Source organism: Mustela erminea, chromosome 10 (assembly GCF_009829155.1).
Source record: "Mustela erminea isolate mMusErm1 chromosome 10, mMusErm1.Pri, whole genome shotgun sequence".
In the NCBI taxonomy this organism is placed as follows: domain Eukaryota; kingdom Metazoa; phylum Chordata; class Mammalia; order Carnivora; family Mustelidae; genus Mustela; species Mustela erminea.
Genome location: NC_045623.1, coordinates 21,579,940 through 21,724,118, shown reverse-complemented (window position 1 = coordinate 21,724,118; position 144,179 = coordinate 21,579,940). Strand labels below are relative to the sequence as shown.

Below are 144,179 nucleotides of genomic sequence, written 5' to 3'. Positions count from 1 at the left end.
GGTGAATAATCCTTTTAATGTACTGTTGGATCCTATTGGCTAAGATTTTGGTGAGAATTTTTGCATCTGTGTTCATCAAGGATATTGGTCTGTAATTCTCTCTCTCTCTTTTAAAGATTGTATTTATTTATTTATTTATTTGACACAGAGAGAGAGAGATCAAAAGCAGGCAGAGAGGCAGGCAGAGAGAGAGGGGGAAGCAGTCTCCCCATTGAGCAAAGACCCTGATGTGGGACTCAATCCCAGCACCCTGAGATAATGACCTGAGCCAAAGGCAGAGGCTTAACCTACTGAGCCACCCAGGTGCCCCTGTAATTCTCTTTTTTGATGGGGTCTTTGTCTGGTTTTGGGGTCAAGGTAATGCTGGCCTCCAAAAATGAGTTTGGTAGTTTTCTTTCCATTTCTATCTTTTGGAACAGCTCAGTAAAATAGGAGTTAATTCTTCTTTAAATGCTTGGTAGATTTCCCCTGGGAAGCCACCTGGCCCTGGGCTCTTGTTTGTTGGGAGATTTTTGATAACTGCTTCAATCCCCTTAACTGCTTTGGGTCTGTTCGTGTTTTCTATTCCTCCTGATTCAGTTGTGGTAGTTTATACACCTCTAGGAATGCATCCATTTCTTCCAGATTGTCAAATTTGCTGGCATATATTTGCTTATAATATGTTCATATAATTGTTTGTATTTCTTTGGTGTTGGTTGTGATTCATGATCATTCATTCATGATTTTATTTATTTGGGTCCTTTATCTTTTCTTTTTGATAAGTCTGGCCAGGGGGTTATCAATCTTATTAATTCTTTGAAAGAACCAGCTTCTATTTTCATTGATTTGTTCTATTGCTTTTTGGTTCCTATTTCATTGATTTCGGCTCTGATCTTTATGATTTCTCTTCTCCTTCTGGGTTTAGGCTTTCTTTGTTGTTCTTTCTCCAGCTCCTTTAGGTGTAGGGTTAGATTGTGTATTTGAGACCTTTCTTATTTCTTGAGAAAGGCTTGTATCTCTATATATTTTCTTCTTACAACTGCCTTTGCTGTGTCCCACAGATTTTGAACTGTTGTGTTTTCATTATCATTTGTTTCCATGAATTTTTTCAATTCTTCTTTAATTTCTTGGTTGACTCATTCATTCCTTAGTAGGATGCTCTTTAATCTCCATATATTTGGGTTCCTTCCAAATTTCCTCTTGTGATTGAGTTCTAGCTTCAGAGTATTGTGGTCTGAAAATATGCAGGGAATGATCCCAATCTTCGGGTACCAGTTGAGACAGATTTGTGACCCAGGATGTGACCTATTCTGGAGAATGTTCCATGTGCACTAGAGAAGAATGTGTATTCTGTTTCTTTGGGATGGAATGTTCTGAATGTATCTGAGATGTCCATATGGTCCAGTGTGTCATTTAAGGCCTTTATTTCCTTGTTGATCTTTTGCTTGGATGATCTGTCCATTTCAGTGAGGGGAGTGATAAAGTCCCCTATATTATTGTGTTACTGTCAAAGTGTTTCTTTTATTTTGTTATTAATTGGTTTATATAGTTGGCTGCTCCCATATTAGGGGCATAGATATTTAAAATTGTTAGATCTTCTTGTTGGACAGAGCCTTTGAGTATGATACAGTATCCTTTCTCATCTTTTATTATAGTCTTTTGCTTAAAATCTAATTGGTCTGATATAAGGATTGCCATCTCAGCTTTCTTTTGATGTCCATTAGCATGGTAAATTGTTTTCCACCCTCTCACTTTTAACCTGGAGGTTTCTTTGGGTATAAAATGAGTTTATTGCAGAAAGCATATTGATGGGTTTTGTTTTTTAACCATTCTGATATCCTGTGCCTTTTGATTGGGACATTTAGCTCATTTACATTCAGGTTAACTATTGAGAGATATTAATTTAGTGCCATTGTATTGCCTATAAGGTGACTGCTACAGTATACTGTCTCTGTTCCATTCTGGTCTGTTACTTTTAGGCTCTCTTTGCTTATAGGACCCCTCTTAATATTTCCTGTAGGGCTGGTTTGGTGTTTGCAAATTCTTTCAGTTTTTGTTTGTCCTGGAAGCTTTTTGTCTCTTCTTCTATTTTCAATGACAGCCTAGCTGGATATTGTATTCTTGACTGAGTATTTTTCTCATGTAGTGCTTGGAATAGAGCATGCCAGTTCTTTCTGTCCTGCCCGGTCTCTGTGGATAATTCTGGTGCCAATCTAATATTTTTACCATTGTATGTTACAGACTTCTTGTTCCAGGCTGCTTTTGGGATTCTCTTTTTGTCATTAAGACTTGTAAGTCTTACTATTAGATGACAGGGTGGACCTATTATTGATTTTGAGGGGGTTTCTCCAGGCTTCCTGGATTTTGATTCTTGTTCCCTTTGCCATATTAGGGAAATTCTCTACAATAATTTGCTCCAATATACCTTCTGCCACCCTCTCTCTTTCTTCTTCTTCTGTAATCCTAATTATTTTAATATTGTTTCATCTTATGGTATCACTTATCTCTCGAATTCTCCCCTCATGGTTCAGTAGTTGTCTCTCTTTTGTTCAGCTTTATTCTCCACCATTTGGTTTTCTATATCACTAATTCTCTCTTCTGTCTCATTTATCCTAGCAGTAGGAGACTCCATTTTTTATTGCACCTCATTAATAAGCTTTCTATATTTCAATTTGGTTAGATTTTAGTTCTTTCATTTCTCCAGAAAAGGATTTTATTTCTCCAGACAGGGTTTCTCTAATAGCTTCCATGCCTCTTTGAAGCCCTGCTAGCACCTTGAGAATCATCATTCTGAATTCTAGATCTGACGTATTACCAATGTCCATATTCATTACGTCCCTAGCCTTCAGTACTGCCTCTTGTTCTTTTTTGTGGTTTTTCTGCCTTGTCATTTTACCCGGGTAAGAATATATGAATGAGAGAATAAAATACTAAAAGGGTGGCAAAGACCCCAGAAAAATGTGTGTTAACCAATTCAGATAAGACCCCTAATTGTGGGGTGAAGAAAGGGGGTAAAGAGAAGTTAAAAAAAAAAAAGAAGAAATAAGAAAATATATATATTAGACTGGTGAATAGAACAGAGCCACCCACTTGATTTTGGGAGTAGTTTCATCTCTTAGAAGAAACTACTCCCAAAATTGTAAAGAAAGAAAAACTTATACATATATACATTCAAAAATAAGGGTAAACACAATGAAGGGATGGATTATGAATGTAAAGATGAAAATTTTTAAAAAAATCTAAAAAAGGAGTTGATAAGATAAGTTGTTTGGGAAAAGAAAGAAAAAGAAAGTGGAGAGAATGTGCGCAGGCTGGAGACTAGAACAAATCTGTGCTAGATTTAGGATATACTTTAATTTATTAGAAGAAGTTGTATTCCAAAAATTTTTCAACAAAGAAACCCTATGTGTATAAAAAAATAAAGTTAGATACAACAAAGGATAAATTATGACTATTATAATGAAGTTTCAAAATGATTTTTTTGTTAAGTAAGGTATTGTTAAGAAAAACTAGTTAAAAATTATTAAAAGAGGAAAGAGTAAAAGTTTAAAAAATTAGTACAGGAAAAAAATAAAATTTAAAAAATTAATTAACTTTGCAAGACTAAAGAATCATGGGGAGAAAGACATGAATTCCATGCTTTGCTTTCCCCTCCTCTGGAATTCCATTGTTCTCCTCGATTAGTGAGCTTGGTCTTGGCTGGATGTTCTTGCAGATCTTCTGGGGGAGGGTCTTGTTGTAGTGATTCTGAAGTGTCTTTGCCTAGGGTGGAATTACACCACCCTTGCCAGGGGCTGGGCTAAGTAATCAGCTTGGGTTCGCTCTCGAGAGTTTTTGTTTCCTGAATCTTTCTGTAGAATCTCTGGATGATGGGAATGAAAATGGAAGCCTCCCAATCTCTGGGCCAGAGGAGCTGAGTGCTCGCAGCCCCACTTCTCAGTGTGCCCTAGGAGAAAAGCGCTCAATCACTCCCGTCTTCCTGGTCCCCGGCCGTGCTCTGAGGTCACATGGCCTGTGACCAAGCATTCCTCTCTGTGGCACACAGCCCCATTTGGAGTCTCCAAACCCAGCAGATGCCTGCCGCTCTTCCAGGAGGGTCTCCACAGATCTGCCACTTGTGGGGTCCCTGCTCAATGAGCAGTGGCCTAACTGTGCCATGGGTCACAGTTTAAGGTAACCCCGAGCTGAAAGCTCACTCCTCTGCTCCATCTCTGGAGCCGGATTCCCTGCTCTAATACTTATGAGCTCTGCAACACTTAGATATCCCCTATCCTTCTGTGACCCTGTGGGCCCAGAGACCACACTGTCCCCATGAGGCCTCCACCCCTGCTTAGCCTCTGGAGCAGTGTCCCTCAGTGAAGCAGACTTTTTAAAGTTCTGATTTTGTGCTCTGTTGCTCTGCTGTTTGCCAGGAGCCAGCCCCTCCCCCCACAGTCTATCTTCCCATGGCTTCGGATTCACTTCTCCGCAGGTTCTACCTTTTAGAAAGTGGTAGATTTTCTGTTTTAGAATTACTGCTCTTCTTTTCTTTGATCTCTTATTGGATTTGTAGGTGTTTGAAATGGTTTGATAACTATGTAGCTGATCTCCTGCCACCTGATGTCATCTCAGCCTGCTACTTCTCTGCCATCTTGACTCCTCCCCTATATTTCAATTCTTGTAATCATCATCATTTTATTTCCATTTGAAATAGAATTTGTGCTACAAAATGAATATGAATGTATTTCATATTTGGTAACCATTTTGCTTGTGCCCTTATATTAGGATTCTCCAGAAAAACAGGACCAATAGGATGTGTATATATAAAAAGATTTATTTTAAGACATTGACTTACCTCATTATGGAGGCTGGCAAGTTCAAAATCTGCGAGGTAGACTGGCAGGTTGAAGACCTGTTGCTGCAGTTCAAGTCTGAAAGCCTTCCTTGCTAAATTCCCTCTTACTCAGAGGAAGTCAACCTTGTATTCTATTAAGGACTTCAACTGATTGGATGAGACCCAACGACCTTAGAGAGGGCAATCCACTTTACTCCAAGTTTGCCAGTTTAAATATTAATCTCATCCAAAAAAAAACCAAAAACAAAAACAAAAAAAACACACACCTCAGAAACATGGAATAACATTTGACCATATACCTGGGCACCATAGCCTGCCAAACTGACACACAAAATTCATCATCATACCCTTCCTTAATTATAATCAAGTTTAATGAGACTTTCAAAATTAGGCTAGAAGGATACATACCAGTGAAAAATAGAGTTGGTATAATAAGTCAATACCAGACAGAAAACTGTCAATGCCCTTCCCTCACCCCAATCACTTCTGCTATGTTGATAGATACCACTCTGCCTGTCTTTGATCTCCACTCGCACCTCCTGTCTCCTATCCCTATTTGGAGGAGGAAGCAAAATTAGCCTGCCTTCGGCATTACTTAAAAATGCAGGCAGGTAGTATCCTGTACTGTATTTCTCTTCTCTCACTCTACTTCTCTCCTCTGCTTCCCTTCATTCCCCTCTTCTCTTTGGAGTTCTCCAAGCCCAGGGACTCCCCTCATTTTACCTATGTCTAAGTGGGTAATAAACCTTCATATTGCTTGTAATCACTGGCTCTGGTATGGACTGTTTGTCATTTAATATTTTACACAGGAAGGAATGCAGACATGACAACTGGTCCAGTCATGCAAAAGCAGTAACAACTCCAAACTTTTAAGATGACCATTCTTAGACTGGAATGCTGAAGGTAAAATTTCTCAGTATACAAAGTGTATTAACACACAAATATTTTGTAATTAAAAAATATATGTTTCATTTTTAAAGTAGGCCATTCAGTTAGAATGCCTCAAGTAAACAGTATATAGACCACTATAGACCAGTACATAGACCATTTTAATGATACATTTCAAATACAGTATTCAGTATTACCAACTACATAAACAAGAATGAAGTCTGTCCTCACACAAGTTAAAGGCCCAAGCTGTTATGGCAGTTTTGCTGTACAAGTAATCAGAGGGTCAGCCTCCGTTTGTCTTGTGATTTGTCTATCTCTGGATTCCCAGATAGCTCATTAACACCTACACAAATTCTAGCTAGCAGTAAAATGGAAAGAAGGAAGGAAAGGTATTTTCCTCTAAGGTCATTGCTTTCAGGGGGCAGAGATTTTATCTGCTCATATGCCATTGTCCAGTACATAAGCACATCTAGCTTGAAGGGAGCTTGGGAATCTTTAGTCTAGATGACCTAGTGCCTGGTATTATAGGAAGAGGGAAAATGGATGTTGGGAATTAATAACCAGCAGTGTTGACCACATATGTAAGCTTTAGTTTAATAATTCAGTAAGTAAATAGTGAGATTCATATCTCAAAATTACTAAAATTATAACCATCCATCTGCTATTATGGTGATTCATTCACCTGTGTCAATAAGGATTCACTTTATGTCATAGGCATACTAGATTCATTTTGATTGATTATGAAAATATGTAAGCACTAGAAAATGTTTCTGTGAATATAAAATAAACTGTGCAGTTTATTCATTAACTAAACATGTGGGAAAAAAATCTCTTCATAGATGAGTATCAACTGTTGCCACAATTGTGCTTGTAAATAAACTACCCCATGACTTTAAGGCATGAAGCAAAAATCATTTATTTTTGCTCACGTATTTGTATCCTGTGAAGGTTGGCTGATTTAGGCTGAGCTTGGCCTCAAGCTACAGGTTAGGTTCAAGTCTGGTCTATATATCTTTCTTAGATCAGTGGGCCTAGTAGAACACCTGCCACATGTTCTTCACATGACAATAACAGAAGCACAACAGGGTAGACTCAACAGCTGCATTATTTTATGTCATTTCTGTCATGTCTGCTAACAGTCCATAGCCCATTGCCAGCCAAATGTTCAAGCCTCAAACAGTCCATAGTCCATTGCTAGCCAAATGTTCAAGTCTTTAAGGCTGACAAAGTACCTCCTGCTTACCTGGAGACAAGGGTAGGGATATATATTATCAAGAATGTGGATATATATTACTATTATAAGGAAGCAAAATCTATCATAAGATTGCATTGTACTATTCCAAAGTGAATGTAATTTCACATTGTATATCAGACTTATTCCTATAAATTAATTCATTTATTTGAGAGTTATTTGGCTCCCATTATATGTGTGAAACAGATTTTTTTTAACATACCTTTTAATAACCTTTAATATACCTAATTTAAAAATTAGTCTGGTGGAAGATTACAACAAGGTAAGAAGCAATTATAGTATAATGTGGTAAGTTCAGTGATAGAGATGTGGAAAAGTCAATTCACAGATAAAACGATAAGCATCTATCTAGCCTAAGACAAAGGAAGAGTATTGGAAAGATTTCCTAGAAGGAACATCTTGGAAAGTTATGTAAACGAAAGAGAATTAAATTCTATCAGTTATCTTTTGATGTATTGAAACTGCCCAAGAAACTCTCAGAGGAATTTTACTCACATGTCTGGGTTTGCTGGGGTGGCTCTGCTTCATTCAGTGACATGGTCTTCATTCCCCCACTGGAGCTACTAGCTAGTTAGGGTATTCTCGTGGTAATGCCAAAGAGCTAGAGGGAAAACCTGAATATACAAACACATCTATGTTCTATCTTCTAAAATCCCACTGGCCAAAATAATTTTTATGACTGGGCAAAACATTAAAAGGTAGGGAAGAAAGTATACTCTTTTGTGTGTGTGTTGGGGGGGGGTTGAAAAGTTACAGTGCAAATGATTACAGGAAGCAGGGAAAATAATTGAACCAAATAACTCAGTCTATCATATGAGTAAAAAAAAACAAAAACCAAAAAACAAACCAAAAACCAAAACCAAAAAAACCTCAAACTCCAAACATCTAATTTCCTACAAGTACTGATCTGTTGGGGCATCTGGGTTATTCAGTCAGTTAAGCATCTACCTTCGGCTCAGGTCATGAGGATAGAACCCTCAGGGTTCTAGGATAGAACCCTGACCCCTGTGTTGGACTCCTTACTCAATGGGGAGTCTTCTCCCTCTCCCTCTGCCACTGCCCACCGCTCATGCTCTCTCTCTCTCTCTCAAATAAATTAAAATCTAAAAAAATAAATACTGATCTGTCTGCATTAATATATAATCATATATGTCTAATCTTATAATAAAAGTAAATACATAAAATACATAAATATTTTTTAAAATATGTATTTAGTTCATATCATGATTTAGACCATATCATGTGTTAGTTACTGTATAGTCTGTGTGAGGATATATTAATAATATATTAATAAATATATATTATTATATATACTAATTCCTACAGCATTGGGAATACTCACTGATTCCATGGTCCATGATAATAACATTTGCTTCATTATTTAGTTACACTTTTTTATGCAATTTCTATACTTCCACAGAATTAATTCATGATATAACTATATGGATACATTAAGCCCTTTATTAAATTCTCAGTACCAATTTTGGTGGTTTTCATTGTTGTTATTAAACATAGTGATATAGGACTCGGTTTTGGAGACTGACCTTATTAAAGTTAAATAGTGTCCATAATGTCCATTAGGACATTAATAGCAACTAATAGGTTTATGTATGTGTGTTTTAAGTTCCACAGAGAATAAGACTTTGTCTTTGCATCAGGAGGGGAGTTTGTTAACAAAGTAGATTCTCAGGTCTCACTCTGTTAGGTTCTGCAATAGACTCAAAAACACTGAATAAAAATTGGTTAAATCATTGAATACATATAATAAAAAGGCAGTTAGGTGATACAGGTAGTCCTGGAATGTACTTTGAGAAACACAGGTTTTGGTTTTAGGAATTCCAAAGAAAAGATACAAAAACAGCAGTTTAACAGTGGACAAATAGTTCTCAATTCTTGTCTACTTATTTTCCTGATATGTACTTTGAACATAAAATCAAAAATACACTAATTGTGTTTAAAGCATATTTGAACGGGGTAAATGAAAATGCAGGCTATTTTATATTTCATTAGCATTTGCAATGGTTCTGTGGATATTTAGTAAAATTTTTTAATTGGAAAAGTCATAATGAGATGCTTTTCAGACTCTCCTTCGTTTTTACTTAGAAGACTTTCAATAATTTGTTTCTTGCTCTATTATTAAAATTTTCTTGAGTCTCGTGATTGATAGATCTAATTCTAATTCTTTTCTAATTTATCTAATCTGCTATAAAGAATTAGTATAGCTGGATAAGCCAGGCAGGGTTTCCAGCTTCCTTGCTGTCAGCATTCTATAAAAGTGAATGCCAGCAAATTGAGACATTTGATGTGAAAATCTGATAAGTGATTACTTAATGAAATATGTAAATCCAACCTTGACTGGATATACTTAGTGTCAAATTTAACTACAAGATTTAGCTTTCAACAAAATTTGAAATTTATAACAATGCAGTAATAACCAAACATTATTAAATTATGATGAAGTTGATCATCCATTCATTACAATAAGAGTAGCTAACAGTTACTGAGCTCTTATAGGCACTTTACATACATTATGTCATTAAATCCTCAAAGAAATTCTTCAGCTTGGGGCGCCTGGGTGGCTCAGTGGGTTGAAGCCTCTGCCTTCAGCTCAGGTCATGATCCCAGGGTCCTGGGATGGAGCCCCACATCGCGCTCTGTGCTTGGCAGGGAACCTGCTTTCTTCTCTCTCTCTCTGCCTGCCTCTCTGCCTACTTGTGATCTCTAAATAAATAAAATCTTAAAAAAAAAAAAAAGGAAAGAAATTCTTCAGCTTCATACTGTAATTATTTTACAGATGAGGTTTAGAAAAGTGATATAATTTCTCATGATTACAGAACTAATAATATGAGTTTTTCCCTACCCATTTATACCTATCTGTGGCTTAATATCATAAACATAAATCTTCTTTTCTTCGGTTATCAAATATTTTAGGTAACAATAATCCAGGTTTTTTTCCTACTAGATTATGCTTTTAATTATTTTATTCATTTATTCATTAGATAACAGTTGAGCAATTACAATGTATAAGAAATTAACCTAAGAAATTGTGGACACAAAGAGAAGAATAAATGAATCAAGATGGGATTGGGAGGGAGACAAACCACAAATGACTCTTAATCTCACAAAACAAACTGAGGGTTGCTGGGGGGAGGGGGGTTGGGAGGAGGGGGGTGGGTTATGGACATTGGGGAGGGTATGTGCTATGGTGAGTGCTGTGAAGTGTGTAAACCTGGCGATTCACAGATCTATACCCCTGGGTATAAAAATATATTATATGTCTATAAAAAATAATTAAAAAAAGAAAGAAATTGTGGACACTGACATAAAAAAGAACATATGATCCACTACCTTCATGAGTTTCCCAGTTTGATGGTTTAATAAATATACACTGACTGATAGAATGGCTGACTAATGGCAGTGGGCCTACCCATTTTTTCCCTTTAAATTTTTGTCAAATGTTTGCTTGAAAACCACAAAATGGAGGTTTTTAGAATCATTCATAAAATAAAAATATCTGAATAAAGAACTAAAAAAAAAAGTACATCAATAAGTTAGAATCCTTTTGATGGCAAGTGACAGAAAATGCAACAAAGCTGGATGTTACAAAAAAAATGAGGGATACTGGCTAATATAGGGGAACACTGTAGGGGGTCATTCTATTCCAGGTCAGAAAGAAAACGGCACCATGATGAATTTTCAGTTTCTACTCCTTGTGGAGGCCATAATCTTAGGCCATACTCTTCCAATTAACAAAATGCCTTACTATTTCCAAGCCACTCATTGCCATATCTAGCCCAGTGTTGAAGGGAGAAACTGCCCTGGTATTCACAGCAAAAGTGCTGAAGTATACTTTAATTGGACTGGCTCTTCTGCTTACCCCTGAACTAAACTCAGTGGCCATATTGTGACTGCTTCAAGCCAGTAAGTCTAGCCCTGAAGTACATAGAGGTAACTCAGTTCAAACCTCAACGGTGGGAAATGGCAGAATGGAGAGCAAGTTCCCCATACAAGTATCAAGAGACTTTCATAATTTTTTAAAAATACGTAATTTTGTATTTTTTTGATAAGGGCTATGCTTTATTTTATATAGAATAGGTTACCAGTTTGCTTAATTCTAAACAATTGAAGTATTACTGAGTAATTCTACTCACCAAAATCATTCATTTAGCAAATATTGACAGTCAGACTTCTGCTGGTTAAATAGACCATAAAAATTACCCAGAAGGATAAGATACTGTCTTTAATCTTAAGAAATACCTATTTCCTCTGACTTAACAAGCTGTAATAAACAAACTAGCTGAACTCTCTAAAATTACCTAGAAATACTTAAAGCTGCTTAAAACTTGATAGAAGCAGAACCCTTTAAAATAACTTTTCTTTTTTCTAGAAATAGAGAGAATTTATTTTAAAAGGTAAAGCTATTTACTATAAAAAGGTAAAGCAAAGATCCTATTCTGAAATAAAAATTTACAAAGACGTTAAGTTAGTTGTTTTGTGTAATACAATAAGTGCTTTCTTTACTGTGAAAGGAGCTGTATTAATATGGGTAGTTTCTTTTTGAAAATGGATCTTGTCTAAATTGGATTAAGACGGTATCTCTGAAAGCTATTTATTTGGGGTGGATGTGGTATCTATGTGTTTTCCTATACTTATTGAAACTTTTTCTCATAACTGATAGATCAAAATAAGACACTAGATAAAGATAAGAAAGAAAAGTTGAGCTCAAGCAGATAGAAAAATTGTGTAGGGTCAGGACTGTGCATGTTGGAGCCCAACTTAGATTATTTAGTTGCAGTTTCCTTACACAGTATTACTCTACATTGAGAATTTGCCAATGTAAAATGGTCATTGTTAGGCAATAATTTCGTTTAGAAGTGAGATGGTAGATTCATGGATGCCCTTTTTATATTACCAGGCTCTCTAACATATATGTTAGAGATATTCTTTTAGATCTATCTAATATTATATATTAATATATAATCAAGGAAAATAATAAAGGGATTGGTTAAAAACATGCATTGGGATCCTATAAAACATGATTTGAAGAACAATGTATAATTATACAAGAAGATGTTTATAATACACTACTAAGAGTTACAAAGTAATAGGAATGATGATCTTTAATTTTTACAAACATGTATATAAAATGGGTAAAGGAGTAGAAGGAATATAACAGAGTTTATCAATGTTTGATGGGGTTATGTTTTTTCTTTCTTTCATTTGCTAATTAGCATAGAGGTTCAGTATAAATATGCATTATTTTTTAAAGACTTTACTTATTTGTCAGAGATAGAGAGAGAGACCACGCAAAAGCAGGGGGAGTGGCAGGCAGAAGGAGAAGCGGGTTCCCTGCTGAGCAAGGAGCCCAGTGCAGGAATCTATTCCAGGATCCTGGGATCAGGGCCTGAGCTGAAGGCAGAAGCTTAACCAACTGAGCCAGCCAGGCATCCCTAAATATGCATTACTTTTAGAAAATAGTAGTACATTCATTTCAAGTAAGGTATAGTTATTTTCAAAAATATGATTTCTTGGGACACCTGTGGAGGTGTGCACTCTCTCTTTCTCTCAAATAAATAAATACATCTTTTTAATACATCTTTTTAAAAAATGTGAGTTCTCAGGGTGACTGAATCTGGAATATTTGTGGGACAGTCATATATTTGAAAATTTTACATGGGGGATGCCTTACATAATATAACTATAACTTACTATAACTATAATAGTTCAACTCAAATTTGCTCAAGTTGAATATAAAATAATTTATGAGTCAGATATGAAAGAGAATAGAGAGATTAGAGAGTACAGAGGAGTCAGTGCAAGACTCAGAACTCACGATACAAATCTTCCATAATATAAGAAATCACTGTACTGAATATTTTTTTCAACTTTCAAACATTTAAATTGAGGGACGCCTGGGTGGCTCAGTTGGTTAAGGGGCTGCCTTCGGCTCAGGTCATGATCCCAGCGTCCTGGGATCGAGTCCCACATCGGGCTCCTTGCTCGGCAGGGAGCCTGCTTCTCCCTCTGCCTCTAGCCTGCCACTCTGTCTGCCTGTGCTTGCGCTCTGTATATATATCTCTCTCTAACAAATAAATAAAAATCTTTAAAAAAAAAATTAAAATTGAGAAATATTATCAATAGGTCTAATTTCCCGCCAGCCTTGCAAATGGTAGCAATTTTTAGAACCAGCAGGCAAAGGGTTGAAACAATTAGGAAACTTTTGTTAATAATCCATACTGTAAGAGAACTTTCTAAACACTGTTTTTCAAAAGAAAACTACAAATGATATAAGAAGGAGCTAGTAGAATGACAGAAATGCCAAAAACCATCACTATGCGAGAGATGTCTGAGGGTTAGAACATACAATAGAATGAAGCAGAATAAAGTACAGGTGATTCTTCTTATTTTATGATTTAAATTCTTATCTTCCTACCACCCTGTCAACCTAAAAAACACATGCAACATTTACCCTACCTTGCACTTCCACTCCATTTTTAAGCTTAAGGCCAGCAACCTTTCCCTTGCTTAGAACAAGCTTGCCATCTAGTGCCAGTCGCTGGTAACTACAGAATATGGGAAAGCACTCCGTCCATACAAACATGCAAGCATTACCTCAAAATTTAAATCATTCTCTTTTTTTCAACATAATTTGTAGAGTTCCTATTATGAGCTGGTGTCTGGAGATACAGTGGTGAGAAAAACAAAAACTAATATCGCTCCTAAAAGTCTCCTGGGGAAGACAGACATTACTCAATCACCAATTAAATGTAAAAATGACAACAAATTAAACTTCAATAGCACTGACTCTATGTCAGATTAATTTATATAATACTTATAAAAAAACCATAAGGAAGACATTTTCTCCATCTTACAGTTTGGAAAACTGAGGCAGAAAAGTCACGCAACTTCCCCTAGGTCACAAAGCAGAAAAGGAATATAAACCCAGGCTGTTTCACTCTCAAATCTGTGCATTTAACCACCTCTGAAAACAAACTGAAACTTTGTATATGCAAGCAAGATAAATATATGATTGGAAAACACTTATTAATTCAAAAAATATTTGCTGACTTCCTATAATGTGCTAGGTACTATTTTTGGCCTGTGGATGAAGAAGTGAACAAGAAAAAGAAAATACAAATATACTTAACCTTATAAAGCTTGTATCATAAACATGCAAGTGGATGCACACACTCACATATAAAAGCATTAATATAATGTCTAGACTGTTAAATGCCCAAAACTTAAAACACCAGGATAACTGATTAGTGATGGAAAGGATGGGGAGATACACTATTTCGAGAGCAGTAATGGAAATCCTCTCTGAGGAAAGGACACCTGAATAGACATTGTATAAATGTGAGGGATATGAGCATTTAGAATAACGCTAGAAAGAAAAATAGCAAACACGAAGACCATTAGGAAGGATTCTGGTTTTTGTTCTGTGCCTTTATCCAACTAACCCTACCACCCCCCACACCAGCAAGAATGATTAAAGGTGGGGGGGAGTGCATACAAAACAAAGTAATAGGATTACATGAGAACATGACAGGTATTTCATATTCCAAGATGGGAAACCAACTGAAAGGTTCAAACAGGGAAGTAACATGATCAAATTTGTGTCTTTTAAAGACCACGCTAGTTACTATGAGGAGAAGAGACTGCAGGGTGTATAAAGTGAAACAAAGAAATTGATCAGAAGGCTATTGCAACTTTCCAGATAAGACATAATGATGAAATCTAATAATCAGGGGTGCCTGGCTGGCTCAGTTGGTGGAGAATGCAACTCTTGAATTTGGGTTATCAGTTTGAGTCCCACATTGGATGTAGAGTTTAATTAAAAATAAAATCTTTAAAAAATGTTAAATCTAATAATCAAATCAAATTTATGAATGACTAGAATACAAAGGAAACTAAATGTCATAATAGAAGGTACCAAATATATAGGTCATCAATGTTTGTATTTGTACGAAGACCAAGAAAGTCATCACTAGGGGGCTGGGATATGCAGCATATCTAAATTTACAGAGAAGAATATGTGAATGTGTTCAGAAAAGAGTAAGTATTTCAAGTTCCCTCTGCCACAAAGCGACTATAAGGGTAAAACATAAATTAGAGTCAAATAATGGAGCACCTCAAAGGATTAAGGCGACAAATTTAATCTCTCCTTTATTTTTTCTTCTCTGCTTTCTAACACAGCTTCCTGTAACAACTCAGTTACATGCTGATTTCCATTTGTCAATTGTAGTTGGTCTGTCTTTTTTTTTTTTTTAAGATTTTATTTATTTATTTGGCAGACAGAGATCACAAGTAGGCAGAGAGGTAGGCAGAGAGAGGAGGAAGCAGGCTCCCTGCCGAGCAGAGAGCCCGATGCGGGGCTTGATCCCAGGTCCCTGGGATCATGACCTGAGCTGAAAGCAGAGGCTTTAACCCACTGAGCCACCCAGGGGCCCCTAGTTGGTCTGTCTTTTTAAATGTCCCTGAGGGTGTTGGGCACAGAAAATGATGTTCAAATATGATTTAAAAACCTGCTCAAAGACCACCAAAGCATATCACATCTACAGTCTGACAAACTTCCATAAGAAATTTCACATTAGCAGAATTGTGGGGCATTTCACCAAAACAAAGGTAGAGCCAGTGGTCTTATTAGTTTGGGGGCAAGGTAAAGTTTAACTAGATTTTTAAAAATGGTTTTATTTATTTTAATTCCAATATAATCAATATATGGTGTTATATTAGTTGCAGGTATATGATATAGTGATTCAACAATTCTACACATTACTCAGTGCTCATCACCAGAAGTATACTTTTTTTTTAAGATTTTATTTATTTATTTGAGAGAGAGAGACAGTGAAAGAGAGAACATGAGCAAGGAGAAGGTCAGAGAGAGAAGCAGACTCCCCGCGGAGCTGGGAGCCTGAATGCGGGACTCGATCCAGAAGTATACTTTTTAATCCTTTTCATCTATTTCACCCATCTCCCCCATCCCCTCCAGTAACCATCAGTATGTTCTCTATATTTAAGATCCTGGGGATTTTTTGTTGTTGTTTTCTCTTTGTTCTTTGTTTTGTTTCTTAAATTCCACAGAGAAGTGAAGTCATATGGTTTTTTGTCTTTCTATGACTGACTGATTTTACAGCATTATACCCTATATACCCATCCATGTTGTTGCAAATGAAAGATTTTATCTTCTTTGTAGTTAAGTAAATTCCATATGTACACACACACACACACACACACACACACACACAACACCTCTTCTTTATTCATTCATCTATTGATGGAAACTTGGTTTGCTTCACATTTTGGCTATTGTAAATAATGCTGCAATAAACATAGGGATGTTTATAGCTAGTCACCTTACTGTAATACTGTAACACTACAGCTATTCACCTTAGTGAAAATTTACTGGGTAAGTGCCCATTAGTGCAATTACTGGATCATAGGGCAGTTCTATTTTTAATTTTTTGAGGAACCTCCATGCTATATTCCAGAGTGGTTACACCAGATTGCATTCCTATCAAAATAGCATATGAGGGTCCCTTTTTTCCTACATTCTTGCCAGTACTTGTTTCTTGTTTTTGATGTTAGTCATTCTGACAGGTATGAGATGATACTTCATTATGGTTTTGATTTGCATTCCCTGATGATTACTAATGTTGACCACCTTTTCATGTGTCTGTTGGCCAAGTAGATATCTTCTTAGAAGAAATGTCTCTTCATGTCTTCTGCCCATTTTTTGATTGAGTTATTTATTCCTTTGGTGTTGAATTGTATAGGTTCTTTATATATTTTGGATATTAACCCTTTATTGGATATGTCTTTGCGAGTATCTTCTCCCAGCCAGTAGGTTTTAGTTTTGTTGATTGTTTACTTACCTGTGTAGAAACTTATTTCAATGTGGTCACAGTAGTATATTTTTGCTTTTGTTTCCCTTGCCTCAGAAGACATATCGAGAAAAACGTTTCTATGACTGAGGTCAGAGAAATTACTGTCTGTACTCTCTCCTAAGATTTTTATAGTTTCAGGCCACATATTTAGGTCTTCCATCCATTTTAAACTTATTTTTGTTTATGGTGTAAGAAAGTGGTCCAATTCCATTCTTTTGCATGCACTTGTCCAGTTTTCCTAATGCCATTTGTTGAAGAGACTGTCTTCAGTAGAATACTACATATTCTTGCCTACTTTTTTGGAGATTAATTGATCTTATGTTCATGGGTTGATTTATGGACACTCTATTCTGCTTCATTAATCTATGTGTCTTTTTTTGTGTGTGTGCCAATACCCTAATATTTTGATCACTACAGCTTTATAATATGACTAGAAGTCTGGAATTGTGATGCCTCCAGCTTTGCTTGTCTTTTCAAAGTTTTCTTCAGCTATTTGGAGTCTTTTGTGGTTCCATACAAATTTCAAGAGTGTTTTTTGCTAGTTCTGTGTAAGATGCTGCTGGTATTTTAATAGGGATTGCATTTAAATGTGTAGATAGCTTTGGGTAGTATAGACATTTTAACAATATTTGTTCTTCCAATCCATGAACATGGAATGTCTTTTCATTTCTATATGTCATCTTCAATTTCTTTTTATCATTGTTTTGTAATTTTCAGAATACAGATCTTTCACCTCTTTGGTTAGATTTATTCCTAGGTATTTTATGGTTTTTGGTGCAACTGTAAATGGGGCTGATTCCTTAATTTATCTTTCTGCTACTTCATAATTGGTGTATAGAAATACCACAGATTTCTGTAGATTGATTTTGTATCCTGTGATTTTACTGAATTCCTCTATCAGTTCTAGCAGTTTTTTCATGGGGTCTTTCAGCTTTTTAATATATTGTATCATGTCATCTGCAAATACTGAAACTTTAACTTCTTCCTCAACTATTTGGATATCTTTTATTTCCTTTATACCCTTTTTTGTTGTCTTATTGCTGTGGCTGGGACTTCCAGTACTATGTTGAAACAAGTAGTGATAGTAGACATCCTTGTCTTGTTCCTGACCTTTGAAGAAAGGCTCTCAGTTTTTTGCCTAGATAAGATGATATTATCTGTTTTTTTTTTTTAAATATGCCCTTTATTATGTTGAGGGATAGTCCCTCTGAATCTACATCATTGAGGGCTTTTGTCACAAATGGATGATGTACTTTGTCAAATGCTTTTATGCTTCTTTTGAAATGATCACAAGGTTCTTACCCTTTCTCTTAACTGATGTGATATATCACATTGATTCATTTGCAAATATTGAAACACTGTTGTAACCCAGGAATAAATTCTATTTGATCATGATGAATGATGTTTTTAATATATCGTTAGATTTGGGTTGCTATTATTTTGCTGAGGGTTTTTGCATGTATGTTCATCAGAGATATTGGCCTGTAGTTCTCTTTTTCCTGGTGTCATTATCTGGTTTTACTATTGGGATAATGCTGGCCTCATAGAATGAATTTGGAAGTTTTTCTTCCTTTCCTGTTTTTTGGAATAGTTTGAGAGGAGGTATTGACTCTTCAAATATTTGGTAGAATTGGCTTGTGAAGTGATCCTGGACTTTTGTTTGTTCAGTTTTTTTGATTACTGATTCGGTTGTTTTGCTGGTAATCAATCTGTTTGAACTTTCTATTTCTTCCTGTTTCCATTTCCATAGTTATATATTTCTAGGAATTTATCCATTTTTCCAAGTTGTTTAACTTGTTGGCATAATATTTTTCATACTCTTCTCCTTATATTAGTGGTGCTCATTGTTATTTCTCTTCTCTCATTTGTGATTTTATTTATTTGGGTCCTTTCTCTTCTTTTCCTTGATGAGTCTAGATAGATATTTACCAATTTTCTTGATTTTTTTTTCAAAGAACCAGCTCCTGGTTTCATCAACCTGTTCTATTTTTTTAGTTTCTATATCATTTCCTTTCTGTTCTAATCTTTATTATTTCCTTCCTTCTGCTGGTTTTAGATTTTGTTTTGTGTTTGTTGTTCTTTTTCTGGCTCCTTTAGATGTAAGGTTAGGTTATTTGAGGTTTTTCCTACTTTTTGAGCTAGACTTATATTGCTATAAACTTCCCTCTTAGAGTTGCTTTTGCTGCATCCCAAATATTTTGGGCCATTGGTTTTTATTTTCATTTTTTTTCCATGTACTTTTTTATTTCTTCTTTTACTTCCTGGTTAACCCAGTCATTGTTTAGTAGCATGTTGTTTAACTTCCATATATTTTTTTTTTTTGTATTTGACTTTTAGTTTCATAATGTTGTGATCCAGAAAAGATGCATGGTATGACTCTGATCTTTTTAAATTTGTTGGGGAATATTTTGTGGCTCAATAAATGATCTATTCTGGATAATGTTCCATGTGCACTTGAAAACAATGTGTATTCCACAGTTTCGGGGTAGAACTTTGTGAATATATCTGTTAAATCCATCTGGTCTAGTGTGTTTTTTTAAAACCATTGTTTCCTTGTTATTTTTCTGTTTAGAGGATCTGTCCATTGATGTAAGTAAGTGGGGTATTAAAGTCCCCTACTAGTATTGTATTCTTATCGATTAGTTCGATTATGTTTTTTATTAAGTGTTCTATGTCATTGGGTGCTCCCCTACTGGGTGCATAAGTATTTCAATTTTTTCCTTCCTGTTAGATTGTTTCCTTTATTATTATGTAGTGTCCTTCTGTGTCTCTAATTATAGTCTTTGTTTTATTCATTTTTTAAAATATTTTATTTGATAGAGAGAGACACAGCGAGAGAGGGAACACAAGCAGGTAGAGTGGGAGAGGGAGAAGCTGGCTTCCTGCTGAGCAGGGAGCCTGATGTAGGCTCGATCCCAGGACCAAAGGATCATGACCTGAGCCGAAGGCAGACACTCAATAACTGAGCCACCCAGGCACCTCTACAGTCTTTGTTTTAAAGTCTACTTTGTGGGCGCCTGGGTGGCTCAGTGGGTTAAGCCGCTGCCTTCGGCTCAGGTCATGATCTCAGGGTCCTGGGATCGAGTCCCACATCGGGCTCTCTGCTCAGCAGGGGGCCTGCTTTCCTTCCTCTCTCTCTGTGATCTCTTCCCTTCCTCTCTCCTACTGTGATCTCTCTCTGTCAAATAAAGAAATAAAAAATCTTTAAAAAAAAATAAATAAAGTCTACTTTGTCCCATAAAAGTATCACTACTCCAGCTTTCTTTTGACATCCATTTGCATGAAAAATGTTTTTCCATACCCTCACTTTCAATCTGCATGTGTCTTTAGTTATGAGTCTCCTGTAGACAGCATATCTTGATTTTTGTATCCGTTTTGTCACTCTATGTCTTTTGATTTGAGCATTTAGTCCATATACATTCAAAGTACTTACTGATAGATATGCATTTATTGCCATTTTATTACTAGGTAGTGACTGTTTCTGAAGATTTTCTCTGATCTTTTCTTGTCTTTTTCTCTTTTATGGTTTGCTGGTTCTCTTTAGTGATATATTTGGATTTTTTTCTCTTTATTCTTTGCATATTTATTAGTGGTTTTTAATTTGTGGTTATCATTAGGTTTGTATATAACATCTTCTACATATAGCAATCTATGTCACGTTGATAGTTATTTGAGCTTGAACCCATAGTTACTCCTTTCCTCACCATGTTTTAGGTATATGGTGTCATATTTTACATCCTTTTATTTTGTGAGTCCCTTGATAGATTGTGCAATATTCATTTTTACTCCCTTTGTGTTTTCTACCTTCATTCTGTCTTTTTTGGTTTTTCCTTCCCACTCTAATAGTCCCATTTAAGTATTTCTTGCAGGGCTGGTTTAGTGGTCAAGAATTCTTTTAATTTTTGTTTCCTGGTAAACTATATCTCTCCTTCTATTCTGAATGATATCCTTGCTGGATAGAATATTCTTGGCTGTGGGTTTTTCCCATTCAATGCTTTGGATATATCATGTTGCTCCTTTTGTCTTGCAAAGTTTCTGTTGAAAAATCTGCTGATAGCTTTATGGGGTTTCCTTTGCATGTAACTGTCTTCTTTTGTCTTGCTTCTTTTAATATTTATTCTTTATCACTATACTTGGTCATTTTAATTACAATATGTCTTGTGTAGATCTGCTTTTAATGATTTTGTGGGGCTTCTCCTAGATCTGAACACCTATTTCCTTCCTCAGATTAAGGAAGTTTTATTTCTTCAAATAAATTCTCTAACCCCCTTTTCTCTCTCTTCTTTTTCTGGGACTCCTACAATATGAATGTTACTATATTTGATGGAGTCACTGAATTCCCTAAATCTATTCTTGTTTTGCATAATTATTTTTTCTCTCTTTTGTTCAACTTCATTATCTTCCATTACTCTGTGTTTTAGGTCATTAATTTATTCCCCTACTTCTTCCAGCCTGCTGTGCATTCCATCAAGCATGTTTCTCATTTATTGAGTCCTTTTATTCCTGCTATGCTATTCTTTATGTCTGTGTTAATGGTCTCACTGATGTTCTCACTTTTTTCAAGTCCAGTGAGTACCCTTATGACCATTGCTTTAGATTATCCATCAGGTGTCTTACTTATATCTGAGATTTTGTTTAGCTCTCTGGCCATAGCTCTGTCCTATTCTCTCACTGTCACAAATTCCTTTGCCTTTTCATTTTGTCTATGTCTCTATGCCTATTTCTCTGTGTTAGGGAAATAAGCTACAGCCGCTGTTCTTGAACATAATGGATTTAAGAAGATGAGGTCTTCTACATGGCATAGTGCCCTGCCATGTAGTGTTCCTCATTCTCCAGGCATTGGTACTTTCAGAGGTATAATTAACCAAGTGTACTGTACACACTCTCCTGCTCTGCCATGGCTGCTTTATCCTTTAAGCCAGTCATCTACAGAGGCTTTCTGTTGTGGGCAATGTTTGGTCCCTGGCCTGAATGTGGCATGTTTTAACTAGGTGTGGTCTGGTCTGCTTTTGAGATGAGACTTGCTGCTGGAACTGAGGCCCAACAAAACGCCTGGGCTGAGAGACATGGTGTTGGCAGGGGTTTGGGCTGGTCTTCTGGGGGAGGGGTTCACAGCACTGGGACTGAAGCATCTGTGACTGGAAAAGGTGGTTCTTGCAGAGCATGGGGTGGGGGTGCTTAGCAAAAGCAAATTAGGGAGGGAGAGCCAATATTGCACTGGTTCCTGCAGGTGGCTCTGTGTTTATGCTGAGGGGCAGGAAAAGGGAAATGATACTTGCCAGTTCCTTTGCTCCTGGAGGATTCTCTTTGTGAATGCTGCCTCTCTGGGAAATGTTCCAAGATAAGCAACTAACCTCCCTACTCTGTACCCCAGGCACTCTTCAGATAGCTATTTCTATGTTGTATGTCAGTGGGCTGTTTGCCTGCTTCTCTATAAGAGAAGCCCCAATGTCCTCCATGTTCTCCCAAAGCCAAGCATCCTGATGTCGGAGGCAGGCCCCTGGCCAGGGCGGCCTCCGCCATTAAAAGATGGCGCCTGGCTAGTTGCCAGGTTAGGATTGCCTCGTGAGACTAAGCAGAATGCCCAAAGAGGAAGTAAACAGCATTGGTTGCTAGCGAAGTTGTTCGTTTAGGTGCATAGCCTGATTTGCTCCCTCCTGTACCCTGCTCGCTGATTGGTCATGTAAGCGTATATAAGTGTGTAGACTTGCGGAAATAAAAGAGAGAGAAGATGCATCCAAACTGGGGCGTCTTGTCATCCTTGTGCGCTGAGGGCGATATCCTGACATTTAAAACTCCAGGCTTTAAGCCCCACTGGTTACAGAAGCTACAAAATTCAGTCTTTCTCACTTTCCAAGACAACTGCTACAGGAATTCATTTCCCATGTGCTCCTGAGTGTTAGTCTATCTCTTGACATTCTCTACAATCATGGCTCCCTCCCACCATAGTGGCCATGATCCATTTCTCTCCCAAGCCACATCTCTGAACTTTCTATCTTTTTCAATGTGGCCTCTTTTCTACCTTTAGTTGAGGAGTTTGTTCTACCAATCTTCAGATCAATTTCTGAGATATTTAGGATAATATGATAGTTATCTAGTTGTATTTGTGAGACAAGGCCAGCCTAGAGTCCTCCTACTCTGCTGTCATCTTCCCCTCCCAAAATGTATTCTTATTATAAGACTAATATATACTATAATACATATTCTTTAATATGCATATAAGGTAAACCTTAAAATATTATATAATAAATAAAAATTATATATTCACAGAGAAAATAGATATTAATTTGGGGGAATTGACTCCTGTGATTATGGAGGCTGAAAAGTACAATGATTTTCCTTCTGTCTACTGGAGATCCAGGAAACCTCATGGTACAAATTAGTTTAAATCTAAAAACCTGAGAATCAGGGAAGATGATGGTATAAGTTCCAGTAAAGGCCTGAGGTGAAATATTCCAGTTCAACAGTGAGGTCAGAAGAAAGGGGTGGACTGTTCCATCATCCACCTTTTTATTCTATTGAGGATGGTATGGTATGGTATGTTGCCTACCTCTATTGGACTAGGCAAGCTACATTACTGAGTCTTCCAAATCAAATGCTGATCTCTAAAGCCACCCTCAGAGACAAACCAAGAAATAACGTTTAATCTGGGCACCCTGTGGCCAGTCAAGCTATACATAAAATGAACCATCAGAGTGTATTTTTTTAATCATGACAGAATTAGCTTTGATATGGTTTTAAAAAATTAACCCTAAACTATCATTTAACATAATGAAAGTTATTTCTTAATTATGTGAAGATTGGTGGAAGTTCAGCAGTTTCATAAGGCAGTTGTTATTGATATGGTGACTAGGTATTCCATGTTGTGTTTACCTGTCTGTCTATGTTTGCCTTATTTCTATAATCTCAGTGTGTGGCCTCCATGATCACTGCTTTCACATCTACTCTTCCATGCCGTAGTCTGGAATTGACACATGTTACTTTCAGTAACAGTCCATTGACCAGAATGATTTATATAGCCCCACCTAAAAACAAGAGATTTGGTAAATGAAGAACATACTGAATAATCAGTGAGCCTTCTTATGTCTGCTCAGGGAGCAAGGGCAAAAGTAGAATGGCCATGAGGCTACCACAATTTCAGAAAATTCATGGTGGCTTTTACAAGATGATAACAGTGGAGATGGAGAAAAATGGTTCAATTTTTAATATATTTTTATTAAGGGACCATTAAGGTCCCTTCTGACTGAGCTCAAGAACTGTCTTCCTCTGATGATGTTTCCAGAATACTTAGTCACCAGGCTTTAGACTATGATCAACAGGATCCTTGGAACTGGGATCCAGAAAAGCTTCTATAATCTGCTGACAGGCTTGAGCACAAGATATGAGAGACTTACAATAGTCAGTTATACTAGTATGAGACAATAAGGGATCAGCCGAAGGTTGTAGACCAACAGACACTGGTCTGCTTATGACTATCTCACATGGTGTGAGGTTATACTTCCCAAAGGGGGAACTTCTAGCCATCAGTAAGACCAAGAGCATTAATACATTAGAACACGTTAGTCCAATAGTTTTTGGCAAGTTTAGAAATGCTCAGTTTGAGGATCCCATTAGTGTTCTCAACTTTGTCTGATGATTGAAGTGATAGGGAGAGTGATAATGCCAAAAAGTTTTCAAGGTTTTCATTAAGGCTTATAAGATTTTCCCAGTGAAGCAGAGATGTCTTGATCACTGGAGAACATGGAAGGTATACTAAGTAGAAAACACATTTTCTAACAGCTTTTTGCCACTATGAGGACATTAGTCTTATAATAAGGGAAAGCTTGCATCCATCCAAAAAACACAATAAGAACATAGTGGTAACCCATACTAAGTAACAGCTGAATGACGTCCAACTGCAGGGGTTCAAAGGGTCCAGAGGGAGGTGTAAAGCCTCTTGAAAAACGAAACAAAACAGTTTCTCTAGGATTATAAATATAATCCTAGACTATTAATGGTAGACTAGTTCTGAATTTTATAAAAGTTTTCTCATCAATGTCCATTAATAATTTGAGTCATTATGAATGCAGAGGGGGTAAAGGAATGTAAATACCAAAAAAGTGAGGCTTGCCAGGGAGACAGAAAGAACTGCGCAGCCACGTTGGGTTTCCCAGAGCCCTAACTGTTCATTTAATTTACAATTATTTCTTCTTTGATTTAGAAGCAGGCTGTTGCCATGGGGAAAGGACATCAGAATGGCAAAAGTCTGTTATCAAAGGGTAATTTTTTTTAGAAGCAGAATAAACTTCATCCACATGTGCCACAACCTTTACAGATTGTGTTTCTGCTGCCTTTGCATGAAAGTCAGCTAAAGCATCTCCCTGATACTCAGGTTTAGTCCCTTTAGTACAAGCCCCAATTTTGATGAGAGCAACTTCAGAAGGTAAAAGAATAATATAAAATGATAAAGTTATATAAGGACACATATGTCTAGGAATTTCACATGATTTCTAGAACTCTTACATACCCATACAAATACAACATAAGGAAGGCATAGCATTTGTTATGATTTTACAATGCTTCCGGTATAATTTAGCATATCAAATAAGCTTAATTAGCTTAACAAATCCTTTGAAATGTTAAGGGAAACTTCAGGAAAAATTCTAATTTCTTCTAGGACAAAAAGACTTCATTTAGAATTTGATTTTGGGGAGTTTGTCAAAATCACACATGGACAGGGCGCCTGGGTGGCTCAGTGGGTTAAGCCGCTGCCTTCGGCTCAGGTCATGATCTCAGGGTCCTGGGATTGAGTCCCGCATCGGGCTCTCTGCTCAGCGGGGAGCCTGCTTCCTCCTCTCTCTCTGCCTTCCTCTCTGCCTACTTGTGATCTCTCTCTGTCGAATAAATAAATAAAATCTTTAAAAAAAAAAATCACACATGGATAAAAAATTTTAAAGTTCTTGCCAGGAGATGCCCAGGTAGCTCAATTGGTTGAGGGTATGCCTTCTGTTCAGGTCATGATCCCAGGGTCCTAGGATGAGTCCAGCATAGGGCTCCTTGCTCAGCAGGGAGCCTGCTTCTCCCTCTGCCTGTGGTTCCCCATGCTTGTGAGCTCGCTCTCTGACAAATAAATAAATAAAATTTTACAAAAAATAAAGTGCTTGCCTGAATAGTATCACAGATTATTATGAAACAATAATTATCTATAGTAAAATTTAGCTCTTTTTAAATTTTTTTTTTTAATTATTTGACAGAGAGATCACAAGTAGGCATGGAGGCAGGCAGACAGAGAGAGGGGGAAGCGAGATCCCCACCGAGAAGAGAGCCCAATGTGGGGCTCAATCCCAGGACCCTGAGATCATGACTTAAGCCAAAGGCAGAGACTCAACCCGCTGAGCCACCCAGGTGCCCCAGAGAGCAGACACAGGATATTATTTTTAAAAGACACAAAATCTTTTTTTTTTTTTCTTTCTAGGCAGATCACTTTAAAGGTAAAGCAATCTTCATAATCTTGTTATCAAAAGCAGACCAAAAGCCCAACAGTTTTAGAATGGGGCTCAATCCCAGGACCATGAGTTCTTAACCTGAGCCAAAATCAAGATCCAGACACTTAACTGACTGAGCCACCCAGGTGTCCCTGTATGTTTTTCCTCTTTAGACAACCAGCCTCAATTTAGGATAAAATTACACTCTTTTCCTTCGACAAAAAAATGCATTTCAATTTTTCATAACTTCTCTTACTGAAAACACGTCCTATTTCTTGGTAAAAGGAGATGTTTCCTTTATTATTTCTAGTAGTTTTAATCACATGCATTAATTAGAATCCTCAACTTAGAAACCTTAATATGTAGCAAAAACTAGAAGTAAGCAATTGTAAACCATTGTACCAGTGAGCAAGGGACAGGCAGGGCTGGGTAGTGAGAGACAAGTAGAGGGCTATGTGATCAAGCTCACAAAAATCCCAGAAAAGCAGAGGTATAAAGGAAACCAGAGATAAGGGTACATAACCAGACCACCTAATTTGTCTTAAACATCACAGATGAGCTATTCATAGAGGAAGTAATCATGGTGACATCACGAAGATTTAAGTTCCTTGATCAGTGTTGTATAAAAGACTGACCATAAAAGGCTTAATGGCAACCCATTCAGGATCCCTCTCACTCTAGAGGGCTTTCTTTAGTTTCTCACTTTCCACTTAATAAACTATCACTTCACCCTTTTGGTCCCCAAGATTCATTCTTCCACTCTGTGAGACAAGAAACCTGCAACCCTGTAACACCAGTATTCTTTAGGTTGGCAGATTTATGAATACATTTCATAATTTCTAGAAGTGTGTGCCTTGTCCAGTGTAGCATTAACACATTCAAATATCTTCTAGTTTCTCTGTAATAAGAAGCCAAAAATAGATACACCTATTCTAAGTAATTAATGTTTCATTACTATTGGGAAGTGATCCAGATATTCAATGAATTTAAAACGTAACTCATCGCTTAGCAAAAATTTAAGGTTTCAAGTTACCAAGATTTGTTGAAAGCATTTAAAAAATTTACCTAAAATTTTATCTATTCAACTTATTTGTTATTAACAATTATGTTTAGATTATGCACAAAAACTTTATGAGACACCAAAGTCAACCATAATTCTAAATTAGTTTTGCTGACAAATTACAAAACGATGTTACACGAATTTAATTAGTAAATAAAATTTAACTAGTAGGATAATGGTTGTTTACCAGAATTATATTCAATGTTGATAACTCTAAATATGTGCCTGTTTTAATTAAATGAACAAACTCATTAACTAACTTTAATTTACTAAATATTATCCCAGATCATAAGAACTTGAATTCGCTTGGATTAGTTTCTATTATATTTCTGAGAATTTTCATGAATACTGTTTTAAGTAAAGTGCTTGTTTGTTTAAGCCAATTAAACAGAACTTTTATAAATTAATTCTGACAATACTGTCTGGAGGTAAAAATACCACTCATCTACAACATAGATATAGATACACATGAACTATATGTACAGTTCCAACAGAGATATTATAGCTTCTGTTTTAAGGTTATTGCCATGAAATTGGTACAAAATTCACTAGTTATAAAAATTAATCTAGGTTTGTTTTTCTGGTAAATGGAATAAGCTAAACTTACCTATCTAGATGGCTATAGCTTTTTGTAGTATTTGTGAAGACACAAGATTTGTTATTACTCCTTAGCAAATCAAGTTCTAAATATCTTTCTGCTTTTGTTTTTTTCTTGATAAGAATTATTTCCTCTAAATTTTCTTTTTAAAAAGATGGTCTAGGGGTGCCTGGGTAGCTCAGTCAGTTAAGCATCTGCCTCAGGTCATGATCACAGGGTCCTGGGATTGAGCCCCACATTGGGCTCCTTGCTCAGTGGGGAAACCTGCTTCTCTGCCTTCTACTGTTGCTCCCCCTGCTTGGGATCTCTCTCTGACAAATACATAAATAAAATCTTTAAAAAAATAAAATAAAATACAGTCTAGATAAAAGTTCTGGAGAAGACCCTGGGTACAACATTTATACTTCAAAGGAAAAAAAATAAAGCAAGATGATCCTAGGATGTTTGTTCTCTTGAGGCCGGAGTTTTTACAAGTTTTACTTACAAGCCTTTTGAGATAAATAAGGGAGGTTTGGATATAGGTAAAAAAGATCAGTGGACTCTGAATTGTTTCTGTAATCATGCCTTTGGTCTTGTAGTAAAGACTAGGTTCCTTAAGCAAGGACAACTATTTCAAATTCTTCAATTTGGTTACTTGCTGCCAAAGATATCAAAGGCCTGTTGTCCCCATGTACCTACATTAGAGTTTCTTCTTTCCTTTTGGTTACATTTAGCCTATAGGAGAATGCCTTAAAAACTCCCTATCAGGCTCTCAATATCACTTTTAGATAAATGTCTGATCCACTTTTGCCAAATGTCTGATCATAGAGTTATTAAGTCCTTCCAAATATCTTGTCAGGTTTCAGCCTAGACAAAAATAAATATCTCTGGCAGCTGTAAACAACCTCATAGACCTATGAGGTGTTCTCAAAGAGGGTGAAAAGACTGTATCTTCACAAGATCTATAGTTACTCCCATAGATAGCTAAAGAAAGAAGCAATAACCTGCACTCCCTAGGCTGGTAAAAAGCCAAGCCAAATTCTTAGGATGCAAAAGATAGATAAACAAAAACGAAATAGCTATCCTGGGAGAGAAAGAATCAATAATCAATTGGTCTGGATTTAAAGAGAGGGACAATGTGAAATTTTATTTTCCTCTTTTGAATGGGCTCAGGATGCAATTATTTACAAAAACTTCTGAGGATCATCCTTGGATTTAAAAAATTCTTAACTCTAGCGCTTAGTTTGGTATTTGACTGAAGTGTGAAGAATACAACAGGACTACCTGTAGCCTTGAGTGGTCTTAATTTAAAAGGCAACTGTTTAATAGTTTTTTCAGAATATAATGTTCTAAGTACGTTTTCTCTCTATAGTGACTCTTCTGCTGAAATGACTCTGAAGTTTGAAAACTTCTGGAGACTTTTGCATGTAAATTAAAATAAGTATCCCATTTATTTAACTTGGGAACCGTTAATTATAAGTGTTCTTCTTAAATGATTGTATCTAATTGTTAACATTCCCCATAGTGGCCATTGTAATTCCAGGATGTTTTTAGTAAAATTGTTCCATCTTGCTAGACATCTCCAACTAACAAGACTATGTTATGTAGTCTATGTAACTATAGTTCTTTTTTTTTTTTAAGATTTTTATTTATTTATTTGATAGACAGAGAGAGATCACAAGTAGGCGGAGAGGCAGGCAGAGAGAGGGGGGGAAGCAGACTCCCTGTTGAGCAGAGAGCCTGATGCGGGGCTCGATCCCAGGACCCTGAGATCATGACCTGAGCCGAAGGCAGAGGCTTAACCCACTGAGCCACCCAGGTGCCCCTATTTAACTATAGTTCTTAGACACAAAATAAGTACGTGTGCTGGAAGAGTGTACTCAACTCTAGATATAAAGAATCCTATTTCTTTTAGCTAGGGCTCTTAGCTAGGTTTCTTAGAGGCAAACTAATACCTACAAGGGATCTGTCATAGTTTTGGTATTTGTGAGATGTCATACAGTGTACTTCACTGCACAGAAATTTTCTTGAAGTTGGCAAGGGACCTAGTGTCAGTTTAACCCATTCCATAACAAACTTATCCTATCATGGGAATCTTCTTGAGGTGGTAAAGCCTTTAAATGCTCAGTCCATGCCACTGTTTGCAGCTTTATTTCCAGCTTTCAAGATTCCCCATTAGCAACTAGTTTTTATTTAAAAGGCCTCACACTAAATGCAGGCCAGCTCAAATCAGACCCAGTCCTATCCCAGACCTATTATGGTTCTTAAATTGGATCCAGCCTTATCCTGAACTCATTCTGGTTCTTAGGTCTGGTTCTTAGCCAGTTCAGCTATGGCTAATCCAAGATGGACTAAACCAGCAAACCCCCGTAAATGGGGACTACAGACTGGAACTAAGAAAGGGATTCTGATATGAAATTGTGGCCTGAACTGAGGACTGGCTGATGATCTGTTATTGCTTCCTCTTAGTCTAGAGTGATCTGTTAACCCTAGACAAAAAAGTCAATTAGGGCATGAGCACAAATGCAGAGCACAGAGCTCAAACAGAAAAACTCACCAATGGCCTTGGAAAACAGCCAGAAAGACAGTGAATTCAGAAGGATTCACAGGGTACCATGCTTGTGTTTTTCATTATCTCTGAATATCGATGAAGATTTGCTTTGGATCCTACTGCTGCCACCAACTCTATTAAAGAACTTAAATTCCATTGTGTAAACTTGAAGATCTAATTGGTTTTTATTAAATGATTCAGGAAGTATCTCATATAGTAGGCAGAGGGGAGCTCCAAGGAGCCATACAAAATAAAAGTTGTTTTTTTTTTTTCAAAGAAAGGAATAATAAGAAGTTATTAGCAAAAAAAAAAAAAAAAAAAAAAAAAAAAAAAGAGAGAGAGAGAAAAGAAAGGATCATCTCATCTCAGGCAAGGTCACCTTCCCTTATCCGGAATGGTAGGAAGTCTTATCGAGTGGATTACCTCATCTCTCATCTTCGTTTGGGGCTAGAAAGGGACTGTCTAACAAATTACCTCATTGATACTTCACAGAAAATTCCTGACCAGTTAAGGTTGTATGTCTGGGGGAGGTTGAAACTATAATTAGGTTATGTATAAAGACTTGTTTTGGTGACCTGGTCCAGTGAGCCATTTTGGGACTGCAGGTTTTTTTTTTTTTTTTTTAACAAAACTAAAGAAAATATGGGAGAAGAGTGGAGAAAACATATAAACCATTGTTTCTAGGAGTTTTGCTATAAACAGGAAGAGATGAAGTAGCAGCAGGAGAGGGAAGTGGGAACAAAAGGTTTTTTTTGCTTTGTTTTTTTAATTTGTATATTTGCCGATGTGAAATGTTGGGGTTTGGGAGCAAATGGTCACGAAAGAATTCTTGACATATCCTTGGTTCAAAAAACGTGGTTTTATTAAAACATGGGGACAGAACCACGAGCAGAAAAAACTGCCCTGCAGTTGTGAGGAGCAATTGATTATATACTTTCAGATTGAGAGGGGGTTAGGGATAGCATAAGTCCCTAATGAATTGGAAGTAAGGTTTCCAGGACCTTGAGGGAGCATTTATTACTATCTAATAAAACCTTAGTCATGAGACCCTTCAGATATATACCAGTGGACCATATGTCTGGAGGATGATTGCTACCATATTCCTTGGGATTGATATGGTTTGGGGTGGTGGGGTTTATTGCCGAAGGCCAAGAAAGAATTCTTAAGATATCTTTGGTACAAAAAGGTGTTTTTATTAAAGCAGGAGGACAGGACTGTGGGCAGAAAGAAGGGCACTGGGAATGTAAGGAGTGACTGATTATATAAGACTTTTTATCCTGTGGAGAGAAGGGTGATGTTAGGGCTCCAGGAAATTGAGTCTATAGATTTTAGACACTGTTTTTTTCTTGTATCATTAAGACAGTTGCAAGTTAATGGAGACCCACGTCCTGCAGACTGTGACAACAATACCAGCCTTTTCTTTTTTTTGTTTTCTTTGTTCTAGGGCAGCCAGGAATGTCTGAGGAATGTCACACATGTTGGAGGAGGGGGTGGGGGGCTACTGGGTGTTAGTTTGTGCTATCTATGCTCTCCTTTTGCCTTTCCCTTATTACCAGCATAGAGAGAAAGGAAGTTTCCAAAGGAATTTTTACATGTTAAAGAAGACTTTTAGGACCCTGGAGGTTGGGCTATGGTCAAGCTAAGGCTGGCTTTCGCCTCTAGTAAAGTATTAACACTAAGGCAATTGATTTTCTGGAGGAAGGTCACTCTGCTTGTCCCAAGTAGTTGGCTATAAGTTGTAAGGAAGTTTATTTCTATATTTCTTTTGCCTTTGTTCTCCATATCATTTGCTTTGCTTTTTTAAAAATCAAAAAAGTACTAGCATATATGCTGAATACAAATGATTCAGGAGAGCACACCAGAAGGGAGGGAATCGACTTCTGAAGTAAGAGGTTGCATTAACTAAAGGGCATAAATGCAAGTAAAACTGACAGGTATGTAAGTCTTCAAACTTTTTTTTTTCCCCCAATGAGAATAAAAAACAAGGTTATCATTTAAGAGTTGTTAAGGACCTACTTAGCCAGAGCACTTCCATTTGGTTAAACAATAACCTTGTTGTTTAACCCTTAAACTGTCCCTGTCCCCCTTCCCCCAGAGGACTTACTTAAAAACAAGTCTTGGAAACCAGTCCCAGGTAACAAAGCCCAAATACAAGTGTGGGTCAGGCCAGGTGGAGACATCCAATCAGTGTGTGTGTGTGGAGGGGGGGGGTTTGCATACTGTCTCCCTAGTTACCAAGGAGTATGGGTGCCACCCTTTGGGAGCCTTTTGGGCACCAATTCTGACCAAGGTGATAGGCTAGTTCAAATATCTACTAGGATAAATTGTAATTCAATTTGTCACTTATGTGTGACCTACCATGACTGTGCAGCTTTCTCTGTGTGTTACAATTTCATTGGCCACCTGTGCATGGCGAGGCCCAACCACGTGGCCTTTGACCTTAAAAGCTAGTCTGTGAAGCAGAGAGAGGTCGCCCTCTCTGTAAGAAGCATGGCCCCAAACGTTCGGTTTGATTCTCAACGCCTGGCGCGAAATAAAGCTTTGCTTGACCTTCGCTTTGTATCAGTCTTGCTCCTTTAATCACAGACCCATTATTGGGGGAACTTTCAAAGTAAAGATAGGAAAAAAATATAAAGCAAAGGTAAAATGAAGATGAAAATTTACTACAGTCAGGCCAGATAGAAAGTGAACTAGAATAATAAGAGAAATGGTATATTTTGTAAACCAAGAGAAAATGATGTTTCAAAAAGGATGCGGCCAAATGTCTCAAGTGCTGCTAAAAGTTAAAATGAGAACTAAAAATGTCTACTAGATTTAGAAATTTGGAGATAACTGTTGACTGTAGCAAGAATTACTTTATGGACTGAAGGAATCAGGAGTCAGATAGAAGTGCATTTTGGAGTGAGTACAAGGTAAACAAATAAGGATAACTTGTATCTCATGATGCAGGAAAGGCGAGGTTTCAAGCCAACACCCAAGAAATAATTCTTGAGATGTCTTTAGTGCAGTAAGGTGGTTTTATTAAAGCACAGAGACAGGACCTCTGGGCACAAAGAGCTGCACTGGGGTCATGAGGAGTGGCTGATTATATACTTTCAAGTTGGGAGGTGGTTAGAAATAGCAAAAGTCTCTAAGGAATTTTTGAAGCAAGACCTTGAGGTGAGTTCTAGAGGACTGTTAACCTGTTCCAAGGACTTGGTAATGGGCTTGCTGTGAATAGTAAAGAAATTTAATGTTTCTTTACTTCCCACATTATCTCTCTAGAAGTTTGGCTATGAAGGAAGAGGAGAATGCTTTTAGCAAAATAATTAGGAAAGGAATTCAGAGAACCTAATAGCAAAAAATACACAATTATAACAAGCAGAAAATCTAAGTAGACATTTTTCCAAAGACAACATACTAATGGCTAACAGATACACAGAAATGCTCAACTTCAGTAATCTTTAGGGAAATGCAAATCAAAACCACAATGAAATATCAATTAATGCATTTTAGAATGGGTATTATCATAAAAAAGAAAGAAGGAAGGAAGGAAGGAAGGAAGGGTGTTGGCAAGGACCCGGAGAAGAGGGAACCCTTGTGCACTGTTGGCAAAAATGTATACTGACACAGCCACTATGGAAAACAGTATGGGGGCTCCTCAAAAAATTAAAGATACAGCTATCATATGATCCAGCAATTCCACTTCTGGGTACTTAGCTGAAGAAAACGAACTCAAAAAGATACATGTATCCCCTTATCCACTGCAGTATTACTTATAATAGACAAGATACATGCTAAACAACCTATGTATCTCTGAATGAATGGATAGATAATGATATTCTGAAATGTTTTTTTCAGAAATAAAAAAATGAAGGAAATCTTGCCATTTGTGGCAAAATGGATGGATCTCAAGGGCATTTTGCTCAGTGAAATATATCAGACACAGAAAGAAAAATGTCATCTGATCTCATATGGAGACTCAAAAACAAAACAAAACCAAGCTCACAAAGAATAGACTGGTGATTGCTCAAGCCAGGAATAAGGGATGGAGAAACTGTTGAAGGGTGTCAAGATATAAACTTCTAGTAATAAAATAAATAAATCTTGGGGATGTCATGTACAGCATGGTGACTATAGTTAATAATACTGTATTACATATTTGAAAGTTGCTAAGAGAGTAGATCTCGAAAGTTCTCATCATAAGAAAAAAAAATTGAAACTATGTATGATGGATGGATGTAAACTAGACTTATTGTGGTGAACATTAAGTAAAACCAAACTAAACCAAAAAAAAGAGGAGTAAACTCTTTTCTTAGGTTAGTTCTCCAAGCCCTTCCAGAAATAGTAGAAATAGGCCCCAGGAGTTCTGCTGGCTTCATAAGAAAAATTAAAGAGTTTGGAAATTGAAAGGAATGCTCAAATAGACACATGGCTAAGGGAGGTAAACTGGAGATGTAATCTAAACCAAAGTAAAGGCTGAAGGGGAGGGGGAAGCTACTCTTAACTGAAAAGATAGGTACCCAGTGACTACTGGAGGGGGAGCTGATGAATATGAACCTCTAAAAAACCACATTAGCAGAGGCTTCTATCAACAGACAGATAGAACCAGAGATAATCAGAGTGAGATAAAGAATCAACTTTTGGTCACTGAAGTAAGATACTCCCAAACTCTAACTTTCCTTCCTCTTACCTTGCAATGAAGAAAGTCAAAACCATAAAGTAGTATAGAGCCATAGTTCTCAAACTATGTGTTGAGGTGTCCCAGGTGCCCCAGCTACCTCAAAGAGGTGCTACGGAATATATATATATTTACTAATCTCCACACTCAATGTGGGGGTTGAAATCATGACCCCAAGATCAAAACTGAGCCAGCCAGATGCACCTACTATGGAATGTTTTAAATATTTGAGGGAAACAGCAATACTCATTATCTGCCAGATACTACATGATCACGAGCTTGAAATATTTTTGAATTTAAGAATCTTTGCAAAGCTGTTTGCTTTTTTCCCCCCTGTTGCTTTGATAAAGAACAGGTGTCTCTTGACAATCAGGGTGGAATAGGAAGCGAGGAGGCACCAAGGGATGCTGTTAAAAAAACTATTGAGACAGTAAAAGCACTATGAGGTGAGAAAGTTTGGGAACCTCTGTGGTGTCCCAAGAAAAGAAAATTGAGAAATGTGCAACACAGAGCAGACCATACCCACTTCTACTCAAATGTGGGAGAGCTGAAAGTGAATTATATCTTCTTCTTATCTCTTAGGGGAAGGCTGATATGAGAAGAGAGCTAAAAGCAAGGGCTGAATGTAATTCAGAATGACATTTCAAGCCCACTGGGACTATTAACTGAAAGTGACGAGGAAATTATGAAATTTGCCTGAGCTATTGACAAGAAAAGGATAAAAAAGATTTAAGTCAGTACAACTAAAAGTAATTAAGTGGACAGAAAATAAAATTTTGTCCCTTTACTATCCGAATGAGTTGTGGTATCTCAATTATAACAAATTAAATTATAAATTTATAACATTAAATTTACCTTGATGGCCCTATGAAGCAATTCTTGACCAAAAGAGGCAGTTGTAAATATTAAAGGTAATCCATTCCCCCATTCATTCACTGAACATGTATTTTTATGTCTATTATATGCTGATCATTTTACTAATAGTAAAAGACACAGACAAAAGCCTACAAAGGATAGTGTTTAAAGTAGCATGTCTCCAATCACAGTTTATTACTCTACTCTGTCTCTATTTCTCCCCCTACAGCACGTATTGCTCTCCAAGGGAATTTAATTACTCATCTACATGTTATGGTCTGTCTTTCCTACTAGAATGTGCGTGCCAAGAGAGAAAGGATTACTATCTTGTTCTTCCTCTTTCCTCCAATTCTCAACATTGGTATGCCCCATCAATCAATACTGGGCCCCTCTCTCCCTGCCTATACTCTCTCATCCCTTAGATATAAATATTATATAGCTTGATGCTGTATGTGCATCCTGTTTTGTTATCTCTCTAAAATATCAAATTTACATATCCAACTGCTTGCTTGAAACAAGGACGTTGACCAGATACCTTAAGTTTAATATGTATTCCTCCCTTTCTCACCCTTCCCAGCAGTCCCTAATCTAGCTAAACTTTACTCCCTCTTCTCATGCTCAGTAAATGGCATCATCATCCACCTAGATGGTGAACAGTTTGGGGCTCAACCTAAAAATCCGAACTATCCTTCACTACTCCTCTTCAAGTCTATCAATTGTACTTCCCAAATACATCTCAATTTCAGATTCTTCTCTTTGTATCCACTGCTACCAAACTATTTCAAGCAACATTTTTGTTGTTGTTTTTTTTTTTTGGTTTTGTTTTGATTTGTTTTTGCTGACTATTGTAGGAGCCCAGCGATCTTCTGGCTTCTACTCCATTTTTCACACCGCAACCAAAGAGAAATTGTCATACCCCACATTTAATTATCACACACACACATACATAACCCTACTAGGAAAATCTGTCAATTTCCAATTACTCTTCACATAATCAAGACTTCAAACAAACATATGGGGTCATCAAGTTCTGGCTCTACATACCTGACATTTTCGGTTTTATTCCCGTGTTTTTTTCCAGTTTTTATTAAAGTCTGTACCTTCTCTGCTTCTCAAACAATGCTCTATGAAAGCAGAAGTTTGATATATTGTTTACTGTTATATTTTAAACACCTAACTAAGTAGCAAATAAAAAGTGTAGGCAGAAGTTCCTTAGGTCTCTAGCTTGTAGCAGGCCCTGTGGAGTATGCCGGGGACTGCAGAGAATACCTTTCTCTAGAATCCTCAAGGCCCTCACTGTATGGAGTGAGGGAGAAATTTCTGATTCTCTTCTTGGGCTGATCTCTGCCTCACTCCATTCAGAAACTAGACAGTATAGTGGATTCAAGTGTAATCCCTTATCACACTTGCAGGGTCGAATCTCACTTTTGCCATTTATTAGCTATGTGACAAACTTTCTACATCAAAGTCCTCAAAGGTAAAATGGGAAGGAGTCCCTACCCCTTAAGGTTGTTATTAGAATTAAATATGTGAATATCTATCTATTGGTTATCTATGTAACTATATTCATTAGGGCACATCTCCCAAGAGACCGCCAGTTCCCTGCAATGTACACTGGCCAGAGCCTATGAGACTGCTATATGCACGGTGATTCAAGAAAAAAAAACGTACTTCTTAGCTTTTTGTTCCGTAAACCGAGTGCTGCCTACGCGCACCTTACTGAGTTGAAGAAAGAACTTGCTATCTTTAGGTTCTACCATCCCAAGATTGCAAACACACACGGCTGAATCCCACACCAAGTCGCCCTTCCCAGGCAGCCAGTCAAATGCGCTTTCGCAATTGGCCGTAATAGAAACCCCCGGAGCTCCGCTCTGACCCGGCGGGCGCCACGCCCAGACTCGCTTCCTGCTCGCACAAGCGCAGTCGTCGTTCTTTCCTGTCCTTGGGCTTCCATCCTTTTCCTTCACGCGGCCGAGTCCCCTTATCAAATTTTTAAATCCTCGCGCTTCTCCATGGCAAATATTTGTCTTTAGTACCTTCAGCAGCTGCCTGGAATTCAAAACCACTTCGCTCTCCCACCGGTGTAGAACCTAATCCTCCAGTTTAAAGAACCGGCCTCCGCAGACCAGTCAGCCGCGGGAGCGCAAATCTCGCGAGAAAGGGACCATCTATCGCGGTACTTCCTTGTTTCCAGAATCCTTAGCGCGAGGCGGAAACAGACTCTTCTCTTCAGCTTCTGTGGATTAGAGGATTTTCACGGCGTGCTCGTTTTTCGCCTTCCGTGTTGCGGTTTCTGGAAATGGCGGCCCCCGAGCAGTCCCTGCCGCCGATGTCAAGGGGATGCCAGAGCTCTGCCTCACTCTCCCCACCGCGGGGCGACCGAACCCTTTTAGTGAGGCACCTGCCAGCCGAACTGACCGCCGAAGAGAAAGAAGACTTGCTGAAGTATTTCGGGGCGCAGTCGGTGCGGGTCCTGTCAGATAAGGGACGACTGGTAAGGGCGCGCCCGTCCCAAGCCGCCGGGGAAGGCCCTGGGCTAGTGACTGAGGGGGTCGGGGGGAAGCTTTGACAGAAGGAAGTAGAATAGAGTGGGAAAATGAGCTTGTGTAGTGGGGTCTTCCCTGTCTTCTCTCTTTTATGTCAAAATACCTTGCGTACCAAGTGAAGTTTTAAATTCCTTGAGCCTGTGTTAGTCACTGCGCTGTAGAAAAAAGCAGTGAAAAAGTCAAGGGAGAAGAATGGAAAATCGCTTCTGCCCCTTTTCTCACCCATCTTGAGAATCTCAAAACTCCTCTGAATTTGGGAGCATTTCTTTTAGACGCAGAGTACTCTCAGATATGAGGTACAAAGGACTTTTTAAAAATATTGGATCATTTATAAGCCACTGTTAAGACATTCATTAAAACAGAGGAGAAAGTACAGAAGTAAGTTCAGTAAAGCAGTTACAGAATTTCTACGGGAATTTTTAGGAAAAAATTCTGAAAATTTTCCGACGGAATCCGTTGGAATAATATTCTAAGACTATTAAAGGTTTCTACACAGGAAAAAAAGTTTCTGCACAGTAATTTACAGTTACTTCATTTGCTTTTATACCTGAAGATGTTTTAGATGGATTTCTCTCCGTTAAAATAGTGATGGTGATGTGAAGTTTCTGCAAGATGGTCTGGGTCTGTGATTCCGCCAAATGTCAGTGGTTTTAGTCTCCTCACGTGATTCTAATATGCAAACAGGGTTGAGACGTATTGAGAAGACTGACCCAATTTTGATCAATGTGTCAGGTACACCAGAAAATACAAATAGTCTATGTACTCTTATGTCATTTTGGATTAGATTAGACAAAACTAGAATGTGTGATATAAATACTCAAGCAACTTGTAAATGTTTTAATAAGCGCTGTTAAGAATGATAACATTACCCGTTGTAATGATTCATTTACCTTTGAGTTACCTTTCTTTTTTCTTCCCTGATGGTCTTTAAACTGTTTACAGTTTATATTTTAAAATAGACTTCCCCCACTGAACTCTTATTGCAGGGGTAAAAGAGAAAGGCACCATGCACTTGAGGAATGGTTTTCTGTGCTAAACATTTTTAAACTTTGTATTTGGCTGTATAGAGGGAAAATCTGTATTATAAATTTAAGATATTTTGTTTAAGGGTTGTCCTTTGGTAGAGTAGGGGTTTTAAACTTCTGGTCTCTTGAACTATTTGAAAGTATATAAAGAAAGCATCCTGTGTGTGTGTGTACACCTTTATATAAAAGGCTATATAGCTATCATCTCAAGGAACTCTGATACAAGAAAGATTTAGAACCACAGTCTTGATTTTCCATCCTTTTCCATGACTTTATTTATTTGTGAAATAACTGTCAGCTGTTATAGTCAGACTTAGGAAAACCAGATATTGCAACAGAAGTAATTTGTACCTTAATTCTTTTTCAGAAACATACAGCTTTTGCTACTTTCCCTAATGAAAAAGCAGCTATAAAGGTATGACTTTTTTTTTTTTTTTAACTAATAAAGTCATCAGCAATTTCCTGTTAACTAATTTTTGTTAAAAAGACTTTGGACTGAGGTATTGGGTTATTACATTACCTGACATTAAGGGCAGGAGTCAAAGGATGTTGGGAAAGGTAGATAATTAATTCAAATGTTACATATTAACTTTGAAGAGTTGAGCTGTTTCTATGGAAAAATTTTTTTTTTTTAAAGATTTTATTTATTTGACAGACAGAGATCACAGGTGAGCAGAGAGTTAGGCAGAGAGTGGGGGGAGGGTTCAGCAGGGAGCAGGGAGGCTCCCTTCTGAACAGAGAGCCTGATGTGGGGCTCGATCCCAGGACCCTGCAATCATGACCTGAGCCAAAGGCAGGGGATTTAACCCACTGAGCCACCCAGGTGCCCCTGGAATTTTTTTTTTTTTTTTTAAGATTTTTTATTTGAGAGAGAGGCAGAGCATCAGGAGGGAGAAGCAGACTCCCTGCTGCATGGGAATCCTATATGAGACTCAATCCTAGTATCCTGAGATTATGACCTGAGCTGAAGTCAGATGCTTAACCAACTGAGCCACTCAGGCACCCTGGAAATATTTTTAATACAGTTGAAAATATGATTCTAAAGACAGGGTCAAAAATGGAGTTTCTTGAATCAGGTGAATGGATATGGTTGCCCAAAGGAAGACAAGCCAGGAAAGGAGAATGGGAGGGAGAAGTTAAAAAGAAAGTTGAACTAGAAAAGAAATTTTCATCATTGCAAAGAGAAGAGAGTTTTAAGAAGATGAGGTACTGTGATGACACAAAATGAGGAATGAATAGCCTGATCAGTAAAGGATTTTTTATTATGAAACAATAGAAATCACCCAAATTCTCAACAATAAAGGGAAGGGACAGCTTATATTATAGTATATCGGTAGCCTGTACTACTCTCAAAGAATGATGGTCAAACCAATATATATTAGTAAGGAATGTAGCCTTGATAGAGTACATGAATAAAGTTGGCAGACATTATGTATGAGATGTAATGGATTTTTGGAAATCCAATAGTACCTATGTTTATGGATAGGAAAAAACTGTGGCAAAGCTGTACACCAAATTGTTAATAAATGTCTTTCTGTCAAGGTGGGATTATAGAAGACTTTCACATTGTATGTATTTTTTAACATTATAGGATTTTTTTTTCCAGAAGAAATTCTTGTAAATATGGCATCAGATATTATAAATAAAATATGGTAATGAAACCCACGTTGTTTTATGGTCGACATTAACTTAGAGAAGAGGATGTGGTGCCAGTCATTGTCTTTGGGAAATGTTTGTAGTAGAGAAGTAATGAGAAGATAATAGCATTAGTATGGCTTTTAGGTTACGGTGCACATGACTGATAGATTTTTAAAAAACAAGGGTAGAGAAATCTTTAAGAATAAAGTAAGTAGCTGGGCAAGATGGGTAAATTAGTTAACATTAAAAGTGAAAAACTGTATATCCTTGAAGAGAATAGGTTTGGTACCCATTTTGCCAATAAGAAAGTTGAAGCAGTTGAGCTCAGATGCCCTGTATTTCAGACAATCAAAGGTTCACTGGTAGTGAAGAAGTCTAGAATTGATTTAGGGACTTGTTATTGAAATAATAATAATGTTATTGAAACATTTTAAAATGAAACAAACAAGGATGCATAAAGATGGTAAAATAAAACTGTAGTCCTAAATAAGGTTTATAGGTCTATTTATTAAAAAATTTTAAATGCTTACAGTGTGGTAGATGCTGCTTTAGGTCTTGGGATAAATCGGTGAATAAAATATTTACAAAAAAGGAAATAAAAATTTATGTCCTCATTGGGGCTCATATTCTCAAAAGGGGAGGCAGATTATAAATAATAAACTTAATTGTTTAATATTTTAGAAAATGTAAATGCTATGGAATAAAAAGGAAAAAGAGCAGTACAATCAAGAGTGCGAGATGGGAGGACGCCTGGGTGGCTCAGTTGGTTAAGCAGCTGCCTTCGGCTCAGGTCATGATCCCAGCGTCCTGGGATCGAGTCCCACATCGGGCTCCTTGCTCGCTCGGCAGGGAGCCTGCTTCTCCCTCTGACTCTGCCTTCCACTCTGTCTGCCTGTACTCGCTCTCGCTCGCTCTCTGTCTGACAAATAAATAAATTAAAAAAAAAAAAAATCTTTGAAAAAAAAAAGAGTGCGAGATGGGGATGGTTAAGTTGCAGTTAAGGGTCATATTTAATAATTTGAAAAGTGAAATTAGCTAAGGGAATATGTGGATAAAGTACATTCTAGTCTGATTAATGACTGGAATAAGGGCACTAGTATTGGAGAATGCCTGTTCAAGTAAACTAGAATGACTGAAGCAGACGGAATGAGGAGGATGAAATTAGAATTTGAAGTCAGAGAAGTAATAGATGCCATATCATGTAGGTACTCTAAAGATCCTGGATTTTACATTTTACATTTGAGTAAAATGGGAAGGTACTAGAATATTTTGAGCAAAGCAGTAACAATCTAATTTATATCTTTAAAAGGATGTGTTGAGAAGAGATGGGAGGCAGGAAGAGTAGAAATAGGGAAATCTCTAAAAAGGTTATGGTGGTAATTTAGGTCAGAGATGATAGGTGTTTGGACCACGTTAGTAAGAAGTGATTAGATTCTGGATATATTTTGAAGGTAGAAGCAAACAATTTCTTGATGGCTTGGGTATGCAATATGGGAAAGAAGTCTTATGTATGTTTCCAATATTTTTGATATGAGTAAGTGGAAGAATGGGATTACCATCAACTGAATGTGAAAGCCTCCACATAAAAAACATTTGGGGGGATGAGGATAGAATATCAGTGGTCCAATTTCTGAAATGTCAATTTTGAAATGTTTGTTAGACACTTAGGAGAGCTGTCTGGTAGTTTGGATATGGTTTCTTGAACTTTGGACCAGGTTTGGGCTGAAGTTAAGAAGTGGGGAATTAGCACAGCATTGGGATTTAAATTTAGGATGGTGATTAGATCACTAAGATAGTAGCTAGAAAGAGGACCAATAATAGAACCCTGGAGTATGCCAACATTTAGAGTTTGAAAAGGCAAAAGCCAAGAGATTAAGGAGTAGAAACCAGTGAGCTAGGAAGAAAACTGCAGGAAAGTATGATGTTTTAACATCAAATGAAGAACATGCATCAAGGAGGAAGTGATCAACTGTGTTAAATGGAATAAAAATGAAGACTGAAAATAGACCATTGGCTTGGCAGTACAGAATTTGTTGTCTGTGAGTTGGAGACTAGATGGGAGGAGAGGGATTTTAGGTAGAGGGCTTAGAAAAAGAAATTTTTTTAAGATTTTTAAAATTTGAGATCGAGAGAAAATGTGCGTGAGAGAGGGCAAACAGTGGAGAGGGAGAAGCAGGCTACGCATCTAGCAGGGAGACCAATGTGTGGCTTGAGCCCAGGACCCTGGAAACATGACCTGAGCCAAAGACAGCTAGCTGCTTGACTGACTTAGCCACCCAGGCGCCCTGGTTTAGATAAATAATCCTTAAGGAGTTTTACTGCAACTGTAATTAAAGAGGGAAGTGAGCAAAATGGGGTCAATAGATGAATAAGAACAGAGTAGGGTGGGAGAAATAGAAGCATATTTGTGTGCTAATATGGATGAATCAGTACAGGTCAGAAAATTAGTAATGTAGTTAAGAACATTCCCCAAACAGAGTAGAAGAGAGTTGATGGGTGGATGAGAGGGTGGGATTTAGTATACAAGACAAGTAACTGGATTTAAATGAAAATGTGGATAATTAATACTTTATAACAGTAGGTTGATGATGTGGATTCATTAGCTTGTAGATAGGCATTAGGGTGGGAATCTGAAGTTCTCATCTGATTGTTTCAGTTTTCCCAAAGTAGGAAGCAAAGTCCTAGGCTAGAAGAATGGGAAAGGAATGTTGTGAGGCTGAGGAACAAGGAAAAAATACAAAATAATAGCTTAGAGATTAGTAGAAAAAAATTAACTAAAAATGTGGTTAAGTGTGGCATCATTTAGGTTTCATCTCCAAATTTGTGGTTGTGGTCATGAGTTTAAAGTGAGTCCAGACTGATTATGTCTGTTTTTCTAACCATTTTCAGCTGCCTAGTTATAGGGAGATTTTGATTTAACCAGATGTTGCTTTTACTGAGTGGTAGGAAGCAGTCCTTTAGTAAATGACAAAGGCTAAGCACCCTGAAATTGGAAATGGGTAAAAAATAGCCAGGGAAATATAACAGCATTCACAAAGATCATGTAAAACTATTTGGAAATGTTCCCTAACAAACAACTTTTGATGCAGTTATAAAATATTTTACTCTTATTTTTCCAACTGAAGGCATTGACAAGACTACATCAGCTGAAACTTTTAGGTCATACTTTAGTTGTTGAGTTTGCAAAGGAGCAAGATCGAGTTCATTCTCCATGTCCCCCTTCAGACACTGAAAAAAAGAAAAGGTATGTAGTTAGGTTTTCCTAACATTTTAAAGTGTTTTTTAATCAATTGTATTGTTGTTTTCAGACTAGCAGGTAAATAATTAAACATAATAAATGATACATGTCTCGATTGAAATTAGTACAGTATATTTCTTTTTGTTCCTAATTATGCATTAGGAGTCTGAGTATTGATTTAATATTAAGTAATCAGTGTGAAGTGGGAAGAGGGTGGAGTGAAAAGTATTCAGCTTTAAGTGGAGGAATATAACTAGTATAAAATCCTTGTTGTATTACAGAAAGCAGGGTGTCATGGATAGGCATGCCCTTTGAAATCAAAGACTGGTATTTGGTTCCCAGCAGTAACTCTTCGTAGTTACAAAAACTTTACAAATTTGCCTTATACTGGTGATTCTCAGAGTGTCCCTGGGCCAATGGCATCATGTAGGATCTTGATTGGAATACAGATTCTTGGGCTTTACCCTAGTCCTGTTGAAATTGAAATTTGGGGATGGAAAGGGGAATATAAGGCCTAGCAGTCTGAGTTTTAACAAACCCTCAATTTTTTACTCTATTTCTAAAGATAAGGTTAACTTGTATTCTGTATTTTATAGATGTGATGACCCTGTGGAAGATGATAAAGAAAAGAAAGAACTTGGTTGTTTAACCATAGAAAATGGAATTGCACCAAACCATGGGTTAGTGTTTTTTGTTTGTGTTTGTTGCTTTTTGCTTTGTTGTTCTGAGTGTGTGTGTGTATTGCGATAAGATACTTTAAAGGATACATTATTATGTCAATCAGTATGTTGGTTAAAGATGATGAGGTGTTAGAGTCTGTCACTGAATTTGGGTCCATTAAAATGTTAAGAGCTATAAAACAAGCTCTGGTAAGAAATACCTTATTTTTCTTTAGTTCAATCAGAAAGCAATTTTTTTTTCTCTTTTTAAAATATTTTACATATTTGAGAGTGTGTGTGCTCACAAGCATGGGGGGGATGTGGGGGACAGGGAGAGGGAGAAGCAGAATCCCTGCTAAACAGGGAGCCCAGTGGCCCAATGGTGGGGGTAGGGGCTTGATCCCAGGACCCTGAGATCATTTCCTGAGCCAAAGGCAGACACTCAACCAACAGAGCTACTCAGGGACTTCAAAGCTATTTTTTTCTTAAATGTACTTATTTGGGATTATAAGGAACAAGGTAAATCTAAAAGTGCTGAATTATTTGAACAATTATGTACTTCATCAGATTACGTAAAAATGTTATTGATATGAAACTTACTAAAACATGATAAGCATTTTAAATATTTTTTTAGGCTGACTTTCCCTCTGAATTCATGCCTCAAGTATATGTACCCACCACCTTCAAGCACAATCCTAGCAAACATAGTAAATGCTTTGGCAAGTGTGCCTAAGTTCTATGTACAGGTAAGTAGAATGAAACTTAATTTCCCAAAGTAAATGCTTGAATAACTTGATAAGTTATTTTTCATGCTAATTTCTTTACTTTTCATAATAGCATTAATCAGACTAATTCTAACAGGTAATGGTATTACAATTATTTAAAGGTATCTTCTCAGTTTGGGCTGGCCTAACTAAGTACCATAGACTAGGTGGTTTATAAGCAACAGAAAATTATTTCTTACAGTGCTGGAGATTGAAACTGTGAGATTAGGGTGACAGCAAGGTTGAGTTCTGGTAAGGGCCCTCTCCAGGGTTGCAAATGGCTGTTTTCTCTTTGTATCTTCACCTAGCTGAAAAAAGGAGAGAGCTCTTTGGGGTCTCTTTTATAAGGAACACTAATCTCATATTCATGGGTGTCTACCCTTGTGACCTAATTACTTCTCAAAGACCCTGCCTCCTTATACCTAAACCCTGGTTAGGGTTTACTATGTGTATCTGGTTGGAAGTTAAGTCCATTGCAAAAGGTAATGAAATATTACTACATTCGAGTAAAGGTTTTTATAAACCGTGGCTTAAAACTTGTTAACATGTTTAATATTAATACTGATAAACATAAGATAATTTGGGAAGTGTATGGTAATTTTTGTTACTTGATCATACACCTTTAATGTGGAGATTCTTTCTTAAAGGAAAAAACATAGTGAACACCTTAGCAATGCTTGAAAGTATTCACAGTACAAAATACTTTGAAGTACAAACTATAGATGATATTTATTTTCTTTAATAAGCTTCTTATTTAATTCCATAGTAGTTGGAAGAAAGATAACATTTGATAGCATTTACATTGCAAGAACATGGTATTTTTAATGAGAATAAGTATTTATATAATTGACAAGCATTTTAGAAAGGGTAATCTTCTGAGATACATCAGTGACTGGTAACAGCCCCATTCTGGGATAAAGCAAGACGTAGCCAGCTTTTGCGCCAAATCAGGAGTATAGTTATAGCAGAGTTTTAAAGTACATAAAATATGTGAGTTGAATTATCATTTTACTATGCAATTTTCAATGTTTTGTTGCTTTCAGGTTCTTCATCTTATGAATAAAATGAATTTACCCACACCTTTTGGACCAATTACTGCACGCCCTCCCATGGTAAGAAATATCTTAAAATTGTAAAGATTTATGGGGCACCTGGGTGGTGCAGTTGGTTGAGTTGCTATCGTGATCTCAGCGTCATGGGATCAAGTCCTTCATTGGACTCTGTGCTCAATGTGGAGTCTTGTTTTAAGACTCCCTCTCCCTCTGGCCCCCGCCCATAAATAAATAAATCTTATTTTTTTTTTTTTTTTAGATTTTGTTTATTTGTCAGAGAGAGCTAGATAGGGAGAGCACAAGTACGGGGAGCGGTAGGCAGAGGGACAGAGCAGGCTTCCTACTGAGCAAGGAGCCTGATGCAAGACTTGATCCCAGGACCCTGGGATCATACCCCCTAAGTCGAAAGCAGACACTTACCCAAGATGTCTCAATAAACAAGTCTTTGAAAAAAAATGATTTTTTTTTTTTTTTTTTTTTTTGAAGATTCACAACTTCTCTTCCGGAGATGGGATTGTTGAGGCCAACCTTCACAAATACTGAGTCACTAACCTCTAATGTGCATTGAAAATAAGGGACAAGTATAAAGTTAACATACTAATGGTAGTTAAGTGGAGAATGCTAGAATATGAAAAAGATGCTTTTGGTAATAGAGGCTCTCATTTCTACCAGTGTTCAGTCCTTTGACCCACAATGCTCTTCCATTTTATAAAATAATTGCATTTGACAACTTAATTATGTAAAATTTCTGTTGTTCTTGTTTTATTGCATATAGAGAGCATCATTTGCAGAAGAGAAGAAAGATTGCTAATAACTTCTATTCAGAATTTACTATGAAAATATATCTGTAATTTAGATAGTAGTCTGTGTCTGCTACTGAACTATTCTAGTTACTATTTTGTTATAGTACCTGGTAATTGTCTAGATAATAGCAATGAGAAATTATTTTGAGTCCTAACATTTAAGCAGAATTTGCTTTTCTGTTATGTATTGCATATTGACTGCTTTTTCTGATGTATGTACTACTAGCGTCACTATTTTTCTTTGCAATCCCAACACTTCAATATCTGGTACATTACAGGAATATCTGTTAAGTTTAGGCTGCTATTAACATAAAACTCGAATCTTAGTCACTTAACCCAGCATAAGTTATTTCTTGTGCATGTCAACTCCATTCCAAAAGTAGGGCATATGACTTTCCATTCTATTTAGTCATTCAGAAGACCTAACTTGTTTTCACTCTGTGCATATCCCAGAATAATAAAGCCATTACCATACATCCTGCAGATCAGGAAGGAAGAGAGGATTATGGATGGAATTTTTTTTTTTTTATGCTAGCATTCTGTTGGTTAAAACTCATTTACATGGTTAAATCCAGCTATAAAGGAGGTTTGGAAATTTACTCCAGCTAGGTGCCAAGGAAGAGGAAACAAGTTTGTAATCAAATAGCAATCTTCTGTAGCAGGTGTTCTCTCACTATGGGTTGAATGTGTCATGAGGGAGAGAGATGAGAATAGAGTATCTGAATGAAGATGGTTTTTCTGTTCTATAAATATCATAGATTACCATATGATTACTGTTTTTCTCTTAATTAGTATGAAGATTATATGCCATTACATGCACCTCTTCCACCTGCATCTCCTCAGCCACCAGAGGAACCTCCTTTGCCAGATGAGGATGAGGAATTATCAAGTATAGAATCAGAATATGAGAGTAGTGATGATGAAGACCGACAGAGGTTTGCAATATCAAATAATATTTGTTTCGATTTCAGGAACAGAATATGAGAGAGATTCTTATGCTCTTCTTAAATTTTACCTTAGAAGAATTATAAGAACTTATAATTCTTCCATAATTTGGGGTCATTAAAATTTCTCCCAACCCCCCCCCCACCCCTCAAGCATATTGTAATAGGTATAGATTAAGATTTAAGAATGTATATCCAGACCTAAGGAAAAAATTCTTGGATCATAAGTAATTTTTTAGATTGATTATTATGGTATTATAAAGTGCATTTGATCCTCATTATTTGTGGATTACGTATTTAAGAATTGTCCACATACTAAAATTTGTTTGTAACACCCCAAACAATACTTAGTGTTTTTTATGGTCTTTTGCTAATGTGGGCATGCACAGAATGGTGAAAAATTTGAGTCGCTTGATGTGCACATTCCTAGATGAGGTAGAACAGAGTGACATGCAGTCTTCTTATGTCAGCTCCAATACCGTAAGCAAGTATCCTTTTTGTGGTCTATTTGATACCAAGCCTTTCACATTTTTTATGCTTTTTGTTGGTGAATTTGCTGGTTTGTTTGTTTGTTTGTTTAGATTTATTTATTTATTTGACAGAGATCACAAGTAGGCAGAGAGGCAGGCAGAGGGGGAGGGGGAAGCAGGCTCCCTGCTGAGCAGAGAGCCAGGTGCAGGGCTTGATCCATCCATCCAAGGACCCTGAGATCATGACCTGAGCCAAAGACAGAGTCTTAATCTACTGAGCCACCCAGGTACCCTGGTGATTTTGCTGTTTAAAGTGGTCCACAAGGGTAGCATTGAGGTACCATCTGATGTTTCCAAAATCAAGAAAGCTGTGATGTGCCTAATGGAGAAAACATGTTAGATAAGTCTTGTTCAAGCTTGAGTTATAGTCTTTGTGAATTCAATGTTAGTGAATCAGCAGTTTATAAAATAAGATGTCCTTAAACAAAAACACACAGGAAAAAAGGTGTGTGTTGATCAGTTGGTGAAATGTTAGAGCACAGGCTTATAGGAACCGTATCCTGACTTTCTGGTAGGGGCATTGATTCATTATTCACTAATTGTTTGTGAAGACTTTATAAAACTTAAGTATCTTAAATAACAAGAATAAGAATAGATTGTATTCATATTTTTTCAGCTATTCCCCTGAATTTTATTCACCTCAGAATAAATTTCCAGAGCATTTCTGTGGGATTTTATATAAAATAGTTCATAGTAACTAATGCAGAGGAATTTTTTTGTTGTTGTTGGTTGTTCTTGACACCTTACATGTATTTTATTTAAAGATTCTGGTGAGAAGTAGTAAGTTGTTAATAATGTTAAGGTGTATTATCCACACATAGCCTAGAACAGGAATATGTAAATATTTTCTGTATAGGGCTAGAGTTCTGTTGTAGTAGGAAAGCAGTCACAGACAATGCCTAAATGAGTGGATATGACTGTGTTCCAGCAAAACTTTCTGTTCACAGAAAGAGGCAGCTGGCTGACTTTGCTCCTAGGGCTATAATTTGACAACCCCCAACCTGGAAGTCCACTATCGGCATATGATAAGAATCTTTTTTTTTTTTTTTTTAAGGTTTTTTTCTAATTTTTAAGTAATTGTTATATCCAGTGTGGGTCTCAAATTCACAACCCCAAGGTCAGGAGTCACATCCTCCACCAGTTGAGCCAGCTGGGCACCCCGAATGTTAAGAATCTTAGGTAACTATGTAGAGAAGTCAGACACAGGAGTGGTTGACATGAATCAAAACCCAAGCAGAGAATCCAAGCAATATTTACAAATAATCAGCAATAATATGACTATTATTGAGTCAATGTTACCTTAAGTAGTTGCTCAGTATGCATTCTTTCTAGAGAAAGAGTTAAAATAAAAATGTAGATGGAGCCAAAATTACAAAAATGAGGTGAATAGAGTGTCTTGAATAGAGACATTTAGGAAGTCTGGCAGTTCTTGATAGACTATAACTTTAACTTGTTGATAAAGAAAGAACAGTATAAAGTGTTGCCTTGGGTTCATTACATAACTTCTGTAAATTTTACTTTCTTTATAAAAATAGTGATAGCAGTTTCAGGAATGCTTTATGCAGACTGGCCAAAACCTTTTTTTGTTGTTTTGTTTATGTAGGTTTCCATTTAGGGATATAGTGAAGAGCTCAGCAAGTAATTCATCTTGAGTAATGAGAGTAAAGTTTTTCCAAGAAACAATCTCTGGTTTCATGCTTTTCTACTATCTTATGGAAACGTAAAATAAAACAAAACCATACTATTTATTCAGCAAATATTTATTGATTATCTAATTTATGCCTGGCAATGTTGAGAGGCTTAGTATATTCTGGATGAGCAATTTATGAATAGAAACATGTTTGTATAACTGGATTTATTCATAAAATTTTTGGCAAACATTGGTTGTTAAGAAGCTTTACAAATGTATAGCATGTGGTCTTTTTCGTAACTTAGTTTAAAGCTTATTTTAACCACATTCGTAGGTTTACATTTTTCCTCACCTGGTTTAAAGCTTATTTTAACCACATTCTCCCTTTTTATTTTGCCTTTAAATTTCACAAATGTAACTGTAGAAATAGAGTTATGACTAGTGGTTTTGAGCTTGTGCTCTGTAGGAACACTGTGTTTGATTCTAGGAAGATAACAAAAATGCCTAGACAGGACCTATTTGAAATTTTACACTCTTAATGAAGATAAACTGGGTACAGTGTATCAATTATCACACATTGATAGTTACTTATAAAAAGCTGCTTCAAAGTATAGTATTGAAACTTTGTTCTAAGTTATCCTGTTCCTATAAGGATTCATATGCAACAGTTACGAAAATGCTTTAAAATAACTTCAGTTTAGACTCTAATTAGAATAAGAATCAAAATTAATTACACTGTATTTGTAAGGTCTTTTGACTATAAGTCAAGAAAGGCAGTAAAGTTACATAGGTTGTATTACGGTATCCTGTTCAACTTTCTGGCATCAAATACAACCTTTTTATTTAGACAACTAATAATTTTCATAATAAAACATATCTTTAAAAGATAAATTGAGGGGAACCTGGGTGGCTCAGTAGCATCTGACTCTTGATTTATGCTCCTGTCATGCATGGTCTCAGGTTGTGAGATAGCCCTGAGTCAGTCTCCACAATCAGCAGGGAGCATGCTTAAGATTCTCTCTCTCCCTCTCCCGTTGCCCCTCCCTCTGCTTGTGTATGTGCGCACACACACACACACTCTCTCTCTCTCTGTATCAAATAAATCTTAAAAAAAAAAAAGATAAATTGAAATTAAATAAATTCCCAGTCCCTTTAAAGATGAAAGTTGGGGACGCCTGGGTGGCTCAGTTGGTTAAGCGGCTGCCTTCAGCTCAGGTCATGATCCCAGCGTCCTGGGATCAAGTCCTACATGGGGCTCCTTGCTCAGCAGAGAGCCTGCTTCTCCCTCTGCCTCTGCCTGCCTCTCTGTCTGCCTGTGCTCACTCTCTCTGACAAATAAATAAATAAAATCTTAAAAAAAAAAAAAAAAAAGATGAAAGTTGGCCTAGAAAACTCAGAACTTGAGCTTATTGTAAATTATTTTAATTGATGGCTTAGAAACTATAATTCTGCTATAAATCATAATTTGTAATACAACATGTATAATTTATATTTATAGTTCATATTATGTGCTTCTGCATGAAGAATTTCTTGTTTTTACTTCCCCTTTTCATAATGTAGAATGACTAAACTAATGGAACTAGCAAATCTTCAGCCCAAAAGGCCAAAAACAGTAAAGCAGCACCATGTGAGAAAAAAACGAAAAATAAAGGATATGTTGAAAACACCTCCATCTGCTCCGCACAGGTAATTTTGTTTTATGAAATAAGAGTTTCCTGTGTACTTTGTCTACATGCTTAACTCATGTCATTTATAAACAATTATGACAGACATTTTACTTACCTGTCTGCCATGGAACTCTATATATTTTAATATATTAATCACATAAAATCAATGTTATTTGCAGTTTCATTTAGCTATTCTACAGTGTAAGTTTCCCTTGAACTTGTAATTAACTTCATAAATTGAGAAAGGAGTTTGTTAGAAATCTTTTTTTCCATTTTGAAGGAATAAATCCTTAATCTGTGTTTTTTTTAATTTCACATTAAGTATGTGTTTTTCTTACCTATATATGTCTTGATACCACAGTCCCATGCTTTTAATACCTATTGCAGCCCTGAAAAATTAAATAACATAAACCAAATTCAGTTTTCCAGTAGCCACAGTAAAGGATTAAAAAGCTGATGAAATTAATTTTGATAATATATTTTATTTAACCCATTATATCCAAAATATTATTCCAGCATATAATTAATACAAAGAATTATTGATGTGTCACTTTTTTTGTACAAAGTTGTCATAGCAGTGTGTATTTTATATATTTTAATTTGGACATCAGTATTTTCATGTGCTCATTAGGACAAATGTGGCTAGTGGCAATTCCGTTGGATAGTATAGCTATGTTATATAGTAATGTAGAATATAGTACATAAAAATACTTATATTAAACATAGAAGAATGTCTTTGTATATTGGTAAATTTCCTTAAGTTTGAAATCAATAGTCCTCAAGTATTGTTTCTGTCATTTAGTGAGTGATACTCCTTAATCTCAGTCTCCTTGTTTAAGTAGTAATTTAATAGTATCTGTATTGAAAATTTATTAGGGTTTATTGAAGTATTAAATATAAGTTATATTGTGCAATGCCTGTGGTCTAATGAGTGCTTTGTCAGTGTTAATTTAAGGTAAATAGGAATAATGCTTTACTTAGGATTTTATTTGCAGTTGGAAAGTAATGCTGTCACTATTTATAAACAGCTTACATCCAGTTCTGTTACCTTCGGATGTATTTGACCAACCACAACCTGTAGGTAGTAAGAAAATTGAATTTCATATATCTACTGACATGCCGTCTACATTTAAGAAAGATCCAGAAAAAGAACAAAATTGTGAAGAACAAAATTATGGTAAGCATATTCTAGTTCTCTAATATGCTGTGTAAAAATTCTTCTCATTCTTCTTTTTGTATTAGAATTAAATTTTTAAAATTTGCAGTTAATCTTCCTTAATATTGTGGAATATTATCCATATTGAACTTTTTCATATAACTAAAATTAATGCTTAATGATGAAACCATCACTGTTGCCTTTTGCTAGTAATGAATTTTAGGGTGAAAATTGAGTCTGGTTTTTGCTGATATTTACACTAAAAATACAATGAAGCAGTTCTGCTAGTGATTTATTTTTTCATGTTAGATGTGATGTTCTGTGATTTTATTAGTACATTTGTATTCTAGATGAGGAAATAAATTGTGACTATTGTGTGTATTGTAGATTTTATGTAAATTTTCTTTTTTATCCAAAAGACATTGGAGATTAATTACTAAGGTACTGTTCTTAGCTTTAAAGATAATTTATTAAAATTGCAGATATTTGTTCTGTTAATTTTAGGCATTAATTTGATACTATGGTGAAATTCCTTTGTTAATTTCATAAATAATACAAACTTACAGAAAAGGTAACAAAAAGCATATAGTATAAAAAATTTAAGAAGTTTTACCACCTCAAACCCCACTGTCCTCTGTCTCACCACCATTGTTAATAATTTAGAATATAGCTATTCTTCTGGACCTTATTCTGTACATGTGTAAACACATTTTCTCCTCTTGTTTTAAATGGGCATAATGTTTTATGTAGTGTTTGCCATTGACTTAATATTGACTTATTGAAAGCATACAGTATAGCAGGCTCTATGCTAGGCACTAAAGAACAAGTTAAATGTGGTCTCTGATTTTTAGGAGTTTAAAGAGAGGGAGTAGCTTAACATTTCAACATAAAAACACGTAGCTTTTTTTATGATTGCATAATACTACATAGTACAGTTAAATCAATCTGTAATCATGCTTTGTTGGTAGAAGTTGATTGTTTTTTTACTATCTGAGAAACTACTGGCACATATATTTTTGCATATATATCTTTGAGCATTTGTGTGACTATGCAGTTAGAGTTCCAGTAAGTGTTGGAAATGTAGTGAGTAGAAAAACTGATTTTAATCCTTCTTTTTCAAGGTTAATGCGAAGATATTGCCTTTTCAGATAGCTTCCCTATTATTATTAAGGAGAATAGAACATATTTTATTTAACAGTTAAACTTGATTTGTAACTTTACAGTATTTCAGTGTATGGTATGAGGCCTCCATCTGTACTCTTGTCTTGGCCTGCCACCATTAGGGGTGGGTTTGGGTTAGCCATTGGGTCATAATCTCTACCAGAGGGGTAGCATGTGCAGAACCCCTGCTTCAGAGCACAGTGCCTATCACAGAAGAGCAGCTGATAAACACTGGCTGTGAGAAACAAACAAGATGATCCAAGTAAAATGCTGGGCATGGTGCATATGTCTAAATATTAGCTATTATTGTTTGCTGAATAAATGAATATAGGTAGGGCATGGATAGCTCCTTTTTTGTTTGTTTCAATATTTATATTTTTCTTTTTGTATATTTTTGTTTCTTATTTCATGTTAGTCACCTACACACTAATTTTACTTTTTTAAACTTAATTTACTTAAGGGTGTAGACCACTATGAGATGGTGACAGCCCTACCATGACATTCCTGTCTGGTAGTAATATTGAAGTAACAGTAGAAGTGGACTTGAGTTTTTCTCTTATTGATACTTCCAGGCCACAGGAGATCTATTTGTATATGTTTTTCAACATGATGAAGAGATTTTATAATCTTAAGTTTAGCATGTTCTTTGCATCATTTGCATAGCTTTTTGGTTTTTTGTTTTTTTGGTAGAATGACTAGAATTTTTCTAGTGAATATTTAACCTTACCCTTACTGTGCCAGTTTAATTTTTGCTGAAGCTAAAATTCATATTTTATAAATGAAATCCATTATATTGCTAAAATTAAAAATTTGCAGTGTTTTTGAATTTTCCTACTTGAGTAATTTTTAAAGTGTGAATACTTGTTTTTCTTTTTCTTTTTTTTTTTTTTTAATTTTATTTATTTATTTGACAGACAGAGATCACAAGTAGGCAGAGAGGCAGGCAGAGAGTGAGAGAGAGGAGGAAGCAGGCTCCCCGCGGAGCAGAGAGCCCGATGTGGGGCTCGATCCCAGGACCCTGGGATCATGACCTGAGCCGAAGGCAGAGGCTTTAACCCACTGAGCCACCCAGGCGCTCCAATACTTGTTTTTCTTTATTCCTTACAGGATCCAGGAGTAAAATTGGTTTCTTTTTGGTGGGAGGGTGGGAAAAGGATTGATGAAGGTTTTTTGGTATCCTCAAACCTCCATTTGTTTTACGATCTCAGGATTTGTGCTGATCTTAATCTTTTAATCATCTTTGATAAGACTGAAGATTGAAGGCTGTTTAATTATATTCTGGTGTAGCACTATGAGGTCTTCAAATCCATTGTATAAATAATGTTGAGTGACCACGTTCCATTACAGAATGAATGCCTTTGCTACAAATTTCTTTCATATAATTAGTAATAGTTCAAAGTGGACAGGTTAAACATAATACTTATCATTGACCCCCTCACACACACACACATATGCGTGCACATTCTGCCTATCTTGCTCAATACACTTTATCTTTTTGAGGTGTCCCTCTGGTATCTCAGACTAAATACATTGAAAATGAATTCATTTTCTTTCCACCTTGCAGGGCCTATGAGTAGCACCACAAAGCAACCATTTGGCTGTTTAGCTATTGTCTGGCTGTTTTCATAATACGGTGGCATAGTTTTAATAGCCATGACAGAAATCATATGGCCTGCAAAGCTTAAAATACTTGCTATTTAAACCTTTACAGAGAAAGTTTGTCTACTCGGTTCTAAAGCATTGAGAAAAACACTGAAGAATTTCAGTGCCAAAAGATATTTTAAAGACTAAAAATGGAAAACAAGACCTGTTTTGAAGGGAGGGGATTTTTAATGGCTGATGTTAATGTTAACTTTTAGATTTACCGGCTGCTGAAGGTGATGCACCCAATGTAGGATTTGGAAAAATCTTCCCGAAACCTAATTTGAACATCACAGAAGAGAGTAAAGAGGACTGTGATGAAATGCCATCAGAATGTATTTCTAGAAGGGAGTTGGAAAAAGGCAGAATTTCTAGAGAAGGTAATTTCATGAAATAGACCGATGCTTATTCCATTTCTCTGATGCATCAGAAACAACAAATCTCTTCATGTTCTTTACCTAATTAAGGCATACATTTCAAAACCTCTTTACAAATAAGGTTTTTAATCACTGCTTTTTTTTTTTTTTTTTTTTTTTTTTGGTGAAGATTTTGTTTATTTATTTGATAGAGAGAGAGATAGCGAGAGAGGAAACACAAGCAGGGGGAATGGTAGGGGAAGAAGCAGCCTCCCTGCAGAGCAGATGTGAGGCTTCATCCCAAGACCCTAGGATCATGACCTGAGCTGAAGGCAGATGCTTAATGACTGAGCCACCCAGGCACCCTGCTTTTGGTTTTCCTCCCCATATTTTTTAGGGAGGAAAATGTGTCTCGATAAAGTGTTTTCAGTCTATCTGTGATTGGAAAAAATATTTTTGTTTTCATTCCTAAAACTTTTTATATGTAATCTTTTAAAAAATCAAGTGGCCTATGGTCTGGAATTTTGTATTCCAAATACGGTGGATGTAGCATTACAGTTCTGTGTTTGAGAAACATGCAAAGCAGTTGTTTTAAAAAAAAAAAAACAGTTTCAATTATTTGGTAATTGAAGATCTGTGTTTAAGATTTTATATCCAACATGATAGTTTCTTTACTTCTTAAAAGAATTTTTTCTGTTTTAGTACATTTTAGGAAATCAGGGGTTTTAGATTGTCTCATAACATTTTATAGTATTTCCCATGATAATGGGAAATAAACTTCCAACTAGCATTTTTACATAGAACATCTGTTGTCAGGAACTGATTATTGATACTACAAGTAGTGGTATAGGGATTTAGAAGCCACAGTTTGTATGAAATTAGGTTTCTTACATTTGACTGTGTTGGTATCTGGTGGTTTGGGAAATTAACTTTAAGCAAGATGATAACATTTATTTGCTTTATTTTTTTTAATAAGGTTATTTTATCGTAAAGGAGTTTCAATAGTAGATATTTTATTGAACAAATTTTAGTTATTCTAGGTGACCTGAAATTTTTAAGTTTATTTTCATATTATCAATACAGATTTTTAATGAGTATATTTATTAATAACATTGCTGTTAATGGTTATGGTTTTGAAATTTTCATAATGCTTGTTCTATTTAACACTTGTATTTGGATGTTCTTACAGTTTTTCTTTGAGAAAATTAATGAAAATATCCTAATGTGTGTCCTCCTTTTTTTTGCTTTTAAATAAGAAATGGAAACACTCTCAGTTTTCAGAAGTTACGAACCGGGTGAACCAAACTGTAGAATTTATGTAAAGAATTTAGCTAAACATGTTCAAGAAAAGGTAAATTGAAATTTGTCAATTGACTGTATTACTTTACTTCTTTTTTCCCCCTGAACCTTCTTACTTGTCTTTTTCTTATTAAAATTCTAGGACCTTAAATTTATTTTTGGGAGATATGTTGACTTTTCATCAGAAACACAACGGATAATGTGAGTCATACTCTCAAATAATGTTTTGTTTTTATCTGTTACAAATTAGCCCTTTATTTAATCCCAGCACTTTCCCTTTACAGATAACAATTACAGGAAAAAATTGCTCTTATCTGTTGCATAACTTTTAGATATCTAAAGCATTAGTCAGCAGAATTCTTCATAAATGGACAGGTAGTAAACATTTTATATTTTTATTTTATTATAAGCCATACAGTGTCTGTCGGAGCTCCTCAGTTCTATTTTTGTAACATGAAGTCAGGCATAAATAATAGACTAATACTTATGTCTGAGTTCCAGTAAAACTTTATTTATACAAAGAGCATAAATTCCAGCCTTAATGCCCAGTTCAGAAGCAGTGGGTCTCAAACTTTAACCTACATAAGAATCACCCGAAGAGCTTAGTAAAACCATTTCCTGGATCCATCTAGGTTGACGTAGGGCCTATAATTTGTATTTCTAAAAAGCTCATGGATGATGCCAAAGCTGCTGGTCCAAAGACTATACTTTGAAAACTACTGCATTAATGATCTATTCAGGAATATATATAGTAGTCTGGCAAAATTTTTCAGATTCTTAACCTTGGAAGTAACTTCCCTTCTTTTAATTGGTCTTCATTAACCAAGGCTCCCAATTTTGTGAGAGGAAAAGAGAGGGATATGATTTGTAAACGATATAAAAGCTAATGTTTAGAGTTAGGATTTCATTCTTTAAATTGCCATAATTAGTTGGCTGCAAAGTATAAAAGACCCTCAGCCATATAAGTTAGAAATAGGGAAAAGTAGAAAAGTTAAAGAGATAGACTTTGAGTTGGAGGTAAAATGAAGGACTAACTGGAACTAAGTTTTATTTTAGTATTTTTAAGTCTTATCTGGCCTGTTTATACTCAGTAGTAGCAGATCTCTTTTCTTAGCAGTATACTAAAAGTTTCTTTTGCTACTTTTGCAAAGTACTGGTCCTTTTTCTTGTTGCTACCTTTGAATCATGATTATAAGAAACAGAAAAAAAAATGTATGAAATGTTTCATTTACATAGGTATTTGTATACATCCATTTCTTCTATTTTTAGTATTGCTGCAGTTAGAATTTGAGGGGGAAAATAATTCTATATGTGGAGAAAGCTGTATGTACATCAAAATCATAAATAAATTGTTTTTCTTGGGACTAGTGTGAATTTTAAAAATTGCTGCATTTTTTAATGCTCTGTATAGACTATTTTGATTGTAGGAAGTACTTTAGTTGTAAATTATGGTCTGGTTTTTCTGATTTTTGGATATCATTTTCCCAAAAGTATTGAAAAATGAATATGTTATGGAATAATAGAACATTACATTTGGAATAAAAAAATCTAGTTTGTGTTTTTGCTCTAATTTTAGCTATCTTTATGACTGAAGAAGTCACTCTCTGTAGACTTCTGTACAATGATGATTTTGACTAGATGATAAATAAGGTCATTTCCTACGCTGATGTTCTGTGTTACTTTTCTTTGGTTCCTCTCAGCCTTCCTATTCTCATTATGTAGTTGCTTTTTGTCTCTTGGGTGGGTAATATTGAGTTGGCTCTATGAAATATTTTAAACATTGAAATATGAAGTAAAAATTTAAGTTTGCTTTTATAGTTTTTAGTATTATAATTTTTAAATTATATAAATACACAACATAGTTTTGAAGGATAGGTATAAGCTCATTATCAGACTTACTTAGAATCAATTTTAGAACAGTATACAAAACATAACTCCAGAAAGTCTGAGTAATGTTCTAATCAGACAGTATTGTCATTTTTACTCTGAAATAGCAAACATCTTAAATGTTCAACACATTTTCCTGTGATTAGAATTGTTTGATACTCTTAAAATCAAAATCTCTTTTTTCTTCTTCACTTCTAGGTTTGATATTCGTTTGATGAAAGAAGGTCGCATGAAAGGACAAGCTTTCATTGGACTTCCAAATGAAAAAGCAGCAGCAAAAGCTTTAAAGGAAGCTAATGGATATGTTCTTTTCGGAAAACCTATGGTGGTTGTATCCTTTAAATAATCTGTTCCAAAGACACTGTGTTTTTTAGTAGAAGGGTATGTGAAACTAATTTTTTTTTAAAGATGTTACTTATTTATTTGGGATAGAGAGAAAGCACAAACAGAACTAGGGTGGCAGCAGAGGGAGAGGGAGAAGCAGGCTCTCTGCTGAGCAGGTAGCCCAATGCGGGGCTTGATTCCAGGACTCTGGGATCATGACCTGAGTCTAAGACAGACACTTAACTTAGCCACCCAGGTCCTTCTTGAAACCAATTTCTAAGTTACCCTTTAGAAAACTGAACAATTGGTATTCTGGCTTGAGATTAGTTATAAACATACTTAACTGGGTCACATGGGTGTAAATAAAGGAACCTCAGTGGCATGAAGGTATTAAAATTTAGCCATGTCTTAACATTTCATTTATATACTCAGAAGCACATTTTTAGGCTAAGCCTAAAACACTACAATATCTACAAATACACTTGGAGTCATTAAAAAAGATATGATTCATTGTAGTTTTGTTTTATGTTTTATTATAGTATATTTCATATATCTATTTGAAAATTTTAATGACCAAAATATATCATTGGTTAAACATTCTGCCTTTAGTAGTTAATATAGTTTGCAAAATAGAAATCAGTGGGATAGATGGAGTCCGGGTCCAGCTGTAAAAAAATATGAAGTAAAGGTACATTTTTTTACTTTAGCAAATCATGGGTAGTAGGTAGGAGGCACTCAAGAAAAATTTTTTTTGACAAATGGCTGAGAGTAGGAAGACAAGTGTAAGAGACAGATTTTAAAAACTACTCCTATTTTACATTAGGTAGTTCTTAATAATTATTTAGAGAAAATAACTGTCCTGTTCGTGAAAGAACCTTAATTTTTGAATATTAGCAGTTTGCTCGATCTGCTAGACCAAAACAAGACTCTAAAGAAGGAAAAAGGAAGTGTTAAAAATTAATGGAGGTAAGTGTGGATATAACATAATGAAAGAACAAGACTTTCTTGAGATAAAATAAAGGAAATATAAAAGCCTGCTTTTTTATAATTCAGGTATCTCCTAAGGTTTTTTAAAGGATACTTAATCATTTGATCCATCTATCCATCCAAGTCTCTATCACTCTCTTTGTGTCACTATGCAGCTAATTCCCAATAAATTTCAAAATTTTAACTACAGACTAAAGTCTATCTGTATATAAAATTAAGTTTGGAGAATGGATTTATGAGGGGAATATGTCTTTGTCTTAGAACTTGTTCAACCTACAGGAAAGCAGTGGTTCTTAAACTTTAACATATATTACAGTGACCTGAAGGGCTGATAAAACTGTTACCTAGGCTTCTGTTCACCCTCACCCAGAGTATCTGATTCAGTAGGTCTGGAGTAGGAACCTTGTGTAGTCAGTCATGCCAGTTTTCCTGTGCTGATGCTGGGAAAGTGTCCACCAAGCCAAGACATGTTGGTCACTCTTAACAGGACCTCTGAATTCGCATTACTAATTTCATATGTCACAGAAATATTTACATTTTTTTTGTGGAATGAAATCTTTTGCTTTTCAAACAAGTAATTTTAATGTATTCTTAAGTAATTTAATGGTTAAAAAAGATAGAATTAACCATTTTAAACTTCAAAGTTTGTGTTACTGTTTGATTTAAGGCACTTGAGTGGAAACATTTTTTGTTTTATTTTAAATCTTTTTATCTTTATATTTGGAAGAACATGAAGTAACTCAGTCAACTTTAATGGTGTTAAGCTAAAAAAAAATCACATAACTAAGGAAGAATTTTGCTTAATGTTTATTTCTTTTGAAAAATGCCTTAAATATTTGAATTTTGTGAGATACCTATACTGGTATAGTCAGAATTCTTACAAATACCTTAGTGGAACGGTTAAAAAATTAACAGTTTTCAGTGTGTGTTTAAAAAAAATCATTTATTTATAAATCTAGTGTGTGAAAACTGAGAAAAAAAATTAAACTGCCTTCTGCTGTTCTTCTTTAGAAGCATTCCTGCGTAAATACTGCTGTATTACTGTCATACAAAGTGTATCCTTTCTTGTTGTATCCTTTTTGGGGCAGTGTTTTCTGTTTTTCCTAGAAATGTTTTGTCCCTCCCCTACTCATTGATTCAGATTAAGCAATAATTTTTTATAATTTATCCAATGAGATATTTCTAAAATTAGCAATGTTGACTGGACAAATCACTTACATGTTTTTTAGATCTGTTGCTGAATTTTCTATGCTGTTCTTGAGGTTATGCAATTTTTCCAGAGAAAGTTAGTGAATCAGGTCAACTTATTTACTTGGAGAATGTATGCATCTGCTTCAACACAGAATTTAGTCTTGTTTCTTATATTTATGTATTTCCTAAACCTGTTTAATAACATATGCTTTCTGTTTTATGATATATCTGGTTTAGGTGTTCTATATAATGTATTGTTAAAATTGGTTTGGGGAAAGGATTTTTTCTTTAAAAAAGTATATATATTGGAAATTAAAATAACTGAATTTCTTTGTAAATTCCAAGTAAGAGTAACAGACTTCACTTCTGAGGTTTTATTATTGATATTTCCTTTGAAACAGAGAGCAAGTAGAAGTATTTTTTTCCCCTCTTTTTCTAAACAAAACAAAAGGAATGAGAAAAGAGGAACAGAGGGAAGAAGATACAATACTGACTCAGGGTAGCACATTAAGTGGAAAAAAAAAAAATCTGGTAGGTATGTGTAGTAACAGTGGTTTCCAGACTGGCTGAGGACCATAATTACCCAAAACAGTGGTTCTTAATCTTGGCCATGGTTGGAATCACCTGGGAAACTTAAAAAAATCTGATGAAGGGAAGAAAAGGCTAAAATGTACCTGAGTTTCTCCCCATTTTGATTAATTGGTCTGGCGTACAGCATAGATACTGGAGTATTTCAAACCTCCTAAGTGTGACCCAGGTTGAGAACTATTGAGGAAGGATTTTTACATTCAGAGATTGCTGGACTCTCTCCTGAAACTAATAAATCAGAATTTCTCAGAATGGGACCAAGAATCTAATTTGAAAAGGTGTCTTTAGTAGTTCCAAGGGCTGACCAGTTTGGATACTAGTTTATTAGATTAAAATGGTTAGATGCTTACTACAACCTAGCCATCCAACCTTCTCTGTGTAGGAAAATCAAGAATTGGAGCGTCTGCATTTCTTGCAAATCCTGCTATTGCTAGTACTAGGAACACAATAAAAATTCTGTTAATAATTTTAATCACTCAAGAGTATAAAAATTTATAGATATTTAAATTGCTGGTTTTTATAGAGACAATTAAAATGTTTTTTTTAATGTTAATCAGTTTCTGTATAAGCTGTTTATTTAGACAATTAAAAATTTTTAGTACTGACATGATTCACTAATTTTCTAAATATAAACATGTTAGCTTTTAGTTATTTTAAAACTTATCAATAAACTGCTTTATAATCATAATTATTTTTAATGAACTCTTATGGTGTTTTAGGTTCCTTTTGATTCCATGTCTTCCAACTGCTTTCCAACTTTAAGGAAAAGAAAGTGACACCTGGATTATGGAACTGTGCGTAACAGCTTTTAAAGTATATTTAAAAATTAAATCTATATGCATTTAAATCAGTTTATTGGAGATATATTACATGTATTTTAATCCTCTTCCTCATATATAATAAATTATTTTCTTTCCAATAAAATAATGTTCTTATTTTTTTTTTATGTTTATCACATTTGGAAAGTGTAGTTTGATAATTGCACAAAATTTTGAAGGTAAATTTTACAACAGAAATTTTCTTTTATGATTATAGATACTGCCCTTTTTTCACTCTTACCTGCATACCAATTCACTTAAACATGCTTTTTTATAGTAATATTACTTCTTACTTCTTATAATTATTTTAGGAGTGGTTATATTTGTCTGGCTATGAATTTTGTTGTTTTTTTATTGTTGGTTTTTTGTTTTTGTTGTTGTTGTTGTTTTTAAGTAGTGGGAGATTTCCCCTGCTTGAGGGAATTTGTATCTTGCCCTAATTTAGTGTTTTATTTTGGTGCCCCCAAATCGATCAGATTATCACCTAAGGTTGTAAATGTTTCCCTTACAGAATCTGTTATCTTAGTGAAATTACCTTCATCTATGTGTTAAGGAAACTGATATATTTAATTCTTATTAATACTGTCCTGTGAGTATATAATAATAACTTCACCAGAATCAATGCCCAAAGACTTGGTCTTTGTTGGAATGTTGTTGTGAATCACAGCTTTTTCCTCAAAGCATTGTAAAAGTAAGGAAAATGGGAATTTTAGTGATAGAATTTAGAAGTATGGAGAAGTGAACCCTAGGACATGCTCAGTTTTAGATGTCAGGTATATGAAGAAGAGGTAGAAGCCAAATAAAGGTATCTCAGATAGGAAGGGGTGGTGAAATGTAGCAGATCTGTTCTTGACAGATTTCCTCTTGACAAACTGATTGGATGAATGGAAGAAATGAGAAGAGGTATTAAAGAGAATTGTTGAGAAGAAGTTAATATAGTGAGAATTTTGAACAACTCTGTTGGAGAGTCTTGCTCTTAGAGGGATGGAGAAATGGACTGTTAATGCAGGGGGATGTAGTAGCAAGGTTTTTTGTTTTGTTTTGTTTTATAAAGATTGAAGATACAGCAGGTTTGTGTGGATTAATCCAGTAGGACTAATCCAGCAGAGGAAAAGACAAATATGATGCAGGAGGGAGAAGGAGGAGCTATAAATACAGTATACAAATGAAGTTAGTTTTAAAGATGGACGTGTAAACATAATAGCAGTGGGAGAAAGGTAGATTATGAAGGTCCAGATATTTGTAGTTTGCTAGATATATAGGAGGAGCATGTAAAAGTTGTATTATATTTTTTTGGTGAAATAGGAAGCAAGGTCACAGAGGGAAAGAGTATTGGATTGAGGAAAGAAAAAAGGTATAAAATAGACACTTCGGGAAGTGGCAGAGTGAATAGATTATTGGAAAGATGGCTAGACAGTACTTAAGGAGGTCAGTTGAAGTCTGTTAATTTAAATGAGACTAGTCAAATGATTCTGTATTTTCAATTATGTTTAGCCTTAGTGCTATCACTAAGTAGACAAGAGTTGAATTTAATGAAAGTTGGGATTTTCCTAGATGAATACAACAAAGTGGGAGAAAGGAAAAGGTGTTGGTATATTCAAGGGAATGATTATAAAGAAAAGACAGAGATCTGGGTAAAGAGCAAAGTGAGAAAATGAAGGTTGAGAAATAATAGGAAAGTGGTATGATCAATTATAGATTACAGTATGATTGAAGATACGTTGAGTTATTTACTAGAGGTGGGAAGTAGAAGTTTGGGAGGTTGAAATAACCGAATAAAGTAATAAGTTGACAAAGGCATAGAGAATACAGTAATTAGTGACTGTAAGTTCTAGGATCTAAACATGGTAGTTGAGTGAAAACAGGGTCATGGAAAGAGATGAATTAAAGAAGTTAAGAAACTTGAATATTAAAAGGATCATCTAAGGGATTTCAAAATTACTATGACAAGAATAGTGAGCCAAGCAAGATCTAAGTAAAATTATTCCTTAGAACATGTGATCTTGTTAGATATGCAAAAAGTAATATTTTAAAAAGTAAATTTATAAAACTCTTGAGTCCCCATCTTTCTATAGTGACAGGAAATTCAGCCTAAATTTACTGAAAACTAGTATATTACTAGTTTATTATAATAGTATATATACCAGTATAATATACATAGTATAGTATATACTATATATACATAATATATATATACCAGTATAGTATACATGGTATATATTTCTAGTATACTAGTTATATATACTAGTATAAAACTAGTATATTACAGTGGTTTTATAGGTGTAGATTCTGACATCACATCTTGTTTCTAAGGTTTAATTGCTTTATGGCCTTGGGTAGGTTCTGTCAGTTTCCATGGAGATAATAAATACTTGTCATAGTGTTGTAAAGTTGATTTGATGAATATAAAATACTTATAAAACAAGTCTGGTGTGTGTGTGTGTGTGTGTATGTATATGTATGTGTGTGTGTGTGTGTGTGTGTGTGTGTGTTTATAGTCAAGTTTTCAATAAATACTAAGTCTTGTAGTAGTGGTTGTGGTGGTTCTCAACTCACACCAATTACAGGTGATACAAAGATTTTGATATCTTAGACAAGACTTCAATCATCTACCCTCTGTGATGTGTGTGTGTGTGTGTGTGTGTGTGTTTATAGTCAAGTTTTCAATAAATACTAAGTCTTGTAGTGGTTGTGGTGGTTCTCAACTCACACCAATTACAGGTGATACAAAGATTTTGATATCTTATCAAGACTTCAATCATCTACCCTCTGTGATGACCAGCACTTCTGTTTCTTCTGAGAGAGGAAAAATTGCCTCGATTATTCAAGGTTCTTCTAGCTGTTCTAAGAATTAAATTTATGTGAGACATACTCCTAATTTCTTAACCTTAAGTTAGCTTTAATACTGAATATTTTCCCAGTTCACGTGAACTGGAAATTCACTTGTTTTTTTTTTTATTTTGAGAATTTTTATGAATACAAAACTTAGGTAAGTGCTTAATTTCTTTAAGCCAATCAGATAGAGCTCTTTTACAAATTAATTTTAGCAATTCTAACTGGTGGTAGAAAATGCTATATAGCCACAGCGGACACATAGTGACAGATGCAGAAACCTTACTTTTATTAATATTTGAGGAGAAAAGGGGCAAGAGAACCCTTTTGCATTTTCATTTTTTAGGAAGACCTACTTTCTTTTTTCCTTTACTTAGACAGTTGCGGAGATTCAGAGATTCAGAGATAAAAGATTTATAACTTTAAGAGACAGAAAGAATGTAAGCTCCCCCCCCCAAGAATTACAGGGTAATTGCTATTTAGAATTTTCTTTCCTTAAGTACAGGACAATTCTGTTTCAGTATCCTAGTTTTTTTATAATACCTATAAGCATTTTGAGAGGAATAGGTGAGGTTTTGGGATTGGTAGAGATGGCAGGCAGGGTTGGGGGGTGTTGCTTCTAGAGTTGTATTTCTGGTTTTGTAGAGATTGGCAGGCAAAGTTGTTGCTAATTCCCAGAAAGAACTGAATTACAGCCTGAATATCAAGAGACTGATTAGCCTTTTTAACTAAACTTGCCTCTTTAGATGAGGGAGATTTCCAAATAAAGTAGGAATCAGAAGATTTATATCTTTGTTAAAAAAAAAGAAAAAGAAAAGAAAAAGTCTATATAAATCATTTTAACAAAAGCCTTCTTTCTTCACAATTCAATCTTGGCTTCTTTAGCCCCTGAATATCAGCCTTCAGCTGTTGAATTGTAGGAGGGCCAGAAAAAATTATGGTCATCTGTTTTCTTTGGTAGTGGGGAGGATGTGAATGGCTACTAGTCTTTACAATTTCTCTTTAAATTTGGGGGATCTTCTAAAAGGGGAGGTAAAATTGGGCTTTATAAGACTAGCTGCTATCCAAGGGACATGAAATTTTTTCCCTCCTGGGTTTGGGGTGGGAGGAGTGGATCCAGTGTACATCTGCAAAGGACATGACATAAGAATGCCTAAAGCTGGCAGAGCCTGATTGCAGAGCTTTAGAAAGTAGGAGTTTTGAAAAACAGCAAAGTGAGCCTCATCACATGTCTTCGGTGGTTCTGTTATACTCACTTCATGAGTTTTAGCATTTATGTGAGTAACCTACATACTTTGACTCTAGCAGATAGGCTAGAGTGCTCTCTGTAAATCTTATAAGGAAGGGTAAGTTAAAACAGGTGGACAGAGCTGGTTTTTAAGAAGAATTTAACTTGGATGTGGATATCAGTTTTTGTCTTAGTCTAACTTCTGTTCTTTCACTTTTTTAAGGGAGTCCCTAGGTCCCTAACCCTAGTAAGTATACTAATAAGATAATTGACAGCTCTGTATAAGGATTTTTTTTTTCCTTTGAAATGTAACCAGTTTAAAAGATTTATTGTCTGACCGTTGATGGGTAGAATCTTACTATTTTTTTTTTTTAATACTGTATTTATTAGAGAGAGCACAAGGAGGGAAGGTTAAGGATAGAGGGAGAGGGAGAAGCGGGCTTCCTGCTGAGCAGGGAGCCCAATACAGGGCTCAGTCCCAGAACCCTGGGATCGTGACCTGAGCTGAAAGCAGATGCTTAACCAACTGAGCCAGGTGTCCAGGATCTTACTAATTTTAAAGCAACTCAAACAAATAAGCCTTTTTATGGAAAGACACAGAGAAACATTCTAGGCTTAGGCCATGGATGCAAGTGGCATCCCTGGGGAGGGCATAGATGATGCAGTCCCCATGATCTAAAAGTTTATTCCCAGAAGTAGTGTAAGAAAGCAGATGCTTTTGTTACATAGGCAGTAAGGATGCTTCAGTGAAAACAGTGTCATTGGTCGCCCACAAAAACTTGAAATGCCTCCACTCATAGACCTACTAATCTGTGACACCAGGCAGGTGCTACTGAAAATGGGGCACTTCAGCACTAACAAAGCACAAAGGTTAAGAGCACAAAAATCCCTTATGGACTACAGCCTGTTATGACTTACTGTTCTGAGGGTTGTCATGGCTAGATAGAGAATGCCACTAGCAACTTTGTCTTAGAACCCCACTCTTAACTTGGCTACCAAGGTATACCCCAGTAAGTGCTTTGTCTGCATGGTGGAGACCAGAGAGAATAAAGCAAGTTCTCAAGACAAAAGGAAAGCCCTTATCCAGATCTTATGTGTGAGACCCATAGCAAAGTTTGTCGAAACATATGCCAGTCTGTTGAGAACCATGAACTCAACAGTCTATAGTGTTAGTTTGAATAGCAGGCTTATAAGGGCCTATACTGGTATTTCCCTATAATAATTCCCTTTTATAACAACACAAAAGATAAAATTAGTGACCATCTCTGGGAGGAAAGAGAGTACTCTACCGAATTTATCAGAGATGCTGAGCCCATGGAACTCTTTCCAAAAATATTTTCTCCCGCTAATCCAGATTTAGGAAAAAAAAGGACCATCACCACTCTTGCTTCACCAGTTCTTGCAGACAGTTTCCAGGAGGCTGACGTGGTAAGAAATCTTACCTTTGCTAGCTGTTTGTCAGATGTCCCAGAATTTCTCAGCTATAGCAATCCCAGGGTGAATAATATTTAGCCAGCTAAAGTTTATCCTGCCAACTAGCTAACTATTGAGGAAGAAAAAATTTCCTTCAAGATTCTTCTAATTGATCTAAGAATTAAATTGACATGAAACAGATTAGCAGAAGGAAAAACAAATTATAATTAAATGTACATGGAGGCCTAATAATGGCATTGAGTCACAAATGTCCAAATCCTATGCTTTTATGCATTTTAGGCAGATGTTGCCAGGTGAACTGCAGAGACCCTGGACCCTGGGTCCTCAACCTAGCCCATCCTGAAGGAGTCACCAAAAGTTCTCTGTCTTGAGAAAAGATTCAAGGACGCACTCAACACAGTAGATAAGTGACATAACTGGGGAAGTTTATTAAAGTGAAAAGCACTCTAGAGATAGGAGAGCAAGTGAGCTCGAGAGTGAGAGCGAACGTGTGTGAGCCCTATGTGCTCTGAAGATTGGGTTTCTGTCTTTATTGACAGTTGTTAACTAGAGGGTAGAATATTTATTACCTAGGGCAGGAAGAAGGGTTTTGTACTTTTTCTTCCTAATTTGGTCAGGGGTTTGCTGTCTTGGTATCCATCATCTTGGACCTTTCTGGTTTGATCAGGTTTCTTGTGGAATGGTGCCAGGATAGGCCTCTGACTTTCCTAGCTGCTTTATTAGAACCTAACTTCCTCTTCGAACAGGAAGAGACATTTATCAACAAGGAATTTACAAGATAAAGAAAACTTAGAAATTGGGCTGTAATTGTAAATTACTAAAAGTAGTAAGACTTATTTATACAACTTTTTTACCTCTGAATTCCCCATCTCATGATAAGGATATCTCAGGGAGAGTACCTTTCACATGGGAGATTTATTTCCTGCTTTGTAGAGACAAGGTGGGAAAGGGAAGAGCATTCTTAATAATTAGTACATCAGAGTGACACATTTGGGACTACCTGTCCTTGGCCCCCACACTTCCTTGCCACAATTAGACCATGAGAGTTTGACAAGTGTAAGAGTGTTGGTGTCTAAGAATTAACCTGTTTGTGGATAATGCCATTCCACTCTGTTTCATAAATTGAGGATATGACCCAAATAGGTCCAATCAGAAGAATTTCCAGTTCTTGTACAGATTTCTTTCTTTCTTTCTTTTTTTTTTTTTAACTAGGTAGGACTATTCCTGGAGCTGCTAATAACTATTATCCTGATAATTGTGATGATAGTTCACTCTCAGTTGTTTTTGTTGTTGTTATTGTTGTTGTTGTTGTTTTAAATTCATACTGGAGAAGTACTAATAATTTAAACCTGTAGCAAAAGCCTGAACAGCTAGTGTGTCATGGAATTTTTTAGTTACTTTAAATGAAACAAGCTTGAAATAAGTACATTTTCCATTTGCTGGACGGATTTGGTACTCTACAGACTAACTGTGGGTCATAGATGTCATCCTTAAGGACTGAAGTTTCATATAAACCACATGAAGTGTCCCCCTCCCAACCATAAGTGACTTTTAATCTCACAAAACAAACTGAGGGTTGCTGGGGGGAGGGGGTTTGGGAGAAGGGGGTGGGATTATGGACATTGGGGAGGGTATGTGCTTTGGTGAGTGCTGTGAAGTGTGTAAACCTGGTGATTCACAGACCTGTACCCTTGGGGATAGAGTATTATGCCTCCATCAGAAAGGATGAATACCCAACTTTTGTAGCAACATGGACGGGACTGGAAGAGATTATGCTGAGTGAAATAAGTCAAGCAGAGAGAGTCAATTATCATATGGTTTCACTTATTTGTGGAGCATAACAAATAGCATGGAGGACATGGGGACTTAGAGTGGAGAAGGGAGTTGGGGGAAATTGGAAGGGGTGGTGAACCATGAGAGACTATGGACTCTGAAAAACAATCTGAGGGTTTTGAAGGGATGGGGGGTGGGAGGTTGGGGTACCAGGTGGTGGGTATTATAGAGGGCACAGATTGCATGGAGCATGGGGTGTGGTGCAAAAATAATGAATACTGTTATGCTGGAAATAAATAAAAAAAAAAAACAAAAAACAAAAAACAAAAAACAAAAAAAAAAAAAAAAAAAAACCACATGTAGTGAGAGTTTAAAGGCCTTCTCCAAAGGAAAAGCAGAGAGCTATGAAATCAAGAGAGAAAGTAGGTGCTACACAGCCAAAACCAAATGTTTTACTACAGTTTATGATATATAAAACTCGTATTTCCACATGGTAGTTTTCCACTTATGCCTTCTACAGAGACTGGGGATGGTATGAGGCAAGTGAGACAAATATGGTATAAAATTAAAGGAGTCACTCAGACTAATGTAAGTCTCTTCATCCCAATTTAGTAGCATGGCTCTGCCTCCTACTGTTAGTAGCATGAATAGAATCAACATAAACCTGATTAGGTAAATCAAACAAAAGGCCGTAGTTCAGTTTACTGCTTTAGATGATTTGGAAAGTATTTGCTATGCAAATGAGACTCCTTTAAAATCAGTATCAAGAGATAAGGCTTTTAAAAGAAGTAAGTAAGGGAATATATTAAGAACCTGAAATTCAAAAGGCACTGTACTGAGGGCTTGGAGCAATTTGATCTTAACCACTTTTTAAGAAGAGAGCACTTCCCATTATGAGTAATGGAGAAGGTTGTTTTGTTTTTCCTAATAAGCTTCAGCTGTAAATTAATAAGATACTTTTTTATATCTATACTTATCAGTGCTTATAAAACAAAAAGTATTGACCTTAGTATGATTGTTAGGAGAGATGAGAGCCACCCACATATGTTAGGCACATAAGAGAACTGATGATCTCAGGAGGAATAGTGTACTCCAAAAACTTAAGCTACTCTATATATATGCTACTCTGACATTTCCTGAAAGCAAACTGTTGTTAACGGTAGGGCATTCATGTAAAGGCCAGTAGGGAATCTAAAATAAACAGCTCAAACTCACCAAGTTTTGGGGGGGAAAAAAAAAAGTCCTGGGAAAGGGAGATTCTGTATCCCAGCAAGCATAAGCTTCAATACCTTGGTGTGAAGCGAGGGGATTAAACAAAAACAAAACTTTAGAACATCTGTGATTGAAAGGGGTTCTATCCAAAAACTGCAACAATGAGAAAAGGGGCATTTAACTACACAAGAAATTTTAATTTTTCCAAATAACAATATAGCACTGACACCTGGATATTTGTAAATCTTAAGAATTCAAGAAAGTCTGAGTAAGAAATTAATTTATTATTTGAAATTTCTCAGAGCTTAGAAAAAAGATACACAAAATATTAAAATTACTTACGGAGACATTTAATATGCTGCTTTGTAAGAAAAGGGTGGAAAGGAAAGTTTGAGGTTTGAATTGCACAGTTTTGTATATATTGTACATTTCTTTTAAAAAGTTATTTGAAGAATATTTTGATAAAATGTTAACATCTGTTAAATCTGGATCTTGGGACATGGGGCCTGTCATTTTTTTTTTCTTTTACATTTTGCTGTATGACATATATCACAACTTGAATGAAAATAAAATAGTGGAACACCTCTAACCTAGTGTTTTGCAGCTGTTTTCATATTGTCCTCCCCAAAGGAACGTTTTTAGAATTTTTTGACAATTGCTGTACATGAAATTTTAATATCATAATATACTTTTTGATTTTGAAATATATATGTACCTGTCTTTATGGATAAAAATTGGAAGATTTTCTGTCCTTTCCAAGAACTAAAAAAGAACACATGATACCATAAAACATTAACAAGTTCAAAACCTTAAGAGATCATATAATTTTCCCTGACCTTAGTTGATAAATTAGGTATCAGTAAAGAAAGATTTGAAAAATGCTTAAATTTCTGAATATTAAACAATATTTCTAAATAACATGGGTCAAGGCAGAATTCTGAGGAGACATTAGATGGTATTTGAACTGAATGAAAGTGAAAATCGATCAGATATTTGTGGAATACACTAAAGGAGTGTTTAAAGGGAATTTGCTTATATTAGAAAAGAAGAAAAATCCAGATTGATGATTCATCTTTCTGCGTTAAGGAGCTGGAGAAAGAAGAGCAAAGTAAACACAGAGCAAGCAGATAAAGGAAGTAAAAATAAGCATTAATCAGTGAATTTGTAAGCAGAACAATAGAAAATATTGTAAACAAAGCTAGTTCCCAAAAAGACCAGTAGCATTGAAAAGGTTCTAGCCAAATTGCAAAGAAAAAACACCCCCAGAGCTGTAAGAAAATATTTGGAATATTTTGAACAAATTTATTTCTGCAAATTTCCAACTTTGATGAAATGGGTCAGTATCATAAAAGAGACAAACTACTAAAGCTATTTGAGAAGTAAGTAACCTGAATGATCCTACATCCACTTAATACATTTACTTTGTAGTTAAAAATGTTCCTTTCTTTCTTTCAAAGAAAACATAAGGCATAGATAGTGTCACTGGGTTAATTTTGCTAAATGTTAAATGAAACCAACAATTCTGTACGACATACACAAATTCATTTTATGAGTTCTGTACTACCCTGATGCTAAAACAAGATAGAAGAAAACTATGTTACACTATTTCTCATGGGAGTAAATGTAAAAATCATCATCAAAATATTAAAGAAGATGAATCAAGCACTATGTGGAAAGTATTTTAAATCATGAAATGCAGTTTATCTTGGAAAATGCAGGCTAATCCAACCTTTGAAAATCAACTATAATCCGTATCAATAGACCAAAGAAGAAAAAGCATATACTCATCTTAATGAGTGAAAGCATTTGATAAAATTAAACGTTCCTAATAAAAAGTAATAGAGAAGAGCTTTCCTTAATCTGGCAAATAGTATTTACAAAACTTACTACTACCCTAGTGGTTAAAAAACTGAATATTTTATTCCAAGATTGAGAACAAGTTAAGAAAGTAGATACCAATTCCTTCTTTTCAACATCTACTAACAGCCAGTGCATAAAACAAAAAAAGAAAAGCCATACAAATTGGAAATGAAGAAGTAAAATTGTCCTCATTCAGAGATGACATGATTGTTTATGTAGAAAATCCAAAGAATTAAGTCTCCTATAACTAATAAGTAAGGTAAGCAAGGTTGCAAGATTAAAAGTCAGTAAGTGGATATCAATTTTTTTTTCTAAAAAATAAACCATTTGCAGTAGTACCAAAACAAATAATAGAAGTCTACCAAAATGTGTACCGACCCTGATAACCCTTCACCACTTTTGATAATGACAGGTGAAGATCTAAATGAGAGAGATACTGTGTACATGAGTCAGAAGACTCATGATTTTTAAGGACATCAACTCTGCCAAATTGATTCATTACTATGAAAAAATCCTAGCAGTATATTGTGTTGATATTGCCAAGCTGATTTAAATTTCTTTGGAAAAGCAACAACTAGAATAGCCTGGGATGGGGTGTGGAAATGGGGTGACTTAGACTACCTAATTCTAAGACTTATTAGAAAGCTTGGATAATCAAGTTGTGGTATTGGCAAACATGGACACAGATCATTGGAACAGAAAAATCCAGGAATAGACCCACACATGTACCATAATTTTTGACAAAGGTGAGAAGGCAATTCAGTGGAGAAAAGATGGTCATTTCAACATATGATACTACAATAAATTGGACATCCATGTGCTAAAAATTGAGAATAAAATCTCAGTATATTTTCTCATGAGAAGAATTTCTTCAAAAATGAGCCCTAGGCTAGGTATAAGGTGAAAAAGTATAGAATTCCTGGAAGAGGGGGGAACAAATAGGGTAAGTCTGCATGGCCTTACATAAACAAGTTCTTATATGCAACACTATAAAAAAATAAAGATAAATATGCCTTCATCAAATAAAAACCGTGTATTTTTCAGAAGACATAACTAAGAAGATGAAAGTCACAGACTGGGAAAAATTTTTGCGAAGTATATATTTGAATTTTATCTGGAATATATAAAGAACTTTGAAAACTCAGAGAAAACAAATCCCCTGCCCCAAAAAAGGACAAAAAATTTGAAGATACTTTACCAAAGACTTAAAAGATGGCAAATAAGCACATGAAAAGATGCACATCATTAGATCTTAGACAAATGTAAAATAGCCACAATAATGTATAGCACTACACACCTATTAGAATGGCTTAAAATGAATTTTGACAGTACCAACACTTGTCAAGAATGGAACACTACAGCTTGCAAACATTGCTAATTGAAGTACGAAATGGTCCAGCTGCTTAAAAAAACAGTTTCAAGAAGTTTGATATAAAGTGAAATATACAATTATATGGGACCTAGCTATCACACTTCCTGTTTAAGAGGAACAAAAAAGTATGGTCACCCGGAAAACAAACAAATGAAAAACAAAAAACCTTGTATGTGAAAGGATACTGGGAACATGACAGAGTAGGAAGCACCAGGAATTCATCTCCCCACACAGATGACAATTGGAGTAGTAGAATTTTTTTGATGTAACTATTTTGGAACTCTATTAAGGCCTTTCAGTTTAACAGGAAAAATCTTGGACAGTAAATTGAAGTTAATTTCATTCAAATTTAGCTCTTAACATAGTAGTAGCGACCCATTTCCCCACCTCAGCCATATAACAGGCAACTGTACATGTGTTCCTGGGACAGCTTACACACAGCTAGTGGGCGTCAAGATAGGCAAAAAGAACCTCCACCTCCAAATATTGGGAATCAGGCTGATGGCTGATTTCTGCTTTTGATCACAGGAGTGCAAAGAAGTGGGAAGCCATGGTTCTACTTCTTTCCATTATAAGCATACACACCCACATCCTGTGAAGTGACTTCCAAGGGTATAAAAGGACTGACATCCCTTTTATTCCCCGTTTCTTTTCTTTTCTTTTTTTTTTCTTTTTCTTTCCTTTTTTCTTTTCTCTCTTCTCCCCCCCCCCCCTTTTGGGATTCAGACATTAAAGACCAGGGCATTCATAAACAACTGCATGTATGGGAAAAATGAGAAATTGACCATAAATGCCCAGGGAAAGATTCAAACAAGATCTGAGAAGGCCTTAGGTTTCATACTTCAGACTGATCCCTTAGCACAGAGAGTGAAAAACAATCAAAAGCAAATGATAGGGTTGCCTGGGTGACTCAGTTAAGCATCTGACTTTTGATTTTTGGCTCAGGTCAGAATCTCGGGGTTTTGAGATTGAGCCCTGTGTCAGGCTCCACGCTGGGATTGGAGTTTGCTTAGGATTCTTCCTCTTCCTCTGCCCCTCCCCTGCTCATGTACAGGCACACATGGGCACATACACTTTCTCGGTCTCAAAAAACCCCACCAAACCCCAGGGAGGAATTTATTTCTAGAATTAAGATATTGTAAAAATGTCATTTCAAAAAGCACAAACAAAATAGAAATGTATGATCCATTCAAAAGAGATACAAACTACCTGAAGTAGATGATGGCATTTACTAGACAAAGTCTTTAAAACAACTTAGATGATCAAAAGATTAAAGAATGATATCCAGAAAGCTAAAAAGCAAAAGAGTTCTAGAGATGAAAAATACAGTAAGTGAAATGAAAAAAAATCACTGTAGAGGCATTCCAAGGAAGATTTGAATAGGCAGAAGAATCAACAAACATGAAGATAAGACAATGAAAATTATTAAGTCTGAAGAATAGAAACAAAAAAGATTGAAAAAATGTGAACAGAGCCTGAGGGACCTGTTGGACACCAACAAGAAGATGTATATACACTGTGGGAGTCCCAAAGAGAGAGAGATAGGGACAGAGAATATTTGAAAAAATAATGACCGAAAACTTCCTAAATCTGATGAAAATTATAAATACAGAGATCCAGGAAGTTAAACAAATTGCCAGTAAGATGAACGCAGAGACCCACATCAAGATACACTCTAATCAGACTTTCAAAAGACAAAAACAGAATCTTGAAAACTGTAAGAAGTGAACGGTCACAGGGGATACTAAGATTATCAGCAGATTTTTTTTTTCATCAAAAACGTTGGAAAACCAGAAGGCACTGAGTACAAAGTGCTAAATGGAAAAAACAAAAAACAAACAAAACAAAACAAAAAAGGGCAAAAAACCAAACCTGCTAACCAGGAATCCTGTATCTAGCAAAACCTTTCTTCAAAAGTGAGGGAAAAATTAAGAATCACAAATGAAGTTTGAGAAAATTTGTTACCATCAGATCTGCTTTGGAAGAAATACTGAAAGGAGTCTTGCATAGTGAACTTAAAGGTCACTAGATAGTAATTCAAAGTTGTTTGAAGAAATGCGGCACTCAATAAAGGGAAATATATGGGCAATTATAAAAGTTAATATTGTAATAGTGGTTTATAACTATACCAGTTTTCTACATGATTTGTGAGACTAATACATTTTTAAAACAATTATAAGCCAATATTGTGACTGTGGCTAGTAACTCCACATGTTGTTTTCTACATAATTTGAGACTAATGACATTTAAAATAATTACTTATGTTTTGGGTTTTGGAGTACACAATATATGAAGATGTCCTTTGGGGGACTTAGACAATGAAATTAAGACAACTGTAAAGGCAGAGTTTTTGTCTGATACTGAAGAAGTGTTAATTTAGGATTGTTAAATGTAAACCCCATGATAACCACAAATAAAAGAGCTACAGAATAAACACAGAAGAAAGTAAACACGTCACTACAAAAAAATCAACTCAACATAAGACTGTAAGGCAGGAATGAACAACAAAAACAAAAAGCTATAGGACATACAGAAAACAGACAAATTGATAGGAGATCCTCACTTTATGTAATTAAGTATAAATGAACTTAACTCTTTAGTCAAAACACAATTGCAAGAGTGTATAAAGACACCTGATTCAACTATATGATGTCTAAGAGAAACACTTTAGATTCAAAGACACAAAGGGATTTAAAGTGAAAGGATGGAAAAAAACTTAAAGGATGGGAAAAGATAATGCATGCAAATAGTAATCAAAAGAGAGCAGGAGTGACTTTACTGATACTGACAAAAGAGACCTTAAATTGAAAAGATTGCAAGAGACAAGAAGGATTTTAATAAAAGTTTAATAGAGCAAAATAATATATCTATAGATTATAAACTATAAACATTTATGTGCCTAAAGAATATGAATTGAATGAAATATGAAGCAAAACTGACAGAGTTGAAAGGTGAAATAGTTTTACAATAATACTTCAAAACTTTAGTACTCCTTTTATGATGATAGAATGAGACAGAAGATAAGGAAATAGAGGACTCACATAATAAACCAACTAATCTAACATATACAGAACACTACCTAAGAACAGCAGGATACACATTCTTCCCAAGTGCACATGAGATATTTTCCAGGGTAGACTTCATTATCAAACCACAAATTAAGTTTCAGTAAATTTATAGAAAGGGGCATACAAAGTATATTTGACTGCAGCAGGATTCAATTAGAAATCAGTAACGGACAGTTGGAAAATTCATTTTACCATTGAAATTAGACAACATTCTTAAACAGTAGGTCAGTAGGTCAAAAAATAAATCACATGAGAAGTTAGAAAACCCTTAGAGACAACTGAAAACCCAAACAAGGTACTAGAACTATGGGATGCAGCAAAAGTGGTGCTAAGGGGAGAATTTATTGTTATAAATCACGCTAAAAAACAAAGTTCTCACACCAACAAGCAAACTCTATAACTTAAGGAACTAGAAAAAGAAAAATAATTAAATCCAAAGCTAGTAGAAGGAGGAAGTAATAAAAATTACAGATAAGTGAAATAGAAAATAGAAAAATAATAGAGAAAATCAGTGAAATCAAAAGTTGATTAGTTGAAAACAGCAAATTTGACATATTTATAACTGGATGTACTAATTAAAAAAATTATTAAAATCGTAAGTTAAAGTGGGTACATTACTACAGATTCTACAAAAATAAAAAGGATTATAAGAGTATGATGAACAGTTCTACCCAAATTGAATAACTAGATGAAATGGACAAATTCCTAGAAATACAAAGCCTACTAAGAATAAATTACACACAAAAATAGAAATTCTGAATAGACCTATAACTAATAGGAAGATTGAATCAGTAATCAAAACTCTGACAATGAAAAGCCCTGGGACTGACAGCTTTACTAGTGAATTCTACAAAACATTTAAGGATGAAATAATACCAATCCTTCCCAGACTCATCCTAAAATTTGAAGAGCAGGCAACACTTCTCGGCTCATGCTGTGAAACTAACATTACCCTCATATCAAAGCCAGGAAAAAAAAAAAAAAAAACACTACAAGAGAAAAAATACAGACCAATATCCCTTGTGAACGTTGATGCAAACAAACCTTTCAACCAAATACTAGCAAACTGAATTCAGCAGCATATTATAAGGATTACACATCATGACCAAGTGGAATCTATTCTTGGAATGCAAGGATGGTTCAACATATGGAAATTTATCAATGTAATATAAACTATGAAAAGAAAGAAGAACAGAAACTATATGGTCATTTAAATTGATACATAAAAAGCATTTCACACAATTTAATACATTTTCATGATAAAAACATTGAGTAAACTAGGAATAGAAGAAAAACTATCTCAACATAATAAAAGCTATATATGGATAACCCACAGTGAACATCATACACTGTGCTGAAAATTAGGGAAAAGTTTTCCTGTACAATCAGGGACAAGTAAAAAAATTACCATTTTAATTATTTCTGTTCAACCTAGTGCTGGAAATTGTAGCCAGAGGAGTTAGGAAAACAAACAAAAAGCATTCAAATTTAAAAGGAAGAAATGAAATTATCTCTGCTCACAGATGATAAGATTTTCAGCTTTATTGAGGTACAATTGAGAAATAAAATCTTAAGATAAAGTATACAACATGACTTAATATATACATATATTGTGGAAAGAATCTGCACCCCCCTATTTAGTTAATTAACGCATCTATCATTTGACATATTTACCTTTAAGGTTTCTCCACAAAGTTCAATTACAGAGTAGTGGTATCACTTATAGTCTCCATGTTATACATTAGATCATCAAACCTTATTCATTTTATAGCTGAAAGTTTATACCCTTTACCAACCTTTTCTGTATTTATGCCACCCTTCAGTCCCTATTAAACACTTTTCTACTCTCTGACTATAGGTTTGACTTTTTCCCCTTTCTTTTTTAAATTCCACTTACAAGTGAAACAATGCAGTATTTTCCTTACTCTCTCTGGTTTATTTCACTTAGCATAATGCCCTTTCAAATACATCCATGTTGTCACAGATTACTGGGATTAGTGGATCATATGGTAATTCTGTTTTTACTTTTTTGAGGAAACTCTGTACTGTTTTCCATAGTGGTTGTATTTCTTTACATTCCCATCTACAGTGTACAGGGTTCTCTTTTTCACATCCTTTCTAGCATTTATTATCTCGTCTTTATGATGATAACCATTCTAACAGGTGGGAGATATTAGCTCTCTGTGTTGTTGTTGTTTTTTAAGATTTTATTTATTTATTTGACAGAGAGAGATCACAAGTAGACAGATAGGCAGGCAGAGAGAGAGGGAGAAGCAGGCTTCCTGCTGAGCAGAGAGCCCAATGTGGGGCTTGATCCCAGGACCCTGAGATCATGACCTGAGCCGAAGGCAGAGGCTCAACCCATTGAGCCACCCAGGTGCCCTATTCTCTGTGGTTTTGATTTGCATTTCCTGATGATTAGTGATATTGAACACCTTTCATGAACCAGTTTCCTATTTGTATATCTTTTAAAAATATCTATTTAGGCCTTTGTCCACTTTTTAATTAAGTTATTTATTTTATTGAGTTGTAAATATAATCTTATATGTAGAAAACGTTAAAGATTCCACCAAAAAACCATGTCAGAAAAAAACTTGTCAGAATAAATGAGTTCAGCAAAGTAGTAGCATGCAAAGGCAACATGCATTTCTGTACACTAATGAACAATCTGAACAGGAAATTATGGAAAAAAATCTTTTATTATAGCATGAAAAAGAATAAAATACTTAGGAATCAACAATGAGGTGGGAAAATGTACAGTAAAACCTATAAAACTTTGCTGAAAGATGTTAAAGAGATAATAAATTGAAACATTTCTGTTTTCATGGGTTGAAATACTTAGTTGAATCAAAATGTCAGTACATCCAAAGTAATCTACAGGTTTAGTGCAATCTCTATCAAAATCCCACTGACCTTGAAAAAAAAGAAAGAAAATTCTGTCCTGAAATTCATATCTCAAGGGACCGTGAATAGCCAAAAGAATCTTGAGATAGAACAAAAACTAGAGGACTCACTTCTGGTTTTAAAACCTATTATAAACCTATAATAATCAAAACATTGTGGTACTGGCATAAAGACAGACATATAAATCTATGGAATAGAATAAAATCCAGGAATATATCCTCTCATATATGGTCAAATGATTCTTTTTTTTTTTTTTTTTTTTAAGATTTATCTTGTTTGAGTGAGAGAGGGAGAGCAAGTATGAGTGGGACGGGCAGAGTGGAAAAAGGAGAGTCCCAAGTAGACTCCTTGCTGAGCATGGAGCCTGATACAGGGCTGGATCCCAGGACCCCAAGATCACGACCTGAGCCAAAACCCAGAGTCAGATGCTTAACTGGCTGTGCCACCCAGGCACTCCTGGTCAAATGATGACAAGAATGATGCCAAAACCATTCAATGGGAAAGAGCAGTATTTTCAACAAATTGTGGTAGGAAAATCGGATAACCACACATGAAAGATTTCATTTGCACCATTACCTAAGACTGTATACAAAAATTAATTCCAAATGGATCAAAAAAATCTAAATTTATTAGCGAAATAAGTCAAGCAGAGAAAGACAACTATCATATGATCTCCCTGATATGAGGAAGTGGTGATGCAACATGGGGGCTTAAGTGGGTAGGAGAAGAATAAATGAAACAAGATGGGATTGGGAGGGAGACAAACCATAAGTGACTCTTAATCTCACAAAACAAACTGAGGGTTGCTGGGGGGAGGGGGTTTGGGAGAAGGGGGTGGGATTATGGACATTGGGGAGGGTATGTGCTTTGGTGAGTGCTGTGAAGTGTGTAAACCTGGTGATTCACAGACCTGTACCCCTGGGGATAAAAATATATGTTTATAAAAAATAAAAAATTAATTTTAAAAAAATAAAAAAAAATATTAAAAAAAAATCTAAATTTAAGAACTAAAAAACCTCTCAAAACAGAACTAAAGCTTCACAACATTGGATCTGACAGTGATTCATTACATAAGGCATTTATGTACTGCACACATTATACATTACCAAAGGCATGGGTAACAAGAAAAAATAGACAAATTGGACTTCACAAAAATTTTTAAAAATTTTTCATCAAAAGATGTATACAGAATGAGAGAATATATTTCAAATCCTAAAATCTGATAAGTGATTAATATTCAGAACATACAAAGAACACCTAAAATTCAACAACAAAAAAATCAACCTAATTCAAAAATTACTCTATTTTCTTTTCTGATAGAATCTGATAGTACTCATAGGGTTTCTTCACTTTTTAAAAATCTTAGTTTGAATATACTTAGTTTGTATATTGAGTAGACTTATCTCTAAAGATGTATAAATTATCAATATGCACAAAGATATTACTTCACTATCAGGATGTCTATTACCAAAACAAACAAACAAACAAAAAACAAGAAACAAGTGTTTTTGAGGATGTGGCAAAATTGAATCCTGTGCATTTTTGGTGGGAAGTTAAGATGGTATAGTTGTTGTTGGAAGTAGTGTGGCAGTTTTTAATAAAACAAAAATAGAATTACCATATGATTCAGCAATTCCACTTCTGGGTATATACCCAAAAGAACTGAAAGCAAATTCTCAAAGTAATTATTCATGCACCAATGTTCTTAACAGCATTACTCACAATAACCAAAAAGGTGGAAGAAAAACAAGTGTACTTCAGCAGATAAATGGATAAGTCACATGTGGTAATATCCATATCCTTATGAGGGAATAATATTCAGCCTTTAAAAAGGAAAATTTGCCATATGTTACAATGAAGATAAACCTTGATGATATTATTATTGTTTGGGAAGTCTTTATATCTCCTTAATATCTGAAGGACAACTTTGCCAGATAGCATATTCTTAGCTATCGATTTTTATCTTTTAATGCTTTAAATATTTCATTTCATTCTCACCTGTCCTATAGTTTCTGCTGAAAAGTCCACTGATAGTTAAATGGGAGTTTTCTTGTAAATTACTTTCTTTTTTCCCCAGCTGCCTTTAGCATTCTTCATAAGTAATTTTTGACAGTTTTGTTATAAAGTGTCTTGGAAATGGTCTTTTTGCAGTGAAATAATAGGGTGTTCTAGCTTTGCAGACTTGTATATTCAGTTTCTTCCCCAGGTTTGGAAGGTTCACAGCTATTATATCTTTAACTCTCTGGCCCCTTCCCTCTCTCTTTTTCTAAGTACACTAATTACTCGATTTTCTTTTCTGATAGAATCTGATAGTTCTCATAGGGTTTCTTCACTTTTTAAAAATCTTAGTTTTCGGGGCACCTAGGTGGCTCAGTGGGTTAAAGCCTCTGCCTTCGGCTCAGGTCATGATCCCAGGGTCCTGGGATCAAGCCCCTCATTGGGCTCTCTGCTCAGCAGAGAGCCTGCTTCCTCCTCTCTCTCTGCCTGCATCTCCACGTACTTGTGATCTCTGCCTGTCAAATAAATAAATTCTTTCAAAAAAAAATCTTAGTTTTCTCTCCTTTTCTGACTGAATCATTTCTAAAATCCTATCTGCCAACTCACTTATACTTTCTTCCTTCTTATCTGCTCTGTTACCTATGCTCTTCCATGCATTCTTTATTTCATTCTATGACTTCTTCAGCTCCAAAATTTGTTTTTGTTTGTTTCTTTTTTATTTCAGTTGTTTTGGTAGAGAACTCATTCTGTTCATTAATTTTATATGGAGTTCATTGAGTTGCCTTTCTTGGTTTTCTTGTAGCCCATTAAATTTCTTCATAAAATTTATTTTGAATTCTCTATCAGTTTCATTTCAATATTTTGTGTCTTTGAGTTCAGTATATGGAGAATTATTTTCTTTTCATAATGTCATATTACCTTGATTTCTCATTGTGTCTGACAATATGTGTGTCTGATTTTACATTTGAAATAGCAAACACTTTTCTTACTTAAAAATTTGTGTTATTTGGTCATTACAGCTCAACAGACTAGCAATTAGAAAACTTTCTTTTGTAATCCATGAGGTGGCACTATAGCTCAAGTTTTTGTTTCTCCCATGGGTGTTCGTTGTTCTTGGGTTGAAGTATGCAAAAAGAGCTGGCAGGGAGTTGGGCTAGATGTGGATTTAGCATCTGGAACTTTGGGGGTGTCCACAGTCCATTAGGTGGATCCTAGTGTAGGGAACTTCAAGAGATCTATGAATAGACCTACTGCTGAAATTCTGAAGCATACAGAAGGAAATTAAGTTCCTTCAGTGCCATTTAATATTCCTTATCTGCCTCCCCTTCCCTCTCCCTCCCCCAAGTCATGGAGGTCCCTCCTTAAAACTCTTGTGTTGCAAGTGAGAAACAAGCCCCTCCAGCTGCAACCCACATGCAGCTAGGTAGGGTGCCAGCTTCTTTCACTTATCACCTCCTCTGCCAGGGAAGTAGCTCCTTCTGTTGCCCAAAGCCCAAAGTGTTGCACTGTTGCCCTGAAGAGGGAGCTGCCTCAGTGGGTTACTCTCTGTCCTCTGCCTCCGCTGCCATCTATCCCACTCTGATGTTGTGCCAGATGGAGCAGGTTCACCTGCTCCCTTGAATCCACAGTCCACTCTGAGATCCTATCCACTTACTTTTGGAGGCACAAGTAGATAGAAATTGGTATAATACAGAGAGGCACTTTAATACAGTTATAGGTGACTAATTAATTGTAAAAGAGGAGAGGAGAAAGGAATCACTCACAGTACCATGATGCTGACATCACAGTCAGTTTTTTTAGGTTATTATTTATTCAATGTAAGTACTGCTTGTCTCATTCCTAGGTCTTTTTTTTTATATATATATAGCAATAAAATAAGAATTAGATTTAGATAGGAACAATATATTCTTAACTAAATGTAAAAATGTAAGAATAATATATCAATGTGGTGTATATATATACAATGGAATACTATGTAGCCATCAAAAGAAATGAAATCCTGCCATTTGCGACAACATGGATATTATGGTATTATGCTTAGCAATAAGTCAATTGGAGAAAGACAACTATCATATGATCTCCCTAATATGAGGAAGTGGAGATGCAACAAGGGGGGTTTGTGGGGGTAGGAAAAGAATAAATGAAACAAGATGGGATTGGGAGGGAGACAAACCATAAGTGACTCTTAATCTCACAAAACAAACTGAGGGTTGCTGGGGGGAGGGGGGACTGGAGAGGGTGGTGGGGTTATGGACATTGGGGAGCGTATGTGCTATGGTGAGTGCTGTAAAGTGTGTAAACCTGGCGATTCACAGACCTGTACCCCTGGGGCTAATAATACATTATATGTTTATAAAAAAATAAAAAACTAAAAAAAGAATAATATATCAGTGGTAGTTTTTTTATGAAACTGAATTTCATGACTTTTATATGAGAATATGTTTTTATATAATTTTTTAAAGATTCTACTGATTACTTAAGAGCTCAAAATCTGGAAACCATTGGACTAGCTTATTCCAGTAGTCTCTTTCAATATTAATGTTCTCTGATCTTATGATTTATTCTTTCTTCCTACATCACAAGAGAAAAGAAATGTCAAGTAAAATGTCTAAGAATCAAAGAGCTTAATTAAGGGAACTTAATGGTTACATCAATCAGGATAGAATAGGTGATGTCATAATAACAAAAAACCTGAATTCTCAGTGGCTTACAAGAGCCAAGTTTATTTCGCACATTTACCTTAAATAGACAAGGAGACTCTTCGTATTAGTCACTTTATAGTCTGTCACTGAAACTTCATTTTGATACATGCTTTAACAATCACAGAGGCCCCAGAGTAAAACATATTACTTTTGCTTTTATTTCATTGCCAAAGGAAATTACATAGATATTCCCAAATTCAACAGGACAAGGTGTGTAATTCACGTGCAGGGAGGAGCACTGAATATTTATGAATAAGATCTGGAGTAAGAACTGTAACAGAGAGGGGTGCCTCTCTGTGGCTCAGTTGGTTAAGCAGCTGAGGACTCTCGATTTATGCTCACGTCATGATCTGAGGGTATTGAGATCAAGCCCTATGTCGGGCTCTGCACTAAGTGTGATGCCTGCTTAAAATTCTCTTTTACCCTCTGGTTCTCATGCTCATGCTCTCTCTCTCTATAAAACAAACACACAAACAAAAACCTCACACTGTAATAGAGAAATATTAATTTTGTTTAGTGTAAAAATTCGAAAAACAGGAAATAGGAGATGAATTACTTTTGCAATTTTCTAAACATATTAATATTAGCTAAACAGGAGTTACCAGATTCTAAAATATCTTCAGATAAAGTATTTGATTTTTTTTACAACTCAGTGACGGAGACTGATAAGCCTAAGTATTGGCTACAAACACACTACAGAGTTAAACTGCTCGGTTTTGAATTTCAGTTTCAGCATTTACTGAAATTTGACCATGGACAAATTACCTTACTTAGTGTACTTCAGTTCCCTTCACTTAAAACTGGGTGTAATCATAATTCTATATTGTATTTATGTTTGTGTGAGGAATTAAAGTGATAATACACTGAAATGACACATAATTGTACTCAATATATAATTAGTTGGTTTTAGTTATTTTTATATTTCTATCATGTTTATCAATAATACTATTATCCCCATTTTCCAACTGAGACCTAAATGCAATAGTCTTTGATTTCTCTAAGGGTCACACAGAAGATGGCAAAGCTCAGATTCAAAATTAGATGTTTGGCTTAGAGACTTTGTTTACATCCTAGTCACACTTGTTGAATTTGACACAATCATTTTAATCTTTGTCTTTCAGGTTATTTTATCAAAAAAGTTTTCTTACAGATTGCTATAGATGGTTCAGGAAAGAAAAAGACTAATTGAGATTGGGAGAGGATACTGAAAGAAAGAGAAAGGAAGAAAAAAAAAGAGAAAGAGAAAAAGAAAGCAAACAACTGGAAAGGCTCAGTGTAATTAGAAGTGGTGGCAGGACAGCAACTTGAACAGAGGAGAGAAGACTGTGGTTTGTTCAGCAACCGGGAGTGATGGTAGCCAATCAAGTATCATCGTGGAGCTCACATTAGACATTTTTTTTTTTTTTTTAAACAGATTAGGTTTGAAGAATTGGAAAGGGTTGTAGAGTATCTATTGGAAAGAAAAGAATTATAGAAAATCTATAAGTCCTAAATTCAGCGATTTTTTCTTGCTAAAGAGAAAGCAAAACAAATGTCTGATTTTTGTTTTTCTATAATTGAAAAGACTGACCTGTGGATTTGAGAGGTTGCTGATTTAAAGAAGTGATGTGGCAAGTTATTTTTTTTTAAATTTTATTTATTTATTTGATAGACAGAGATCACAAGTAGGCAGAGAGGCGGGCAGAGAGAGAGAGGGGGAAGCAGGCTCCCTGCTGAGCAGAGAGCTAGATGGGGGCTGGATCCTAAGATCCTGATATCATGACCTGAGCCGAAGGGAAGGCAGAGGCTTTAACCCACTGAGCCACCCAGGTGCCCCTGTGGTAAGTTATTTTAATGTTTTATGAATATCATGTAGTCCCTATCCCCCACTTTTTTCTTTGAAAGAAATGGTTTCTATCATATGATTTGATATTGCTATTGCTCAATGCTTCATGACCTATTTTAGGTTTGTTGACAACTCAAGTTTCAGTTTCCAGTGGCACAAAATGTACTGTTTGTGTTTGAAGTGTGTCTGAGCCTTGGATCAAAATGTTTCTTTCATTTAAGAAATCTGGTAGGCAAACTTGATTATATTTGCCTCTTTTCTCTTTCCCATGTAATTTATTATCTTGAGCTCAGTTTCAATTTCCTGTTTTTATTTTCCTTTCTTTTTTCTTTTTTTCTTTTTCTTTTTTTTTTTGTGAGAATAGAGAGCTTGTAGGAGACAGTTTTGAGAAAATTGTACATGATTCAATGCAAAGTTCAGAAGAATTACCACTTTTTCAGTAAGAGAAACCACTAACTTGACCAAATACTATAGTAATAATACTACCTAAAGCTCTAAAATATTCAAAACAATGAAAATAGAAAAAAATGCAGATAAATAAAAGTGAAAAATAAGCATAGATGTGACATATAAGGTATTTCCATTAAAATGTTTTATGATACTTTAAACAACCTAAAGAAATTTAACTATGGTATCTAGGCTAATAACTACAAATGATAAGAGTAGATAACTTGTCTCTTCTTGGTTAATGTTAATTTATTTACATGTTAAAAAATATATTACTATCTGCCTGAGATGTAAGGTTGCTTCAGATAGGGGGAAAGAACATTGTCATAAGTAATACTTATATAGGTAACTGACTGACATTTATATAAGTAGAAAGAAAGCCATAGAAATAGATACTAGTTTTTTTTTACTACTACTTTTTACCTAACGTTTTAATAGAGCTCCTTTATTCTATTTATGACATGGTATGATTTAAGTAGACTTTAAGCTGAATCACTGTTTATGGTATTTCATGTATCAAGAGAAATCCTGAATTTATTCTAGAGCTTTTCCCCCAGGATATCATTTATATTGTGCACATTAAATAAAATAACAAATATCTCAATAATGATTGAGAAAAAAAATACTTGAGAACATAATCTAAGTTAATAGTATTTTCTTCTTCTTCTTCTTTTTTTTTCATATTTTATTTATTTATTTGAGAGAGAGACAGAGAGAGCATGAGAGGGGAGAAGGTCTGAGGGAGAAGCAGACTCTCCGCGGAGCTGGACCCTGGGACTCGATCCTGGGACTCCGGGATCATTATCTGAGCCGAAGGCAGTGGCTTAACCAACTGAGCCCCTATTTTTTTCTTCTTAGCATTGTATATGTTTTATTGGCACTTAAAATATAAATACCTCTTAAGGAGTATTGCTTTTTACCAAATGTCCTAGTTCAAGTTTTTAAGGAACTCCCAATATATCTAATTTGACATATTATAGTAGCCCTTAAAGCTTTAAAATAGAAGGAAATTTCCTCTTTGTAAGGCAATTCACGCAATATGAGATATGGGCAATGGAGCATTGATATTAGTATTAATAACTGTGAAATCTTCTCTGAGGAAAACAATTTTAGGAAATCCATAATGGGAAGTAGACATAACAACGATTTCAAATTTCTTTTTCTTTTTTTTTTTTTTTAATATTTTCTTTGTTTATTTGAGAGAAAGAGAGGATGAGCCAGGGGAGGGCCTGGGGGAGAGGGAGAAGCAGGCTCCCACTGAGCAGGCCTGATTCAGGCCTTGACCCTGGGACACTATGATCATGACCTAAGCCAAAGGCAGAGGCTTAACTGACTTAGCCACTCAGATCCCCCTTTTTTTGTTTTGTTATTGATATCAAAGATGTCAAGGATTTGTTTGCAGATTTTACTTTACATGATATAAGATGCTTTAGTTGTTTTAATGTCTCTCCTTATGGAGTTTATAACTCTTTAGATTGATTGAGATAAAAATTAAGATTAAATGAGAAAATCTTTGACAATGACTGACCCTTGATAGAAGATTATTGTGATGCTAGTAAAATTTCTCAGCTTATATTTGCAAGTTATCTGTTATTTTAATAATTGCATCATAAAATACATGGAAATCAATATTAAAAACAGTTCAGAGATAATGGATGAGGCAGTGATGAGAAGTTATTTCAAAATCAACATGTGATCTCCTATAAGCTTTAAGAGGTTAAAACAAAAAGAGAGAAAAAGAAAGTGTGGAAAAAAGAGCAGGTGGAAAACCTTGCTGGTTCCTTCTTATCACTATTCCCATGGGGGGGGTATGCAAATACTTCTGAGAGTAGAAGGTATTATTAGAATTTGGAAAGAATGGAATGGAAAGAGATAATGTCCAAGTGACTATAAGTGAAACTAGAAAGAGAGCATGAGTTTAGAGCAGTTTGAATAGTACCAGCAATAAAAATAATAAAACAGTAATGGCAACATCATAGAAACCAAATATATTGGGTTTTTAATATATCATGTACTGGGGTAACAGTATTATTGATGTTAATTCACTCAATCATGATGACAACTTTATGAGGTACATGTTACATTTTCTTGTTCATAGATAAAGAGATTATTACCCCCACCCCCCGCGCAAAAAATGATTATTTTCCAGGGCCACATAGAAAATAAATGACAACGTCAGGATTTAAACTATAGTTTATCTAACTCCTAAGGTCATTTTCTTAACATTTGGAAGCTTAACTATGAAGTTCAAACCGTGCTCTTCTCTAATTCTCAACTCATTATCACCATCAGCCCTATATCATCCACTGTCTAGTCAGTCTTCACTCTTTTTTCTTATTCTGGTATTCATCTTCATCCAGTTGGTCTCTTGTCCTCCCCAAAAACTCTTCTTCCTATTTGTTTTTAAAAACCTTTCTCTGGTGCCTGGGTGGGTCAGTCGGTTAAGTGTCTGCCTTCCACTCAGGTCACAATCCCCAAATCCTGGGATTGAGACCTGCTCAGGCTCCCTGCTCGATAGGGAGTCTGCTTCTCCCCTCTGCCCCTCCTCACTGCTTGTGATCTCTCTGTCTGAAATAAATAAATAAAATCTTAAAAAAAAAAAAAAAGAGAGAGAGAGAGAGCTGTTGGGGCACCTGGGTGGCTAGGTGGGTTAAGCTGCTGCCTTCAGCTCAGGTCATGATCTCAGGGTCCTGGGATCGACTCCCGCATCGGGCTCTCTGCTTGGCAGGGAGCCTGCTTCCTATTCTCTCTCTCTCTCTCTCTCTGCCTGCCTCTCTGCCTACTTGTGCTCTCTCTCTGTCAAATAAATAAAATCTAAAAAAAAATTAAAAGAGAGATGTCAAAAGAAACTGGAGAAATTAATGTTAATAATAAATTTGATTTAGCCTAATGAGTCACAAAATATTATTTCAACATAAATGGCATAAAATTATTTTTTACATTAATTTCTAATACTAATTCTTCAAAATTTGGAGTGTATTTTACACTTATAGCACATCTCCATTCAGACTAGCATTTTAGGATCTCAGTAGCCAAATATTGCCTGTGGCTATGATATTGGACATTACACCTCTAGAATTCTATGATAACCATTGGTGTAATACAGAGAATGCTGATTTGAGGTAGAATCTATTGTCAAATCACTGGCTCTATTTACCATATGAGCCTAGACAATTTATTCAGTTTATCTGGCATTAGTTCCTTCATGTGTACAAAGGTTTTACAAAGATTAGATTGTATCACATAATTTCTGACACTTTGGAAAATCATTGAGGACATCACCCATGTTATGCCTGAATTTTATACAATGGGTGAAATTTAGTCTTTTTTTTTTTTATTTTAAGACTTTACTTATTTATTTTGACACAGAGAGAGAGAACGCAAGCACAAGCAGGGGAAGGGGCAAAGGTAGAGGGAGAGCAAGGAGCCAGATGTGGGACTCAATCCCAGAACCCTGGGATCATGACAAAGGCAGATGTTTAACCAACTGAGCCACCCAGGTGTCTCTGGAATTTAGAGTCTTACGTTACAAAAATTTATTGATCATATAAGCCATTATGCTATGTGTTTTGTTAGTTTCTAAGAATATTAGGTAGAAGGTCTACCTTTAAGAAGTTTGGTATAGAATGATGAGCATGAAAATACTTAGCTATCTATAGTATATTTATAATATAAATCAAATATAGCTTAATAATGTCATATAAGTTAAAAAATTATCATACAGAGGAGTTATTAACTATGCCTGGAAATATCAGGATAAGCTTCAAAAGACGCTACTTCAGCTGCATCTGGAAGAAAGAATAGTTGTTAAGTACACAAGGATGTTGGTTAAGTACATAAGGATGTTGGGAGGTGATATTTGGAAAATCATGGAGCAATGAAATTGTTTGTGAAATGAGAGGGAATTTTAGTTTTGCAATGGATAAGTGTTAGGGTCTGCACATTTATGTCTACTTTCCCCCAAAATTTACATGTTGAAACCCTAACTTCCAGTGCAATGGTATAAGGCTGTGGGGCCTTTTAGAAGTAATTAGGTTTAGATGAAGTCATGAGAGTGGACTCCCATGATGGGATCGGTGTCCTTATAAGAAGAGAAAGAGACTGGAGCACTCTCAGTTCTCCACCATGTAAAGATACAGGAGAAAATGGCTATCTGTGTCTCACCAGACACTGGAACTGCCGACATTTTGGTTTCAGGCTTCCCAGCCTCCAGATCTATGAGAAATAAATATTTGTTGTTGAAGCCACCAGTTATATGTTTTAACATATAAAACATATTTTATATGTTAAAATAATTTTATTTTAACAACTTGAACTAAGAAAGTAAGACTAATTGTGTTTACATGGTGGGTTAGAAGAAGGACCAAAGGAAAGCATTAGGGTTGATAGAGGAGTAATTATGGACCATAGTGTTCTGCATAACACTTCCTTAAAACGGGTACTTCCTTGTTTTTCCTCATCTTAATGAATGATACCACCAAATACTTTTCTATATTTTTTCTTTTTCCCTCATTCTTCAGCTCTAATATATCCATAAACCTATTGCCTTTCTGTCTCTGAATTATATCCTGTCAGTGCTCTTAGTCTAAGCCACTCACCTCTTTCCCAGATCACCCAAAAATTGCAACTGTTCTCCTTATCTCTACTCTTATCTTCACATAGTCCAATTTCTTCATGACAGCAAGTGTGAGTTTCTTTTCAAATATACCAAACTTTCTTCACTCTGCTTTTTACAGACTCAAAGACTTTCTCATTATATTCTACAAGGTCCTAAATGATCTGGCCTAATAGACCTCATATCAGTTTACCCTTCACTTTATTACACATTGCTTAGCTACTTTTTTTTTTTTTTAAAGATTTTATTTATTTATTTGACAGAGAGAGAGATCACAAATAGGCAGAGAGACAGACAGAGAGAGAGATGAGGAGAAGCAGCCTCCCTGCTGAGCAGAGAGCCCTATGCGGGACTCGATCCCAGGCCCCTGGGATCATGACCTGAGCTGAAGGTAGAGGCTTAACCCACTGAGCCACCCAGGCGCCCCTACTTTTTTTTTTTACTGTCACTTTGGTTTTTTTTTTTTTTCCGTGGGTTTTTTCTGTTGTATTTTCCTCTAGATTGTTCTTTCTCTCATCTTCAAATGACTGGCTCCTTCTTATCTGTCAAATCCTAGCTGAAAATCATTTCCACAGAGAAATCTTCCTGACTTCCTGACTATTAAAATACCTTGATGACAAAGTCATTTTCTATTTTATTACTGTTAATTCATACTTGTTCTTACTGAAATTATTGAACTTATCTTCAGTTGTTTATTATTATTATTAATTCATATATTTTCTTTTTTAAATTCCTTTTTCTTTTTCAGCTTTTTATATAAATTCTAGTTAGATCACATATAGTGCAAAATTGGTTTCAGGAGTAGAATTAAGTGGTTTATCACTTACATACAACACCCAGTGCTCATTATAACAAGTACCCTCCTTAAGGACACTCCTTCAGGGCACTCCATAGGGCCCTCCTAACAAGTGCTTATCATCCATCTAGCCCATCCCACACCCACTTCCCTCCCTCAACCCTTACTTTGTTCTCTATTATTAAGAGTTTCTTATGGTTTGTTTCCCTCTCTCCTCTTTTTTCCCCTCCCATATGTTCATAGGTTTTATTTCTTTTTATTTTTTTAAGATTTTATTTATTTATTTGACAGAGAGATCACAAGTAGGCAGATAGGCAGGCAGAGAGAGAGAGAGACAGAGGGAGGAGGAAGCAGGCTCCCTGCCAAGCAGAGAGCTCAATGCGGGACTCAGTCCCTGAGATCATGACCTGAGCCAAAGGCAGAGGTTTAACCCACTTACCCACACAGGCGCCCTCTTTCTTAAAATTTATTTTATTATCTTTTTTTATTTTTAAAGATTTTATTTATTTATTTATTTGAGAAAGAGTGCAGAGCAAGAGAGAGAGAGCAGTAGTGGAGGTGAGGGGCAGAGGGAGAGGGACAAGCAGACTCCCCACTGAGCAGGTAGCCCAATGTGAGAGTCGATTTCAGAACTCTGGGATCGATGGTGGATGTTTAACTGACTGAATCACCCAGGTGCACCATCTGTTTTATTTCTTAAATTCCACATATGAGTGAAATAATATGATATTTGTCTTTCTCTGACTGACTTATTTTGCTTAGCATGATAAATTCTAGGTCCACCCATGTTATTGCAAGTGGCAAGATTTCATTTTTTTAATTTTATTTAAATTCCAAGTTAGTAAACATATAGTGTAGTATTGGTTTCAAGAGCAGAATTTAGTGATTCATCACTTACATATAAAACCCAGTGCTCATCCTACAAGTTTTCTCTTTCAAACCCATCGCCCATTTAGCCCATTCCCCACAAACCTCCCCTCCAGCAACCTTCAGTTTGTTCTCTTTATCTATACAGTCCATATGGTTTGCCTTCCTTTTTGTTTTTATCTTATTTAATTTTCCTTCCCCCTCCCATTATGTTCAGTTAGCCAATGATTCATTAGTTGTATAACACCCAGTGCTCATCACTGCATGTGCTCTCCTTAATACCCATCACTGGGGTACCCCATTCCCCAAACCCTCTCCTCTGTAACCCTCTCTCCTTTGCTTCCCAGAGTCCAGAGTCTCTCATGGTTTGTCTCTGTCTCTGATTTCTTCCCATTCCGTTTTCCCTCCTTTCCCCTGTGGTCCTCTGTGCTATTCCTTATGGTCCACATATGAGTGAAACCATATGATAATTGTCTTTCTCTGCTTGACTTATTTCACTTAGCATAATACATTCTAGTTCCATCCACATTGTTTAAATGGCATGATTTCATTCTTTTTTATGGTTAATATTCCATTACGCGCGTGCACACACACACACACACACACACACACACATACACACACCACTTCTTTATCCATTCATCAGTCAATGGACATTTGGGCTTTTTCCATAGTTTGGCTGTTGTTGATAGTACTGCTATCAACAAAGGGGTTAATGGACTCCTTTGAATCTATATTTTTGTATCCTTTGGGTAAATACCTACTAGTGCAATTGCTGGATCACAAGGTAGTTCTATTTATAATTTTTTGAGGAAGCTCCATACTGTTTCCCACAGTAGTCACACCTGTTTTTATTCCCATCAACAGTGTAAGAGGGTTCCCCTTAATCCATCTCTTCACCAACACCTGTTGTTTCTTGTATTGTTAATTTTAGCCATTCTGACAGGTGTGAGCTGATACTTCGTTATAGTTTTGATTTGTATTTCTCTGATTGTGAGTAATGTTGAGCATTCATATATTTTCTTTCCTCAGTAGAATGTAAGCTTCTTCAGAATAAGAATCCTGTCTTATTCATCACTGTATCCTGAAAATCATCCACATGCTTAAGCAAAAAGCAGCATTCAGTTTAAGCAAAGTGCTTATAAATGGTTTAAGTTTTCCCCATCCTATTATTCTCTTTTATAGGTTTTTACTAATAGTAGGAAAAAATGGGTTGAATTCATCAATTTAATGTCCTATCAGGTATAAGAAATATTTAGCTTGGGCCACGTAGGTGGCTCCATCGTTAGGTGTCTGCCTTTGGCTCAGGTCATGATCCCAGGGTTCTGGGATCGAGCCCCGCATCGGGCTCTCTGCTCAGCAGAGAGCCTGCTTCCTCCTCTCTCTCTGCCTGCATCTCCACGTACTTGTGATCTCTGCCTGACAAATAAATAAATTCTTTCAAAAAAAATCTTAGTTTTCTCTCCTTTTCTGACTGAATCATTTCTAAAATCCTATCTGCCAACTCACTTATACTTTCTTCCTTCTTATCTGCTCTGTTACCTATGCTCTTCCATGCATTCTTTATTTCATTCTATGACTTCTTCAGCTCCAAAATTTGTTTTTGTTTGTTTCTTTTTTATTTCAGTTGTTTTGGTAGAGAACTCATTCTGTTCATTAATTTTATATGGAGTTCATTGAGTTGCCTTTCTTGGTTTTCTTGTAGCCCATTAAATTTCTTCATAAAATTTATTTTGAATTCTCTATCAGTTTCATTTCAATATTTTGTGTCTTTGAGTTCAGTATATGGAGAATTATTTTCTTTTCATAATGTCATATTACCTTGATTTCTCATTGTGTCTGACAATATGTGTGTCTGATTTTACATTTGAAATAGCAAACACTTTTCTTACTTAAAAATTTGTGTTATTTGGTCATTACAGCTCAACAGACTAGCAATTAGAAAACTTTCTTTTGTAATCCATGAGGTGGCACTATAGCTCAAGTTTTTGTTTCTCCCATGGGTGTTCGTTGTTCTTGGGTTGAAGTATGCAAAAAGAGCTGGCAGGGAGTTGGGCTAGATGTGGATTTAGCATCTGGAACTTTGGGGGTGTCCACAGTCCATTAGGTGGATCCTAGTGTAGGGAACTTCAAGAGATCTATGAATAGACCTACTGCTGAAATTCTGAAGCATACAGAAGGAAATTAAGTTCCTTCAGTGCCATTTAATATTCCTTATCTGCCTCCCCTTCCCTCTCCCTCCCCCAAGTCATGGAGGTCCCTCCTTAAAACTCTTGTGTTGCAAGTGAGAAACAAGCCCCTCCAGCTGCAACCCACATGCAGCTAGGTAGGGTGCCAGCTTCTTTCACTTATCACCTCCTCTGCCAGGGAAGTAGCTCCTTCTGTTGCCCAAAGCCCAAAGTGTTGCACTGTTGCCCTGAAGAGGGAGCTGCCTCAGTGGGTTACTCTCTGTCCTCTGCCTCCGCTGCCATCTATCCCACTCTGATGTTGTGCCAGATGGAGCAGGTTCACCTGCTCCCTTGAATCCACAGTCCACTCTGAGATCCTATCCACTTACTTTTGGAGGCACAAGTAGATAGAAATTGGTATAATACAGAGAGGCACTTTAATACAGTTATAGGTGACTAATTAATTGTAAAAGAGGAGAGGAGAAAGGAATCACTCACAGTACCATGATGCTGACATCACAGTCAGTTTTTTTAGGTTATTATTTATTCAATGTAAGTACTGCTTGTCTCATTCCTAGGTCTTTTTTTTTATATATATATAGCAATAAAATAAGAATTAGATTTAGATAGGAACAATATATTCTTAACTAAATGTAAAAATGTAAGAATAATATATCAATGTGGTGTATATATATACAATGGAATACTATGTAGCCATCAAAAGAAATGAAATCCTGCCATTTGCGACAACATGGATATTATGGTATTATGCTTAGCAATAAGTCAATTGGAGAAAGACAACTATCATATGATCTCCCTAATATGAGGAAGTGGAGATGCAACAAGGGGGGTTTGTGGGGGTAGGAAAAGAATAAATGAAACAAGATGGGATTGGGAGGGAGACAAACCATAAGTGACTCTTAATCTCACAAAACAAACTGAGGGTTGCTGGGGGGAGGGGGGACTGGAGAGGGTGGTGGGGTTATGGACATTGGGGAGCGTATGTGCTATGGTGAGTGCTGTAAAGTGTGTAAACCTGGCGATTCACAGACCTGTACCCCTGGGGCTAATAATACATTATATGTTTATAAAAAAATAAAAAACTAAAAAAAGAATAATATATCAGTGGTAGTTTTTTTATGAAACTGAATTTCATGACTTTTATATGAGAATATGTTTTTATATAATTTTTTAAAGATTCTACTGATTACTTAAGAGCTCAAAATCTGGAAACCATTGGACTAGCTTATTCCAGTAGTCTCTTTCAATATTAATGTTCTCTGATCTTATGATTTATTCTTTCTTCCTACATCACAAGAGAAAAGAAATGTCAAGTAAAATGTCTAAGAATCAAAGAGCTTAATTAAGGGAACTTAATGGTTACATCAATCAGGATAGAATAGGTGATGTCATAATAACAAAAAACCTGAATTCTCAGTGGCTTACAAGAGCCAAGTTTATTTCGCACATTTACCTTAAATAGACAAGGAGACTCTTCGTATTAGTCACTTTATAGTCTGTCACTGAAACTTCATTTTGATACATGCTTTAACAATCACAGAGGCCCCAGAGTAAAACATATTACTTTTGCTTTTATTTCATTGCCAAAGGAAATTACATAGATATTCCCAAATTCAACAGGACAAGGTGTGTAATTCACGTGCAGGGAGGAGCACTGAATATTTATGAATAAGATCTGGAGTAAGAACTGTAACAGAGAGGGGTGCCTCTCTGTGGCTCAGTTGGTTAAGCAGCTGAGGACTCTCGATTTATGCTCACGTCATGATCTGAGGGTATTGAGATCAAGCCCTATGTCGGGCTCTGCACTAAGTGTGATGCCTGCTTAAAATTCTCTTTTACCCTCTGGTTCTCATGCTCATGCTCTCTCTCTCTATAAAACAAACACACAAACAAAAACCTCACACTGTAATAGAGAAATATTAATTTTGTTTAGTGTAAAAATTCGAAAAACAGGAAATAGGAGATGAATTACTTTTGCAATTTTCTAAACATATTAATATTAGCTAAACAGGAGTTACCAGATTCTAAAATATCTTCAGATAAAGTATTTGATTTTTTTTACAACTCAGTGACGGAGACTGATAAGCCTAAGTATTGGCTACAAACACACTACAGAGTTAAACTGCTCGGTTTTGAATTTCAGTTTCAGCATTTACTGAAATTTGACCATGGACAAATTACCTTACTTAGTGTACTTCAGTTCCCTTCACTTAAAACTGGGTGTAATCATAATTCTATATTGTATTTATGTTTGTGTGAGGAATTAAAGTGATAATACACTGAAATGACACATAATTGTACTCAATATATAATTAGTTGGTTTTAGTTATTTTTATATTTCTATCATGTTTATCAATAATACTATTATCCCCATTTTCCAACTGAGACCTAAATGCAATAGTCTTTGATTTCTCTAAGGGTCACACAGAAGATGGCAAAGCTCAGATTCAAAATTAGATGTTTGGCTTAGAGACTTTGTTTACATCCTAGTCACACTTGTTGAATTTGACACAATCATTTTAATCTTTGTCTTTCAGGTTATTTTATCAAAAAAGTTTTCTTACAGATTGCTATAGATGGTTCAGGAAAGAAAAAGACTAATTGAGATTGGGAGAGGATACTGAAAGAAAGAGAAAGGAAGAAAAAAAAAGAGAAAGAGAAAAAGAAAGCAAACAACTGGAAAGGCTCAGTGTAATTAGAAGTGGTGGCAGGACAGCAACTTGAACAGAGGAGAGAAGACTGTGGTTTGTTCAGCAACCGGGAGTGATGGTAGCCAATCAAGTATCATCGTTGAGCTCACATTAGACATTTTTTTTTTTTTTTTAAACAGATTAGGTTTGAAGAATTGGAAAGGGTTGTAGAGTATCTATTGGAAAGAAAAGAATTATAGAAAATCTATAAGTCCTAAATTCAGCGATTTTTTCTTGCTAAAGAGAAAGCAAAACAAATGTCTGATTTTTGTTTTTCTATAATTGAAAAGACTGACCTGTGGATTTGAGAGGTTGCTGATTTAAAGAAGTGATGTAGCAAGTTATTTTTTTTTAAATTTTATTTATTTATTTGATAGACAGAGATCACAAGTAGGCAGAGAGGCGGGCAGAGAGAGAGAGGGGGAAGCAGGCTCCCTGCTGAGCAGAGAGCTAGATGGGGGCTGGATCCTAAGATCCTGATATCATGACCTGAGCCGAAGGGAAGGCAGAGGCTTTAACCCACTGAGCCACCCAGGTGCCCCTGTGGTAAGTTATTTTAATGTTTTATGAATATCATGTAGTCCCTATCCCCCACTTTTTTCTTTGAAAGAAATGGTTTCTATCATATGATTTGATATTGCTATTGCTCAATGCTTCATGACCTATTTTAGGTTTGTTGACAACTCAAGTTTCAGTTTCCAGTGGCACAAAATGTACTGTTTGTGTTTGAAGTGTGTCTGAGCCTTGGATCAAAATGTTTCTTTCATTTAAGAAATCTGGTAGGCAAACTTGATTATATTTGCCTCTTTTCTCTTTCCCATGTAATTTATTATCTTGAGCTCAGTTTCAATTTCCTGTTTTTATTTTCCTTTCTTTTTTCTTTTTTTCTTTTTCTTTTTTTTTTGTGAGAATAGAGAGCTTGTAGGAGACAGTTTTGAGAAAATTGTACATGATTCAATGCAAAGTTCAGAAGAATTACCACTTTTTCAGTAAGAGAAACCACTAACTTGACCAAATACTATAGTAATAATACTACCTAAAGCTCTAAAATATTCAAAACAATGAAAATAGAAAAAAATGCAGATAAATAAAAGTGAAAAATAAGCATAGATGTGACATATAAGGTATTTCCATTAAAATGTTTTATGATACTTTAAACAACCTAAAGAAATTTAACTATGGTATCTAGGCTAATAACTACAAATGATAAGAGTAGATAACTTGTCTCTTCTTGGTTAATGTTAATTTATTTACATGTTAAAAAATATATTACTATCTGCCTGAGATGTAAGGTTGCTTCAGATAGGGGGAAAGAACATTGTCATAAGTAATACTTATATAGGTAACTGACTGACATTTATATAAGTAGAAAGAAAGCCATAGAAATAGATACTAGTTTTTTTTTACTACTACTTTTTACCTAACGTTTTAATAGAGCTCCTTTATTCTATTTATGACATGGTATGATTTAAGTAGACTTTAAGCTGAATCACTGTTTATGGTATTTCATGTATCAAGAGAAATCCTGAATTTATTCTAGAGCTTTTCCCCCAGGATATCATTTATATTGTGCACATTAAATAAAATAACAAATATCTCAATAATGATTGAGAAAAAAAATACTTGAGAACATAATCTAAGTTAATAGTATTTTCTTCTTCTTCTTCTTTTTTTTTCATATTTTATTTATTTATTTGAGAGAGAGACAGAGAGAGCATGAGAGGGGAGAAGGTCTGAGGGAGAAGCAGACTCTCCGCGGAGCTGGACCCTGGGACTCGATCCTGGGACTCCGGGATCATTATCTGAGCCGAAGGCAGTGGCTTAACCAACTGAGCCCCTATTTTTTTCTTCTTAGCATTGTATATGTTTTATTGGCACTTAAAATATAAATACCTCTTAAGGAGTATTGCTTTTTACCAAATGTCCTAGTTCAAGTTTTTAAGGAACTCCCAATATATCTAATTTGACATATTATAGTAGCCCTTAAAGCTTTAAAATAGAAGGAAATTTCCTCTTTGTAAGGCAATTCACGCAATATGAGATATGGGCAATGGAGCATTGATATTAGTATTAATAACTGTGAAATCTTCTCTGAGGAAAACAATTTTAGGAAATCCATAATGGGAAGTAGACATAACAACGATTTCAAATTTCTTTTTCTTTTTTTTTTTTTTAATATTTTCTTTGTTTATTTGAGAGAAAGAGAGGATGAGCCAGGGGAGGGCCTGGGGGAGAGGGAGAAGCAGGCTCCCACTGAGCAGGCCTGATTCAGGCCTTGACCCTGGGACACTATGATCATGACCTAAGCCAAAGGCAGAGGCTTAACTGACTTAGCCACTCAGATCCCCCTTTTTTTGTTTTGTTATTGATATCAAAGATGTCAAGGATTTGTTTGCAGATTTTACTTTACATGATATAAGATGCTTTAGTTGTTTTAATGTCTCTCCTTATGGAGTTTATAACTCTTTAGATTGATTGAGATAAAAATTAAGATTAAATGAGAAAATCTTTGACAATGACTGACCCTTGATAGAAGATTATTGTGATGCTAGTAAAATTTCTCAGCTTATATTTGCAAGTTATCTGTTATTTTAATAATTGCATCATAAAATACATGGAAATCAATATTAAAAACAGTTCAGAGATAATGGATGAGGCAGTGATGAGAAGTTATTTCAAAATCAACATGTGATCTCCTATAAGCTTTAAGAGGTTAAAACAAAAAGAGAGAAAAAGAAAGTGTGGAAAAAAGAGCAGGTGGAAAACCTTGCTGGTTCCTTCTTATCACTATTCCCATGGGGGGGGTATGCAAATACTTCTGAGAGTAGAAGGTATTATTAGAATTTGGAAAGAATGGAATGGAAAGAGATAATGTCCAAGTGACTATAAGTGAAACTAGAAAGAGAGCATGAGTTTAGAGCAGTTTGAATAGTACCAGCAATAAAAATAATAAAACAGTAATGGCAACATCATAGAAACCAAATATATTGGGTTTTTAATATATCATGTACTGGGGTAACAGTATTATTGATGTTAATTCACTCAATCATGATGACAACTTTATGAGGTACATGTTACATTTTCTTGTTCATAGATAAAGAGATTATTACCCCCACCCCCCGCGCAAAAAATGATTATTTTCCAGGGCCACATAGAAAATAAATGACAACGTCAGGATTTAAACTATAGTTTATCTAACTCCTAAGGTCATTTTCTTAACATTTGGAAGCTTAACTATGAAGTTCAAACCGTGCTCTTCTCTAATTCTCAACTCATTATCACCATCAGCCCTATATCATCCACTGTCTAGTCAGTCTTCACTCTTTTTTCTTATTCTGGTATTCATCTTCATCCAGTTGGTCTCTTGTCCTCCCCAAAAACTCTTCTTCCTATTTGTTTTTAAAAACCTTTCTCTGGTGCCTGGGTGGGTCAGTCGGTTAAGTGTCTGCCTTCCACTCAGGTCACAATCCCCAAATCCTGGGATTGAGACCTGCTCAGGCTCCCTGCTCGATAGGGAGTCTGCTTCTCCCCTCTGCCCCTCCTCACTGCTTGTGATCTCTCTGTCTGAAATAAATAAATAAAATCTTAAAAAAAAAAAAAAAGAGAGAGAGAGAGAGCTGTTGGGGCACCTGGGTGGCTAGGTGGGTTAAGCTGCTGCCTTCAGCTCAGGTCATGATCTCAGGGTCCTGGGATCGACTCCCGCATCGGGCTCTCTGCTTGGCAGGGAGCCTGCTTCCTATTCTCTCTCTCTCTCTCTCTCTGCCTGCCTCTCTGCCTACTTGTGCTCTCTCTCTGTCAAATAAATAAAATCTAAAAAAAAATTAAAAGAGAGATGTCAAAAGAAACTGGAGAAATTAATGTTAATAATAAATTTGATTTAGCCTAATGAGTCACAAAATATTATTTCAACATAAATGGCATAAAATTATTTTTTACATTAATTTCTAATACTAATTCTTCAAAATTTGGAGTGTATTTTACACTTATAGCACATCTCCATTCAGACTAGCATTTTAGGATCTCAGTAGCCAAATATTGCCTGTGGCTATGATATTGGACATTACACCTCTAGAATTCTATGATAACCATTGGTGTAATACAGAGAATGCTGATTTGAGGTAGAATCTATTGTCAAATCACTGGCTCTATTTACCATATGAGCCTAGACAATTTATTCAGTTTATCTGGCATTAGTTCCTTCATGTGTACAAAGGTTTTACAAAGATTAGATTGTATCACATAATTTCTGACACTTTGGAAAATCATTGAGGACATCACCCATGTTATGCCTGAATTTTATACAATGGGTGAAATTTAGTCTTTTTTTTTTTATTTTAAGACTTTACTTATTTATTTTGACACAGAGAGAGAGAACGCAAGCACAAGCAGGGGAAGGGGCAAAGGTAGAGGGAGAGCAAGGAGCCAGATGTGGGACTCAATCCCAGAACCCTGGGATCATGACAAAGGCAGATGTTTAACCAACTGAGCCACCCAGGTGTCTCTGGAATTTAGAGTCTTACGTTACAAAAATTTATTGATCATATAAGCCATTATGCTATGTGTTTTGTTAGTTTCTAAGAATATTAGGTAGAAGGTCTACCTTTAAGAAGTTTGGTATAGAATGATGAGCATGAAAATACTTAGCTATCTATAGTATATTTATAATATAAATCAAATATAGCTTAATAATGTCATATAAGTTAAAAAATTATCATACAGAGGAGTTATTAACTATGCCTGGAAATATCAGGATAAGCTTCAAAAGACGCTACTTCAGCTGCATCTGGAAGAAAGAATAGTTGTTAAGTACACAAGGATGTTGGTTAAGTACATAAGGATGTTGGGAGGTGATATTTGGAAAATCATGGAGCAATGAAATTGTTTGTGAAATGAGAGGGAATTTTAGTTTTGCAATGGATAAGTGTTAGGGTCTGCACATTTATGTCTACTTTCCCCCAAAATTTACATGTTGAAACCCTAACTTCCAGTGCAATGGTATAAGGCTGTGGGGCCTTTTAGAAGTAATTAGGTTTAGATGAAGTCATGAGAGTGGACTCCCATGATGGGATCGGTGTCCTTATAAGAAGAGAAAGAGACTGGAGCACTCTCAGTTCTCCACCATGTAAAGATACAGGAGAAAATGGCTATCTGTGTCTCACCAGACACTGGAACTGCCGACATTTTGGTTTCAGGCTTCCCAGCCTCCAGATCTATGAGAAATAAATATTTGTTGTTGAAGCCACCAGTTATATGTTTTAACATATAAAACATATTTTATATGTTAAAATAATTTTATTTTAACAACTTGAACTAAGAAAGTAAGACTAATTGTGTTTACATGGTGGGTTAGAAGAAGGACCAAAGGAAAGCATTAGGGTTGATAGAGGAGTAATTATGGACCATAGTGTTCTGCATAACACTTCCTTAAAACGGGTACTTCCTTGTTTTTCCTCATCTTAATGAATGATACCACCAAATACTTTTCTATATTTTTTCTTTTTCCCTCATTCTTCAGCTCTAATATATCCATAAACCTATTGCCTTTCTGTCTCTGAATTATATCCTGTCAGTGCTCTTAGTCTAAGCCACTCACCTCTTTCCCAGATCACCCAAAAATTGCAACTGTTCTCCTTATCTCTACTCTTATCTTCACATAGTCCAATTTCTTCATGACAGCAAGTGTGAGTTTCTTTTCAAATATACCAAACTTTCTTCACTCTGCTTTTTACAGACTCAAAGACTTTCTCATTATATTCTACAAGGTCCTAAATGATCTGGCCTAATAGACCTCATATCAGTTTACCCTTCACTTTATTACACATTGCTTAGCTACTTTTTTTTTTTTTTTAAAGATTTTATTTATTTATTTGACAGAGAGAGAGATCACAAATAGGCAGAGAGACAGACAGAGAGAGAGATGAGGAGAAGCAGCCTCCCTGCTGAGCAGAGAGCCCTATGCGGGACTCGATCCCAGGCCCCTGGGATCATGACCTGAGCTGAAGGTAGAGGCTTAACCCACTGAGCCACCCAGGCGCCCCTACTTTTTTTTTTACTGTCACTTTGGTTTTTTTTTTTTTTTCCGTGGGTTTTTTCTGTTGTATTTTCCTCTAGATTGTTCTTTCTCTCATCTTCAAATGACTGGCTCCTTCTTATCTGTCAAATCCTAGCTGAAAATCATTTCCACAGAGAAATCTTCCTGACTTCCTGACTATTAAAATACCTTGATGACAAAGTCATTTTCTATTTTATTACTGTTAATTCATACTTGTTCTTACTGAAATTATTGAACTTATCTTCAGTTGTTTATTATTATTATTAATTCATATATTTTCTTTTTTAAATTCCTTTTTCTTTTTCAGCTTTTTATATAAATTCTAGTTAGATCACATATAGTGCAAAATTGGTTTCAGGAGTAGAATTAAGTGGTTTATCACTTACATACAACACCCAGTGCTCATTATAACAAGTACCCTCCTTAAGGACACTCCTTCAGGGCACTCCATAGGGCCCTCCTAACAAGTGCTTATCATCCATCTAGCCCATCCCACACCCACTTCCCTCCCTCAACCCTTACTTTGTTCTCTATTATTAAGAGTTTCTTATGGTTTGTTTCCCTCTCTCCTCTTTTTTCCCCTCCCATATGTTCATAGGTTTTATTTCTTTTTATTTTTTTAAGATTTTATTTATTTATTTGACAGAGAGATCACAAGTAGGCAGATAGGCAGGCAGAGAGAGAGAGAGACAGAGGGAGGAGGAAGCAGGCTCCCTGCCAAGCAGAGAGCTCAATGCGGGACTCAGTCCCTGAGATCATGACCTGAGCCAAAGGCAGAGGTTTAACCCACTTACCCACACAGGCGCCCTCTTTCTTAAAATTTATTTTATTATCTTTTTTTATTTTTAAAGATTTTATTTATTTATTTATTTGAGAAAGAGTGCAGAGCAAGAGAGAGAGAGCAGTAGTGGAGGTGAGGGGCAGAGGGAGAGGGACAAGCAGACTCCCCACTGAGCAGGTAGCCCAATGTGAGAGTCGATTTCAGAACTCTGGGATCGATGGTGGATGTTTAACTGACTGAATCACCCAGGTGCACCATCTGTTTTATTTCTTAAATTCCACATATGAGTGAAATAATATGATATTTGTCTTTCTCTGACTGACTTATTTTGCTTAGCATGATAAATTCTAGGTCCACCCATGTTATTGCAAGTGGCAAGATTTCATTTTTTTAATTTTATTTAAATTCCAAGTTAGTAAACATATAGTGTAGTATTGGTTTCAAGAGCAGAATTTAGTGATTCATCACTTACATATAAAACCCAGTGCTCATCCTACAAGTTTTCTCTTTCAAACCCATCGCCCATTTAGCCCATTCCCCACAAACCTCCCCTCCAGCAACCTTCAGTTTGTTCTCTTTATCTATACAGTCCATATGGTTTGCCTTCCTTTTTGTTTTTATCTTATTTAATTTTCCTTCCCCCTCCCATTATGTTCAGTTAGCCAATGATTCATTAGTTGTATAACACCCAGTGCTCATCACTGCATGTGCTCTCCTTAATACCCATCACTGGGGTACCCCATTCCCCAAACCCTCTCCTCTGTAACCCTCTCTCCTTTGCTTCCCAGAGTCCAGAGTCTCTCATGGTTTGTCTCTGTCTCTGATTTCTTCCCATTCCGTTTTCCCTCCTTTCCCCTGTGGTCCTCTGTGCTATTCCTTATGGTCCACATATGAGTGAAACCATATGATAATTGTCTTTCTCTGCTTGACTTATTTCACTTAGCATAATACATTCTAGTTCCATCCACATTGTTTAAATGGCATGATTTCATTCTTTTTTATGGTTAATATTCCATTACGCGCGTGCACACACACACACACACACACACACACACACATACACACACCACTTCTTTATCCATTCATCAGTCAATGGACATTTGGGCTTTTTCCATAGTTTGGCTGTTGTTGATAGTACTGCTATCAACAAAGGGGTTAATGGACTCCTTTGAATCTATATTTTTGTATCCTTTGGGTAAATACCTACTAGTGCAATTGCTGGATCACAAGGTAGTTCTATTTATAATTTTTTGAGGAAGCTCCATACTGTTTCCCACAGTAGTCACACCTGTTTTTATTCCCATCAACAGTGTAAGAGGGTTCCCCTTAATCCATCTCTTCACCAACACCTGTTGTTTCTTGTATTGTTAATTTTAGCCATTCTGACAGGTGTGAGCTGATACTTCGTTATAGTTTTGATTTGTATTTCTCTGATTGTGAGTAATGTTGAGCATTCATATATTTTCTTTCCTCAGTAGAATGTAAGCTTCTTCAGAATAAGAATCCTGTCTTATTCATCACTGTATCCTGAAAATCATCCACATGCTTAAGCGAAAAGCAGCATTCAGTTTAAGCAAAGTGCTTATAAATGGTTTAAGTTTTCCCCATCCTATTATTCTCTTTTATAGGTTTTTACTAATAGTAGGAAAAAATGGGTTGAATTCATCAATTTAATGTCCTATCAGGTATAAGAAATATTTAGCTTGGGCCACGTAGGTGGCTCCATCGTTAGGTGTCTGCCTTTGGCTCAGGTCATGATCCCAGGGTTCTGGGATCGAGCCCCGCATCGGGCTCTCTGCTCAGCAGAGAGCCTGCTTCCTCCTCTCTCTCTGCCTGCATCTCCACGTACTTGTGATCTCTGCCTGACAAATAAATAAATTCTTTCAAAAAAAAATCTTAGTTTTCTCTCCTTTTCTGACTGAATCATTTCTAAAATCCTATCTGCCAACTCACTTATACTTTCTTCCTTCTTATCTGCTCTGTTACCTATGCTCTTCCATGCATTCTTTATTTCATTCTATGACTTCTTCAGCTCCAAAATTTGTTTTTGTTTGTTTCTTTTTTATTTCAGTTGTTTTGGTAGAGAACTCATTCTGTTCATTAATTTTATATGGAGTTCATTGAGTTGCCTTTCTTGGTTTTCTTGTAGCCCATTAAATTTCTTCATAAAATTTATTTTGAATTCTCTATCAGTTTCATTTCAATATTTTGTGTCTTTGAGTTCAGTATATGGAGAATTATTTTCTTTTCATAATGTCATATTACCTTGATTTCTCATTGTGTCTGACAATATGTGTGTCTGATTTTACATTTGAAATAGCAAACACTTTTCTTACTTAAAAATTTGTGTTATTTGGTCATTACAGCTCAACAGACTAGCAATTAGAAAACTTTCTTTTGTAATCCATGAGGTGGCACTATAGCTCAAGTTTTTGTTTCTCCCATGGGTGTTCGTTGTTCTTGGGTTGAAGTATGCAAAAAGAGCTGGCAGGGAGTTGGGCTAGATGTGGATTTAGCATCTGGAACTTTGGGGGTGTCCACAGTCCATTAGGTGGATCCTAGTGTAGGGAACTTCAAGAGATCTATGAATAGACCTACTGCTGAAATTCTGAAGCATACAGAAGGAAATTAAGTTCCTTCAGTGCCATTTAATATTCCTTATCTGCCTCCCCTTCCCTCTCCCTCCCCCAAGTCATGGAGGTCCCTCCTTAAAACTCTTGTGTTGCAAGTGAGAAACAAGCCCCTCCAGCTGCAACCCACATGCAGCTAGGTAGGGTGCCAGCTTCTTTCACTTATCACCTCCTCTGCCAGGGAAGTAGCTCCTTCTGTTGCCCAAAGCCCAAAGTGTTGCACTGTTGCCCTGAAGAGGGAGCTGCCTCAGTGGGTTACTCTCTGTCCTCTGCCTCCGCTGCCATCTATCCCACTCTGATGTTGTGCCAGATGGAGCAGGTTCACCTGCTCCCTTGAATCCACAGTCCACTCTGAGATCCTATCCACTTACTTTTGGAGGCACAAGTAGATAGAAATTGGTATAATACAGAGAGGCACTTTAATACAGTTATAGGTGACTAATTAATTGTAAAAGAGGAGAGGAGAAAGGAATCACTCACAGTACCATGATGCTGACATCACAGTCAGTTTTTTTAGGTTATTATTTATTCAATGTAAGTACTGCTTGTCTCATTCCTAGGTCTTTTTTTTTATATATATATAGCAATAAAATAAGAATTAGATTTAGATAGGAACAATATATTCTTAACTAAATGTAAAAATGTAAGAATAATATATCAATGTGGTGTATATATATACAATGGAATACTATGTAGCCATCAAAAGAAATGAAATCCTGCCATTTGCGACAACATGGATATTATGGTATTATGCTTAGCAATAAGTCAATTGGAGAAAGACAACTATCATATGATCTCCCTAATATGAGGAAGTGGAGATGCAACAAGGGGGGTTTGTGGGGGTAGGAAAAGAATAAATGAAACAAGATGGGATTGGGAGGGAGACAAACCATAAGTGACTCTTAATCTCACAAAACAAACTGAGGGTTGCTGGGGGGAGGGGGGACTGGAGAGGGTGGTGGGGTTATGGACATTGGGGAGCGTATGTGCTATGGTGAGTGCTGTAAAGTGTGTAAACCTGGCGATTCACAGACCTGTACCCCTGGGGCTAATAATACATTATATGTTTATAAAAAAATAAAAAACTAAAAAAAGAATAATATATCAGTGGTAGTTTTTTTATGAAACTGAATTTCATGACTTTTATATGAGAATATGTTTTTATATAATTTTTTAAAGATTCTACTGATTACTTAAGAGCTCAAAATCTGGAAACCATTGGACTAGCTTATTCCAGTAGTCTCTTTCAATATTAATGTTCTCTGATCTTATGATTTATTCTTTCTTCCTACATCACAAGAGAAAAGAAATGTCAAGTAAAATGTCTAAGAATCAAAGAGCTTAATTAAGGGAACTTAATGGTTACATCAATCAGGATAGAATAGGTGATGTCATAATAACAAAAAACCTGAATTCTCAGTGGCTTACAAGAGCCAAGTTTATTTCGCACATTTACCTTAAATAGACAAGGAGACTCTTCGTATTAGTCACTTTATAGTCTGTCACTGAAACTTCATTTTGATACATGCTTTAACAATCACAGAGGCCCCAGAGTAAAACATATTACTTTTGCTTTTATTTCATTGCCAAAGGAAATTACATAGATATTCCCAAATTCAACAGGACAAGGTGTGTAATTCACGTGCAGGGAGGAGCACTGAATATTTATGAATAAGATCTGGAGTAAGAACTGTAACAGAGAGGGGTGCCTCTCTGTGGCTCAGTTGGTTAAGCAGCTGAGGACTCTCGATTTATGCTCACGTCATGATCTGAGGGTATTGAGATCAAGCCCTATGTCGGGCTCTGCACTAAGTGTGATGCCTGCTTAAAATTCTCTTTTACCCTCTGGTTCTCATGCTCATGCTCTCTCTCTCTATAAAACAAACACACAAACAAAAACCTCACACTGTAATAGAGAAATATTAATTTTGTTTAGTGTAAAAATTCGAAAAACAGGAAATAGGAGATGAATTACTTTTGCAATTTTCTAAACATATTAATATTAGCTAAACAGGAGTTACCAGATTCTAAAATATCTTCAGATAAAGTATTTGATTTTTTTTACAACTCAGTGACGGAGACTGATAAGCCTAAGTATTGGCTACAAACACACTACAGAGTTAAACTGCTCGGTTTTGAATTTCAGTTTCAGCATTTACTGAAATTTGACCATGGACAAATTACCTTACTTAGTGTACTTCAGTTCCCTTCACTTAAAACTGGGTGTAATCATAATTCTATATTGTATTTATGTTTGTGTGAGGAATTAAAGTGATAATACACTGAAATGACACATAATTGTACTCAATATATAATTAGTTGGTTTTAGTTATTTTTATATTTCTATCATGTTTATCAATAATACTATTATCCCCATTTTCCAACTGAGACCTAAATGCAATAGTCTTTGATTTCTCTAAGGGTCACACAGAAGATGGCAAAGCTCAGATTCAAAATTAGATGTTTGGCTTAGAGACTTTGTTTACATCCTAGTCACACTTGTTGAATTTGACACAATCATTTTAATCTTTGTCTTTCAGGTTATTTTATCAAAAAAGTTTTCTTACAGATTGCTATAGATGGTTCAGGAAAGAAAAAGACTAATTGAGATTGGGAGAGGATACTGAAAGAAAGAGAAAGGAAGAAAAAAAAGAGAAAGAGAAAAAGAAAGCAAACAACTGGAAAGGCTCAGTGTAATTAGAAGTGGTGGCAGGACAGCAACTTGAACAGAGGAGAGAAGACTGTGGTTTGTTCAGCAACCGGGAGTGATGGTAGCCAATCAAGTATCATCGTGGAGCTCACATTAGACATTTTTTTTTTTTTTTTAAACAGATTAGGTTTGAAGAATTGGAAAGGGTTGTAGAGTATCTATTGGAAAGAAAAGAATTATAGAAAATCTATAAGTCCTAAATTCAGCGATTTTTTCTTGCTAAAGAGAAAGCAAAACAAATGTCTGATTTTTGTTTTTCTATAATTGAAAAGACTGACCTGTGGATTTGAGAGGTTGCTGATTTAAAGAAGTGATGTGGCAAGTTATTTTTTTTTAAATTTTATTTATTTATTTGATAGACAGAGATCACAAGTAGGCAGAGAGGCGGGCAGAGAGAGAGAGGGGGAAGCAGGCTCCCTGCTGAGCAGAGAGCTAGATGGGGGCTGGATCCTAAGATCCTGATATCATGACCTGAGCCGAAGGGAAGGCAGAGGCTTTAACCCACTGAGCCACCCAGGTGCCCCTGTGGTAAGTTATTTTAATGTTTTATGAATATCATGTAGTCCCTATCCCCCACTTTTTTCTTTGAAAGAAATGGTTTCTATCATATGATTTGATATTGCTATTGCTCAATGCTTCATGACCTATTTTAGGTTTGTTGACAACTCAAGTTTCAGTTTCCAGTGGCACAAAATGTACTGTTTGTGTTTGAAGTGTGTCTGAGCCTTGGATCAAAATGTTTCTTTCATTTAAGAAATCTGGTAGGCAAACTTGATTATATTTGCCTCTTTTCTCTTTCCCATGTAATTTATTATCTTGAGCTCAGTTTCAATTTCCTGTTTTTATTTTCCTTTCTTTTTTCTTTTTTTCTTTTTCTTTTTTTTTTTGTGAGAATAGAGAGCTTGTAGGAGACAGTTTTGAGAAAATTGTACATGATTCAATGCAAAGTTCAGAAGAATTACCACTTTTTCAGTAAGAGAAACCACTAACTTGACCAAATACTATAGTAATAATACTACCTAAAGCTCTAAAATATTCAAAACAATGAAAATAGAAAAAAATGCAGATAAATAAAAGTGAAAAATAAGCATAGATGTGACATATAAGGTATTTCCATTAAAATGTTTTATGATACTTTAAACAACCTAAAGAAATTTAACTATGGTATCTAGGCTAATAACTACAAATGATAAGAGTAGATAACTTGTCTCTTCTTGGTTAATGTTAATTTATTTACATGTTAAAAAATATATTACTATCTGCCTGAGATGTAAGGTTGCTTCAGATAGGGGGAAAGAACATTGTCATAAGTAATACTTATATAGGTAACTGACTGACATTTATATAAGTAGAAAGAAAGCCATAGAAATAGATACTAGTTTTTTTTTACTACTACTTTTTACCTAACGTTTTAATAGAGCTCCTTTATTCTATTTATGACATGGTATGATTTAAGTAGACTTTAAGCTGAATCACTGTTTATGGTATTTCATGTATCAAGAGAAATCCTGAATTTATTCTAGAGCTTTTCCCCCAGGATATCATTTATATTGTGCACATTAAATAAAATAACAAATATCTCAATAATGATTGAGAAAAAAAATACTTGAGAACATAATCTAAGTTAATAGTATTTTCTTCTTCTTCTTCTTTTTTTTTCATATTTTATTTATTTATTTGAGAGAGAGACAGAGAGAGCATGAGAGGGGAGAAGGTCTGAGGGAGAAGCAGACTCTCCGCGGAGCTGGACCCTGGGACTCGATCCTGGGACTCCGGGATCATTATCTGAGCCGAAGGCAGTGGCTTAACCAACTGAGCCCCTATTTTTTTCTTCTTAGCATTGTATATGTTTTATTGGCACTTAAAATATAAATACCTCTTAAGGAGTATTGCTTTTTACCAAATGTCCTAGTTCAAGTTTTTAAGGAACTCCCAATATATCTAATTTGACATATTATAGTAGCCCTTAAAGCTTTAAAATAGAAGGAAATTTCCTCTTTGTAAGGCAATTCACGCAATATGAGATATGGGCAATGGAGCATTGATATTAGTATTAATAACTGTGAAATCTTCTCTGAGGAAAACAATTTTAGGAAATCCATAATGGGAAGTAGACATAACAACGATTTCAAATTTCTTTTTCTTTTTTTTTTTTTTAATATTTTCTTTGTTTATTTGAGAGAAAGAGAGGATGAGCCAGGGGAGGGCCTGGGGGAGAGGGAGAAGCAGGCTCCCACTGAGCAGGCCTGATTCAGGCCTTGACCCTGGGACACTATGATCATGACCTAAGCCAAAGGCAGAGGCTTAACTGACTTAGCCACTCAGATCCCCCTTTTTTTGTTTTGTTATTGATATCAAAGATGTCAAGGATTTGTTTGCAGATTTTACTTTACATGATATAAGATGCTTTAGTTGTTTTAATGTCTCTCCTTATGGAGTTTATAACTCTTTAGATTGATTGAGATAAAAATTAAGATTAAATGAGAAAATCTTTGACAATGACTGACCCTTGATAGAAGATTATTGTGATGCTAGTAAAATTTCTCAGCTTATATTTGCAAGTTATCTGTTATTTTAATAATTGCATCATAAAATACATGGAAATCAATATTAAAAACAGTTCAGAGATAATGGATGAGGCAGTGATGAGAAGTTATTTCAAAATCAACATGTGATCTCCTATAAGCTTTAAGAGGTTAAAACAAAAAGAGAGAAAAAGAAAGTGTGGAAAAAAGAGCAGGTGGAAAACCTTGCTGGTTCCTTCTTATCACTATTCCCATGGGGGGGGTATGCAAATACTTCTGAGAGTAGAAGGTATTATTAGAATTTGGAAAGAATGGAATGGAAAGAGATAATGTCCAAGTGACTATAAGTGAAACTAGAAAGAGAGCATGAGTTTAGAGCAGTTTGAATAGTACCAGCAATAAAAATAATAAAACAGTAATGGCAACATCATAGAAACCAAATATATTGGGTTTTTAATATATCATGTACTGGGGTAACAGTATTATTGATGTTAATTCACTCAATCATGATGACAACTTTATGAGGTACATGTTACATTTTCTTGTTCATAGATAAAGAGATTATTACCCCCACCCCCCGCGCAAAAAATGATTATTTTCCAGGGCCACATAGAAAATAAATGACAACGTCAGGATTTAAACTATAGTTTATCTAACTCCTAAGGTCATTTTCTTAACATTTGGAAGCTTAACTATGAAGTTCAAACCGTGCTCTTCTCTAATTCTCAACTCATTATCACCATCAGCCCTATATCATCCACTGTCTAGTCAGTCTTCACTCTTTTTTCTTATTCTGGTATTCATCTTCATCCAGTTGGTCTCTTGTCCTCCCCAAAAACTCTTCTTCCTATTTGTTTTTAAAAACCTTTCTCTGGTGCCTGGGTGGGTCAGTCGGTTAAGTGTCTGCCTTCCACTCAGGTCACAATCCCCAAATCCTGGGATTGAGACCTGCTCAGGCTCCCTGCTCGATAGGGAGTCTGCTTCTCCCCTCTGCCCCTCCTCACTGCTTGTGATCTCTCTGTCTGAAATAAATAAATAAAATCTTAAAAAAAAAAAAAAAGAGAGAGAGAGAGAGCTGTTGGGGCACCTGGGTGGCTAGGTGGGTTAAGCTGCTGCCTTCAGCTCAGGTCATGATCTCAGGGTCCTGGGATCGACTCCCGCATCGGGCTCTCTGCTTGGCAGGGAGCCTGCTTCCTATTCTCTCTCTCTCTCTCTCTCTGCCTGCCTCTCTGCCTACTTGTGCTCTCTCTCTGTCAAATAAATAAAATCTAAAAAAAAATTAAAAGAGAGATGTCAAAAGAAACTGGAGAAATTAATGTTAATAATAAATTTGATTTAGCCTAATGAGTCACAAAATATTATTTCAACATAAATGGCATAAAATTATTTTTTACATTAATTTCTAATACTAATTCTTCAAAATTTGGAGTGTATTTTACACTTATAGCACATCTCCATTCAGACTAGCATTTTAGGATCTCAGTAGCCAAATATTGCCTGTGGCTATGATATTGGACATTACACCTCTAGAATTCTATGATAACCATTGGTGTAATACAGAGAATGCTGATTTGAGGTAGAATCTATTGTCAAATCACTGGCTCTATTTACCATATGAGCCTAGACAATTTATTCAGTTTATCTGGCATTAGTTCCTTCATGTGTACAAAGGTTTTACAAAGATTAGATTGTATCACATAATTTCTGACACTTTGGAAAATCATTGAGGACATCACCCATGTTATGCCTGAATTTTATACAATGGGTGAAATTTAGTCTTTTTTTTTTTTATTTTAAGACTTTACTTATTTATTTTGACACAGAGAGAGAGAACGCAAGCACAAGCAGGGGAAGGGGCAAAGGTAGAGGGAGAGCAAGGAGCCAGATGTGGGACTCAATCCCAGAACCCTGGGATCATGACAAAGGCAGATGTTTAACCAACTGAGCCACCCAGGTGTCTCTGGAATTTAGAGTCTTACGTTACAAAAATTTATTGATCATATAAGCCATTATGCTATGTGTTTTGTTAGTTTCTAAGAATATTAGGTAGAAGGTCTACCTTTAAGAAGTTTGGTATAGAATGATGAGCATGAAAATACTTAGCTATCTATAGTATATTTATAATATAAATCAAATATAGCTTAATAATGTCATATAAGTTAAAAAATTATCATACAGAGGAGTTATTAACTATGCCTGGAAATATCAGGATAAGCTTCAAAAGACGCTACTTCAGCTGCATCTGGAAGAAAGAATAGTTGTTAAGTACACAAGGATGTTGGTTAAGTACATAAGGATGTTGGGAGGTGATATTTGGAAAATCATGGAGCAATGAAATTGTTTGTGAAATGAGAGGGAATTTTAGTTTTGCAATGGATAAGTGTTAGGGTCTGCACATTTATGTCTACTTTCCCCCAAAATTTACATGTTGAAACCCTAACTTCCAGTGCAATGGTATAAGGCTGTGGGGCCTTTTAGAAGTAATTAGGTTTAGATGAAGTCATGAGAGTGGACTCCCATGATGGGATCGGTGTCCTTATAAGAAGAGAAAGAGACTGGAGCACTCTCAGTTCTCCACCATGTAAAGATACAGGAGAAAATGGCTATCTGTGTCTCACCAGACACTGGAACTGCCGACATTTTGGTTTCAGGCTTCCCAGCCTCCAGATCTATGAGAAATAAATATTTGTTGTTGAAGCCACCAGTTATATGTTTTAACATATAAAACATATTTTATATGTTAAAATAATTTTATTTTAACAACTTGAACTAAGAAAGTAAGACTAATTGTGTTTACATGGTGGGTTAGAAGAAGGACCAAAGGAAAGCATTAGGGTTGATAGAGGAGTAATTATGGACCATAGTGTTCTGCATAACACTTCCTTAAAACGGGTACTTCCTTGTTTTTCCTCATCTTAATGAATGATACCACCAAATACTTTTCTATATTTTTTCTTTTTCCCTCATTCTTCAGCTCTAATATATCCATAAACCTATTGCCTTTCTGTCTCTGAATTATATCCTGTCAGTGCTCTTAGTCTAAGCCACTCACCTCTTTCCCAGATCACCCAAAAATTGCAACTGTTCTCCTTATCTCTACTCTTATCTTCACATAGTCCAATTTCTTCATGACAGCAAGTGTGAGTTTCTTTTCAAATATACCAAACTTTCTTCACTCTGCTTTTTACAGACTCAAAGACTTTCTCATTATATTCTACAAGGTCCTAAATGATCTGGCCTAATAGACCTCATATCAGTTTACCCTTCACTTTATTACACATTGCTTAGCTACTTTTTTTTTTTTTTAAAGATTTTATTTATTTATTTGACAGAGAGAGAGATCACAAATAGGCAGAGAGACAGACAGAGAGAGAGATGAGGAGAAGCAGCCTCCCTGCTGAGCAGAGAGCCCTATGCGGGACTCGATCCCAGGCCCCTGGGATCATGACCTGAGCTGAAGGTAGAGGCTTAACCCACTGAGCCACCCAGGCGCCCCTACTTTTTTTTTTTACTGTCACTTTGGTTTTTTTTTTTTTTCCGTGGGTTTTTTCTGTTGTATTTTCCTCTAGATTGTTCTTTCTCTCATCTTCAAATGACTGGCTCCTTCTTATCTGTCAAATCCTAGCTGAAAATCATTTCCACAGAGAAATCTTCCTGACTTCCTGACTATTAAAATACCTTGATGACAAAGTCATTTTCTATTTTATTACTGTTAATTCATACTTGTTCTTACTGAAATTATTGAACTTATCTTCAGTTGTTTATTATTATTATTAATTCATATATTTTCTTTTTTAAATTCCTTTTTCTTTTTCAGCTTTTTATATAAATTCTAGTTAGATCACATATAGTGCAAAATTGGTTTCAGGAGTAGAATTAAGTGGTTTATCACTTACATACAACACCCAGTGCTCATTATAACAAGTACCCTCCTTAAGGACACTCCTTCAGGGCACTCCATAGGGCCCTCCTAACAAGTGCTTATCATCCATCTAGCCCATCCCACACCCACTTCCCTCCCTCAACCCTTACTTTGTTCTCTATTATTAAGAGTTTCTTATGGTTTGTTTCCCTCTCTCCTCTTTTTTCCCCTCCCATATGTTCATAGGTTTTATTTCTTTTTATTTTTTTAAGATTTTATTTATTTATTTGACAGAGAGATCACAAGTAGGCAGATAGGCAGGCAGAGAGAGAGAGAGACAGAGGGAGGAGGAAGCAGGCTCCCTGCCAAGCAGAGAGCTCAATGCGGGACTCAGTCCCTGAGATCATGACCTGAGCCAAAGGCAGAGGTTTAACCCACTTACCCACACAGGCGCCCTCTTTCTTAAAATTTATTTTATTATCTTTTTTTATTTTTAAAGATTTTATTTATTTATTTATTTGAGAAAGAGTGCAGAGCAAGAGAGAGAGAGCAGTAGTGGAGGTGAGGGGCAGAGGGAGAGGGACAAGCAGACTCCCCACTGAGCAGGTAGCCCAATGTGAGAGTCGATTTCAGAACTCTGGGATCGATGGTGGATGTTTAACTGACTGAATCACCCAGGTGCACCATCTGTTTTATTTCTTAAATTCCACATATGAGTGAAATAATATGATATTTGTCTTTCTCTGACTGACTTATTTTGCTTAGCATGATAAATTCTAGGTCCACCCATGTTATTGCAAGTGGCAAGATTTCATTTTTTTAATTTTATTTAAATTCCAAGTTAGTAAACATATAGTGTAGTATTGGTTTCAAGAGCAGAATTTAGTGATTCATCACTTACATATAAAACCCAGTGCTCATCCTACAAGTTTTCTCTTTCAAACCCATCGCCCATTTAGCCCATTCCCCACAAACCTCCCCTCCAGCAACCTTCAGTTTGTTCTCTTTATCTATACAGTCCATATGGTTTGCCTTCCTTTTTGTTTTTATCTTATTTAATTTTCCTTCCCCCTCCCATTATGTTCAGTTAGCCAATGATTCATTAGTTGTATAACACCCAGTGCTCATCACTGCATGTGCTCTCCTTAATACCCATCACTGGGGTACCCCATTCCCCAAACCCTCTCCTCTGTAACCCTCTCTCCTTTGCTTCCCAGAGTCCAGAGTCTCTCATGGTTTGTCTCTGTCTCTGATTTCTTCCCATTCCGTTTTCCCTCCTTTCCCCTGTGGTCCTCTGTGCTATTCCTTATGGTCCACATATGAGTGAAACCATATGATAATTGTCTTTCTCTGCTTGACTTATTTCACTTAGCATAATACATTCTAGTTCCATCCACATTGTTTAAATGGCATGATTTCATTCTTTTTTATGGTTAATATTCCATTACGCGCGTGCACACACACACACACACACACACACACACACATACACACACCACTTCTTTATCCATTCATCAGTCAATGGACATTTGGGCTTTTTCCATAGTTTGGCTGTTGTTGATAGTACTGCTATCAACAAAGGGGTTAATGGACTCCTTTGAATCTATATTTTTGTATCCTTTGGGTAAATACCTACTAGTGCAATTGCTGGATCACAAGGTAGTTCTATTTATAATTTTTTGAGGAAGCTCCATACTGTTTCCCACAGTAGTCACACCTGTTTTTATTCCCATCAACAGTGTAAGAGGGTTCCCCTTAATCCATCTCTTCACCAACACCTGTTGTTTCTTGTATTGTTAATTTTAGCCATTCTGACAGGTGTGAGCTGATACTTCGTTATAGTTTTGATTTGTATTTCTCTGATTGTGAGTAATGTTGAGCATTCATATATTTTCTTTCCTCAGTAGAATGTAAGCTTCTTCAGAATAAGAATCCTGTCTTATTCATCACTGTATCCTGAAAATCATCCACATGCTTAAGCAAAAAGCAGCATTCAGTTTAAGCAAAGTGCTTATAAATGGTTTAAGTTTTCCCCATCCTATTATTCTCTTTTATAGGTTTTTACTAATAGTAGGAAAAAATGGGTTGAATTCATCAATTTAATGTCCTATCAGGTATAAGAAATATTTAGCTTGGGCCACGTAGGTGGCTCCATCGTTAGGTGTCTGCCTTTGGCTCAGGTCATGATCCCAGGGTTCTGGGATCGAGCCCCGCATCGGGCTCTCTGCTCAGCAGAGAGCCTGCTTCCTCCTCTCTCTCTGCCTGCATCTCCACGTACTTGTGATCTCTGCCTGACAAATAAATAAATTCTTTCAAAAAAAAATCTTAGTTTTCTCTCCTTTTCTGACTGAATCATTTCTAAAATCCTATCTGCCAACTCACTTATACTTTCTTCCTTCTTATCTGCTCTGTTACCTATGCTCTTCCATGCATTCTTTATTTCATTCTATGACTTCTTCAGCTCCAAAATTTGTTTTTGTTTGTTTCTTTTTTATTTCAGTTGTTTTGGTAGAGAACTCATTCTGTTCATTAATTTTATATGGAGTTCATTGAGTTGCCTTTCTTGGTTTTCTTGTAGCCCATTAAATTTCTTCATAAAATTTATTTTGAATTCTCTATCAGTTTCATTTCAATATTTTGTGTCTTTGAGTTCAGTATATGGAGAATTATTTTCTTTTCATAATGTCATATTACCTTGATTTCTCATTGTGTCTGACAATATGTGTGTCTGATTTTACATTTGAAATAGCAAACACTTTTCTTACTTAAAAATTTGTGTTATTTGGTCATTACAGCTCAACAGACTAGCAATTAGAAAACTTTCTTTTGTAATCCATGAGGTGGCACTATAGCTCAAGTTTTTGTTTCTCCCATGGGTGTTCGTTGTTCTTGGGTTGAAGTATGCAAAAAGAGCTGGCAGGGAGTTGGGCTAGATGTGGATTTAGCATCTGGAACTTTGGGGGTGTCCACAGTCCATTAGGTGGATCCTAGTGTAGGGAACTTCAAGAGATCTATGAATAGACCTACTGCTGAAATTCTGAAGCATACAGAAGGAAATTAAGTTCCTTCAGTGCCATTTAATATTCCTTATCTGCCTCCCCTTCCCTCTCCCTCCCCCAAGTCATGGAGGTCCCTCCTTAAAACTCTTGTGTTGCAAGTGAGAAACAAGCCCCTCCAGCTGCAACCCACATGCAGCTAGGTAGGGTGCCAGCTTCTTTCACTTATCACCTCCTCTGCCAGGGAAGTAGCTCCTTCTGTTGCCCAAAGCCCAAAGTGTTGCACTGTTGCCCTGAAGAGGGAGCTGCCTCAGTGGGTTACTCTCTGTCCTCTGCCTCCGCTGCCATCTATCCCACTCTGATGTTGTGCCAGATGGAGCAGGTTCACCTGCTCCCTTGAATCCACAGTCCACTCTGAGATCCTATCCACTTACTTTTGGAGGCACAAGTAGATAGAAATTGGTATAATACAGAGAGGCACTTTAATACAGTTATAGGTGACTAATTAATTGTAAAAGAGGAGAGGAGAAAGGAATCACTCACAGTACCATGATGCTGACATCACAGTCAGTTTTTTTAGGTTATTATTTATTCAATGTAAGTACTGCTTGTCTCATTCCTAGGTCTTTTTTTTTATATATATATAGCAATAAAATAAGAATTAGATTTAGATAGGAACAATATATTCTTAACTAAATGTAAAAATGTAAGAATAATATATCAATGTGGTGTATATATATACAATGGAATACTATGTAGCCATCAAAAGAAATGAAATCCTGCCATTTGCGACAACATGGATATTATGGTATTATGCTTAGCAATAAGTCAATTGGAGAAAGACAACTATCATATGATCTCCCTAATATGAGGAAGTGGAGATGCAACAAGGGGGGTTTGTGGGGGTAGGAAAAGAATAAATGAAACAAGATGGGATTGGGAGGGAGACAAACCATAAGTGACTCTTAATCTCACAAAACAAACTGAGGGTTGCTGGGGGGAGGGGGGACTGGAGAGGGTGGTGGGGTTATGGACATTGGGGAGCGTATGTGCTATGGTGAGTGCTGTAAAGTGTGTAAACCTGGCGATTCACAGACCTGTACCCCTGGGGCTAATAATACATTATATGTTTATAAAAAAATAAAAAACTAAAAAAAGAATAATATATCAGTGGTAGTTTTTTTATGAAACTGAATTTCATGACTTTTATATGAGAATATGTTTTTATATAATTTTTTAAAGATTCTACTGATTACTTAAGAGCTCAAAATCTGGAAACCATTGGACTAGCTTATTCCAGTAGTCTCTTTCAATATTAATGTTCTCTGATCTTATGATTTATTCTTTCTTCCTACATCACAAGAGAAAAGAAATGTCAAGTAAAATGTCTAAGAATCAAAGAGCTTAATTAAGGGAACTTAATGGTTACATCAATCAGGATAGAATAGGTGATGTCATAATAACAAAAAACCTGAATTCTCAGTGGCTTACAAGAGCCAAGTTTATTTCGCACATTTACCTTAAATAGACAAGGAGACTCTTCGTATTAGTCACTTTATAGTCTGTCACTGAAACTTCATTTTGATACATGCTTTAACAATCACAGAGGCCCCAGAGTAAAACATATTACTTTTGCTTTTATTTCATTGCCAAAGGAAATTACATAGATATTCCCAAATTCAACAGGACAAGGTGTGTAATTCACGTGCAGGGAGGAGCACTGAATATTTATGAATAAGATCTGGAGTAAGAACTGTAACAGAGAGGGGTGCCTCTCTGTGGCTCAGTTGGTTAAGCAGCTGAGGACTCTCGATTTATGCTCACGTCATGATCTGAGGGTATTGAGATCAAGCCCTATGTCGGGCTCTGCACTAAGTGTGATGCCTGCTTAAAATTCTCTTTTACCCTCTGGTTCTCATGCTCATGCTCTCTCTCTCTATAAAACAAACACACAAACAAAAACCTCACACTGTAATAGAGAAATATTAATTTTGTTTAGTGTAAAAATTCGAAAAACAGGAAATAGGAGATGAATTACTTTTGCAATTTTCTAAACATATTAATATTAGCTAAACAGGAGTTACCAGATTCTAAAATATCTTCAGATAAAGTATTTGATTTTTTTTACAACTCAGTGACGGAGACTGATAAGCCTAAGTATTGGCTACAAACACACTACAGAGTTAAACTGCTCGGTTTTGAATTTCAGTTTCAGCATTTACTGAAATTTGACCATGGACAAATTACCTTACTTAGTGTACTTCAGTTCCCTTCACTTAAAACTGGGTGTAATCATAATTCTATATTGTATTTATGTTTGTGTGAGGAATTAAAGTGATAATACACTGAAATGACACATAATTGTACTCAATATATAATTAGTTGGTTTTAGTTATTTTTATATTTCTATCATGTTTATCAATAATACTATTATCCCCATTTTCCAACTGAGACCTAAATGCAATAGTCTTTGATTTCTCTAAGGGTCACACAGAAGATGGCAAAGCTCAGATTCAAAATTAGATGTTTGGCTTAGAGACTTTGTTTACATCCTAGTCACACTTGTTGAATTTGACACAATCATTTTAATCTTTGTCTTTCAGGTTATTTTATCAAAAAAGTTTTCTTACAGATTGCTATAGATGGTTCAGGAAAGAAAAAGACTAATTGAGATTGGGAGAGGATACTGAAAGAAAGAGAAAGGAAGAAAAAAAAAGAGAAAGAGAAAAAGAAAGCAAACAACTGGAAAGGCTCAGTGTAATTAGAAGTGGTGGCAGGACAGCAACTTGAACAGAGGAGAGAAGACTGTGGTTTGTTCAGCAACCGGGAGTGATGGTAGCCAATCAAGTATCATCGTGGAGCTCACATTAGACATTTTTTTTTTTTTTTTAAACAGATTAGGTTTGAAGAATTGGAAAGGGTTGTAGAGTATCTATTGGAAAGAAAAGAATTATAGAAAATCTATAAGTCCTAAATTCAGCGATTTTTTCTTGCTAAAGAGAAAGCAAAACAAATGTCTGATTTTTGTTTTTCTATAATTGAAAAGACTGACCTGTGGATTTGAGAGGTTGCTGATTTAAAGAAGTGATGTGGCAAGTTATTTTTTTTTAAATTTTATTTATTTATTTGATAGACAGAGATCACAAGTAGGCAGAGAGGCGGGCAGAGAGAGAGAGGGGGAAGCAGGCTCCCTGCTGAGCAGAGAGCTAGATGGGGGCTGGATCCTAAGATCCTGATATCATGACCTGAGCCGAAGGGAAGGCAGAGGCTTTAACCCACTGAGCCACCCAGGTGCCCCTGTGGTAAGTTATTTTAATGTTTTATGAATATCATGTAGTCCCTATCCCCCACTTTTTTCTTTGAAAGAAATGGTTTCTATCATATGATTTGATATTGCTATTGCTCAATGCTTCATGACCTATTTTAGGTTTGTTGACAACTCAAGTTTCAGTTTCCAGTGGCACAAAATGTACTGTTTGTGTTTGAAGTGTGTCTGAGCCTTGGATCAAAATGTTTCTTTCATTTAAGAAATCTGGTAGGCAAACTTGATTATATTTGCCTCTTTTCTCTTTCCCATGTAATTTATTATCTTGAGCTCAGTTTCAATTTCCTGTTTTTATTTTCCTTTCTTTTTTCTTTTTTTCTTTTTCTTTTTTTTTTTGTGAGAATAGAGAGCTTGTAGGAGACAGTTTTGAGAAAATTGTACATGATTCAATGCAAAGTTCAGAAGAATTACCACTTTTTCAGTAAGAGAAACCACTAACTTGACCAAATACTATAGTAATAATACTACCTAAAGCTCTAAAATATTCAAAACAATGAAAATAGAAAAAAATGCAGATAAATAAAAGTGAAAAATAAGCATAGATGTGACATATAAGGTATTTCCATTAAAATGTTTTATGATACTTTAAACAACCTAAAGAAATTTAACTATGGTATCTAGGCTAATAACTACAAATGATAAGAGTAGATAACTTGTCTCTTCTTGGTTAATGTTAATTTATTTACATGTTAAAAAATATATTACTATCTGCCTGAGATGTAAGGTTGCTTCAGATAGGGGGAAAGAACATTGTCATAAGTAATACTTATATAGGTAACTGACTGACATTTATATAAGTAGAAAGAAAGCCATAGAAATAGATACTAGTTTTTTTTTACTACTACTTTTTACCTAACGTTTTAATAGAGCTCCTTTATTCTATTTATGACATGGTATGATTTAAGTAGACTTTAAGCTGAATCACTGTTTATGGTATTTCATGTATCAAGAGAAATCCTGAATTTATTCTAGAGCTTTTCCCCCAGGATATCATTTATATTGTGCACATTAAATAAAATAACAAATATCTCAATAATGATTGAGAAAAAAAATACTTGAGAACATAATCTAAGTTAATAGTATTTTCTTCTTCTTCTTCTTTTTTTTTCATATTTTATTTATTTATTTGAGAGAGAGACAGAGAGAGCATGAGAGGGGAGAAGGTCTGAGGGAGAAGCAGACTCTCCGCGGAGCTGGACCCTGGGACTCGATCCTGGGACTCCGGGATCATTATCTGAGCCGAAGGCAGTGGCTTAACCAACTGAGCCCCTATTTTTTTCTTCTTAGCATTGTATATGTTTTATTGGCACTTAAAATATAAATACCTCTTAAGGAGTATTGCTTTTTACCAAATGTCCTAGTTCAAGTTTTTAAGGAACTCCCAATATATCTAATTTGACATATTATAGTAGCCCTTAAAGCTTTAAAATAGAAGGAAATTTCCTCTTTGTAAGGCAATTCACGCAATATGAGATATGGGCAATGGAGCATTGATATTAGTATTAATAACTGTGAAATCTTCTCTGAGGAAAACAATTTTAGGAAATCCATAATGGGAAGTAGACATAACAACGATTTCAAATTTCTTTTTCTTTTTTTTTTTTTTAATATTTTCTTTGTTTATTTGAGAGAAAGAGAGGATGAGCCAGGGGAGGGCCTGGGGGAGAGGGAGAAGCAGGCTCCCACTGAGCAGGCCTGATTCAGGCCTTGACCCTGGGACACTATGATCATGACCTAAGCCAAAGGCAGAGGCTTAACTGACTTAGCCACTCAGATCCCCCTTTTTTTGTTTTGTTATTGATATCAAAGATGTCAAGGATTTGTTTGCAGATTTTACTTTACATGATATAAGATGCTTTAGTTGTTTTAATGTCTCTCCTTATGGAGTTTATAACTCTTTAGATTGATTGAGATAAAAATTAAGATTAAATGAGAAAATCTTTGACAATGACTGACCCTTGATAGAAGATTATTGTGATGCTAGTAAAATTTCTCAGCTTATATTTGCAAGTTATCTGTTATTTTAATAATTGCATCATAAAATACATGGAAATCAATATTAAAAACAGTTCAGAGATAATGGATGAGGCAGTGATGAGAAGTTATTTCAAAATCAACATGTGATCTCCTATAAGCTTTAAGAGGTTAAAACAAAAAGAGAGAAAAAGAAAGTGTGGAAAAAAGAGCAGGTGGAAAACCTTGCTGGTTCCTTCTTATCACTATTCCCATGGGGGGGGTATGCAAATACTTCTGAGAGTAGAAGGTATTATTAGAATTTGGAAAGAATGGAATGGAAAGAGATAATGTCCAAGTGACTATAAGTGAAACTAGAAAGAGAGCATGAGTTTAGAGCAGTTTGAATAGTACCAGCAATAAAAATAATAAAACAGTAATGGCAACATCATAGAAACCAAATATATTGGGTTTTTAATATATCATGTACTGGGGTAACAGTATTATTGATGTTAATTCACTCAATCATGATGACAACTTTATGAGGTACATGTTACATTTTCTTGTTCATAGATAAAGAGATTATTACCCCCACCCCCCGCGCAAAAAATGATTATTTTCCAGGGCCACATAGAAAATAAATGACAACGTCAGGATTTAAACTATAGTTTATCTAACTCCTAAGGTCATTTTCTTAACATTTGGAAGCTTAACTATGAAGTTCAAACCGTGCTCTTCTCTAATTCTCAACTCATTATCACCATCAGCCCTATATCATCCACTGTCTAGTCAGTCTTCACTCTTTTTTCTTATTCTGGTATTCATCTTCATCCAGTTGGTCTCTTGTCCTCCCCAAAAACTCTTCTTCCTATTTGTTTTTAAAAACCTTTCTCTGGTGCCTGGGTGGGTCAGTCGGTTAAGTGTCTGCCTTCCACTCAGGTCACAATCCCCAAATCCTGGGATTGAGACCTGCTCAGGCTCCCTGCTCGATAGGGAGTCTGCTTCTCCCCTCTGCCCCTCCTCACTGCTTGTGATCTCTCTGTCTGAAATAAATAAATAAAATCTTAAAAAAAAAAAAAAAGAGAGAGAGAGAGAGCTGTTGGGGCACCTGGGTGGCTAGGTGGGTTAAGCTGCTGCCTTCAGCTCAGGTCATGATCTCAGGGTCCTGGGATCGACTCCCGCATCGGGCTCTCTGCTTGGCAGGGAGCCTGCTTCCTATTCTCTCTCTCTCTCTCTCTCTGCCTGCCTCTCTGCCTACTTGTGCTCTCTCTCTGTCAAATAAATAAAATCTAAAAAAAAATTAAAAGAGAGATGTCAAAAGAAACTGGAGAAATTAATGTTAATAATAAATTTGATTTAGCCTAATGAGTCACAAAATATTATTTCAACATAAATGGCATAAAATTATTTTTTACATTAATTTCTAATACTAATTCTTCAAAATTTGGAGTGTATTTTACACTTATAGCACATCTCCATTCAGACTAGCATTTTAGGATCTCAGTAGCCAAATATTGCCTGTGGCTATGATATTGGACATTACACCTCTAGAATTCTATGATAACCATTGGTGTAATACAGAGAATGCTGATTTGAGGTAGAATCTATTGTCAAATCACTGGCTCTATTTACCATATGAGCCTAGACAATTTATTCAGTTTATCTGGCATTAGTTCCTTCATGTGTACAAAGGTTTTACAAAGATTAGATTGTATCACATAATTTCTGACACTTTGGAAAATCATTGAGGACATCACCCATGTTATGCCTGAATTTTATACAATGGGTGAAATTTAGTCTTTTTTTTTTTTATTTTAAGACTTTACTTATTTATTTTGACACAGAGAGAGAGAACGCAAGCACAAGCAGGGGAAGGGGCAAAGGTAGAGGGAGAGCAAGGAGCCAGATGTGGGACTCAATCCCAGAACCCTGGGATCATGACAAAGGCAGATGTTTAACCAACTGAGCCACCCAGGTGTCTCTGGAATTTAGAGTCTTACGTTACAAAAATTTATTGATCATATAAGCCATTATGCTATGTGTTTTGTTAGTTTCTAAGAATATTAGGTAGAAGGTCTACCTTTAAGAAGTTTGGTATAGAATGATGAGCATGAAAATACTTAGCTATCTATAGTATATTTATAATATAAATCAAATATAGCTTAATAATGTCATATAAGTTAAAAAATTATCATACAGAGGAGTTATTAACTATGCCTGGAAATATCAGGATAAGCTTCAAAAGACGCTACTTCAGCTGCATCTGGAAGAAAGAATAGTTGTTAAGTACACAAGGATGTTGGTTAAGTACATAAGGATGTTGGGAGGTGATATTTGGAAAATCATGGAGCAATGAAATTGTTTGTGAAATGAGAGGGAATTTTAGTTTTGCAATGGATAAGTGTTAGGGTCTGCACATTTATGTCTACTTTCCCCCAAAATTTACATGTTGAAACCCTAACTTCCAGTGCAATGGTATAAGGCTGTGGGGCCTTTTAGAAGTAATTAGGTTTAGATGAAGTCATGAGAGTGGACTCCCATGATGGGATCGGTGTCCTTATAAGAAGAGAAAGAGACTGGAGCACTCTCAGTTCTCCACCATGTAAAGATACAGGAGAAAATGGCTATCTGTGTCTCACCAGACACTGGAACTGCCGACATTTTGATTTCAGGCTTCCCAGCCTCCAGATCTATGAGAAATAAATATTTGTTGTTGAAGCCACCAGTTATATGTTTTAACATATAAAACATATTTTATATGTTAAAATAATTTTATTTTAACAACTTGAACTAAGAAAGTAAGACTAATTGTGTTTACATGGTGGGTTAGAAGAAGGACCAAAGGAAAGCATTAGGGTTGATAGAGGAGTAATTATGGACCATAGTGTTCTGCATAACACTTCCTTAAAACGGGTACTTCCTTGTTTTTCCTCATCTTAATGAATGATATCACCAAATACTTTTCTATATTTTTTCTCTTTCCCTCATTCTTCAGCTCTAATATATCCATAAACCTATTGCCTTTCTGTCTCTGAATTATATCCTGTCAGTGCTCTTAGTCTAAGCCACTCACCTCTTTCCCAGATCACCCAAAAATTGCAACTGTTCTCCTTATCTCTACTCTTATCTTCACATAGTCCAATTTCTTCATGACAGCAAGTGTGATTTTCTTTTCAAATATACCAAACTTTCTTCACTCTGCTTTTTACAGACTCAAAGACTTTCTCATTATATTCTACAAGGTCCTAAATGATCTGGCCTAATAGACCTCATATCAGTTTACCCTTCACTTTATTACACATTGCTTAGCTACTTTTTTTTTTTGTTGTTTTAAAGATTTTATTTATTTATTTGACAGAGAGAGAGATCACAAATACGCAGAGAGACAGACAGAGAGAGAGATGAGGAGAAGCAGGCTCCCTGCTGAGCAGAGAGCCCTATGCGGGACTCGATCCCAGGCCCCTGGGATCATGACCTGAGCTGAAGGTAGAGGCTTAACCCACTGAGCCACCCAGGCGCCCCTAAATGTCACTTTGGTTTTTTTTTTTCCTTGGGTTTTTTCTGTTGTATTTTCCTCTAGATTGTTCTTTCTCTCATCTTCAAATGACTGGCTCCTTCTTATCTGTCAAATCCTAGCTGAAAATCATTTCCACAGAGAAATCTTCCTGACTTCCTGACTATTAAAATACCTTGATGACAAAGTCATTTTCTATTTTATTACTGTTAATTCATACTTGTTCTTACTGAAATTATTGAACTTATCTTCAGTTGTTTATTATTATTATTAATTCATATATTTTCTTTTTTAAATTCCTTTTTCTTTTTCAGCTTTTTATATAAATTCTAGTTAGATCACATATAGTGCAAAATTGGTTTCAGGAGTAGAATTAAGTGGTTTATCACTTACATACAACACCCAGTGCTCATTATAACAAGTACCCTCCTTAAGGACACTCCTTAAGGGCACTCCATAGGGCCCTCCTAACAAGTGCTTATCATCCTTCTAGCCCATCCCACACCCACTTCCCTCCCTCAACCCTTACTTTGTTCTCTATTATTAAGAGTTTCTTATGGTTTGTTTCCCTCTCTCCTCTTTTTTCCCCTCCCATATGTTCATAGGTTTTATTTCTTTTTATTTTTTAAGATTTTATTTATTTGACAGAGAGATCACAAGTAGGCAGATAGGCAGGCAGAGAGAGAGACAGACAGAGGGAGGAGGAAGCAGGCTCCCTGCCAAGCAGAGAGCTCAATGTGGGACTCAGTCCCTGAGATCATGACCTGATCCAAAGGCAGAGGCTTAACCCACTTACCCACACAGGCGCCCTCTTTCTTAAAATTTATTTTATTATCTTTTTTTATTTTTAAAGATTTTATTTATTTATTTATTTGAGAAAGAGTGCAGAGCAAGAGAGAGAGAGCTGTAGTGGAGGTGAGGGGCAGAAGGAGAGGGACAAGCAGACTCCCCACTGAGTCGGTAGCCCAATGTGAGAGTCGATTTCAGAACTCTGGGATCGATGGTGGATGTTTAACTGACTGAATCACCCAGGTGCACCATCTGTTTTATTTCTTAAATTCCACATATGAGTGAAATAATATGATATTTGTCTTTCTCTGACTGACTTATTTTGCTTAGCATGATAAATTCTAGGTCCACCCATGTTATTGCAAGTGGCAAGATTTCATTTTTTAAATTTTATTTAAATTCCAAGTTAGTAAACATATAGTGTAGTATTGGTTTCAAGAGCAGAATTTAGTGATTCATCACTTACATATAAAACCCAGTGCTCATCCTACAAGTTTTCTCTTTCAAACCCATCGCCCATTTAGCCCATTCCCCACAAACCTCCCCTCCAGCAACCTTCAGTTTGTTCTCTTTATCTATACAGTCCATATGGTTTGCCTTCCTTTTTGTTTTTATCTTATTTAATTTTCCTTCCCCCTCCCATTATGTTCAGTTAGCCAATGATTCATTAGTTGTATAACACCCAGTGCTCATCACTGCATGTGCTCTCCTTAATACCCATCACTGGGGTACCCCATTCCCCAAACCCTTTCCTCTGTAACCCTCTCTCCTTTGCTTCCCAGAGTCCAGAGTCTCTCATGGTTTGTCTCTGTCTCTGATTTCTTCCCATTCCGTTTTCCCTCCTTTCCCCTGTGGTCCTCTGTGCTATTCCTTATGGTCCACATATGAGTGAAACCATATGATAATTGTCTTTCTCTGCTTGACTTATTTCACTTAGCATAATACATTCTAGTTCCATCCACATTGTTTAAATGGCATGATTTCATTCTTTTTTATGGTTAATATTCCATTACGCGCGTGCGCACACACACACACACACACACCACTTCTTTATCCATTCATCAGTCAATGGACATTTGGGCTTTTTCCATAGTTTGGCTGTTGTTGATAGTACTGCTATCAACAAAGGGGTTAATGGACTCCTTTGAATCTATATTTTTGTATCCTTTGGGTAAATACCTACTAGTGCAATTGCTGGATCACAAGGTAGTTCTATTTATAATTTTTTGAGGAAGCTCCATACTGTTTCCCACAGTAGTCACACCTGTTTTTATTCCCATCAACAGTGTAAGAGGGTTCCCCTTAATCCATCTCTTCACCAACACCTGTTGTTTCTTGTATTGTTAATTTTAGCCATTCTGACAGGTGTGAGCTGATACTTCGTTATAGTTTTGATTTGTATTTCTCTGATTGTGAGTAATGTTGAGCATTCATATATTTTCTTTCCTCAGTAGAATGTAAGCTTCTTCAGAATAAGAATCCTGTCTTATTCATCACTGTATCCTGAAAATCATCCACATGCTTAAGCAAAAAGCAGCATTCAGTTTAAGCAAAGTGCTTATAAATGGTTTAAGTTTTCCCCATCCTATTATTCTCTTTTATAGGTTTTTACTAATAGTAGGAAAAAATGGGTTGAATTCATCAATTTAATGTCCTATCAGGTATAAGAAATATTTAGCTTGGGCCGCGTAGGTGGCTCCATCGTTAGGTGTCTGCCTTTGGCTCAGGTCATGATCCCAGGGTTCTGGGATCGAGCCCCACATTGGGCTCCCTCCTCGGTGGGAAGCCTGCTTTCTCTCTCCCACTCCCCCTGCTTGTGTGCCTGCTCTAGCTGTCTCTCTCTCTCTGTCAAAGAAATAAATAAAATCTTCAAAAAAAAGACAGTGAGTGAGAGAGAGAGATTTAGCCAAAGGGAGAAAAAACCAAAACACTGTACTGCTATAGGCATTGCATTAAGCATCTTATTTGATGGAGGTGGGGAAAGGGTCTGTTTCCTCAGTTCATGGGCATTCAACTTCCAAATAGTTTCTTAAATCTTAATGCAGACATTTAAATAGTTAAAAATTAGGGTTGGTGGTGTAAAAATAGAATTGGATTGAATATCCTGTTTCTTTTTGAAATTGAAACATTATAATGTTTGCAAATAAATAGTTAAGGCAGTGTTTTGACTATAAGTTCAGTTGGCTTTGATTTTGATTGTCCTATTAGTGAAGGACTTCAGAAATAAAACCTAATCCTAATTAAATAATACCTGATTAAGGATTCTTTACATATAAGCTGCCAGATGTTTAAAAAGGTTAATATTCCCTCAGTAAGGAAAACATTAAGTTCTAAAAGGTCATTTAGATTGTTTTCCTCGTAGGTTGTTTATAGATATTCTTCACCTGTTAATATTATCATTGATAATTCTTTTATGATTTTGAATAAACACTTTCTCTATGTGTTTATTCATGTTAACATTTACTTAGTAAAACATTTTTCTTACAGGAAGATAAATACTTGCTGGAAGGAATGCTGGCAACTTCAAAGCAAAATGAAGTTCTTTCTATTGCTTTCAGTCATTGGGTTCTGCTGGGCTCAGTATGCCCCAAATACCAAACCTGGACGGACAACTATTGTTCATCTGTTTGAGTGGCGCTGGGTTGACATTGCTCTTGAATGTGAGCGATACTTAGCTCCAAGAGGATTTGGAGGGGTTCAGGTGGGTATTGTTCACAGTATAAATTGTGGTTTGCTATGCTTATAGTAAATGGCTATCATGATCTGAATCTGTGAAGCTGAAACGTTTTACTGAGGAAGAAAAAAGTTTAGTATTGTTGGCAACGTTATGTTTTGTTTCTGATATAATCCTTCTTCAGCAGGATGTTTCCAATATGTTGTTAATATTTTCATGTGTTTGTTAAAAATGTAGCTGTATATGCAAAGATTAAGAAATTGTTTTAGATTATTGATTAGTCTCTAGAGTACCCAGTGATATAAAGTAACCCATAATTTGATACTTATTATGATTTTTTATTTGTAGATCTCTCCACCCAATGAAAATGTTGTGATTAATAACCCTTCAAGACCTTGGTGGGAAAGATATCAACCAGTTAGCTACAAGTTATGCACAAGATCAGGAAATGAAGATGAATTCAAAGACATGGTGACTAGATGTAACAATGTTGGTGTAAGTGAATTAAAGTTTCCTTTAAAAAATATTTAGGAAAATAATTTCTCCTCTCTCCTGCTTGTTTTGAAGAAAATGTTTTCCATATTTATTTTTTATTTTACTTTACACTTAAGCTATAACTGAAGTTTAATTATTACCTTATGTTCAGCTTTTGTGAATTTTTGTATATGTGCTATTTGTGTACTAAAGAAATTTAAGTCAAAGTTTAAAGTGAACTTACTTATAAAGAAAGTATCAACTTTTAGTTCTAAAACTATACAAATTTCTGGGGAATACTTTTCTAGTTAGGAATTGGAAATTCTCGTTGTGATATTTGCTGTAATTTTTGTATCTCCACCTACAATTCCTGGGTCTTCTTTCACATAGGGTTTTTGATGGCAAATAATTATATTCTTTTTGGCAAGGAGCATGAGAGACAATATTTACCTTCAGATGCTTAATAAATAATAAAGGCTATCTGCTTCTTTCTTAGGATGATGCATGGAAATTTCAAAGACCACTACTCTTTGCATCTCAGCTGATTCTTACCTCCCCCCCAAAAGGCTGCATTTTTTCATAGTTATGAAAAATAATTTTAATCATAATTAAATTATATAATTATAATTTTATCACATATATAAGAGTTATACCAAGATGATAGAAAGCAGATAGGTATTCAGTTCACATTAATTTCCCTTCACTCTTGACTTTTGATTTACTAAGAAGAAGTTAAAAAATAACAAAGACCTATTTTGGAGTGTGGTTAGCATACCATAAACTTCAGTCAATAATACCATAGATTATTACCCCTGTATAAGTCAAACTGAAATAAAAACTTTGTTTTTCAGGTCCATATTTATGTGGATGCTGTAATTAATCATATGTGTGGGAATGGTGTGGGTGCAGGAACGAGCAGTACTTGTGGAAGTTACTTCAACCCTGGATATAGAGATTTTCCAGCAGTCCCATTCTCTGGTTGGGATTTTAATGATGGTAAATGTAAAACTGGAAGTGGAGATATTGAGAACTATAATGATCCTTATCAGGTAATTAAAGAAAAAAACCCACAGTGATCTAAATAAAGAGCTATCTGTGCCTTTAATTATCTACATATAGTTTATTGATCTTCATTTTAAATACTGGCCTGGATTCCTTAGGAAAATAGGATTCCAACTATGACTCTTTAAAAGTACGAAACTTGAATTGATATGTAAAACATTTTTCCCAATTTAATTTGTCCCAATCAAAAAGCTCATCTACTTTATTTCCTACATACTCCCTTCTTATACTTTGAAAATATACTTTGAAAATATTTCAAAGGTATGTCCCTATGATCTCCCTGATATGAGGAAGTGGTGATGCAACATGGGGGCTTAAGTGGGTAGAAGAAGAATCAATAAAACAAGATGGAATTGGGAGGGAGACAAACCATAAGTGACTCTTAATCTCACAAAACAAACTGAGGGTTGCTGGGGGGAGGGGAGTTGGGAGAGGGGGGTGGGATTGTGGACATTGGGGAGAGTGTGTGCTTTGGTGAGTGCTGTGAAGTGTGTAAACCTGGTGATTCACAGACCTGTACCCCTGGGGATAAAAATATATGTTTATAAAAAATAAAAAATTAAAAAAAAAAGGTATGTCCCTACTAGAGTGTATCTCCAGTTCCTAATGCAAGGAAGACACTACAGAAATATGTTAATGAATAAATGAATGCATAATCAAATGGATTCTCAGGTAAAGGTGATGTTTTATGTATTGCTCACAAAATGTTTACTTTAATAGGTCAGAGATTGTCGTCTGGTTGGTCTTCTTGATCTTGCACTAGAGAAAGATTATGTGCGTTCCACAATCGCTAAATATCTGAACCGCCTCATTGACATCGGTGTAGCAGGGTTCAGAATTGATGCTTCTAAGCACATGTGGCCTGGAGACATGAAGGCAATTTTGGATAAGCTGCATAATCTAAATACAAAGTGGTTCTCTGAAGGAAGTAAACCTTTCATTTACCAGGAGGTACACTAATACATATATGTATCTGTATTTCATGAAATAATTATAATTTAATTTATAATTTAATTTATAATTTAATTCAGTAGAAAATAAGTGATAGGAGTGCCTGGGTGACTCAGTTGGTTAAGTGGCTGCCTTTGGCTCAGATCATGATCCCAAGCTCCTGGGATCAAGCCCGGCAGGCTCACTGCTCTCTGGAGAGCCTGCTTCTCCCTCTCCCTCTGCCTGCTGCTCTACCTACTTGTGCTCTCTATCTGTCTGACAAATAAACAAAAAAATATAAAATAAATTAAAAAAAATAAGTGATAGATTTAATTAATACAATTTCAGTTATTTATGGGCTAAATCATTTATATAGAAGAGTTTTCTTGAACCTCTTTTAGTGAGACAGTATCTAACACCTAACTCTTTATCACAAGAAGTTTTATGGAACTGCAGAGAATTTATTTAGGCTGCAGACATCTGTGTCTTTTACCATCTCCCCAGAGACCATTAGAAAAGACAGATAATATTACAGTGGTTTTTTTGAGCCAGTCTATCTGAGTTTACATCCTGGCTTTAGCACTATCATCTGTGTTCACTTAGGCAAATTGATTAACCTCTCTGTGCAACATTTTTTTTCATATGAAAAAAAGGGATGATAATCGTTATACTTTTGTCTAAATATTAATGAGTTAACATAGTCAAGCACTTACAAATGTTGTGAACCCAATATCAAGTGCTATAGAAATGCAAGCCTTTTTATTATCGTTATGTGCAAGACTAAAATTATGACAACATTCTCGCAGGCCAACAGTTCACCTTGTTATATTATTTTTTAAATATTGTAGCATATAATTTAGCACAAAAAAAGAATCTTTTTTTAGGGAAAGCCATTTACACTTTTTCAAATAATATAAATAGTTTCAAGCCATTTTCTATATAATAGTACCTTGTTGGTTAAATGTCTTTAAAGTTCTGATTTAAAATGATATTTCAAAAAAAAAAAAAAAACAAAGAAACCAGTAGACCTGAAGAAAATATTTTTTAAAAAAGGATGAACTTGATTTTAGTGTTTCAATTTAGGGCAATAAATATTTTTAGGGGTAAAAAAAAGTTTAAAAAATAAAATGATATTTCCCTATATTTCTACTAGGTAATTGATCTGGGTGGTGAGCCAATTAAAAGTGCGGAGTACTTTGGAAATGGCCGTGTGACAGAATTCAAGTATGGTGCAAAACTAGGCACAGTTCTGCGCAAGTGGAATGGAGAGAAGATGGCTTACTTAAAGTAAATGAAATATAATTTGTCTTTTAAATTATTTCAAAGATGTATTAGTCTTATTATCCCAATCTGAGTTAGCTTTGGAACTTATTTAGAACTTTTAAGGATTCAGTTACTAGTAATGAGGGTTATAGTTCCCCACACTCCAATTTATCATCTTTACTATTAAGAATGTCAATCATGAGGGTATCTAGAAACCCAAAACATACCCTAGAGATACTATATTTGACTCATGTTTGCATATAGTATGTGAAGGCCATGTTATTGTTAAAATGATTGCATCATTTATGAAGTACTTACAGGTGACTATTTTTAATTTACATATACTTATTTACATATTCTATATAAAATTATTTACATATATTGTCAATTATTTTCAAATATTAGAATATTTACATTATAACAATATAATATTGAAACCTACTTTTAATCCAGTTTTCCATTCTGTATGATATCACATGGATATTGATCATTCTGAAGTTTTATCTAAGTTATAATATACTAAAATCTCTAAAAATGACTTTTTTTATAGCAAAAATCTTATAACTATAATGTGAATGCAATACAAGTAATTCATACATTTATACATACATGGAATGTATAATGTATCTGCATATTGTTTATATATTTTTTAAAAACTCCTATAGAATAATCATTTTAATTAGAAAATTTCATTTGGGCCTGCTATACCAAAAGAACTACACATTTGGGTTATCCTAAAGCTATTGGAAAAGAATACATATCTTTGTGTGTGTTTTAATAGGAACTGGGGAGAAGGATGGGGTTTTATGCCATCTGATAGAGCACTTGTCTTTGTTGATAACCATGACAATCAGCGAGGACATGGAGCTGGAGGAGCATCTATTCTTACATTCTGGGACTCTAGGTAGGTAATAAAGCACCCCCCCCTTTTTTTAACTTACCTTTTAATGATGCTAAAAATATTTTCTTCTATGATGATATCATTTTGTAACCTTCAGACTGTACAAAATGGGAGTTGGATTTATGCTTGCTCATCCATATGGGTTTACACGAGTAATGTCAAGCTTCCGTTGGCCAAGGTACTTTGAAAATGGAAAAGTAAGTTTTGGTGTTATTCAAAATATATTTTTCTCAAGGAAGGGAATGGAATTTTGTTGTAATTGTACATGATGCTATTATATTTACTATTTATCAAATATTGACATGTAAACCTGATATAGGACACTGTTAGTAATGCAGTAGATATTAAAGAATTAAAATTCATGGTCTTTATTGTGAGAGTATTCAAGCAATACCAGAAATATGACAAAATATGAGTGAGAAATACACTCACCCCAAAGAAGCACTTAAAAGTAAGGGTATAGTGGGAAAAAAAAGAAAGAAAAAAAATAAGGATATAGTAAGGAAAATATGTACTTTTTATAAGTACCTACTTCATAGGGTTGATATAAGGATAAGTTAACACTTGTAAAGAACTTAAAACAGTACCTGCCCATAATACAAACAATATATTTTTTTAAATACTTTGAAAAAAAAGTTGTATGGAATCCAAAGAAATTATTCAGTTGAACTGGGATCAAATAGGGAAAGTATCTTTTAAGAGGAAAGAAAATATAGAGGAGGATATTTTAAAATATATTAAAGAGGAGAAATTTGCAAACTATTTTGGGAAATGTAAAGATAAGAAAAATATTTGAGGTAATAGAGGATATTAAATAGCAATTTTATTTATTTATTTTTAAAGATTTTATTTATTTATTTGACAGACAGAGATCACATGTAGGCAGAGAGGCAGGCAGAGAGAGAAAGGGGGAAGCAGGCTCCCTGCGGAGCAGAGAGCCCAATATGGGCTCCATCCCAGGACACTGAGATCATGACCTGAACTGAAGGCAGAGGCTTAACCCACTGAGCTACCCCGGCATCCTGAATAGCAATTTTAAAAAGGGAACTGAGAAATAAAATTATGAATGTATTTGGAAAGTTAGTGGAAATTTTTTTTCTTTTTTAAACTGAAGATTTCAGGGTGCTTGGGTGGCTCAGTTGGTTAAGCGACTGCCTTCAGCTCAGGTCATGATCCCAGAGTCCTGGGATCGAGTCCCGCATCAGGCTCCCTGCTCCACTGGGAGTCTGCTATTCCCTCTGATCTTCTCCCTTCTCATGTTCTCTCTCACTGTTCCTCTCTCAAATAAATAAATAAATTTTTTAAACTGAAGATTTCTGATGCATCATTGAATAGCAACTTCATACCTAAAGTAAAAAACACTTTTCACTACAAACCAGACTGATATTTACCTGGTTTCTTCCATTTTTTTTTTCTATGACTATCATTACAAGTGCCAATCAGAAAAGCACAATATTAAAACTTTGGTCAATTTAATAAAGAATATTGTGAAGTATTGATTAACACATTTATCTAGAAGAAAGAATGAAGGAAATGAGTGCTTATTTAGCAATTTATCATATTCAAGGCATTTTCATATGTATTATTTAAATTTTATAGCAACTAAACAATATCCCCGTTTTATAGAAGAAAATTAGACACAGAGAAGATATATATATTAACTAAGTTTTCTTAACTAATAGTAGTAGAATCTTTGTTTCCATTCTGCTGTTTCTGACACTGGAGTCCTTGCCACTTCGATATTATTGCACTATTGACAGTGATATTTATTAAAAATTCCATGGCAGGGACGCCTGGGTGGCTCAGTCGGTTAAGCCACTGCCTTCAGCTTGGGTCATAATTCCAGAGTCCTGGGATCGAGTCCCGCATCGGGCTCCTTCTTTCTCTGCCTCTGCCTGCTTGTGTACTTGTGCTCACTCTCTCTCTCTGACAAATAAATAAATAAAAATCATTAAAAAAAATTCCATGGAAATTCCTTGGAAAGAAAATAAAAGGGCAAAAAACGCTTACCTTTAAAATATGGCACTAGAGAATGAAAAATTGGGGAGACAATGGTGAGGACTTGGTAAAAGACTGTAAAAATACCAAGGGATTTAGATTCTAAATGAAGACAATGCAGAGACACAAGACAGATTAGGTTTGGTGTTCTGGAGAGAAAAGAGACAAATACATGAAATGTTAAAAGTCAGGGCTTTTAAAATTTTTTCTTTTTTTCTCTTTACTTAAGGATGTTAATGATTGGATTGGGCCACCAAATAATAATGGGGTAATTAAAGAAGTTACTATTAATCCAGACACTACTTGTGGTAATGATTGGGTCTGTGAACATCGATGGCGTCAAATAAGGTGGGCATTCTTATTTAGAGATGTCTTCTAATAATAAACATTCTTAACATTTCATTTCATTAAACTGTTAATGTATTCATCAGCATTTTATGTGGTATTATATTTTTAGGAACATGGTTATGTTCCGTAATATAGTTGATGGCCAACCTTTTACAAACTGGTGGGATAATGGTAGCAACCAAGTAGCTTTTGGAAGAGGAAACAGAGGATTCATTGTCTTTAACAATGATGACTGGTAAGCAGATCTCAATTAGAAATAACATTTTATACTAATATGTTCTTGATTTACTACTTTCTCTTCTTACACATTTACTTTTTTCATATCTGAAAAATTCCTTAGTGGATTAAGAAACCACAGAAATCAGAAGAAAAATATTGATGGCTTTTATTCTGATCTCTTCTTTATAAGGGTTCTCTGTTCTAAGTAGAGTGATTTTATGTGCATCCTTGCCTGTTACATGCAGATATATGAGGCACACACATAGGCTCACATATACACCCCACACAAAATACGCAGAATAGTTAATATAAAGGTTGTGAAATCACTAGAACTAATAATCCCCCTCCCTTTTTAAATAATGGAAAATTATTGCCTCAATAATTTGAAGTGTCTTTTTTTAGTTCTCTCTTTCAAGTATTCTTGTGTCTGTTTTTTTCTCTTTTTTTTCACTTCCCTTTCTGACAAATAATATATTTTTTAAAGCATATGTATAAAGAACCTGTATCTTATGGTTGGTCAGTGATTCACTTCAGGAGATTTTCAATTTTTGTTCTGAGACTACTTCTTACTTTCATTGGTTATACTTACATCCTTTGCCTCTAGTATATTGATTTCCTAATATATAGAACTACGACTTAGAAGATGTCTTTGCAAGAAGTTGAAATGTCTCAATTCCAAGGCCACTTTTCACTCATGCTTAATTCATTTTAGCCTACATTATATTTTACTGACAAAAAGATAAATCAAATATATCTCTTTCTTGCCAAAAGAAGCTATGGCTTCTTAAATTCTTCTTTAATTTCTGTCTTTTGGATGGGAAAAGCAAAATAAATTTATGAGAGAGCTTTATATTTAAAACCATATACTTCTTCATAAAATGCTAAATTATTTTTACTTCCAGCCCAAATTCATTTTCTCCTCTTGTGAAAGATTTTTGCAGAAATAACCAAGTTTAAATTATTGAAAGTAATTAGTATTTTGTTAAGTTTAGATGAGGACAAATTTAAAATATTTGTGTTTACCACAAGAAGTACTTTTATCTAAGAGTGACAATTCACTCAAATTTTCACTGATATTCCTCAACCATAATTTTGTGGTAATATTTACTGCTGACTAAGAAATTGCTAAGCTTTCTGTAAAATTACTTTTAGTTTTGGAACACTGTTCACATCTACTAGAGAGGTCTTTATATTTTCTTCTCACTGAGTCTTTGCTTAGAGTTCTACAGCACACAGTTAAGCTTTTAGAGATAGTCTGAAATCTTGCTTTTAATTGTGCTAAATTCAAGTTAAATCTTAAATTTTATTTTACAGGTCATTATCTTTAACTTTGCAAACTGGTCTTCCTGCTGGCACATATTGTGATGTTATTTCTGGAGATAAAATTGATGGCAATTGTACGGGAATTAAAATCTATGTTTCTGGGGATGGAAATGCTCATTTTTCTATTAGTAACTCTGCTGAAGATCCATTTATTGCAATTCATGCTGAATCTAAATTATAAAACTTGAAATAAATAAGTACACATACTCAGAGAAATAACCAAGTGTATTTCTTTTTGTGTGTGTGTGTGTGTGTGTATTCTTATAATTCATTAATTATTGGTAAAAGCTGTAAGTAATCAAATTGAAAAGCTCAGAAAAGCATAAAAATCACATATAATTATATAATTATAATGTAGCTACAATTGATACCATGTTGTATTTTAGAAAACTCATGATGACTTATTTGTTAAAAGAATTTCTAAGAATTCAGGGAGTCATCTTAACAGATGTGCTTGTTGCCATTAACACTATTTCCCAGTATGTATTTATGTATTTCTTCCATCAAGTGTTTCTAATAGTTAGGGGTGTCTGATTTAATTCTTCCCATACAAAGTTATAACATTTGAGTGACTTCAACTTTATGAAAGCCCTTTTACAGTTAATAAGTTAAAAAATAAACTTAAATTATGCAAGATATAAGTCTCAGTTATGGAACTCATAAAAATCTTCTACTTTCTCTCAATTTTTCTCTTCTCTTTGTAATGTCTTTAACTTGATGTAGATGTATGGGTTTTTTGTTCCATTTCTTAACCCCCATATGTATGGATGTAATTATTTAGGACTCTCATTATACCATATGTTCTGGATTTTCTTCCTGATCCTCCAGCTATTCATTTTCCTTCACCTTGACTTTTAAAGTGAAATTTGGTAAGGATCTCATCTGTGTCTTATAACTGTCAGTTGCTTTTCTTATGCTTGAGTGATAAAATAAAAGCCATAATTTGGAAACTCCCTCTTCTTTTCACCTGTAAATTTATCTATAATTATTCTTAATATTTTTATCATTATTATTTTGAGAGAGAGAGCAAATAGGGAGGGGCAGAGGTAGAGAGAGAATCTTAAGCAGACTCCATGCCCAGCACAGAGCCCCAACAGGGGCCTTGATCTCACAACCCTGAGATCATAACCTGAGCCAAAATCAAGAGCTGGGTACTTAACCAACTGAGCCACGTAGACACCTGGACCCTATTATTATTATTTTTTTCTTTCCTCCTGTCATAATGAAGAAAGTGTACTTTATTTTATCAAAGGCCATTCTTTTCACTTGTGTTAATACCGTTCCATTTTTATCTGGTGGGTAAAATTACCCTTTTTTCAGAGCACCTGAGTGGCTCAAGTTGGTTAAGCATTGGAATCTTGATTTCCACTCAGGTCATGATCTCAGGGTTGTGAGATCAAGACCCATGTGGGGCTGTCCCCTGGAAATAGAAACTACTTAAGATTCTCTCTCTCCCCCTCTTCTTCTGCCCCTCCTATCCACCTCCCTCTCCCTTTCTTTCTTTCCTTTTTTAAAGATTTTATTTATTTATTTGACAGACAGAGATCACAAGCAGGCAGAGGGGCAGGCAGAGAAAGTGAGAGGGAAGCAGGCTCCCTGCTGAGCAGAGAGCCCGATGCGGGACTCCATCCCAGGACCCTGAGATCATGACCTGAGCCGAAGGCAGCGGCTTAACCCACTGAGCCACCCAGGTGCCCCTCCCTTTCCCTTTCTTTAAAAAAAAAAAAGAAAATAAAAAAGATTATTCTTTCTCTTCTAATTTAATAGTCTTTCCTTTTTTGCTAGATTAGTACCCTGAGATTACATTTAATTAGTCTTCCAACTAAAAAATCCATGACTTCCAGAATTTTTCTAAGTATAACCCACTTATTTTCTTCCCTTCCTAGCTGAGCTGCTGTTTTTACCACATAATCTCTACATTTTCAACATTAGTCATTTTCATCTCCTCATTGTCCAGTTTCTAATCATGACTTCACTGAATCTACTCTTGTCAACCTCACCAAAAACACTGACACTGAATCTACTCTTGTCAACATCACCAAAAACACTGATGTTACTAATCCAATGTACTTCTCTATCTTCATTTTACTTTATTTCACAACAGTATTCGACATGTGAGCCAGC

The 144,179-nt window shown here is 35.6% G+C and overlaps 2 protein-coding genes across 4 annotated transcripts; both read left to right on the top strand.

Moving 5' to 3' along the window:
* The first annotated feature begins 37,938 nt into the window (after window positions 1–37,938).
* Window positions 37,939–63,941, top strand: RNPC3 (RNA binding region (RNP1, RRM) containing 3). Of its 3 annotated transcripts, XR_004289715.1 has the most exons (16): window positions 37,939–38,504; window positions 39,949–39,996; window positions 44,345–44,463; window positions 45,054–45,137; window positions 45,751–45,862; window positions 46,924–46,992; window positions 48,528–48,670; window positions 52,400–52,525; window positions 53,535–53,683; window positions 56,683–56,844; window positions 58,077–58,171; window positions 58,262–58,320; window positions 60,205–60,337; window positions 61,225–61,296; window positions 62,329–63,039; window positions 63,816–63,858. XR_004289715.1 is itself a non-coding variant. In XM_032360655.1 (15 exons), the coding sequence occupies exons 1-14, from the start codon at window positions 38,310–38,312 to the stop codon at window positions 61,282–61,284; spliced, it is 1,554 nt and encodes a 517-aa protein (XP_032216546.1). In that variant the 5' UTR covers window positions 37,939–38,309; the 3' UTR covers window positions 61,285–61,296; window positions 63,816–63,941. The 3 variants fall into 3 exon arrangements, 2 of the variants coding, with proteins under 2 accessions (XP_032216546.1, XP_032216545.1); XM_032360655.1 differs by lacking the exon at window positions 62,329–63,039 and having other exon boundaries at window positions 63,816–63,941; XM_032360654.1 differs by lacking the exon at window positions 63,816–63,858 and having other exon boundaries at window positions 62,329–63,150.
* LOC116600577 (pancreatic alpha-amylase) lies at window positions 63,801–142,274 on the top strand. Its single transcript, XM_032360653.1, has 11 exons — window positions 63,801–63,890; window positions 133,351–133,564; window positions 133,886–134,032; window positions 134,863–135,060; window positions 135,794–136,024; window positions 137,157–137,290; window positions 138,048–138,170; window positions 138,265–138,364; window positions 140,395–140,513; window positions 140,623–140,748; window positions 142,047–142,274. Exons 1-11 carry the CDS (start codon window positions 63,883–63,885, stop codon window positions 142,234–142,236), a joined length of 1,590 nt encoding a protein of 529 aa, XP_032216544.1. The 5' UTR covers window positions 63,801–63,882; the 3' UTR covers window positions 142,237–142,274.
* Window positions 142,275–144,179: the final 1,905 nt, after the last annotated feature.

Bases quoted from the DNA above. Each gene is read 5' to 3' on its own strand.
- LOC116600577 (XM_032360653.1), top strand. The intron at 135,061-135,793 runs GTAATTAAAGAA...TTACTTTAATAG, and splicing joins ACTATAATGATCCTTATCAG to GTCAGAGATTGTCGTCTGGT. The intron at 138,171-138,264 runs GTAGGTAATAAA...TGTAACCTTCAG, and splicing joins CTTACATTCTGGGACTCTAG to ACTGTACAAAATGGGAGTTG.
- RNPC3 (XM_032360655.1), top strand. From the start codon at position 38,310: ATGGCGGCCCCCGAGCAGTCCCTGCCGCCGATGTCAAGGGGATGCCAG. The intron at 38,505-39,948 runs GTAAGGGCGCGC...ATTCTTTTTCAG, and splicing joins TGTCAGATAAGGGACGACTG to AAACATACAGCTTTTGCTAC. The intron at 44,464-45,053 runs GTATGTAGTTAG...TGTATTTTATAG, and splicing joins GACACTGAAAAAAAGAAAAG to ATGTGATGACCCTGTGGAAG.